The sequence below is a fragment of the Pogoniulus pusillus genome, chromosome 24 (genome assembly GCF_015220805.1).
Source record: "Pogoniulus pusillus isolate bPogPus1 chromosome 24, bPogPus1.pri, whole genome shotgun sequence".
In the NCBI taxonomy this organism is placed as follows: domain Eukaryota; kingdom Metazoa; phylum Chordata; class Aves; order Piciformes; family Lybiidae; genus Pogoniulus; species Pogoniulus pusillus.
The window spans coordinates 18,468,762-18,612,940 of NC_087287.1; the positions used below are offsets into that span (position 1 = coordinate 18,468,762).

Here is a 144,179-nt window from a genome sequence, read left to right on the forward strand (position 1 = left end):
TGGCATAAATCCTGCTCATTCCCAAACAGGTAAAATTAGGCAATGAATGGGAAAAAATAGCAGAAAATTGCAAATAATGACTTCTTATTGAAACTGGACATACAACTCATACTTTTTTTTTTCCCAAGTTGTTCTTTACTGCTTATTACTTCATGTCTAATTAAACATATTTTTCTCAGTCTTCCACAAGGGGGTGGGAGAAGGGGAAGGGAAGAAGCTGTTTTGCATTCATTTCAATTTGCAAGACTCACTGTACCATTGGAGTCTTAATTAATCCAGAAATCTTGCTTTAATTCCAGTATGCCTCAGCTGTAAAATGGCTTTCACATCTGATGATACTTACAAATAACTTACAAAGAGGCATGTTACATACTAGTTATAAGCAATTGCTTAAAACTAGGAAAGAAGGAAGAGAGGGAAAGAGGAAGGAAAGTCTTTTCTCCCAGGCAAGCAGCAACAGAACAAGGGGACACAGTCTCAAGTTGTGCCGGGGGAGGTCTAGGCTGGATGTTAGGAAGAAGTTCTTCCCAGAGAGAGTGATTGGCATTGGAATGGGCTGCCCAGGGAGGTGGTGGAGTCACCATCCCTGGAGGTGTTCAAGAAAAGCCTGGATGAGGCACTTAGTGCCATGGTCTAGTTGACTGGCTAGGGCTAGGTTGGACTGGATGAGCTTGGAGGTCTCTTCCAATCTGCTTGATTCTACGGATATAAAGATTGGCTCCCACATTTCAAATAACAGTGCTTGTAAACCTGATGTCTACAACCCTAAACCTTTCAAGGGGCCCTTCCTGGTGAAACTTTGGGGCACAAAAAATCAGGTCTGGACCCCTTCATTACTGTTGCTAAAGGCAAAGTGAAGCAAGACGGGCAGCAACAAATGGTCTTATTGCTTCTCTGTTTCTTCACTCACCTCATTTTTCACCAGTACAGTGATACTCTAAACAATGAGTCAAGACTGAATCTAAGTTATTTTAAAATTTAGATTAATCAAATAAAATCACCAACAATCTGTGCCCTACACTGCTTATTGTAATCATCCCTCCCCTGCACATCACCTTACCTCAGGGCACAGCTCCTCATGCTTCCTCCCTCACACTGCTGTTACACTATTTAGGAGCATAAACTCTCCAATTAAAACCATGACTTCTCCAGTGCAAAGAGTAATTGCTCTACTATTAATGTGAGTCATTAATAATCACAGAAATGCTACTCTAGAAAGCAGGATGCACAAGGTCTGATGCAATATTTGCTCCTAGAAGAACCACTTGCTAATAGTGTTTACTGGAGGCTGTATTTTCTGTGTCCATCCCGCATTAGGAATCCTCTCCTTCCATCCACCAAGTGCCTCAGCACAGCTGTGCAGAACCTGACACTGCAGACTGGGATTTGTCCAAGTCAGCTGGCAATCTCAGCAGTAAGTGAGCAACTTGAAGAGACTACTGAGAAATTACACAATTGTAATAATTACAAAAACCCCTGCAGACAGATACTAATTCCTTGCATTGCTTGAAAGCAGGATGATTAAGCCTTTGCATTCTGAAACAACAAAGCTGATTCTTTTTCCTTAGGAACCAGCAGGGAAATAATGTTGGTAGGCCCCCAATGGCTATAAATGCAGCTAATTGTGCTTATACTTCAGAATGATCTGTTCTGAAAGTACTGTATTTGTACAATAAACCCCTTGTTCAGAGGGTAACTGTCTAGTTCCCTCTGCGGGTTTAAGCTGACTCAGCCCATGAGAAGGGACAAGGGATGGGAGCGGGAGGACAGGGCTACCCACCCCAGTGACACAGAGCAGCAGAACCAGTTGGATCATGCATTCTGCACCATGCTCATGGCAAAGTGGTTGGCCAGGATTGATGGGACTTTTAAGACATTTTGTAGTTTGGAGAAGTGTCCTGCTCTGGCTTCCTTGAGTTTCTTCCCCACTTTCAGGCTGAAGTTCTTTCCTTTAGTTCCAGGTCCAGTCTGTGTGCAGCAGCAGCATTTTCCTTGTTTCCATCTGCTGTGCACACTGGTACTTTTCCTCCCATTTTGGGTTGTCAGTTTTCTCATTGTCCCTTTGTGTAATCTGAGATCTCTGCAATGGTGTAGTAAATTGTCCTTATCACAACTGGCATTTGGGCTTTCATAGAATTATAGAATCAAGCAGGTTGGAAGAGACCTGCAAGATCATCCAGTCCAACTTATCCCCCAGCCCTAGCCAGTCAACCAGACCATGGCACTAAGTGCCCCATCCAGTCTTCTCTTGAACACCTCCAGGGACGGTGACTGCACCACCTCCCTGGGCAGCTCATTCCAATGCCAATCACTCTCTCTGACAACAACTTCCTCCTAACATCCAGCCTAGACTTCACCCAGCACAACTTGAGACTGTGTCCCCTTGTTCTGTTGCTAGATGTCTGGGAGAAGAGACCAACCCCTGTCTGGCTACAGCCTCCCTTCAGGTAGTTGTAGACAGCCATGAGGTCATCCCTGAGCCTCCTCTTCTGCAGGCTGCACACCCCCCGCTCCCTCAGCCTCTCCTCAGAGGGTTTGTGTTCCAGGCCCCTCACCAGCTTTGTTGCCCTTCTCTGGACACCTTCCAGCACCTCAACATCTCTCTTGAATTAAGAAGCCCAGAACTGGACACAGCACTCACAGTGTGGCCTGACCAGTGCTGAGCACAGGGAAAGAATAACCTCCTTTGTCCTACTGGCCAACCTAGCACCCTTGACCCTTGTCCAACCAGTGGGGAAGAGGCAGGGATGGGAAGGAGGCAGCCTGACTGGGGAGGTGGTTGGGTCCCCGTACCTGGAGATACTCAAAGTGAGATTTGACAGGGCTTTGGGCAACCTGATGTAGTTGAGGATGCCCCTGCTTATTGCAAAGGGGGTTGGACTAGATGACCTTCAGAGGTCCCTTCCAAATCAGACTATCCTATGAAACCCCACTGCTGTAATTGGACTGTTGGGGCTGCTAGCTGAGACAAAACCATGGCAGTCTATATTTGCTGCCCAATGCAGGGTGCAAGCCCAAGGGTCGAGTTAAAGAACAAGAGAAGTCAACTCTGCTAATTAGTTCACTCTAATGTGGAGACAAACAAGCTAAAGCAATTTTAAAGTACTCACTTCCCTGGTTCCATTGCTTTTGCAGGTTACACTCTATAAGCTCTTCTTCATTTTATGTACTTGTTCTCCCTCGGGTAGCCTCTATGGCGTTGTTCATCACCTTGGGGAAATGGCTCAAGGCAGTGGTGGTCCTGTGGTGTACCAGATTAAGGTTTTTTTCAGGCAAGCAGAGATTAAAATTCTAGGACTCTCTATACCACAAGTTTAAAGCTGAAAATGAGACCCTTAGAGGAGAGAAACAGATCCTGCAAAGAGCACAATGACTGACACACTGCCACGGCTATGCAGCTCCAACCTAAAAATAAAGACCAAGTTTCCTCCTTGCCCCAGCTGAGGGAATCTATTTACAAAACCTGACAGACAATAGGCCAACTACCAGAAGAAAATGTGCCTTTGCCATCAGGGCTAAGAAGGGTGGATTTTAAACACCACGGCAAGCAAAAGGAACTGTAATGCTTTCACATAATTTCTGGGATAGTGCTAGCAAAGTTGTGCTATAATTGGAAGGTCTTTCCCTGAAGTGTGCTCCTGAAGAAGGCACAGTGTGGCACTCGACACTTCTAAGCCTGTGCTGCAGGAACAACTTTTCCAACCTGCAATTGGAGTGCCTTTCTGTATGGAATCTTAGCTAAAAATAACATTAGCTATTCATATTTAATGTCTGGATGAAAAAACCTGTCTATTTAAGGTAGAGCCTGTTGTCTCCAAGATGTCACCAGTAAGTAATATTATTTGAAGCAGAATGTTTTATTTAATATTTAATAGCATGTATAATGAAACCAGGGGGGAAATATTCTGATTTCAGAGTAGTATAAAATGCCCAGCATCATTCCACTGTCTGCTCTGCCCCGCTGAGGCCACACCTGCAATACTCTGCCCAGGTTTGGGTTCCCCAGTTCAAGAGAGACAGGGATCTGCTGGAGAGAGTCCAACAGAAGCTATGAGGATGACTGTGGGACTTGCACATCTCATCTCTGAGGACCAACTGAGAGACCTGGGGCTGTTCAGTCTGGCAAAGAGAAGGCTGAGAGGGGATTTGATTGACACCTTTCAGAATTTTTTTGTTTAGAATGGTTTAGGCTGGAAGGGACCTCAAAGTTCAGGCAGTTCTAACCCCCCACCATAGGCAGGGACACCTCCCACTAGAACAGGTCGCTCAAGGCCTCATCCAACCTGGCCTTGAACACCTTCAGGGAGGCAGCAGCCACAACCTCCCTGGGCAACCTGTGCCAGTGTCTCACCACCCTCACTGGAAAAAAACCTTTCCTAACATCCTGTTTAAATCTCCCCTCTGCCAGTTCAAACCCATTCCTCCTCATCCTGTCATTACAAGACCTTGTCAATAGTCCCTCCCCAGCCTTCCTGTAGGCCCCTTTCAGATACTGTAAGGCTACTCTGAGGTCTCCTCAAAGCCTTCTCTTCCCCAGGCTGCAGCACCCCAACTGTTGTAGCCTGTCCTCACAGCAGAGCTGCTGCAGCCCTCTGAGCATCTTGGTGGCCTCCTCTGGACTTGCTCCAACACTTCCATGTCCTTCTTGTGTTGGGGGCTGCAGAACTGCACCCAGGACTCTATGTGGGGCCTCAAGAGAGTAGAGCAAAGGGGCAGAATCCCCTCCCTTGCCCTGCTGCCCACACTGCTCTTGCTGCAGCCCAGCACAGGGTTGTGTCTGGGCTGCACTCACACTGCAGGCTCCTGTTGAGCTTTGCATCACTCCAGACCCCAGGTCCTTTTCCTCAGGGCTGCTCTCAGCCATTTGCCACCCACCCTGGAGCTGTGCTTGGGACTGCACCAACCCAGGTGCACAATAAATACCTGAGGGGTGGGTGTCAGGATGAAGGTGCCAGGCTCTTCTGGGTGGTGCTCAGTGACAAGACAAGGAACAATGGGCACAAGCTGGAACACAGAAGGCTCCACCTCAAAACGAGGAAGCACTTCTTTACAGTGAGGGTGACAGAGCACTGGAGCAGGCTGCCCAGAGAGGTTGTGAAGTCCTCTCTGGAGACTTTCTAAACCTGTGTGGATGCATGTCCATGTGGCCTGCCCTGGGTGATCCTGCTTTGGCAAGGAGGTTGACTGATCTCCAAAGGTCCCTTCCAATGCCTATGGTTCTGTGACTCTGTATAATATTGCAGTATTTCAATATATTCTGTATTATAAGCAGCTAACCTAAATTTTCACTTGCTTCTGTCAGTACAAAACAAAAATCTGGAAAGTAATAATTTGCATCAGCATAGAGAGGATGCTTGATGCAAATCAAGTCTGGAATGATCCAGTCACTTCTCTTTCAGAAGCTGGTGTAGTCACCATTTAGCTCAGAGCCAGAAACTGGATTTTCTGTTCTACCAGCCAAGTTTCACGTTCACCACAAATTAAATCCTGCTACCAATTTGATTAACCAAATAAGGACTTTTTGTCCTGAAGAGATGAATCAGAAGCCAGAGAAGTTGAAACTCACACTATTTCCTGATAGTCTTTTAACATACAAAGTCTGCAAAACAACAATCTTTTCAGACAAAATGTAGAGCCAAATCTAGACTGAATTCATATATCCTTACTAAAAAAGGAATTGTTCTGTATTCTACTTCTTAGCACAGCATCCAAATCAATTCATGTTACAGCAGACCTTTCACAAAAGGATTCCATACTTACATAAGCAGCACCTCATAGTAAATGGTCACTAGCAAAGGAGAGTATTTTAGAAGTCCAACATGTCCAGAGAAGGGCAATGAAGCTGGTGAAAGGCCTGGAACACAAACCCTATGAGGAGAGGCTGAGGGAGCTGGGGGTGTGCAGCCTGCAGAAGAGGAGGCTCAGGGCTGACCTCATTGCTGTCTACAACCACCTGAAGGAAGGCTGTAGCCAGGTGGGGGTGGTCTCTTCTCCCAGGCAACCAGCAACAGAAAAAGGGTACACAGCCTCAAGTTTTGCCAGGGGAAGTCTAGGCTGGATGTTAAGAGGAAGTTGTTGGCAGAGAGAGTGATTGGCATTGGAATGGGCTGCCCAAGGAGGTGGTGGAGTGGCCGTGCCTGGAGGTGTTCAAGAGAAGCCTGTATGAGGCACTTAGTGCCATGGTCTAGTTGACTGGATAGGGTTGGGTGCTAGGTTGGACTGGGTGATCTTGCAGGTCTCTTCCAACCTAGTTGATTCTATGATTCTATACTCCTTTTGGGATGGGCAGCTATAATTCTATCAACACCTAAAAGTTCTGTTGGATCTAGGAACAAAAGTTAGGGTCACAAGAAGAAATTCAAATGATCAAGTAGAAATGTGACTGCTTACCTGTAGCGTTCAAGTGTCAACACTGGGTTTTAAGTATCTTCTTTCTCCAGTATAATATTTATTATTTGCAATCCATAAACATAAAATAGCCAGCTGATCACTCAGAAGTTTTTACTTGTTTTACAGAGAGGGTAAAAAGAGTCCACTTCCAAATTCCTGGACAGAACATTAAATAAACTGATACTTGTATACAAGAACACAAACACCTGTCCCACAGGCATTCACACAACAAATCAGTTGAGATACAGAGACTTATACACCATGAATTCTGAGCTTCATTCAAACTGACTCCAGACTAACACAGCCATCAAACTTAGGTGTGCAAACTCTACCCCATTTGGTGGGCAAAATCCACCCCTCCAGTCTGCTGCTGAATTTAGACTGTTTGAATTTGGTCTGAAGGAGATACTGCAAAGGCATCAAACGTGGAAAATGTATAAACTTGGGGTTTGATGCCCTTCTTACAAAGAGGTCTTCATCTCTGTAATTACAAGGCAGCCACATTTACTTTCTTTTCTTATGCTCTACCCTACCTCCTAATTGAAAAGCACCAATGTAAGGAAAATGTTTTCTAATAACCTTCATTTTATTTAATTTTTTTTTCAGTTTGACACTTTCTGCCCAGTTAATCTCCTAGAAAACAATATTTAAGGACCATATAGGTACACACACAATCTTTTATCATTATCATTATTGTTTAACAGCTGCTCTCAGTTTGGCTGACCTTCCTCTTGGGTTTGTTTCAATATCCTTGGCCTGGGGCGTAAGAACTTTTCTCTGTATAAAAATCCAATTGGAGTTGGATTTTCCATGGAGAGACTGCTGTGCACCATCCTTTTTGGAGCTGTCTTTCAGAGCTTGCCTTATCTTCTGCCTTGAGCTAAGGTTGTACTTTTCTGTCACGTCTATCCCGTGAAGAAAACGTTTGATAATGCGATCTTCCAGGGAATGAAAGGAGATGGCGACAAGGCGACCTCCCGGCCTAAGGAACTTCTCAGCTGCTTGCAGCCCTAAAAGCAGTTCATGGAGCTCATCATTGACAAATATTCGCAGGCCTTGGAAAGTCTTGGTAGCAACGTGTGCAGGTCTCTGCAGCAGGTCCCGCCGAGCGTACAGTGCCGATGCGGGAAAAGCACCTGTCAGCAATTGCAAAAGGCAGATGTTAACTTCCACACAGCAATCCTGACAGTCAGCCACTCCTGTACCAGAGCAGGGCGACGAGGCTGGGGAGAGGCCTCGAGCACAGCCATTCGAGGAGAGGCTGAGGGAGCTGGGATTGGTTAGCCTGGAGAAGAGGAGGCTCAGGGGTGACCTTATTACTGTCTACAACTACCTGAGGGGTGGTTGTGGCCAGGTGGGGGGTGGCCTCTTCTCCCAGGCAACCAGCAATAGAACAAGGGGACACAGTCTCAAGTTGTGCCAGGGGAGGTATAGGCTGGATGTTAGGAAGAAGTTCTTCACAGAGAGAGTGATTTCCCATTGGAATGGGCTGCCCAGGGAGGTGGTGGAGGCACCGTCCCTGGGGGTCTTCAAGAAAAGACTGGATGAGGCACTTAGTGCCATGGTCTGGTTGATTGGATAGGGCTGGGTGCTAGGTTGGACTGGATGATCTTGGAGGTCTCTTCCAACCTGGCTGATTCTATGATTCTATGATTCTCAGGGGAGACCTTATTGCTGTCTACAACTACCTGAGGGGAGGTTGTGGCCAGGAGGAGGTTGCTCTCTTCTCTCAGGTGGACAGCACCAGAACAACAGGACACAGCCTCAGGCTGTGCCAGGGGAAATTTAGGCTGGAGGTGAGGGGAAAGTTCTTCACTGAGAGAGTCATTGGACACTGGAATGGGCTGCCCGGGGAGGTGGTGGAGTCGCCGTCCCTGGAGCTGTTCAGGACAGGGTTGGATGTGGCACTTAGTGCCATGGTCTGGCCTTGAGCTCTGTGGTAAAGGGTTGGACTTGATGATCTGTGAGGTCTCTTCCAACCCTGATAATACTGTGTGATACTGTGTGTGATACTGTGATGACTCTGGGGGAAGCAAACTTACACCTGGCCCCTGAGCGGGGAGCTTCCCTCTGGACAATGTATCTGTGTTTTCTGCTTTGACTCCAGAGTTCTGAAAGCAAACTCTGTTCAACTGAGGTGGAGTTCCAGTGCCATGGGCAGTGGCAACTTCCACTGGACCAGATCGCTCAAGGCCTCATCCAACCGGGCCCAAGCAGTGCTACAGGCTGGGGACAGAGTGGCTGGAGAGCAGCCAGGCAAAAAGGGACCTGGGGGTGCTGGTACATAGTAGGCTGAACATGAATCAGCAGTGTGCCCAGGTGGGCAGCAGAGCCAATGGCATCCTGGCCTAGATCAGGAGCAGTGTGGCCAGTAGGACAAGGGAGGTTACTGTGCCCCTGTACTCAGCACTGGCCAGGCCACACCTTGAGTGCTGTGTCCAGTTCTGGGCCCCTCAATTCAAGAGAGATGCTGAGGGACTGGAACACATCCAGAGAAGGGCAACAAAGCTGGTGAGGGGGCTGGAACACAGCCCTGTGAGGGGAGGCTGAGTGAGCTGGTGGAGTTGGTCTCTTCTGCCAGGCAAGCAGCAACAGAACAAGGGGACACAGTCTCAAGTTGTGCCAGAGGAGGTCTAGGCTGGATGTTAGGAAGAAGTTCTTCCCAGACAGAGTGATTGGCATTGGAATGGGCTGCCCAGGGAGGTGGTGGAGGCACCGTCCCTGGAGGTGTTGAACAAAAGCCTGGCTGGGGCACTTAGTGCCATGGTCTGGTTGATTGGTTAGGGCTGGGTGCTAGGTTGGACTGGATGATCTTGGAGGTCTCTTCCAACCTGGCTGATTCTATGGTTCTATGAATTAGGCCTCAACCAGCCATGCCTCTCCCACCTACCCTAGGCCCAGTAGGCCTTGCTGCCCTGCCCGAGCAGGCCTGCTAGGCCTCAGTGCACAGCGAGAACAGAGCTTGCCAGAGTAGGCCTTATCCCACACACACTGACGTGAGAGAAAGAGACTGCACAGCCTGCTCCTCGTTGTTTTGGGGGGCAGGGGTGTGGCAGTTAATTACTGTGAGATGATCTTTTCCCCAAATTAATACTGTTTATTAATTTTGATGTTCAGGAGTCTCATCACTCCTGACCATTAACAATAATCAGCTCTTTGCACAGCCATGGGAACATCATAGAGAGGAACAACCAGACCTAGAAATAACCAGCAAAAATACACAACTGGGAAGATCTATGGACTGGAAGAGAGAGGGAGGGAGGTGGTGGAGTCACCATCCCTGGAGGTGTTGAAGCAAAGCCTGGATGGGGCACTTAGTGCCATGGTCCAGTTGACTGGCTAGGGCTGGGTGCTGGGTTGGGCTGGATGAGCTTGGAGGAGGTCTCTTCCAACTTGGTTGATTCTATGATTCTGTATAAATATCTACTTGAAATCTGGTTCTGAAAAAGCTAAATAGACAGGAGGGCTTGCTATATGCCCAGACATTTTTAGTCCAACCATGAACACAGCAATTGCAATACTGAACAAGTAAACAACAGAAATTAGCTACTCAGGCTACCAGCATGGCTGGGACACTAACGGGTCTCTGAAAGGTTCCTCTGTTTGCCCTGCCATGGCTATCTAGCACAACATCTGCCTACAATAACATTCTATAATGATGAACCAGGACATTCATCTTTCACTGTGAATTAATGCATCACACATCAAAGAAGGACAAATTAACCTTCAGATATATTCTGATACACACCTGAGCTGAACATGCACAAAGAGCACTGCCAGGCATATATAACAGCACAGAACAGCTGCATTCAGGAAACTGGCAAAGAAATGCAGCCACTCTACAGCTTTATGGAGCAAAGTGTCTCAGACTAAAACCAAAATCAAACTATTTCCAAGGTCAAAGACTTACTGGTCCGTCTTCAGAGACTGGGACTAATACATGTCATCTGTGGCAGTGCTTTCTGTCACACTGGCCTTCACCTTTTTCAGCAAAGGCAGTAGGTATGGATGTATCTTCCAGGGGTGAAAACATTTCCTACCCCACTCAGTTCTCTGCTACAGTTAAATAAAAATCTACTTGTGCTTACCGCTGAGGCACAAAATCTCTTGCCCAGCCTCCTCCAATTACCATGACACTAAAAGAAAATCCTTCCTGGTAACAGGCTGTACAATGTTCAAAAATACGAGGGGAAAAAAAGAACCTGTATGAGAAGCTTGTAAAATGAATTTCATTCATAAAACCACCACGCTTCTGGCTAGATGACTGCTTTGAAATCCCAGGGAGAGAAATTACCATTTGCAGTTTTGGGATGCCCTGATGCTACTGACACGTTCACAAAACCTAATAGATTCACACGTTGCCATGTATTGAAATTTTAAAAAGGCAGTGAATGAATTTAGCCTCTTGCTGTGCCTGTCAATATGAGCTATTAAAGTCCCCAGAGTGTAGGAGAGTGGGAGAGTTTAAAAATTAATTCAGATCGTGCACCTGTTTGCAGGAATCCGTCTGGTGAATTAGCACCGCGGCTAATAAGGTTCTGTGACGCAACTGATGTCCTTTTGTCTAGGCTCCCTCAGTACAGTGTTCATTCTCAGCCATCTGAAATTCAGGCAAGATTACAAACTCCAAAATCATAATTAATGTCTGAAAATGTGAACCAATCTGAATGAGACTGGCCTCACCCAGTAAGAAGAAGAGAAGGATACTGGGGGTACTGGTAGACAGTAGCTGAAGATAAGCCAGCAGTGTACCCAGGTGATCAGAACAGCCAATGGCATCCTGGCCTGGATCAGGACAGTGTGGCCAGCAGTGTAGTAGCACTGGTCAGACCACACCTTGAGTACTGAGTCCAGTTCTGGGCTCCTCAATTCAAGAGAGATGCTAAGATACTGGAAGGGGTCCAGAGAAGGGCAGCAAGGCTGGGGAGGGGCCTGGTGCACAGCCCTGTGAGGAGAGGCTGAGGGAGCTGGGGGTGTGCAGCCTTGAGAAAAGAAGGCTCAGGGCAGACCTCGTTGCTGTCTACAGCTACCTGAAGGCAGGCCATAGCCAGGTGGGGTTGGTCTCTTCTGTCAGGCAAGCAGCAACAGAACAAGTGGACACAGTTCTCAAGTTGTGCCAGGGGAGGTCTAGGCTGGATGTTAGGAGGAAGTTGCTGGCAGAGAGAGTGATTGGCATTGGAATGGGCTGCCCAGGGAGGTGGTGGAGTGGCCGTCCCTGGAGGTGTTCAAGAAAAGCCTGGCTGAGGCACTTAGTGCCATGGTCTGGTTGATTGGCTAGAGCTGAGTGCTAGGTTGGACTGGGTGATCTTTGTGGTCTTTCCCAACCTGGTTGATTCTATGATTCCATTCTATGATTCAGTACAATTCTTTAACTCTGTAAATTTCTTCAGGAGCTCATCAAGTCTTTCCAATTCCAGGTGGCTACATGATCTCAAAATGATCTGTTAACATATTATGTCTCCAAATAACACTGAGAACAATTACATTTAAAATAAACTAATAGATAACAAGGCACATTACTCACTGAAATTTAAACAGACCCATCAGTTGTATTAAAATTACATTCTCCAGCTATGGGAACCCAGCCACCTCCCTGGGAAACCTGTTTCAGTGTTCCACTACCCTCATGGTAAAGAACCTGCTTGTAACACCCCATCTAGATCTGCTCTTCTCTGGTTTGAAGCCATTTCCCCTTGACCTATCACTACAGACCTTTGTAAACAGTCTCTTTCCGTCCTTCTTGCAGGCTATAAATGACAGCAGCTATCTGCACACTTGAAGCAAAGCACACCAAACACACATATTTACTATCCTGGCAGGTACGTGCTGCACTCATTGCCTTTGGCATGTACACTACCTGATGCATGCCTGATTCATGTACAAGCTGCAGACTTTGAAGTGAGAACAAAAATTCCCTCTCATTGTCACACAGAGTGATCATTAAGTGATGACTCACACGTGACCCATTAAACATTGAATCATAGAATGATTTAGGCTAGAAATGACCTTTAAGATCATCAAGTCCAAGTGTTCACGTAACACTGCCAAGTCCACCACTAAACCATGTCCCTAAGGTCAGGAAGGGATCTTCACTGGAGTCTTTTGTTTATTTCCTCAGTTCAAGCCAGTGCTTAAAATTACTTCAGAAGTTACTGAGTTACTTGTTTATGGTTTATATCTTTAGCAGAGCAATATGATCGCCTCAGTCTCAATAATGGTACCCTTTGAACCAACAGTTGTTCAAAAAGCACACATCTCGTGACAAAAAAAGAACTTTTAGTTTGTGATGCTGCTAACAATGCCTACTAAAAATGTAACTCTTCAAGTTTCATAAAAGCCTCACAGTGTTTTACCTCCTTGTGTTTTTTTCAGCTTGATTATTCCTCACATGCACCATTTACAGCAGGGGCTTACAAAGCAAGCAGTGTCTTCAGGTCCTTTAATCACAGCAGCTAAACTTTGGGCCTCAATTAACTGTTCAAGTTTCAGTTTTTCAGTTTTGAACTGACTGCTTCAATTTTTCTCAAGTATCCTGATTTATACAAGCCCAAACCTTTTCATTTTTAAGTCCCCTAAGTTTCCAGTTTTAATACTAACAGCACTTTAGGGATAGGGTTTTTTAAGTCTTCAGGGTAGTGATACAACACTTCACAAATGGTAAATCTGAATAGCCATTTTGAAGGTCTGTACTCAAAAGAGACAGCAGGTTAGGACTGTTTGTGATCAGACACAGTCACTTTCATTTCTTGGGTAAAAAGATCAAAATATCCAACACTTCTTACCACACTGTTCACAAACAGGATTGGTGTCTCACATTTTCCTGGGAACATCTTCACTTGAGAACACAAACATGAAGGTTCTTGATGTGAGCACAGTTCCTGCCTAACTACATTTTGTTCAAGTTGTTTACAGTGAAGAGCAAGTAAGATGAAGTGTTTCAGTAGTTGCTTCAGGCTGATCTAGTTGGCATTCGCGAGGTGAAGCAAGCAAAGTATCTCTTTGCTTTTTGCTCCCTGGTTCTTTAAGGAGGCAGAAAAGATCTAATTTCATTCACAACTGGAAACTGCCCTGGTACTTCCCCTCAAAATGTTAAAATGTCAAAATCTCAAACTAACAGAGGCATTATGACATCTCTGATTTTTGTAGGCTTATCAATACCTGGGAAAAAAAAAATCCCTAGGCTGCTGTCATGCTGCATTTCAACTTGGTTGGCAGGATGAAAAAAAATCACCTCATGTAAAATCTATTATTAAACTAATCGTTGGGCTACAATATAAAAAGGGGGAGCTTAAAAACTATAAAAATAGAGCTGACATCAGAGCAGAACAGGCAGGATTAGATCCTGCATGATTTCAAGTACAAATAGATCCCTCTGGGACTTTGGGGATTAATATTTTTTCTCCTCAGCCACTGTGAAGAATTAATGAGGGTACCTGCAACAATGCTTGCAAGCTGCTGAGTTCTGGTGATGGGGTATATGCTGCGTGCCTGAACGATGGCTGCAGCGATTTTCCTGGCGTGCCTCTCCTCCCCGTATGTTCTCAGGATGGACGCAAGCGCCTGTTGATCTAAAGCGTTCACAACATCAGCAGCAGTGGGCATGTCAGGGTACCTACGCACGAGAAGAGCCAATTAGTTCCCTGACGTCAGTTTTCATTGACAAGAGGTGAAGCTTCATAGCATTGAGACAAAGTCAAACACACACCCTGCATACAAGTGCCTTTGAGGTGCTCAAACAAGAGACAGCAACCCTATGAAAACACATAGCACTGGCACCTTTTAAATCCTTTCCTTTTCTACTCTAAACGTTAGAGTTTGCTCCCTAACATCAATTAGAAGAGCCAAAACTCCCAAGCAATAGCATAAATGATGCTTAATGAGTTGACAAGAATAAATACTCTTCAGAACCGCTCTAAACCAGAACCACTGGGTGACTTTTTATTTAGTCAGCTTTAGAACATAAATTTGCCCTTTATGGCTCCGTTTTAGTCACCTTGCAGTACATGTTGTTTTCTACTCAGAACTGATTTCAAGGATCTCTCCTTTCACATCTACTATGGAAAAAGAATTGCTCATGAAAGCAAGTTTTGCTTTAGTTTTCATTAAAAGGCGTAAGAGCTCATATCAGAATACTGATTTGAGAGAAGAGAAGTTACTTCATGTTACAAAAGATAGGAATTACTACAATATAAACAGTACAGGCCATACATTTATTTGTTTTTAAATCTCTGTCACTTTGCTATTGAAATTGCCTTCAAGTCATCTTCTGAGCATCATATATGGGTTTGCTAATGTAAACCCACACAAAACCATGCAAGTGCAGAATATTTTGTCAGGCATTCGTTACTCTCCTGCAGTATCTTACAAAAGCTAACAAAACTTAGAAATCAGAGGCAAGTAGTATCATAGCAACAACCCTAGTGCAAGGCTTTTGTTATGCCACAGGTATCCTTTGCTCTTATGCTCCTCTTCCATGTATGCATTCTCATGATGCAGAGAGAAACCTGGAGTTCAGGTTCTTGAAATCTGAGGGCTGAATCCCAGGAGGATTATGTGAGATTTTCACACAACACCAGAAAAAGTGAGCATCCTGAAATTTACTGTGCTGAGACTCAACATTAACGTGCCAATAGAATTCCTTAGAAGCTGAGGGTTCCCATCAGCTCTATGTGAACAATAAAGATCAAATGGTAATTCTTGAGACTACAGTCTCATCAAAACACAAAGCAAATATTTTCACTCTCCCAGCAATGCACTATGCAATTACTGCCGGCATCTGTACGACAGAGAGCTCTGATGGTTCACGCGAAAAGCATAATGCCACAGAAATGCAGGAGATGGCAACTCCTACAGAAGGAGAAATTGTCATTCCATCACTGATTTTCATGCTCTTCAAGGTTCTGAACACCAGCTCTAGTCATTTAAATAGTGGTGATTTATTATGCAGTTGTTAATTTAGCAATTAAGTAAGCATGATGTGCTTCCTACACAACGTGAAAGCAAGCTTGTAATATTGCTGAGGAAAGCTTAAGAGAAATGGAAGACAACATCATGCTAGTGTGCTAAAAGCAATGCTGCTATCTGATTTCCACTGGCAGGTACCAAGGAGGGGATTTTACTTGTTTTACATTACATGCCTTTTGGAGAGAAGTAAGTGGGTCAGATAGCCATTCTGGAGAAGAAGGAGGTTGCTCCTTTCCTGAGGGAGCAACTGAACATGCGTAAGCGAAGGTTCTACCAGTAGTACGTGAGGCAGAAAAGGAAAGGGACAGCAGTATGGGGTTGTTAGTGCAGTCAGAGAAACTGCAGAAATAACAGGGAGAAGACATGTGCCTGAGATGCTCCTGTGACTGTGCAACAAACACTCCCAAATTTTAATGGTACAGGTAACAAAAATATCATTAATTACTCCTCACTGGAACTTTCATCCTATTTCCAAGAAGGAAAAGACAATAACCAACGTTCCAAGTGCTGAGATGGACAAGAGCTTCACGGCAAAAGACAGACAATCTACTTGTGCAAAAGCAGATGCGGCTTTATGACGAGAATTCTTCAGCTTAAGGAGAAGCAAACTGCAGGGGGGTTGCTGAGCACAAAGGTTTTGAGCTTCAGGGAGAAATATTTTATTAACAAGTACCTGTCACTATCCATCCTCATGTCCAAAGGTCCATCCTTTTGCAGGGAAAAACCTCTTTCAGGCGTATCAAATTGCATGGAAGAACAGCCAGCATCCAAGAGAACTCCATCCAGAGTGCCTGGCTCAACTCCAGCAGAGAGTAACAAAGCCTCTGCCTGGCTAAACTGTCCTAGGAGAGCGTGAACCTGGTTCCTGTAAGGAAGCAACAAAGAAATAGCCTCAGCTTTAATTATAGCAGCACAGTGACTTCCCCTTGTATAGCAGGAATTGGACAGTAGTGCTCACTTGTCTCACCTGCAATGTGGCTATGACCAAAATAATACTTACGTACTTTTCATATATCAACACTGAACCTGGTCCAACCCAGGTATCAGTGGCTGCTTAAGGAAAAGAAAGTGAGGTGCTCCATGCTTTCCTGGGTGTCTAAACCTGGACCTCAGGTTCTTGCTTATACATAAGGTGACTTACAATAACTTATTTTATCTATCTTTCAAAACTCAATGCATTTCACAGCTTTAAAAAGGTTAACCAGTATGCTGCTGCATTTTTAAGCAGTACCTGTAAAACACAACATATTTCTGCCACTGATAGCAGTTTGGGTAACTGCTCTTCATCTCCATTGATTACCATTTCAATTATCACAAGGTCCACTAGGCTAACTCACAGAATTTTGTCTAAGTTACACAGGCAGTAGTGCACGAGTGGAGAGAACAACTGCTTTAACCATTTCAGCCACAGCAGGACAGCTGCCCATGTATCATCTGACACTTGAGCACTACAGGAATTTTGAGAACATGAACTCTTTCAAAACATGATCTTAAGTCTAACCCTTCTTTCAAGACAGTTTAACATCAAGACAGCTATGACACAACATAGTCCCCTCCAGTGGCTACAGCTGTCCAACTGGAGTGGGATAATGCTACTAGGATTAACCCAAAAATAGAGAACAAGCTCCATTAAAAGGAAGAAGTTGTGAGCACAATCATATGGAAGAACATTTAGCTACACAATGGTACCCTCATCAGTGCAGAATGAATCAACCTATTTAACATAGCACAAAACCTGGGAAATACCTTGAATGAACAGACTTCATGAGGGATATCACAATCACACATACAGGTTCTTTAATTGAACACTGTCTGGCAGATAATGAAATACAACTCTTCAGCTTAATAGGAACTGACAGTTCCTGAAAAGCACAACGATCCACATAACGTACTGAAAGCAATTTAAGCTACACAGTTCTAGCACTGGGATTGTATTTCCCCTCAATATAATGAGGGGAATTTTCTTGCAAATCTCTCCAATTGGGCAGCATTTCTAACTTCACAACTCCTGCAAACAAATGAACTTCAAAATTCCATATGTGGGAGATGAAAATAAATGAGACCTGGGAAAAATTATCAGCTGCCATTGTCTAGTTCTCCCAGCAGGCAGTAACCCATCTCAGCAGCTATGAAGCAGGGAGGTCATTCTGTCCCTGTACTCTGCACTGGTTAGACCTCACCTTGAGTACTGTGTTCAGTTCTGGGCCCCTCAATTTAAGAAGGACATTGAGATGCTTGAGTGTGTCCAGAGAAGGGAGACGAGGCTGGGGAGAGGCCTTGAGCACAGCCCTACGAGGAGAGGCTGAGGGAGCTGGGATTGGTTAGCCTGGAGAAGAGGAGGCTCAGGGGAGACCTCATTGCTGTCTGCAACTACCTCAGGGGAGGTTGTGGCCAGGAGGAGGTTGCTCTCTTCTCTCAGGTGGCCAGCACCAGAACAAGAGGACACAGCCTCAGGCTGTGCCAGGGGAAATTTAGGCTGGAGGTGAGGAGAAAGTTCTTCACTGAGAGAGTCATTGGACACTGGAATGGGCTGCCCGGGGAGGTGGTGGAGTCGCCGTCCCTGGAGCTGTTCAAGGCAAGGTTGGACGTGGCACTTGGTGCCATGGTCTGGCCTTGAGCTCTGTGGTAAAGGGTTGGACTTGATGATATGTGAGGTCTCTTCCAACCCGGATGATACTGTGAAATGGATTTAAGCAGTGCCAGAGGAGGTTTAGACTGGACATTAGGAAGAACTTCTTTACTGAGAGAGTAGTGAGGCTGCCCAGGGAGGTGGTGGAGTCACCATCCCTGGAGGTTTCAAGCTGTAGATGTGGCACTTCAGGATACAGTTTAGCGGTCATGGAGATTCGGTAATGGTTGGACTTGACCTTAAAGGTCTTTTCCCACTCTCACGATTCTATGAACTAGTGCTGTATAGTGCTACCAATCTGACAAATTAGTCTGAACTGTATTTGTAAGTTGGAAATTTGATCACATTTCTTTCAACAAGCTGTAAGAGTGCAGACAGCTACACTCTTTGGGACGCTGGCCTTTGATCTGTGGTCAGCCAGCTCGCTGTGATTTCGAAAAGGTAACTCACAGAGAAGGATATATGAAGTAAGCCAAAGCTTACACTTTGGCAGAGAAATGCTTCAGCTAGAAAACGTTTTGGACTTTGCAAATGAAAAAAAACCCAAAGCCAAAAGGCTGAAAAAGAATCTGATTGGCATTTTAATATCAACCTTTCCGCTGTGTGGTATTCCAGCTTCTGTCTATGTTTGCTATGCATTCAGTGTCTCGCCAGTGCAGACAGCTAGCTTGGTGACTACAAATCTTTACTAAAAGCAGATGCTTTTTATGACATGATAATGACTGCATTAAAATGCTCAGGGGCAGTTTTCACTGAATTCCTGCTTCTTTGTGGCCTAGAAGAAACAAATGCAAGCATCTCGGGTAGATCGCACCTTTCAGTTACTCAAGTACACAGCTATGACAGATTGAGGACCTTATGAAAGGAAACACAAATACCAACTCTTTTCTTGATAGGATAGTAACAGTGTTGATAGTGATGGCAAGGACTAATGTATTGGATTATGAGCATGACATATTTATTTAAAGAAAAATATTTCACCAAGCATTCAGCAGCACTTGTTAGAACATACTAAAACTCTTGTCTGCTACCCTCTTTGCTGTTGTTCACATGATAACTGCCTGTCATACACATGACTCTCTCTAAAAATGCTTAATTTAGCCTCAATTCCTTCTCCCTTCTGATTTTTGTTTACATCACCTATAAATCCCAGTTCCAGAATAACCTCAAATAAATAATACAAAGTCATGTATCTTAATCTAAAAATGATTACTTCCTACAGTCACAAGCCCTCTGCTCTCCCCAGAAATTCTTCTCACTCTCTTTTTCAGTGTTCCAATGTTTTCTTTGGGCATTAAGGGATTTATGTCCCATGACTACCCTTCCCTAGTGTGAAAATCTATTACCCTTTCTGTCTTAATATATTGCAAAACCAGTGCCTAGCTGAAAAAAAAAGGCAAGGTAAATCAGGAAACATCCCCAGACACCAAATAAAGCAGCCAAGCTTATGGTTCAGAAAGCCTCAGAAGATGGAATATAGCAAAACATTAAAGCCAAGATTGAATGGGAGTTTTAGGCAGGTCTTGGGGACATCACAAGCTGTTCAACCTAGGACGAGTCACAGAGAGTGTTTCAGTTGGTTTAGGTGATCATTGAAGGCTACAATTCAACTACATTAAATTGTCTTGCTTAAGTATTTAAACTTAGCACTTGAACAGCACTTCACATATGCAGAACACTTTAAAAACACACAGCAATTATGCTAAGCTTTTCCCTGTCTCTTAGAGAAATATGACTTTCAAGATTTACTACTGAATGATTTGAAGATACCTATGTAGAAATCTAAGCCACTTTCAGAGATTATGGTCTAAGGATGTAAAAAAGCAAAGAATACCTCTCATACTTCAGCTCTCATGTGATTATAGGATGCTAATTCTTAATACATTCCCAGCTGCTGTAAGTCAAGCAACCTCTAGCTCTCAAAATATTCAACATGTTCACTTCTTGATTCATTTTGACATCTCCAGGTAAAACATATCCAAGTTTTTAAATGGACACTGGGAACATGACACTCTAACTGATTAAAATTGAAAAGAAAGCAAACCCAAAAAACTCCAAACACCAAACATAAATAAACAAACTAACCACAAAAAAAACTAAACACCCAAACTTATTTCAGAGGGTACCTAAAAGTTTTTTGAGAGTCATAATAGATTTTCTTGTGTAACAGCCTCAAGAGCTGGCAGAATTCTTGTACTGTTTGCTACAGTTGGAAAATAACACAGAACCTTGGGTTCAGGCTCCTTTGTTGAGGTCAGAGCTCAGTATTTATTATACTATCCTATGACACACAGCAGTGATTCTAGCAGACAGCAGTGGATTCACACTTCTCAATTACATGGAAGAGCAGAGTGAAAAAAGTTTGACCTCTCCTAATGTATTTCAGGCTCTTTTGCTTTCAGTTAACCTCTGATCTTCTACAAGGCTTTACAAAACTACTTCTTTGACTCAGCTGAGAAGGATGCACACTGGGGAGGGAAAAAAAAGTATGAATATAGCTTATACAAAATAAACAGAGGAAATTTTCTGCCTTATCTGTTGCTCTCCATTGTCACAGTGGCTGCTGTGACATCAATCATTCAAGTAATTTCACAGCAAAGTACAATTATGCTTTCATGGTGCTTCAGCATTTTTTATGTATATAACAATACTTGCTCTTGATCTTTCACCAAGGCTCCCCTTAAAAACTCTATGTATGAACACAGAGGAAGACAGAAAGTGATGGTGCCTTGTCAACAGTTAAAACTAGCTCCTACTCACCTGGAGTATATGGTTTCTTTCACAGAAATAGGAAAAAAAGGTTTTCAGCTAACTCTTATCTATGTACATCAAATGAGGGGACCAATTTGGTGACGTTTGATTCAGTAACTCCACTGAGACCGTCAACAGGGGTGCCAATTAGCACCAACCCTGATGAGGATACAGGCACAGAAATGTCAGTGACTCACTCCACCTAGGTCACTCCACAGCTGTCAAACACCAGCACCTTTCACTCAGGGCTGCACTGCATCAGGCACATCTAGAAGCAAACCACGAAGCACTCCAGTCATAAATCCCTGGAAGTTTCAGCATCCTTCCTGGAAACTGCTGAGGGTGTTAGTCTGCTTCAGCCTAAGACTGCTCTCAAAAACATATGTGGGGATCTTCTGTAAAATACTTTCCATTACCTTTGACAAATAGGAAATTGGCAAGAGCTTCATGTTCTAGTTTGGGGATTTTCCCTTCACAAACATCCACCAACTTACAAACAAACCTTGGCACTGCACTCCTAGCTTTGGAAAACACTAATTATAACTCTGGAAAAAGCCCATGTATCTGTTCAAGAACTGACAGAACAGTATAGACTGGGTTTTGTGCTACAAAGTGACAACCCCAAATCTCGGCCTGTGGTTAGGAAAGACTTGAAAACAGGAGGAAGTGTTTGAGAAAGCCATTTCCATAGAAGTTCATCTTTTCAGGTTCCACGTTTATATCACAGGAATTTCATTTGAAGTAGTTACAAGTTGGTAGAACTTTACATACCATGTATCCAAACCCAAGTAGCTGAACATGAAAGCAGTGCCAAGTTTATGAGGAAGTAAGTATGTCCCCTCTGGGGACAGGCTACAAGAGTTGGGGCTGCTCAGCCTGGAGAAAATGCAGCTCTGGAGAGACCTAAGAGTGCCCTTCCAGTACCTGAAAGGGGCCTACGAGAAGGCTGGAGAGGGACTTATTACAAGAGCTTCTTGTGATGCAGTGACAGGGGATGGATTGAAGCTTGAAATGTAGGAAATGAGCAGACCACATCATCCTTTTTGTAGTGTTAATGCTCAGTCTTAGAGGCACCTGAAATCATTTGCCAGGTTTCATAGAATCAAGCAGGTTGGAAGAGACCTCCAAGATCATCCAGTCCAACCTAGCACCCAGCCCTAGCCAGTCAACCAGACCATGGCACTAAGTGCCTCATCCAGGCTTTTCTTGAACACCTCCAGGGACGATGACTCCACCTCCTCCCTGGGCAGCCCATTCCAATGCCAATCACTCTCTGTGGGAAGAACTTCCTCCTAACATCCAGCCTATACTTCCCCTGGCACAACTTGAGACTGTGTCCCCTTCTTCTGTTGCTGGTTGCCTGGGAGAAGAGACCAACCCCACCTGGCTACAATGTCCCTTCAGGTAGTTGTAGACAGCAATGAGGTCTGCCCTGAGCCTCCTCTTCAGACTGGGGACAAGGCAGAGATTTATCATCCAATCAGCTTTACTGATCAATTACTGATCAGCTGTGATCAGCCAGGTATTTATGACCAAAATGCCGTGTGTTAAACATTCCAGTTACAAAAGACAAGAACTTGTGTGTCTCTGTGTTAAGAGAAAATATGTACCTTTTGTATTGACTGCTTTCTCTCCCTGCAACACCTTGTTTTGTGCTGTCTAAGCCTGTTTCTACCTTACCTAAAGCAGTGATTAACTATTCTCTGTGTAACAAGGATAGTAATGCAGGAGGAATTTTCACACCTACCAGAATCCCAGTGCAAGTAAATGATTTTTTGATCAAAGTTCAGTTACTGGTGTCCAGTGCTCACAATTTCAGCAATTCAGAATGGGCTGCCCAGGGAGGTGGTGGAGTCACCATCCCTGGAAGTGTTCAAGAAAAGCCTGGATGAGGCACTTAGTGCCATGGTCTGGTTGACTGGATAGGGCTGGGGGATAGGTTGGACTGGATGATCTTGGAGGTCTTTTCCAACCTGGTTGATTCTATGATTCTATCTGTTTGTAAATAAAGACTATGAAGAAAGTGCAAACTAATCTTGTAGTCAGTTCCCCAGCCTTGCAGCTCATCCCAATTCTGAGGGTATGACCTCATTAGCTGAAGGAAAGCTTTAATTTGTTGATACATTTATCTGCATTTAAAACACGGAGTTAACCGAACGTACCCTGATGATTTAAAACAGCAGCACACAATCAACTGTCAAAAGGCTGCTCCTACCTACAGCTCCCACGGTTCAATTGTTTTAAAATGACTCCTATTACAATTTGATTTACATTTTGTAGGGCTGTTAGACAACCACAGACATACAGCACGCAGAAAGGAGCTCTTCCTCTTCCCTGCGGAGCCGAATAATAAATGGAACTCTAGCTAAATTTTCTTTAGCTAACAAAGCAAATTCACACAATACTTTTCCACATCACAAATCCTGGCATTCTGAAGTGATCTATTCATGGAGAGAGCTTGCTTAGGATTGTGCATAATTGGTGCTTTCACAGACCTGCCCCTACTGATACTTGGAATATATTTGCATAACCTTTGCCTTGTTAACAAAATGTGAGTCTAGACCTTGAGACTCAGTGGCAGTACTGCGACGTAACTGATGGAAAAACAATCTGAGCCACAGAAGCTTGTTCCCTTTTCTTAATTATTACACATCTAACAGTAATGCAATGGCCTGAAAAAGCTCCACAGGCTTTTTCTCTGACAAACTACTTCTTTGTTTGACATGATATTTAGAGCTCAGAATACTCAGGATGAATACATCTGGCATCAAGAATTCATGACAAACGGAAGAAGTGAATTTTTCTTTCCTCCTGCCATTTTTATCTAGGCTATCTTGCGTAAGAGCACGTCTCCATTCCTAACTGACTCCCACCTTAAGCATTAAATTGTCTGCCCATCACTTGGACAGTGTCACAGCTCCCAGCTCTATGCTTCTAATTGTGGGAAGGAGAAATACGAGAAGCAGACACAAGAAGAATGCAAATAAGGGCAGAAGTGAAGTAAGGGCATCGCTCAGGTGGAAATTACAGAAGCCACAAAGCTTTGCTCTTCCATTCTTTGCATGTTTCAGGGAGACAAGGGAACCAGAACTGTGCACAAAAATAAATATATAATCCTATCATGGGTTTAGATGGCAGGCTAACATTCACTAGTCAGTTCTCTCCTCCTTTCCTAGTAGTTTTTAGCGTGCTCTTCTAACCACCAGCGAACATCCAGCATTAAAGTTTCATAGAAGTACATATTTTAAGCCCAGTATTTCATTACTGACTGATCAGCTCATAGCCCAGCACTGCGTAAGTGAACCTGACAGATGTTGCCATGCAGCACTTTCTCCTTAACTAGATGTCTCTTCATCTGCCTGCCTTGTAAGGTTTTGCAGTTCTTTGGAGTAAGGCTTTGTTTTTGCCATATGAGATAAATGTAGCCTAGACAACAGTCACTGGCAATTATTAAACCAATTTACTGCCTTATTTAGATCATTTTGGTTACTGTCTGTTGCCCAGAAAGGTTGTGGAGTCTCCTTCTCTAGAGACTTTGAAGACCCATCTGGATGCATTTGTGTGACCTGCCCTAGGTGATCCTGCTTTGGCAGAGGGGTTAGACTCAATGGTCCCCAGAGGTCCCTTCCAAACCCTGCCGTTCTATGCGTCTACGAAACAGGCTGCATACTCTACCTACATCCTGGGGGTGCTGGTGGATGCTAAGCTGGGTGCAAGCCAAAACGTGCACTTGCAGCCCAGAAGGCCAAAGGTATCCTGGGCTGCATCGAGAGAAGGGTGGCCAGGAGATGGAGAGAGGGGATCCTGCCACTTTGTTCTGGTGAGACCTCATCTGGAGTAGCGTCCAGCTCTGGAGTACTCAACACAGGAAGGACACTAACCTGCTGAAGTAGATTCAGGGGAGGGTCACCAACATGAGCACCTCTCCTACAAAGACAAGCTTAGAGAGTCGGGGCTGTTCAGCCTGGAGAAGAGAAGACTCCAGAGAAACCCAACAGTTGTGTTTCAGTATCTGAAAGGGACCTAAAGAAAGCTTGGAAGGGACTGTTTAGAACGGCTTGTAGAGATAGGTTGAGGGGCAACGGTTTGAAACTAGAGCAGAGTAGATTTAGGCTGGACATGAGGAGGAAGATCTTTACAATGAGGGTAATGAAATGATGGAAGAGATTGCCCACATTGGTGGTAGAAGCCCCATCTCTGCAGACATTAAAAGTAAGACTTGACAGAGTCCTCAGCAACCTGATCTCATTGGAGATGCCCCTGCTTACTCCAGGAGGATTGGACAAGATGATCTTCAAGGGTCACTTCCAACCGGATGCATTCTATGATTCTAAGAGGCAACTGTTAGAAGCATCCTAGTAAAGGATGACAACATCCACAAGGAAACAACCAGGGAGAAATGTGATAGAATCAACCAGGTTGGAAGAGACATCCAAGCTCACCCAGTCCAATCTAGCACCCAGCCCTATCCAGTCAACTAGACCATGGCACTAAGTGCCTCATCCAGGCTTTGCTTGAACACCTCCAGGGACGGTGACTCCACCACTTCCCTGGGCAGATGAACAGCATCATATGCGGCATCAAATAGTGAAGTGCCACAAAAACTCCTATGCATGACCTTTAGGGTTTTATTCTCACTGAAACAATTCTATGATTCTTTGGGCTGGAAGCTCATCATCTGAGGGTTATGTGAAGAAAAGGAAAGTGAAGTTGTATTTGACTATAAACCAAACAGTATTGTAAATACAGCCATGAAAAGAGAAACAAAGTCCTAGGAAGGACAAGTCAGAAGTCATAGAACCAACCAGGTTGGAAGAGATCTCCAAGATCATCCAGTCCAACCTAGCACCCAGCCCTAGCTAGTCAAGCAGACCATGGCACTAAGTGCCTCTGCCAGGCTTTTCTTGAACACCTCCAGGGATGGTGACTCCACCACCTCCCTGGGCAGCCCATTCCAATGCCAACCTCTCTCTCCATAAAGAACTTCCTCCTAACATCCAGCCCAGACCTCCCCTGACACAACTTGAGACCGTGTCCCCTTCTTCTGTTGCTGGTTGTCTGGGAGAAGAGACCAATCTCACCTGTCTCCAACCTCCCTTCAGGTAGCTGCAGACAGCAATGAGCTCTGCCCTGAGCCTCTTCTTCTGCAGGCTGCACACCCCCGGCTCCCTCAGCCTCTCCTCACAGGGCTGTGCTCCAGGCCCCTCACCAGCTTTGTTGCCCTTCTCTGGACACCTTCCAGTATCTCAATGTCTTTCTTGAACTGAGAAGCCTTTCATTAGGAAAAAAGTATTAATCGTAAACCTTCAGTCAGAGCTTTGCATGACATTATGGGAGTGCTACCTGAAAGAGAGGAACAGGCATAGAGAAGCTCTAACAGGCTGACAAGAATAAATAAGAACTATTATTATGCAATGAGATTATGAAAAAAAAAAACCACCCCAACCCTGTTTTGCATACAGAAACAAAAGCCAAGAATGTTAATATTCCTCATCAAGTATTTTAAATGCCAGAGACAGAAAAGGGCTAACAGATATTAATCAACTCTTAGTTAATTGTATGCAACTAAAATTAAATTAGGTAACTACTTTAAGCTGGAAATTTCAAGAAAGTTTCATATCATGAAAAATTGGACTCTGGCAGAGCTGGAGCACTGTATATAGAACTCCTCATTACTTTTAAGATAGAGCACAGTGAAGGAGATTAAATTATGCAGTGACTTGTAATACCAGGCTATTGGAAGTCTCTTACAGCATGTTTATATTTGAACAGCTATTGTAACTCTCCTTTGTAAAGTTCACCCCCAAAATGTTTACTTTGACTTATCCAGACACAGACACATTATGCTTTTTACACGTGTATAAACATACTCCAACCTAAGAATAACAAATCCCTCAGGTATAAACCATTCCTTTTCTTTTCAGGAAAAAAAAAAAAGCTCAACTCAGTGTCTAAATACAACACCGGCACTGGAGAGGCTTCTTTCCTCTTTGTTTGGTCCCCACAGTGATTACCTACACCTTTTGAAGCAAGTATTACAGCACTACTGACTGCAAACTGCTGTTTTCTGATAGCTAACTCCAAAAAGACACTGCTCCTGGGTGAAAGAACTCCAGCTTTTCTAAAGTCAGAAGAAGAAAAAAAAAAGCCACTCCCAAACCCTTTTGCTGCTACAAAAGGATGATGAGAATCCCAAGGTCAACAACCTTTGGTCGTTATTGAAGGATGTGCTAGTTTGAGCCTAGCTAGAATGCTTTGGTGAGAAGAACTAGATTTCAGACTGTGGAAGGAAAACAAGGCTGATGTCTACCTCTCTCAGTGGCTTGCTGAGATGTATAAAAACAAACATCAAAACATAAGGCACAACTTCTTCTGCTGGGGAACTGGCTGAGCTGCATCTCTAACCTCACCCCTCTCTGCCCTTTCTTTGACTAATCCACTTTGCTTCCTAACCCCCTGGCTGAACCTCCATTCTTCCTTGGGACTGGGGTAAGGTTGAGAGGGGCAGGGGGAAGGTGCAGGGGTGGTTCAGAGCCCCTCCTGGGGACTCAGGTTTCTGGGAGGGCTGTTGTGTTCCTGTATTACCTTTTACCTTGTCTATTTCTGTCTATGACTGTATATACTGTAAATATCTGCTTGTATATTGTGCTAGCTGTAAATGCAAGCTTCATTCAATTTCCAGAGCTGGTTGAGTCTAGTCTGGGTGATTTCCAAGGAGTGGGGGGGGGCAGTGAAATCCATCACAAAGGAAAAGTTCAGTATCTATTTTTCCAGAGAGCAATAAAACTCTAAAAGCATTAATGTGATAAAAAAGGAGAGTTCTGAGATAGTCTAACAAAAAAAAAAACCCAAACCAACTTATTCCAGTGGGATTTTAACGATGTTAAGAATAAAGGGGAACTGGCTCATGTAAAAAGGTTCTTACATTGTGCTCCATGGCTTGTGACATCATAGGCCTCATTTCTCTATGTTCAGGAGTATTTTTTTCACAGTATCAGTATCATCAGGGTTGGAAGAGACCTCACAGATCATCAAGTCCAACCCTTTAGCACAGAGCTCAAGGCCAGACCATGGCACCAAGTGCCACGTCCAATCCTGCCTTGAACACCTCCAGGGACGGTGACTCCACCACCTCCCCGGGCAGCCCATTCCAGTGTCCAATGACTCTCTCAGGGAAGAACTTTCTCCTCACCTCAAGCCTAAATTTCCCCTGGCGTAGCTTGAGGCTGTGTCCTCTTGTTCTGGTGCTGTCCACCTGAGAGAAGAGAGCAACCTCCTCCTGGCCACAACCACCCTACAGGTAGTTGTAGACAGCAATAAGGTCACCCCTGAGCCTCCTCTTCTCCAGGCTAACCAATCCTGGAGATTTCCCTCTCTTTCACATAGTTGCTGATTCCTCAACTAGTCTAACATTTTATTTTGCCTTTCTGCCTTTATTAGAGACTAAGATCTTATAAGTAAAATAATGACAGGTGAAACCGAGCACCCTTTGAGATGCTAGAAATACAGACCTGATCTTTACATGCTTCAGAGGCTTTGTCTATGTAGGCATTAAAACTGAAGCTTTCCAAAACTGGAATCATGCAAGAATCCATTTGGCCCAAAGATGTTCAGACTGTTGTGGAGAAACACAGTGGGATGTGTCATCTTTTAACCTGAGAACCACACAAACTGACAATCATTCATCCAAAAAAAGACCTCCAGAGGTCTTCCAGCCCAACAAACTGCTCAGTGCAGGTCTAATTAGATGAGGTTGCCAAAGGCTGGGCCCAGCTGAGCCTTGAACACCTCCAAAGACAGAGATACCACAAGCTCTCCAGGCAACCTGTTCCGGTACTTAACACCCTTATGGCCATATTTCCCCCCCTAACATCTAATTGGAATTTCCTGCCTTTTAACTTGCATCCCAGAAACTCCAAAGGACTCCAGCTAGATGGCAACCCTTCAGGCAGGTAAAAAGCTTTAGTACAAATTGTTCATAAAGCTGGTAAAGGCTTTTAAATAATTCAGGTCCTCAAGAACACTAGAGATCACTGATCCTGGGTTTTAATTTTCTTCCAGAACGATAAACTTGAAATGAAGATACAGCAACCACGCATCCTGCCCGATTATAAAGCAAGTGGATTTTGCCACACCTCTGGAACATTAATCCTGAGTTGTGCTTTGGCACACAGAAAGCTAAACAAGTAGTCCTGAATCATTTCCCTGTTTACTTCAAGCAGGTTAATTTTCCATAGCGGGGTAATAACATAAGAAACAAAGTTTTTGATGTTGTGTTCTTGGCAGGATACAAAATAATTGCTCATCGTTACCTGATGACATGAAAAAAATAGGAGTCAAACTGTAAACACAAGCTGAGTTCACAGCTCAGTGGGTTTGCACTGGTTTGTTCAGGCTCTCCTGGGAAACACCAGTAAATGCAGTTCCACTGCCCTCCATACTCTTCCAACATTCAGCATAGAATCGATGCAACAGGTCAGAAGAGACCTCTAAGGGTCATCTAATCTAACCATCCCTGCAGTGAAAAGGGAAATAGATCAGACTGCTCAAAGCCCCACCAATGTCTTCAGGGATGGGGCCTCCACCATGACTACCTCCCTGGGCAATCTGTTCTAGCATTCTACCACCCCCATAGCAAAGAACCTCGTCCTAATGCCCAGTTGACTCTGCTCTGGTTTAAAAACACTGCCCCTTGTCCCAGTGCTACAAGCCCTTGTAAAAAGTCCCTCTCCAGCTCTCCCGTAGCCCTCTTCAGGTACTGAAGGGGCACCGTAGCCAGCTGGGGGTTGGGCTCTTCTCCCAGGCAACCAGCAATAGAACAAGGGGACACAGTCTCAAGTTGTGCCGGGGGAAGTACAGGCTGGATGTTAGGAAGAAGTTCTTCACAGAGAGAGTGATTGGCATTGGAATGGGCTGCCCAGGGAGGTGGTGGAGTCACCGTCCCTGGAGGTGTTCAAGAAAAGCCTGGATGAGGCACTTAGTGCCATGGTCTGGTTGACTGGCTAGGGCTGGGTGCTAGGTTGGACTGGATGAGCTTGGAGGTCTCTTCCAACCTGGCTGATTCTGTGATTCTATGAAGGCTTCTCTAAGGTCTCCCCAGAGCCTTTTGTTGTCCAGGCTGACCAACCCCAAGTCACTCAGTCTGTAAGAGTGCAATGAGGCTGGTCCTTTCAGGTGCTAGAGCCTGAAGTGAGGGGTGAGGCTGATCAACTTTCACATCTACTGCACTGAGTCCAATAATTCTCACTCGAACAAAGTTCCATTTTTGTGACTACAGATATACTGTGCTCCAGATCAGAAGTCGGACTACTGACATCAATGGAACTACACAGAGCAGCACTTTAAAGGAAAAGAAAGCTGCCCTTTTATTTTGCAAATCCATGGGCAATGTGTTAAATTCTTCAAGAGACACTAGATGGCTCCACTGGTGTTCCTACAACCTGCTCGGTTCTCCCAGAGGAGACACTACAGAAATCAACTTGTCTGTTTCATTTCAGCAGTATAATGTATTGCCCGGAGTATGCTCTTCCCTAAAGTGGTATGGCAGAGTGTTGAGCATAACTCCATTTCAAAAACTTCTACAAAAGAAACTTGAAAGGCACAGCACTTCCAATAACCAAATATCAAATCAAACCAGAATTCAATAGAACCACCCAGCAGAACCCGTTAGCGGCAGAACAAGCACACCTCCAGTCTTACTCTGCAAAACACTGCCATCGACTCAGGGAAAGAAATTCCACCCCTACCACACACCTCCTGCAATAGCAATGACTTGTGTGTTACATGCACAGCATGGTTATTAGATTTATTACAAAGCATAGAACTCGATCTGATTTATCAAAGTCATCCTCAGGTGATCCTACAGCTACTACTCTGTCTTACAAAAAGAGTCCAGAGCCTACTGACCAAAGAACTTCCTCCCAGAGTCTGACTGCTCAATATTGATGCATTTGGATTGATTTAACTCACATAAAGCAATTCTGAGGTCATGCTGCTTCTGTCCTGGGGGTACTGGTAGATAGTAGGGTGAAGATGAGGCAGCAGTGTGCCCAGGTGGCCAAGAGAGCCAATGGCATCCTGAGATGGCTCAGAAACAGTGGCCAGTTGGATGAGGGAGGTTATTCTTCCCCTGTACTCAGCACTGGTCAGGCCACACCTTGAGCACTGTGTCCAGTTCTGGGCCCCTCAATTCAAGAGGGATGTTGAGGTGCTGGAAGGTGTCCAGAGAAGGGCAACAAAGCTGGGGAGGGCTGAGGGAGCTGGGGGTGTGCAGCCTGCAGAAGAGGAGGCTCAGGGGTGACCTCACTGCTTTCTACAACTACCTGAAGGGAGGCTGTAACCAGGTGGGATTGGTCTCTTCTCCCAGACAACCAGCAACAGAACAAAGGGACACAGTCTCAAGTTGTGCCAGAGGAGGTCCAGGCTGGATGTTAGGAGGAAGTTGTTGTCAGAGAGAGTGATTGGCATTGGAATGGGCTGCCCAGGGAGGTGGTGGAGTCACCATCCCTGGAGGTGTTCAAGAAAAGCCTGGATGAGGCACTTAGTGCCATGGTCTGGTTGACTGGCTAGGGCTGGGTGCTAGGTTGGACTGGATGATCTTGGAGGTCTCTTCCAACCTGGTTGATTCTGTGATTCTATGATCTGACGCACAGATTAACAAATAAAATGTTATGGAAGATGGTGTCTGATGAAAAGATGATCAGAGACTTCTGGATCTATTAGATGGAGGAATAAAAGGCATGTTCATTTTCATTTACAGTTATTTTGCATCATTTTTCTTGCAAAGCTGAGCAAACCAATTCAGGCAAAGGCTTAAATCATGCCTAAAAAGCTCCTCAAAATATCTTCCTCCCCATTTCTCTTTATTGCATGTTTATCTGCTGTCACCTTGTGTTGGGTCACTCTGACAAACACTGCAGTTTTGTCTACTGTGAAGAAACCAGAGAGGCAGAATGACATTCTGCACAATTAGGGTCTGCCACGTATGAATAATTAGATAACTTCTTCACAGTAGCTTCACTATAATGAGAAGATTTCTGCTGATGAACCTGAGGAACTGCATCCAGATTTTTCTTGTAGCTATGAAGCTGCTACTCCAAGACCCCCTGCCAGAAACGTGTGTATGGCAGTGCCACATGAGGGTTTTAGACAGGGTATAAGTGAGCCTTCTGGTCACCCTCACTTACTGCACTTCAGTTTGCATCAGAGTGGCCTCAGTGGCTTCACATAACCTGAATTCCTGTCTAAAGAGTCCAGAAATAAAGATGAGCATATAATGTGCTCCAAGTCCTAGAGGGCATTCAGTCCTAGGAATAAGAGTATTCAACAGCAGAGACTGCTAAATGACTACAGACCTCAGTCACAAGCACCATGACTGCTGCTGCATCACAATACGTAACTGTGGATCTTGGACCTCCCTTTCGACATTGCTGAAGAACCAATATACAAAGAGGAAAAAAACAAACAACAAAACAAACCAAACTCAAGAGAGATGTTGAGGTGCTGGAATGGGTCCAGAGAAGGGCAGCAAGGCTGGTGAGAGGCCTGGAGCACAGCCCTATGAGGAGAGGTTGAGGGAGCTGGGGGTGTGCAGCCTGCAGAAGAAGAGGCTCAGGGCAGAGCTCATTGCTGTCTACAACTACCTAAAGGGACAATGTAGTCTCTTCTCCCAGGCAACCAGCAATAGAACAAGGGGACACAGTCTCAAGTTGTGCTGGGGAAAGTATAGGCTGGATGTCAGGAGGAAGTTCTTCCCAGAGAGAGTGACTGGCACTGGAATGGGCTGCCCAGGGAGGTGGTGGGGGCATCGTCCCAGGAGGTGTTCAAGCAAAGCCTGGATGAGGCACTTAGTGCCATGTTCTAGTTGACTGGCTAGGGCTGGGTGCTAGATTGGACTGGATGATCTTGGTGGTCTCTTCCAACCTGTTTGATTCTATGATTCTATAGTTAGGAAAAGTCTGATAAGCAAAATTAAGTGTCAGGTATTCCATGTGACACAGAACTGATCTGGCATCACCTTAAGTACTGGGCCAAGTTTTACAGACAGTGCTCAAAAAACAGTAGTCAACAAACTCAAAGAGATCCAAGGACCAACAAAAAAAGAGGTGGCTAGAAAACATGAGTCACATGGAAATACTGAAGGCTGTGGTTTGGTTTGTTTTTGCTTTCTGAATAAAAGAAGGGTGGAAGGGATCAGGATGCATCTCTCTAAGAAGTTGTTAAAGAGACGTCAGTGTTTGGTCACTCTGCATGCCAAGTGAGAGCAAGTCAAGGAATACTTAGCTAAAGGGGCAGCAAAGCAGCTCTGAACTAGACACCAGGAAAAATTACTTATGTATACACTACACAAAACCACCCAGGCAGATAATTTAGGCAGTTCCTGTTGCTCAAGAGATTTCTAAGAAGAGGAAAAGAAAACATTGATTAGGAATTGCAGAAGTTTAGTTTAAAATCAAGAACACTCCACCAGGTAAGTTTCTGACATTATTTAAAACTCAGGTTTCTAACCTCCAAGTTTTACTTTCTATGAATTTCATTGTTGGGTTTTTTTTTTCTTTCAAATCATTCAGAGTTGAAGTTGCTTCATTTTGATCAGGAGATCTGCAGTTAAATTTGCAGTTGGTAACATAAGATTTCATGGCTTCGAAAAAGTGACTGATCAAAGTTTTGCCTCTATCATTGCATTCTCTCATCTGTCTTTTTTTCCTGATAGTTCTCAGACTGCATCAGAAGGTTCTTTCCTCTATCAGGGTTGCTTCTTTGCACTAGAAATACAGGCAGACATGCTCCCTGCATGCCCTTATCTCCTGTCTCTGCAGTTAACAGCCTCTCAAGTATGACTTTGGAACGGCAGAGATCATCATGCCAAGTCTTCCCAGTCTATTTACTAGTGAGGTGGTGTTCTACTTTGAAAAACCAGATACTGGAGAGGCAGAAAACTTTCTGCTTCAGACTACATCTCTGACTTTCCTTCTGTCAGTACCATGAATGCCAACGTATTTTCAGGCACAGAATGTCAGGGTTTGGTAGGGACTTCAAGAGATCATCCAGTCCAACCCCTTTGCCAGAGCAGGACCACCTAGAACAGGTCACAAAGGAGTGTGTTTGGGAATGCCTCCAGATAAGAAGGCGACTCCACAATCTCTCTGGGCAGCCTGTTCCAGGGCTCTGTCACTCTTGCAGGGAAAAAGTTTTCCTTATGTTCACATGGAACCTCCTATACTCCAGCTTGCCTCTGTTGCCCCTTGTTCTATCATTGGACATCACTGAAAAGTCTGGCTTTGTCCTCCCAACTGCCCTTCACATCTTTACAAACATGAATGAGGTCACCCCTCAAGCTCCTCTTCTCCAAGCTGAAGAGACCCAGGTCCCTCAGCCTTTCCCCATAACAGACATTTGACTCTTCATCTCTGTGTCTCTGCACAGGACTCTTTCAAGTGGTTTCCTGAGGTCCTTTTTGAACTGAGAGGACCAGAACTGGACACGAATGGCTTCTGCTAGGAATGCTTTCGGAAGGCAGCCATTTCAAAACCACAGCTTCATCTATATCCACCCCTCTCTACACTAAAACATGACAAATGTTGATTGTCCCCTCTAGTAAACTGCAGTTTATGTAAAATACATAGAGAAACCTCCTCAGAAATAGTACAGGAAGCATTTAAATGATTATTTGGCTTCATTTTTAAAAGAGTGTAACAAAGTGCTTATATTTCTTTTTTGTGTTCTACTGCTTCCTAAGAACCAAAAATCATTACCCACAGGACTCAAAACACCCCAGTTCAGGGCTCCTCGATTCAAGAGAGATGTTGAGGTGCTGGAACATGTCCAGAGAAGGGCAACAAGGCTGGTGAAAGGCCTGGAACACAAACCCTATGAGGAGAGGCTGAGGGAGCTGGGGGTGTGCAGCCTGCAGAAGAGGAGGCTCAGGGCAGAGCTCACTACTGTCTACAACTACCTGAAGGGAGGCTGTAGCCAGGTGGGGTTGGTCTCTTCTCCCAGGCAACCAGCAACAGAACAAGGGGACACAGTCTCAAGTTGTGCTGGGGGAGGTACAAGCTGGATGTTAGGAGGAAGTTTTTCACAGAGAGAGTGATTGGCATTGGAATGGGCTGCCCAGGGAGATGGTGGAGTTGCTGTCCCTGGAGATGCTGAAAATAAGACTGGATGGGGCACTTAGTGCCATGGTCTAGTTGACTGGACAGGGTGCTAGGTTGGACTGGATGATCTTGGAGGTCTCTTCCAACCTGCCTGATTCTATGATTCTTTCCTCTCCTGCATGCACAAAAGAAGTGCACAGGATTTGGCTGGCCAGATATGACATGAGATGCCACACTAGTTCCTGTGCAATCAGAGACTACTACTTCTTATTTCAAATGAACAACTGAAAATTTCAGCTCAAAGCCTGAACACAGACATTACAAACAAACCCAACTCACACACAAGGGTGGGAAATTTCCCGGAGGCTCCAGGCTGCTCAGAAGAGCAAGCACAATTAGAAGCGTTTTCACCGATCGATTCCGTGCTGAAGTGGACAGCAAGGTGTAAAGCCACAGTACTTTCCATGGCAACTGTAAGAGGTGACAAAGTCCTGCTGTAGAGGAAATGAAAAGTCAAGCAAGACAGCAATGCACAACCATGTAGCAGTTTTGGGCTTCTCCCCTCTCAACAAAAAAACAAAATCTTTCACTCAATACTTCCACCTTGAACTGGATAAGCTGAAGACATATCCTGAGGATTCCTCTAAAGCTTCTTGGCTGCCCCTGACTTCCTCACACATGTTAAGCAGTGGTTGAACAGTCAGCCAATACTTCTGTAGTTTGCCATTTAGCTTAACACACTCCACCTTTACATCTTTCCCATTTATTTCACTTGATTCATATTATTGCTCTTAAATGTGTCCTATCTCTTCCACCAGGAATTATTCAAATCCCTCTGCCTTGAAGTATTTTTCTGATGCTCCATTTTTCTCAGCAAAACTCCTATACAGTTCTAGATTGCTCCACTTGATGTATTTCTCCAGTTGCCCTCATGCTCCTGACTTTCTTGCTCTCTTCCATATTCTTCCCCATGAAGAATCAATGCAACCTTATAGGTATTCTCAAGACATTGACATTGTCCAGATGAGGGCCATGACAATGCTCAGAGGGCTGGAGCACCTATCCTATAAGGACATGCTCCAAGAGTTGGGGTTCTTGAGCCTAGAGAAGAGAAGGCTTTGAGGAGACCTTGGAGTAGCCTTCCAGTAACTGAAGTGGGCTACAGGAGGGCTGGGGAAGGACTACTTACAAGGTCTTGTAATGACACGATGAGGAGTAATGGGTTTAAACTGGAAGAGGGGAGATGTTAGGAAGAAGTTCTTTACAGTGAGGGTGATCAGACACTTGAATAGGTTGTCAGGGAGGTTGTGGAGCACAGAGTCACCCAATGTGATCTTTGATCACATTGGGTGACTCTGTGCTCCACAACCTCCCTGGAGGTGTTCAAGGCCAGGCTGGATGAAGCCTTGAGCAACCTCTTCTAGTGGGAGGTGTCCCTGCCTATGGCAGAGGGTTTGAACTGGATGATCTTTGAGGTCTCTTCCAACCTAAACCATTCCATGGTTCTATGATTATAATTTCTATGTTCTCTGAACAACTAATGGATGTCCATCATGAAAAACATGGCTGAAAAGGCTGTTCCTACTTTCCAGAGGAAAGAAGTCTTTTCTCAAGACACTTATTTCTTGCTATTATTTCTCATTTTCTCACATAATTAACTATTTACCCAGTTGTGAGCCACACTTCCTCTCTACTACATCAATACAAAGTTGTGTTCATTACAAACAAATCCCATCTAAGTGATATGAAGTCACCAAAATGTCACAACTTTGCACAAATGGAGATCAACCTCTGAAGCTAATTACACTGACATCAGCTTTCCCAAACTGCAGCTGAAGTTTGAGTTGAAATGCCAAGTTCTAGACGTGACTCAGTTCCTCACAACAAGCTTTCCACTTCCACTACCTCACCAACTGGACTTTAAATAAACAATGAGTTGTGTGCCTTGCATCTTTAATTTAATCTAATTTCCTATGAAATGGTGAATGGTAAGCAAATAAAAAACGTTCAAAATTAATGTGTGAACCTGCTGAAGAAATGGTTGTTTCCTGGAATTACCTGAAAACCATATTGTAACTGTATTACACACGTTGTAAATGCCTTCTATTTACTTGGAAAATTAGGATATCCACACATAGAATCCACATAGAATCAACCAGGTTGGAAGAGACCTCCAAGATCATCTAGTCCAACCTAGCACCCAGCCCTAATCAATCAACTAGACCATGGCACTAAGTGCCTCATCCAGTCTTTTCTTGAAGACCCCCAGGGACGGTGCCTCCACCACCTCCCTGGGCAGCCCATTCCAATGCCAATCACTCTCTCTGGGAAGAACTTCTTCCTAATATCCAGCCTATACCTACCCTGGCACAACTTGAGACTGTGTCCCCTTGTTCTGTTGTTGGTTGCCTGGGAGAAGAGGCCACCCCTCACCTGGCTACAATGCCCCTTCAGGTAGTTGTAGACAGTAATATGGCTACCAAAGTTAAGCAACTTTAGACTGCAATGACCATGACCATTTATACAATATATAAAACTTGGCCTGTCATAGTAAAGGTTGGAGACTTGAAGAGAAGCAATTTAGCAGAAACAACCAATGACAGAAGCTGACAGTATTTCCAGGAATGGAAAAATCTTCTTATACAAAAAGCATTCCCTCCAAACCAAACCTGCAGCACAGACAAAGAGGTGTTCTGGAGCTTCTGCAGGTGAGTGACTCTGGCTTCACACACTGCACATTACCAAGCCCCCAGGAGAAGATTCCCACAGAAGGAAAATGTGTCTGTCTGTAGGTTCTGTTTGTAGACAGTGGCATTTCTTATTGCCAAAACACAGCCAGCCATCCTAAGCCAACCACCAGGAATCAGACTCTATAGCAACCTCTGAGGCAGCCGTTCCATCCCATTGCGTATGCAGCACACGCAGCACACAAGTGCTCAGTAGGTTGGTGCTGCTGAGGCTTCACTTTTTGGGGAAGAAGCCAGCAACAGAAACCTCTATTGAAATCTATCAACAAGATGTTTGGCTTTGCCAAGCCCATCCCCTCCACTCAATTTTCCTAAGCATCCCCTGGTTACAGTATCACAGTATCACAGTATCATTAGGATTGGAAGAGACCTCACAGATCATCAAGTCCAACCCTTTACCACAGAGCTCAAGGCCAGACCATGGCACCAAGTGCCACGTCCAGTCCTGCCTTGAACAGCTCCAGGGACGGCGACTCCACCACCTCCCCGGGCAGCCCATTCCAGTGTCCAATGACTCTCTCAGGGAAGAACTTTCTCCTCACCTCCAGCCTAAATTTCCCCTGGCACAGCCTGAGGCTGTGTCCTCTTGTTCTGGTGCTGGCCACCTGAGAGAAGAGAGCAACCTCCTCCTGGCCACAACCTCCCCTCAGGTAGTTGTAGACAGCAATAAGGTCTCCCCTGAGCCTCCTCTTCTCCAGGCTAACCAATCCCAGCTCCCTCAGCCTCTCCTCGTAGGGCTGTGCTCAAGGCCTCTCCCCAGCCTCGTTGCCCTTCTCTGGACACGCTCAAGCATCTCAATGTCCTTCCTAAACTGGGGGGCCCAGAACTGAACACAGTACTCAAGGTGTGGTCTAACCAGTGCAGAGCACAGGGGCAGAATGACCTCCCTGCTCCTGCTGGCCACACCTAAGTATGGTTCCTAAGTATCTCCATGGTTCTCTCTACCTTAAGTCTTGAGGCACTCTGACATCCTATGGAAGCTACCAGACTGACCTAGGAGCATGACGCAGCTGTAACGATGTTAAATTCTAATCTGAGGGCTCCTGCATTTGACAAGGCAGCCCAGCTTAACCCCTGCCTCCCATACACGAGGGCTCCTGCATTTGACAAGGCAGCCCAGCTTAACCCCTGCCTCCCATACACGAGGGCTCCTGCATTTGACAAGGCAGCCCAGCTTAACCCCTGCCTCCCATACACGAGGGCTCCTGCATTTGACAAGGCAGCCCAGCTTAACCCCTGCCTCCCATACACGAGGGCTCCTGCATTTGACAAGGCAGCCCAGCTTAACCCCTGCCTCCCATACACGAGGGCTCCTGCATTTGACAAGGCAGCCCAGCTTAACCCCTGCCTCCCATACACGAGGGCTCCTGCATTTGACAAGGCAGCCCAGCTTAACCCCTGCCTCCCATACACGAGGGCTCCTGCATTTGACAAGGCAGCCCAGCTTAACCCCTGCCTCCCATACACATGTGCAGCCAGCAGGCAATCTCAAGGGTGGCTCAATAGTATGTTTTGCAAACTCTGGGTGCAGTAATTCATATTTTTAGGCTGTTGGGTTTTGGTTTTTTTTTTGGAAAGCTACATTTAGTAAGTTGTAAAAAGATCTCTTCCCTTATTTCTATATTGAGAAAGAATCCTAATTGGCCAGAACCAGTCATAAAAATTTAACCATGTTTCTGAAAACACGAGTGCCAAAGGGTAATGCATTGCTAATGGCTGCCAGTGGAATAAATAGCACTTCTGACGTCAAAACTTTGTTACACTCCAATAACTGGCTCACTTGGGGTTTTGGGTACAGCAAGTTACATGTCAGCTTTAAATAAAGACACCAAAATAGAACACAGGGTGAACCATATTGTCACTATGCAACTACATGACTTATATCTAATAAAATGTTAACAAAGGTGATAGACGGTATAAAAATAGTATTTTCTACCTCATATCATCCTCTAAGTTAGACCTGAGAAGGCAAAACAAGGCAGATCCTACTTCTCTTTTGGTTTTCAAAACATATGGCTAAAACCCAAGTAAGCAGTTTCGAGTGAAAGTGACATCTTTTAAACATTTATAGTACCTTTACCCAGAAGGTACCTGGGAAAAATCTGCAGAGAGATAAATCTTTGATCCCCTCTCTAATAAACGCACCAAGTAGCAAGTGGCTTTCCCTTTCATCTCCATCCCCTCCACAGAGCAACTCTTTAACAAAACACTCTCCTTACACTGAATTTTGTCAAAGATCATAGAATCAGTCAGGGTTGGAATGGACCACAAGGATTATCTAGTTCCAAACCCCCTGCCACGGGCAGGGACACCCTACCCTAGATTAGGCTGGACAGAGACTCATCCAATCTGGCCTTAAGCACCTCCAGGGATGAGGCTTCAACCACCTCCCTGGGCAACCCATTCCAGGCTCTCACCACTCTCATGCTGAACAATTTCCTCCTCATGTCCAGGCTGACTCTCCCCACCTCCAGCTTTTCTCCACTCCGCCTGGTCCTGTCACTACCTGATAGCCTACAAAGTCCCTCCCCAGCTTTTTTGTAGGCCCCCTTCAGATACTGGAAGGCCACAATAAGGTCACCTCCTCTTCTCCAGAATGAACAGCTTCAACTCTTACAGTCTGTCCTCATAGGAGAGGTGATGCAGCCCTCTGAGCATCCTCATGGCCCTTCTCTGGACACCCTGCAGCATCTCCACATCCCTCTTGTAACAGGGGCTCCAGAACTGGATGCAGTACAGGTTCTGTACTGCAGCCACCCAGATGATGGACAGAACTGTGGTGCCTGTATGGAGCTCAATACTTGAATCCTTCCAGCTGTGCCTACAGACAAAGAGGTTTAGCTGTGCAAACTGTGGCTGCATCCACAGGGAAGGGAATGGACAATGTTCTTAAGGTAACACACAAGGTTAGTGACACAAGACTGACCTGAGAGCAGGTTCCCCAAACTTATCTGGGGTCCCACAGATAACACTAAACCATCCTGATGAAATGCTGGCATTAAGCATTACTTTTCCATTCTCAATCTCCAATCTCACCAAAATATTACTGTAAATTACAACATTTTCCATCTCAGGATAGCTGAAATGCTAAGAGACTTAGACAAAAGAGGCTCCATCGTGTCCAAAAATGAAGACAAAAGAAATATGCTGCTCTGCCAAAATTTTATGGTCACTTAAATTGAGTACAGCCAGCAGCTCATAGTTCTACAGGTGGAACTTGGTGGACAACTGTATGAGATACAGCTGTAATGAGGATTTGGCAGGTGAAAGCAGTTCAGTTCTATACTGTCACTTGGGTACAAAATATACATTAGCCTGAGTATTGCTATGGAGGAGATGACAGGTCCTCTAAGCCTTGCCCAAAGATTTGTCTCTGGAGATGTGCTTTCCAAAGATTGCCACATGGGAGGCATCCTCCTTTGGCCAGGTTACAAACTACTGAAAACTGTGGTCTCCTAACTCTGTAGATGGTTCCATTGTGGCTTCCAAAGTGCTTATATTGGAGTTGGGAGTGCTAGCATACTCTGAAACAGAAGGGGAAAAGACTTGTCCTGTCATTACTCCTCAGAGGTTAGGGATCCATGGTGCAACCTTAATGGAGTAATAAGGCTGGTCCTTTTGAGACGAAATTCCTCCAAGATGGTCTTCTTCCCTTCAACAGGAGCTTGGGAAGAGCCTGTCAACTATTCATGTAGTCACTAATAAATCTCTTTCACTTGAGCAGCAAGTCTTGTTCATCTCAAATCACTCCTGTCTTGAGCATCTCTTTAAGTATTCCTGGGAGAAGAGGCATTATTTCCACTTCAGAGATCGGAACGCGAGCTAAGTCATTTAAATATTTGTACCATGCTCTCCATGTCTGTAAACACACACAAAAACCTTTGCCTCACAGTTAAAGAAACATGCCCAAGATGTTGCTGCAAGAAAACATGCAAAGTAAATCCACTCTGTCTGTGGCCCCTCCAAACTTTACCAATCTTTTGTTATGAAGTTTAAGAAACTCAGTTTTAGACTCACCATATGTGATCGTTTAAACACAAGTTCAGAGAAGAGGAGGCTCAGGGGTGACCTCATTGCTGTCTACAACTACCTGAAGGGAGGTTGTAGCCAGGTGGGGGTTGGGCTCTGCTCCCAGGCAACCAGCCACAGAACAAGGGGACACAGTCTCAAGTTGTGCCGGGGAAGATATAGGCTGGATGTTAGGAGGAAGTTCTTCACAGGGAGAGTGATTGGCATTGGAATGGGCTGCCCAGGGAGGTGGTGTGGTTGCTGTCCCTGGAGGTGCTCAGAAAAAGACTGAATGAGGCACTTAGTGCCATGGTCTAGTTGACTGGACAGGGTGCTAGGTTGGACTGGATGATCTTGGAGGTCTCCTCCAACCTGGCTGATTCTATGATTCTAAGAATTCAAAACGATACCAACATTAGCATTTCTCTCTTGTTCCTTTCAAAAAAGTATTAGGATGGTTAGCACCAATCTGAATTTGAAAGACAAAAGTCACAGCACCCCAAAATTCTTGCATATTGATTATGAGTACCTAAGATGTGGCAAAAAATAGCTTACTACATTTTCATTGCTGAGTTCTCTGCTCCATTTTCAGTATTGATCTTGAGTGGAAGAAAGGTACTGGAAGCAAAAATTGTCTGCAAGTACCTTTTAAATAGTAAATTATATCATAGTACATATTGCAAGCATGGGAATTTTTCACCTGCATCCCCAGTAGGTTTTTCCCTTCAGTAAGTACCAGAAAATGTTAAAAAGAACAAACAAATAAACAAACAAAAGGCAACAAATCCCAAACACCAAAAAAGCAACATGCACCAATTGCCCTTTCAAAGTACAACTGAGGGTTCTTTTATAAAGGTGCAGTCACCATCCCTGGAGGTGTTCAAGAAAAGCCTGAATGAGGCACTTAGTGCCATGGTCTGGTTGACTGGCTAGGGCTGAGTGATAAGTTGGACTGGATGAGCTTGGAGGTCTCTTTCAACCTGGCTGATTCTATTCTAGAGACATGGCCGATTTTGATCCTCTCTGGGGTTTTTTTGTTTGTTTGTTTGTTTTTTCTTTGTTGGAAGAGACCTCCAAGATCATCCAGTCCAACCTATCACCCAGCCCTATCCAATCCATATTCAGCACATGTGACTTTCTAATGAAGTTTGCTTTCTGCCACTATTGAATGACCACTGTAACCATAACACTGTGCAAAAACACAGACCTAGTTCTGTCTGCTTTGCTTTGGTGCTCCCCCCCACCCCATTACCAGTTGGTGCACTTGTCTGAGCCAGCAAAAGGAAATTGATCTCAAGAGGAACAAGTGCTTCCACAACAAGTTTCTAGGAGGAACAAACAGGCAGAATGCTGACAAGACCATCTAAGGCTCAGCTTGCCAAAGGCAACGGTGAAGCAATGCACATTTGCTACCTTGGCTAAGTCCTCATTTTCATTGGCATCTTTAAACTTGTGCCGCAGTGAGGTTTATACCTTTTGTCTTCCCACTGGGGCAATACAAGTTTAAAGCCTTTCTTACACACCAGAAACGTCAAAATGAACAACACTGCGAATCCTCCCTTCGTTTGGAAGCCATTAAACAGCTACCATTAGAGAGGGCAGAGAAAGAGCTGCAGAGCAGTACACAGACAGGAGAAGCAATGGTCCCGGCAGCTTGGCCAGGGGCTGAATGGGCAGCTCTAAGCAGAATCACAGAATGTCAGGGATTGGAAGGGACCTCCAGAGATTGTCCAACCCCACCGATACAGCAGGATTACGCAGGGCAGGCCACACTGGAACACATCCAAGCAGGTTTTGACAGTCTGCAGAGGAGACTCCTCAACCTCTTTGGACAGCCTGGTCCAGTACTCCATCACCTTCACCACAAAGAAGTATCTCCTCATGTTGAGGTGGAACCTCCTGTTGTCTAACTTGCACATTGTCACCACTGGGCACCACCAAAAAGAGACTGACACCTTCACACCTTCCTGCTACAATGACATCTACTCTAGCCTCCCCATCACAGGCAGAGACACCTCTCAACTAGACACAGCTGCTTAAAGCCTCATCCAATCTGGCCTCGAACACCTCTAGGGAGGAGGCAGCATTCACAGCACCCCTGGGAGCCTATTTCAGAATCTCACCACCCTTGTCCAAAAATGGTGTACTAAGACTAATATCCACTTGAGTCAATATTCTGGAAGAACTAAAACCATATGCACAGCAACATTTAATAAACTGCATAATCACTGCATTACATATAAAGAGGGAACTTTAGGATCTACATAAAACCACAACAGAAAAATCATTACTTGAATTAGTTCTTTGTATTCCTTACAATAAAACAATTTGTTAGGGTATCAAGTGCACCCAATAAAATAATACTTATTTTGACTTCTGTAATTTATTTTCTGTGTTCATCAGCATCAATTTCACCACAGGCTCCTGCTGTTTATTGTCCTGGTCGATTTTAAGCCCTTAGGTGACTTGTTAGCAAATGGTTCGGAAATAAAAAGTGACGCAAAAAGCTGCAGAAATCCTTATTAATCGTTAATTCACTCTACCTCCAAGCCACCTGCAGTACCTCTTAAAGTTGATTATGGGACAGAAAGACGTCAGAAAGCCAAAACACTGAGAACATTCTGGTTATAGTTAAAGGCTGCACATTTTTTCATATAAAGCTCTATTGAAATTGGCCTTTGAGCTTAAAATATTCAAGAGTTCGGCTGAAGCGCTTCAGAGAAGTGTGAAACCTGTGACTGGATGCAGCATTGCAGCAGGGAAGAACAAAGGCTGCTTTTTTAAAAACAGGGGCAAAGGGGCAATTTTCAGGTCCCCAGGAAAGCAGTGGAATAAAAAAAGTAACAGTGGTTCCCCAGAGATAAAGACAGAATAAGAAGAGGAAGAGAGTGCTTCTTATCCTCCCCTTTCCCTTCCCAGACTGGCAGAGATCACCTAGAGGATAAATGGCCAATATGCATATCATTATCAGGAAGAATTTGGTTCTGCTTTCCTGACTTGTATTTCAAAATCGAGGTTTCAGCAGCATTCAACTTCTCATCATGACTGTAAGCCTGTCTAGTAAAGAGCACCAACACCACTCCTGCTGTTGAGACTCGATAGTTGCATTATTTCTTATCAATCTGTGCATGTCAAGAGTTAAGATCACTTCAGCTCAAATACCTGCACCATTCAGCAGTGATAAGGCCACAGGTAATTTCCATTCCAAGTTATGCATTTTCTCCACAGAAACTCTCTGAAATCTCTCTAGCCAAATTTTTGCTGCTTGATCAAGTTAAGTTGCTGTATTTTTCAGGCACCCAAATACAAGGCCAGCAATTAACTGCCTGATTTTACTTTCAGTCCTTTGAATATTCTGCACAACACTTGGAACAGCTGAGTCACAAAGGCCAAAATCAAATTAAAATGCAAATGATGCTTATTACTACGATGAGAAAAAACTAAAATGATGTAGTCAAAGTAATTCATTTTTATAGTCTGTCACTTCTAAGCACAGCCTCTAACGTATCTAAGATAGCAATAACAGTATTTGAAGTGCAATGAGTCGATCAGAGGAACCACCTGAACTCCAAACAACTTCACAATATCACAGTATCACCAGGGTTGGAAGAGACCTCACAGATCATTAAGTCCAACCCTTTACCACAGAGCTCAAGGCCAGACCATGGCACCAAGTGCCACGTCCAGTCCTGCCTTGAACAGCTCCAGGGACGGCGACTCCACCACCTCCCCGGGCAGCCCATTCCAGTGTCCAATGACTCTCTCAGTGAAGAACTTTCTCCTCACCTCCAGCCTAAATCTCCCCTGGCGCAGCCTGAGGCTGTGTCCTCTTGTTCTGGCGCTGGCCACCTGAGAAAAGAGAGCAACCTTCTCCTGGCCACAACCACCCCTCAAGTAGTTGTAGACAGCAATAAGGTCTCCCCTGAGCCTCCTCTTCTCCAGGCTAACCAATCCCAGCTCCCTCAGCCTCTCCTCGTAGGGCTGTGCTCAAGGCCTCTCCCCAGCCTCGTCGCCCTTCTCTGGACACGCTCAAGCATCTCAATGTCCCTCCTAAACTGGGGGGCCCAGAACTGAACACAGTACTCAAGGTGTGGTCTAACCAGTGCAGAGTACAGGGGCAGAATGACCTCCCTGCTCCTGCTGGCCACACCATTCCTGATGCAGGCCAGGATGCCACTGGCTCTCTTGGCCACCTGGGCACACTGCTGGCTCATGTTCAGGTGGGTATCGATCAGCACCCCCAGATCCCTTTCTGTTTGACTGCTCTATGTATTTCATACTTACTTAGTGTATGCTGACAAAGGTTTTCCTTTAGTTACCTTTGTATCAAATAAGAAGAATTAAAGTTAGGAATTGGAAACTACCATCTTTTATTTTAGTTACTGGGTATAAAGAACAAATCTGGTGCTAATACCAACAAGCCTTGACCTTCTCTCAGTAAGGAACAAGCACCTTTTGTCCACATGCTTATATCATCTCCACCTGAATATGAAAGTGCTGGAATCTTCTACAGTCAAAAATTACAAGTTATATAGTGAGGTAATGGACTTTTCCCTTTACTGTGTGATACAAGGAGTACTTCTATATAGTTTTTGTGCAGAGTGCCTCAATGACTCCCTATTGTAAATGTGAACAAAAATAAGCTAAATATACAGCCCTTGACAGCAAGATAATATCCTATTGTTGCTGACAAATATGAAGACACCATCCTCTCAACAAGACAAAGATCTGTAGGCAACTAGCTACTAGGTGTAAAAAACCTCAGGTTAGAACCTCTGTTCTTCTCCCTCCCTCTCATTAAAAGAAAAAAGCAGAAACTTAAGTTTTGGTGCTATGAGAAAAGAAAAAGTAGATACACTGAAAGGATTACTTGATAAGTTTCCTTTCCAAAACACTCATTGTTTTGATAAACACTGAACTGGTTTGTTATTAGAATGAAAATATATCCAGAATTCAACTATTCAACTACCAAAAGAAAATGCTTCAAATGTTTCTACAAGGCATTTCTGATTCTTTGGTTTTGTCTATCTTTTTTAAGACATTCATAATTAGATTTCAAGTTCAACAAAGAGAAAATGGTTTACATGTAATTTAATGACCTCATTGCTGTCTACAACTACCTGAAGGGAGGCTGTAGCCAGGTGGGGTTGGTCTCTTCTCCCAGGCAACTAGCAACAGAACAAGGGGACACAGTCTCAAGTTGTGCCGGGGGAAGTACAGGCTGGATGTTGGGAGGAAGTTCTTCCCAGAGAGAGTGACTGGCATTGGAATGGGCTGCCCAGGGAGGTGGTGGAGTCACTGTCCCTGGAAGTGTTCAAGAAAAGCCTGGATGAGGCACTTGGTGCCATGGTCTGGTTGACTGGATAGGGCTGGGTGCTAGGTTGGACTGGCTGATCTTGGAGGTCTCTTCCAACCTGGTTGATTCTATGAACCTATAATGGAGTGGTTATGAAAGCAATATAAAAGGATCTAAAGTCACCTAAACACCTAAGAGAAACCTCCTCCTCAAAACCAGGAACTGGGCGAAAGGAAAAGCCAGTGTCTCCTCTAGAGATGATACAAATTGAGAGATTATTTCAGCACCATAATTATTTACTTCAAAAGCTAAAGACATTTGTTCCTTGCAGAAAAAGAAATTATCTACAACCCAGATTAACCTTCACAGAACTGTCCTCAGAAACATTCTGTGTTTAAGAGCTGTAACATCAAACTTCAAAAGGTGTTCTGAGCACTGTTACACCACACTGATAAATTCACTAAAAAAAAACAATGAACAAAATAATCATAGAATGGTTTATCTTGGAGGGGACCATCCAGTTCCAACCTCCTGCCATAGGCAGGGACATCTCCCACTAGAACAGGTCGCTCAAGGCCTCATCCAAGCTGGCCTTGAACACCTCCAGGAAGGGAGCAGCCACAGCCTCCCTGGGCAACCTGTGCCAGTGTCTCAGCACCCTCACTGCAAAGAACCCTTTCCTAACATCCTTTTTAAACCTCCCCTCTGCCAGTTCAAACCCATTCCTCCTCCTCCTGTCATTGCCAGACCTTGTCAATAGTCCCTCCCCAGCCTTCCTGTAGCCCCCTTCAGATACTGGAAGGCTACCATAAGATCTCCTCAAAGCCTTCTCCAGGCTGCACAGCCCCAACTCTCAGCCTGTCATAGCAGAGCTGCCGCAGCCCTCTGAGAACCTTTGTGGCCTCCTCTGGACTGGCTCCAACACTTCCATGTCCTTCTTGTGTTGGGGGCTGCAGAACTGCACACAGTACTCCAGGTGGGGTCTCAGGAGAGCCAAGGGGCAGAATCCCCTCCCTTGCCCTGCTGCCCATGCTGCTCTTGCTGCAGCCCAGCACAGGGTTGTGTCTGGGCTGCATTCACACTGCAGGCTCCTGTGGAGCTTTGCATCACCTCAGACTCCCAGGTCCTTTCCCTCAGGGCTGCTCTCAGCCATTCACCACCCAGCCTGGAGTAGTACTTGCGACTGTGTCAGCCCAGGTGCAGGACCTCACACTTATAATGGACATGTCTGATATGGCTGCTGGTTAAAGCAACACTTGGCACTGCATTCCATAAGGTTGAGCTAGGAGATATAGACAACGTCCTTAAAAACAGACAGTCCACACATTGATACTGAAAAGAAAATCACATCACCCACATTCAGCTCCATATCCTTAACCATGGAAGAGTCTTTGTTTTAGAAGAGACAGAAGCTCATTCCTCCTTCTCATCATCCTTTCAGTCTCAAAGAACAGTAAGCATTTTACAGTATTCCTAGAAACACTGATGAAAAGCTATGATGGAAGAAAAACAACATTCAGCAGAATAATTCTTCCTTTCCTGATCACTATCTGTGGTCTAGAGGCTGCATTTTCCCAGGCTGGAATGTAATTAAGCTGCTTGGCCTAGAAATCCACTGTCTAAAGATGTCTAAGATGATTCAAATTCACGAGATAACCATACTGACTGTCCTGACCTGGCAATCTCTCAAGAGTATCAAGAGGAACAGAGGGAGCAGAATCACTTTCTCTTGCACCCAACTCCTGCAGTCTTCTCAAGCACCAAGGTGACATCTGAAGACTGGTTGTTTTTTTGATCAGTATACTCTGATTTTCCATCTTCTTATGTTAGCTCCTTCATGGCTTTCTCCTGGATACATCCTGTTAATGCTGAGCTGTGTATTGTTTAAAATAAACACTTGGATTTCTGCATCTTTTCTTTTCCAGCTCCTTTTTTAATGAGGCACTCTTTGCCTACCTGGTCTTAAATTAGGCTACATTTTGAGGATGCTTAGAAAGTGTTCATATATCCATGACTACTTCCACCTGAAATATGCTCTGTTTAAGCTGACCATACTCTGCTTATATGAACGGACATACAGAATGAATAGATCTAGGGTATTATGTATTGTGTTCAGTGTTGTTTTCCATGGCTGGAAACAGTTCTGCTTTTCAAATATCCTATACACATCAATAAAACAGACAAAAAAAAATGTTCTGTTTTCCCTAGAAGTGAATAAACTCAGTTCTGTTTGCCCCAGAACATACAATGCTCAGCTGATGGTTCAGTCTCTCTTTTTCTGCTAACTTAGTGGCAACTCAAAGTAACAGCCACAAGCATCATCACACCCAAAGATCAGTTTAGAACTGCAACAAAATGGTAGTTAAAATGTATTTTTATACTCTTTATCCTTACTTTTGGGGCACAATTTCTTATTCTGCTCAGAGAATTATCAAGAACATATTGGCCCCTCTGCGTAGGCTTCGCAGAGGTTTCTCATACGTAGAAGCCTGCAATGATGCTGTGGTTGATTGCCAGGTTTCAGCCACCTCTCTAACCTCTCCCTTTCAGTGGGTGTGAAAGGGTTTACTTGTAATATGTATTGCTACTGACTGAATTTTATCCTGTTCTCCTGGATTCTCAGCAGCAATTCCCAAGTTAGAGGCTTCCCCAGAAAGCACGTCAAAGGATTCCCACCCACACACTGAATATCTAACAGGCCCTGACCCATTTTCTCCTTATTAAAGCAGCACTACATGGTTTAAATTTTAAAAGTAATAAACAGAGAGGCTAAATGAATGCAAGAACTGCAGTTGCAACTCTACCCTCTTCGGATTTTAATTCTGACAAAATCACTACCAAGAAGCAAAGAGACACATTTAAAATACAGACCTCAAATGTATTTTTCCTCAGTGTTCTCATTCAGTGACTTATTACGCCAGCTGTCTTCTGGCTAAGTACAAGAAGAGCTTCATTTATTAGTTCTGTATATAGAAAAATCCCCTAATTTAGCCATACTTGTCTCTTCCAACCATATCTTCAGGCATATTTCAGCAGCTTGAGGTCTAACAATCTTGTAACTCAGTGACTTCAGATACAGGATGCTTCAAAAATGAGGCCTCGTAATGACTAATGGTTGGAACTATATGATTTTATTAAGAGCATTAATGTTTCCTAACCAGAATAAGCAATAGAAATGAACACTGAATATTCAGAACTGAAGGATTTTATGGTTAGGCTGGACTACTGCAAATGCTACTGCAAGGCTCCCAATTTGTCATGGAATCGAAACTCTGGAATTTAACAACACCCCCAACTAACAGGTACAAAATTCTAATTAGAAACAAAATGACAACAGAAAATTCAGTTATTCCTATTCATTTTCAATTTCCCATTGCAGTCACAGTGTCAGATGCAGGGGGTATCAAATCTCACTAGTTCAGGCTGCAAAACAGCTTTTTTCACCTTCCTTGTTGTGACAGCTCCAAATGAACTGAAGCACTTCAGTAAGTCAAGTAAACTCTCCCAAAACAGCAACATTGAACACAAATGAAAATGCAGCCCCCAGAGCAGAAGGCCAGTGCTCTGACTGGGATATTTCTTGAGTAAAGGAACAATGTAAATGTGAGGAAAATTGTTTTCACTGTCAGGGTGACAGAGTCCTGGAACAGACTGCCTGGGGTAGGAGTTGGGGAGTCTCCTTCTCTGGAGATACTCAAAATCTGACTGGGTGCACTCCCGTGTGATCTACTCCAAGTAGTTTGCAGATGACACCAAGCTAGGAGCAGGTGTGGAGCTGTTGGAAGGTAGGAGAGCCCTGCAGAGGGACCTGGCCAGGCTGGATGGGTGGGCAGAGGCCAATGGGATGAGACTGAACAAGGCCAAGTGCAGGGTTCTGCACTTTGGCCACAACAACCCCAAGCAGCGCTACAGGTGGGGGACTGAGTGGCTGGAAAGCAGCCAGGAGGAAAGGGACCTTGGGGTACTGGTAGATAGTAGCTGAAGATGAGGCAGCAGTGTGCCCAGGTGGCCAAGAGAGCCAATGGCATCCTGCCCTGGATCAGGAACAGTGTGGCCAGTAGGATGAGGGAGGTTATTCTGCCCCTGTACTCAGTACCGGTCAGGCCACACCTTGAGTGCTGTGTCCAGTTCTGGGCCCCTCAGTTCAAGAGAGATGTTGAGGTGCTGGAAGGTGTCCAGAGAAGGGCAACAAGGCTGGTGAGGGGCCTGGAACACAAACCCTATGAGGAGAGGCTGAGGGAGCTGGGGGTGTGCAGCCTGCAGAAGAGGAGGCTCAGGGCAGAGCTCATTGTTGTCTACAACTACCTGAAGGGAGGCTGTAGTCAGGTGGGGTTGGTCTCTTCTCCCAGGCAACCAGCAACAGAACAAGGGGACACAGTCTCAAGTTGTGCCGGGGGAAGTATAGGCTGGATGTTAGGAGGAAGTTCCTGGCAGAGAGAGTGATTGGCATTGGAATGGGCTGCTCAGGGAGGTGATGGAGGCACCGTCTCTGGAGGTGTTCAAGAAAAGACTCAATGAGGCACTTGGTGCCATGGTCTGGTTGACTGGGTAGGGCTGGGTGCTAGGTTGGCCTGGATGATCTTGGAGGTCTCTTCCAACCTGGTTGATTCTATGATGCTATGATTCTAAGTGATCCTGCTCTGGCAGGGCAGTTGGACTGGATGATCTTTCAAAGTCCCTTCCAACCTTTAAGATTCAGTGAAGAACTTCATACAACTCAAAAAAAAAAAAAAGCCTAGAAGTTGCATTTAGCAATTGTTCATTTAGCCAATGCAGCACTCAAAGAAGAAAACTGAAGCATGAGCTTCACACAAAAAGAGTGGACTAGTAAACTGTTTAGTAGTTTCTGAAGCTAGTGGCAAAACATTTAGCAAAGCTAACACTGAATCACAATCCTATTTTTTAACCATTATTCATAAGCCATATTGGAATGATTTTCTTAGTTAAAAGTGTATTATTCTATCTCTTTTTGTGAAATACTTACCACAGTGTATGTTTTTGTACAACTCTGCCATCAGAATCATCTCAAAGCAAGCACAGCACATGAATCTTTAAAAGCTAATTTTAAAGATAAAATTGGCTACTTGATGTATACTCAAAATTAAGAGAGTACAGAATATGTATTTAACTTCCAAAACCTTAGGGGAACTTGCATACAAACACTCAGAAGTAAATTGAATGTGATCTCCTATGCAACAGGCAACATACACAGCATATAAAGCTACTCTAAGCCATTAAAAACTGCATATTAATGCTACAAAGAGATACTGAAGTGGGCATATAACAGCACAGCATCAACCTTGTCTTGATCACATTTAAGACAGGAGCAGACAACTTACGGGTAGGACTCTGAAAGCTGCTGAGCTATCTGGTAAGCTGTGGGGTCCCTGTCTAGAGCATAAACTGTGACATCAGTGGCTTTCTGGAGAAGAGCTGTGGTGTGGCCTCCGGCTCCAAACGTCATGTCGAGGAATCGCTGTTGAGGGAAAGAGACAACATCTTGACTTTAGAACAGTCACAGAATCACAGAATGTCAGAGCTTGGAAGAGACCTCCAGAGATCATCTAACAAAACAGTATCAGCCAGGGCAGGTTGCACAGGAACACGTCCAGGCAGGTAACACGTCCAGGCAGGTATTGAAAGTCCCCAGAGAAGGAAACTCTGCAACCTCTCTGTGCAGCCTGTTCCAGTGCTCCAGCACCCTCACAGTAAAGAAGTGTCTCTTCATGTTGAGGTGGAATCTCCTGTGCTTTTGTACCTGCCATTCCTTGTCCTGTCACCGAGCACCAATGAAAAGAGTCTGGCACCCTCATCTTGACACCAAACCCCTCAGATACTTCAAACACAGCTCCTTTTGCTAATCTTGCTCATATGCTGGGGGGAATCATAGCCCTGACTATAGCCACCATGTCCCTTTGAACACGCTCTCCTGTTTCGTGTAGAACTGCAATCGCGTCAGAGTAATCTTCCTAGGGCTTGAAATCTCTCCCCAACAATCCTTCCAGAACAAAAGGACAATCACTTGGTACAACCAACTGCAGCTTCACACTCTTGGCATTTCCTTGCAATGGGAGTTTAGAGGAAAGCCACTTGTTTGACAGCTTTGTTTGGACTTGCTCAATTTCATGGATACAAAGATATACAGGACGTGGGACTCAAGGAAGCAAGCAGCACCATCTGCTTTGCAAAGAACACGTCTAAAAGGAAGACTGATGTATTGTCTATCAATTAGAGAAAAAATAACACTCTCCTAGTTCTATACCACAGATCAAAGTGTGATGGCAGCACAGGCACATATATGCTGACTGGGGCTTACCTAGTTAGCACAGAACACAAATTTTTTCAAGACACAGTACCACTGATTTTGGGTTCACTGTGCAGGGACAATGCTGTCTATTTAGGTTATTAATATCCACTGAAGCAGAACCCTGCACTGTCTTCTCTACCATTATTACAGGTGGTAATTAGATGCAGAATAGCAAAAGGAATGCCCACCTTAATTGCAATTCCATTTTAATTGTTGAGGTGACATACTCTATACATGGAGCTACACCCTTTGATAAACAATACTGCCCTGCTTCTGAAGAATACTTGCTGCCCACAAATGTGTAGCAGAGCTGGGAATTATTTTTGGATATACTAAACAAGGCTAAAAGATTTTTAGCAATGTCAGGCAGACACAGCATCCTCTCCACTCTTCTGGATTAAAAAATGACAACACATTCAAGGAACTTTGAATGCACTCTGAAATATACATAGGTACAGATTCAGCACAAGGTGAGTAAAACGGAGCACTGGAATCTCTAAAGCAAGTGTTTCAGGACTCAAAAATTCCTGAAAACAGAAGTGTAAACTTCATATTCCTGCAATCAAAACCTCGCTGCTGCTCAGAGAACTTCCCTTACGGCAGAGGGCCGCTCAGCTTGGGACTTTTAAGCACTCTGTTATTGGTACTATCCTTGTAAAAGTCCTGTACTGGCTGTTGAGTGGGATATCAGACTAAGCAGAAAACACTGCATCCTCTCTTAAAGGAAAGTTACTACCATAAAAGCACTACTCCTAACTCCTTGGACCGATAATCATAGAATCATAGAATCAACCAGGTTGGAAGAGACCTCCAAGATCATCCAGGCCAAACTAGCACCCAGCCCTAGCCAGTCAACCAGACCATGGCACTAAGGGACTCAGCCAGGCTTCTCTTCAACACCTGCAGGGACAGTGTCTCCACCACCTCCCTGGGCAGCCCATTCCAATGCCAATCACTTTCTCTGGGAAGAACTTCCTCCTAACATCCAGCCTAGACCTCCCCTGGCACAACTTGAGACTGTGTCCCCTTGTTCTGTTGCTGGTTGCCTGACAGAAGAGGCCACCCCCCACCTGGCTACAGCCTCCCTTCAGGTAGTTGTAGACAGCAATGAGGTCTGCCCTGAGCCTCCTCTTCTCCAGGCTGCACACCCCCAGCTCCCTCAGCCTCTCCTCATAGGGTTTGTGTTCCAGGCTCCTCACCAGCCTTGTTGCCCTTCTCTGGACATCTTTGAGGTGCGCAGATACATATGTCAAAACCAGCAAGCAAGACCTCAAACAGATGTCTTGTTCCACTCAGAAGCAATACTTTGCAACCAGAATCTAAAAAAATAAATAACACCTGCAGTTAAACACAACCATCCTGGAACATTTATCTGATTTGAAATTAATCACTGCACTATACTGCTTCATAACATGTTTTTTATATGCTCCATTCATCTTCCATGCCTGAAATAAAAGAAGGATGGTTCCTTTTTTTTTTTCCCCTTCCCCTTTCTCTCTTGCCTAGTAGTTTTTAATCAAATAAAATTAAATGACATTTTATCCTCCTGGTCCTATAAATACCAGAAAAGATTATTACACGAATTCCTCTTGCAGTGACTCACCATTCTTTTGTTAAGTTATGATACCCCATCATAGCCCCCCTTGGGAATTTTATAATCAGTTTATGACTGTATGTTTTAGAAATCATTTGGCTCTTTCATGACATATGGATAGCAACAAACAAAAACTTCACAGCCTTCATTTTACAACTGGCCCTAAAATAGTTACAGAGTTCATCTTGCTCATTTTTGTATAAAAGACTTTTTGATGATAAATCATCTCCTAATAAATACCTTTTAAGCACTTCATTTGACTGAAGGAACCTGCAATTCTACTTACCATCGTTTTCCACATCTAATGAAGTTTACTCCAGAATACCTGACAAACTTTGCAGTTACCTACTACCTGCATCCCAAATGCTCCACTGTGCTAGTTTGAGCCTAGCTAGAATGTGTTAGTGAGAAGAATTAGATAATAGGCTGTGGAAGGAAAACAAGGCTGATGTCTGCCTCACTCAGTGGCTTGATGAGATGTATAAAAACAAAAATCAAAACATAGATAACACACTCAGCACTTCTGCTGGGGAACTGGCTGAGCTGCATCTCTAACCTCACCCCTCTGTGCTGTTTCTTTGACTAATCCACTTTGCTTCCTAACCCCCTGGCCAAATCTCTATTCTTCCTTGGGACTGGTGTAAGGTTGAGAGGGGGAGGGGGAAGGTGAAGGGGAGGTTGGGAACCCCTCCTGGGGACTCAGGTTTCTGTCCCATTACCTTTTACCTTGTATATTCCTGTATATACTGTAAATATCTGCTTGTATATTGAGCTAAGCTGTAAATATAAGCTTCATTTGAATTTCCAGAGCCAGCTGAGTCTAGTCTGGGTGATTTCCAAAGTGTGTGGGGGGATGAAGAACACCCAAACCATCACAGCCACAAATCAAATAGTGCTCACCTCCTCACTTAGCACTCATCACCTGTGCTGCAGAGCACTTTGACGAAGGTCCCATTACACAGTCATTGTATTAAAGCTTGTCAGGGAGCAGATTTTGTTTAATAACCTGTGGACATGGCACTGTGGGATACAGTGGTCTTTGGCTGGACTTGATGATCAGAGAGATGACTTCCAACCCAAATGGTTCTGTGACTCTGACTGTATTTCCTTTACTGAGTAACAACATGCTCATTGCTGTCTACAACTACCTGAAGGGACATTGTAGCCAGGTGGGGGGGTGGCCTCTTCTCTCAGGCAACCAGCAATAGAACAAGGGGACACAGTCTCAAGTTGTGCTGGGGAAAGCATAGGCTGCATGTTAGGAGGAAGTTCTTCCCAGAGAGAGTGATTGGCATTGGAATGGGCTGCCCAGGGAGGTGGTGGAGGCACCGTTCCTGGAGGTGTTCAAGAAAAGCCTGGATGAGGCACTTGACACGCTCAAGCATCTCAATGTCCCTCCTAAACTGGAGGGCCCAGAACTGAACACAGCACTCAAGGTGTGGTCTAACCAGTGCAGAGTACAGGGGCAGAATGACCTCCCTGCTCCTGCTGACCACACCATTCCTGATGCAGGCCAGGATGCCACTGGCTCTCTTGGCCACCTGGGCACACTGCTGGCTCATGTTCAGGTGGGTATCAATCAGCACCCCCAGATCCCTCTCTGTCTGGCTGCTCTCCAGCCACTCCGACCCCAGCCTGTATCTCTGCATGGGGTTGTTGTGGCCAAAGTGCAGCACCCTGCACTTGGAGCTATTGAAGTCATCCCCTTGGACTCTGCCCATCTGTTCAGGCGGTCACGGTCCCGCTGCAGAGCCCTTCTGCCCTCCAACCCAGCCACATCTGCCCCCAGCTTGGTGCAGTATAAGAGGAAAGGGAGGTGTTTAAGAGGAGGCTGGATGAGGCACTTAGTGCCATGGGTTAGTTAATTAGAAGGGTTAGGTGATAGGTTGGACTCGATGATCTTAGAAGTCTTTTCCAACCTGGCTAATTCTGTGATTCTGGTTCTTCCTCTAGCCCTCCATTTCACACTTCCTCTGAAGATTTCAGGGACAGCTATAGAATTACTCCTCTCTTTTGCTCTTCTATCATATTGTTAGCATTTTTCCCTTCTTGTCTGAAGAAGTTTTTCTGTGTGGCAGTCATTCAAGTCCAGCAGGGTAATGTACTGAGCAGAACATTTCGCAGTACCTTTAGACTACATCTGTTGGAGGATCCTCCTTACAAATTAAATGCTCATAAGACTCATCAAACACTGCATGAGATCACTTAGAAGGTAATGAAGACAGCCATCAAGTGAAACAGAATGGTAGGCCAGTCACACAAAGACAGACTGATACTAAAGCTCTTCAAGATTATCAAGTCCAATCTATCAGCTGACATTCTCTCATCAATTAAACCATGGCACTAAGTGCCACATTCAGCCTCTTTTCAAATGCACTCAGGGACGGCAACTCCACCGCCTCCCTGGGCAGTCCATCCCAATGGCCAATCACTCTTCCTGCAAAGAACTTCTTCCTAACATCCAGCCTAAACCTCCCCTGGTGCAGCTTGAGACTGTGTCCCCTTGTTCTGTCAACTCTATTTGTACCTGTTCCATTGCTGGGGGGAGGGGGAGGAAAATAAATCAACCCCAGGAACAGAGGAGTAATATCATAAACAAAATAATCAACACATTGCAAGACACATTTTGCTTCTCCATTCTCCTGGTGTTTCTGTGATGAGTCATGTTCTCTAAACTAGTCTGAATTTCCTTGTTATTCACAACAGAAATTGGTCATTGTCACAACACAACTTGTTTTCCACTCCACTTTATTTTTTCAACTATCAGCCCTAAGCGCATTAAAGTATAAATATAACTGACCTCTTGTTCAAACATCTTGAATTTACCACAGCTTACCACTTTAATACACTGAACCATTTCATAAACACGTAAGGAGAATAACAAAGAGAGCTGAAGTGGGGAGCAGTGGCAAGGAATTCTACAGGAGTCTTTTCTTAGCGGTGACGGTTTTGCAAGCTGGTCTGCTGGATGCTTTTACGACCACATTTTTCACCACTGATCACTGCATTAATATAGACCTTTTAAAAAGTAGAGTAAATGCTTCTTAAAGCATTTATTGTTTGTGCACATATTTTAAGGTTGACAGTGGGAGAAGGCAGAGTCTCTTCCCAGCCCCTTAGTCTTTTTCTTTCTCTTTTGCAAAGCTCAAAATCCACCAGCTCAAAATTAAATATTAATGCTCAGTGCTGACCTTTGCTAATACCAACCTACAGAAGTGATAGTTTCAATAAACACAGACAGAAAATTAATCAGAAGTACAAATCTAAAAAGTGATGCTGAGAAGAGAAAAATACATCCAGACTCCAAGGTATTTGCCTTCAAGCTTCTAGAAGTAGAGATGCGGTTAAACCACAACACCAAGCAAACACTATGGAGGAAGATGGTGATCCAGAGAGACTTCAAAGTGTTTTCCAGCCAACAGGCTGCACTGACAATGCCCAAGATCCCAGAACACAGCATGGTAGAGGTCAGAAGGGACCTCAAAACATCATCCAGTCCCACCCTCCTGCCAGAGCGGGATCACCTAGATTAGGTCACACAAGAATGTACCCAAGCAGGTTTTGAATGTCTCCTGAGAAGAGGACTCTGCAACCTCTCTGAGGAGGCTGTGCCAGGACTCTGTCATCCTCACTGGGAAAAAGATTTTCTTTATGTTCACATGGAAGGTCCTCTGTTCCAGATTGCACCTATTGCCATTTGTCCTATCACTGGACATGACTGAGCAGAGCCTGGTTCCATCTTCCCAACACTTGCCCTTCACATCTTTATAACCATGAATGAGATCAGCCCTCAGTCTCCTCCAAGCTAAAGACACCCATTTCCCTCAGCCAGTCCTTGCAAGCCTCCACTCTCTTCTTCATCTGCCTCTGCACTGGACTCTTTCTAGCAGTTTCCTCAAGTCCTTGAACTGATGAGCTCAGAACTGGACAGAAACACACTTGTGTTAGGAGACAGCGATGAACACTTTCAGAAGGCAGCCTTCCCAAAACCACAGCCTGCTCCATACCCACCCTCTCTACACAGATGCATAATGAATGTTGATCAGTAAGGAGAAAGACAGGGAACCTCTGGGTGCAAACATCTCAGCCCTGATGCCCACAGACTGTCAGTGAGAACACAGCTAGTGCACACAACCACACATACATACACCAACTGCTAACAGCAGGAAGAACTAACAGTAAAAAAACCCCAAACCCACACAGCATTTAAGGAAACAAACTCATTAAGCTTAGAACTGTTCTGCTTTGCAGTCTTCTCCTTTCTAGCTAACAGTAGTAATTGATGAGAACCAATACATATGGCTCATCCTATTCCAACTCATCTTCTGAATTCCAATAGAAGACCAATTAGGACTTCAGTGGACAAGCAATATTTTTCATCCCAAAATACATTTGGTCAATATGAGAGAAGGCAGAAGAAAAGGCTCTCTTTGTGTGAAATCTATAACACCTACTGGAATTCAGTTACAAACAATTCCATTTAGGCCTTTTCATCAACTATTCCAACAATCTTTGGGATACAGTAAAACAGCATCAGTCCTTGTTGAGGTCTTTCTTCAATTCCACTTCTGTTTTACTTCACAACAGCACTTTACAATAGGATGTTACTATGTACAGCAGGAAACTATTTACTTATGTGGATATTTAAGCACCTTCATTCTAAGATAATTGTCTAAAGGGATTGAGAAACAAAGAATGAAAGATAAATTAAATTAATCTATGCTAGTTGAATTTTGCAAATATATGAGATGTAAAAGCTGACAACTACTGTGTCACTTTCTTTCCCATGTCAACAGGAATCCTTGTCCAAGAAATTATGCATCATACAATCAACCAGGTTGCAAGAGACCTCCAAGATCATCCAGTCCAACCTAGCACCCAGCCCTATCCAGTCAACCAGACCATGGCACTAAGTGCCTCATCCAGGCTTTGCTTGAACACCTCCAGGGACGGTGACTCCACCACCTCCCTGGGCAGCCCATTCCAATGCCAATCACTCTCTCTGCCAACAACTTCCTCCTAACATTCAGCCTAGACCTCCCCTGGCACAACTGGAGACTGTGTCCCCTTGTTCTACTGCTGGTTGCCAGGGCAAAGAGACCAACCTCTACCTGGCTACAGCCTCCTTTCAGGTAGTTGTAGACAGCAATGAGATCTCACTTAAGCCTCCTCTTCTCCAGGCTAAACAACCCCAGCTCCCTCAGCCTCTCCTCACAGGACCCTCCAGGCCTCTCACCAGTTTTGTCGCCCTTCTCTGGACACGTTCCAGTACCTCAACATCTCTCTGGAATTGAGTGCTCCCTTCTGCAAAGCACAGCAAAACTTCCAACATGAGCCTACAAGATATTATTTGAGGTATACAAGGAACATCTTTGTTCTGCAGCTCATCACTTTTGAAGCCACACATCAACATCTGCTGAAGCAGTTCTCCCAGATCATGCTTGTGACAAAACATAACGGAAAATTTGAGACTGTTAACACATGTCCAGAGAACTCTAATAACCACCGGGAAGCTACACTTCAATTTTGCAGTAATTTAAAAGACACTACTAAGGTGTAACTTTGGCAGAGGCAAAAAGGAAGCAATTTGAAATCCTTTGACAGAAAGCATATTACAGGCATTAGTTTGCATTTTAAGTTATTCTCACAATTATTTCTGACCAAATGATGATCATGATGTGCAGCAAATATAAGAATGCAATTCAAAAGGAACTTTGACCCATTTCCTTTAGGTTACTGTGAACATATTGATGCCAGAATCAACAGGAAAAGCGTTTCTTTAAAACTATAAACTACCACAAACAGCAAACCCAGCCCCAAAGCTATGAACTGCAGTGCCAGTGCAAAGGCACACACAGGTAAAGTCACTTACACCAGCTCAGTTACACAGCACAATCCAAAATGTCGGTGTTGACTTTGGAACATCTTATTATGGTAACAAACAATCTATTTAAAAGAGACTAATGGAAGTAGGATCACTTTTCGTCTGAAAGACATATGGAGTCCTTTTCCTGTCAGCTGAAGTTCATGGCTGGATTCAATTTACAACTCTGCTCAGACTAACATGCTTAAAAACCTACAGGGTGTAGAAATCTTTCATATGTGCTTGTGAGGTAACTACCTAACGTTGTGATGTTATAAATACTAATTATTTGTAACAATCTTTCAGGTAATTGTACCATTATAAAAAAAACCACAGTGCCAAAGTATGTTCAATTTGGGGTTTAGCATAATATAGCAGTAAAGAACCACCCTCATCCAACCCAAAACACGTGGCATTCTGCAGGAGAAAAAAAAACATCTCCTTTAAAAATGACAGTGTTTTATTGCTTACCTTTGGCTTGTTTAGCCTAGAGAAGAGGCTCAGGGGTGACCTCACTGCTGTCTACAGCTACCTAAAGGGACATTGTAGCCGGGGGGGGGGTGACCTCTTCTCCCAGGCAACCAGCAATAGAATAAGGGGAAACAGTCACAGGTTGTGCCAGGGAAAGTATAGGCTGAATGTTAGGAGGAAGTTACAGTATCACACAGTATCACCAAGGTTGGAAGAGACCTCATAGATCATCAAGTCCAACCCTTTACCACAGAGCTCAAGGCTACACCATGGCACCAAGTGCCATGTCCAGTCCTGCCTTGAACAGCTCCAGGGACGGCGACTCCACCACCTCCCCGGGCAGCCCATTCCAGCAGCCATTCTTCACAGAGATTGACATTGGAATGGGCTGCCCAGGGAGGTGGTGGAAGCACTGTCTCTGGAGGTGTTCAAGAAAAGACTTAATGAGGCACTTGGTGCCATGGTCTAGTTGACTGGATGATCTTTGAGGTCTCTTCCAACCTTGTTGATTCTATGATTCTATTAATTAGCAATACAGGACACAGTCTGAAGTTGTGCCAGGGGGAAGTCTAGGCTGGATGTTAGGAGGAAGTTCTTCATAGAGAGAGTGATTGGCATTGGAATGGGCTGCCCAGGGAGGTGGTGGAGTCACCGTCCCTGGAGGTGTTCAAGAAAAGCCTGGATGAGGCAATTAGTGCCATGGTCTGGTTGACTGGCTAGGGCTGGGTGCTAGGTTGGTCTGTCTGATGTTGGAGGTCTCTTCCAACCTGGTTGATTCTATGAATATAAGTTTTTCTTAGGAAAAAGTAACTTACTTCCAATATCATCAAAATCTGAACTCATTAAATGAGGGGTTTTTTTCCCCTTGGGTTTTATTTCATACAATATTATTTCCTATCACAGCATTTCATATCAAAGTATTTCATCTATAGTATTCCCTACTGGCTAATGGATATTTCAGAAAAAAAATTACACCTTTTTGGTTAGTCATGAAGCGATTTAGGTTGGAAGGGACCTCCAAAAGTCATCTAGTCCAACCCCCCTGCAGTCAGCAGGGACATCTTTCATTAGATCAGGCTGCTCAGAGTCTTGTCAAGTCTGAGTTCCAGTATTCCCAGAGATGGGGCCTCAAATACCTCTCTGGGCAACTTGTTCCGGTGTTCTACCACCCTCATGGTAAAGAACTTGTTCCTAACATCCAAGCTAAATCTCCTCTAATTTCAAACCATTGTCCCCTGGTAGCAGTCCCTTTCCAGCCTTCTTGTAGACCTCCTTCAGGTACTGAAGGTCTCTGTTAGGTATTCCCAGAGCCTCTTCTCCAGGCTGAACAATCCCAGCTCCCTCAGGCTGTTGTTGTAGGAGATGTCCTCTGACCATTCACATGGCCCTGCTCTGGACCCACTCCCAGAAAAGCAGCAGTTAAATGCTTTAAGATTTAGCTGTATGTCTAGGCTTTATCAGCAATAACCACACTTCAGTTGCCATGTACAGGAACACTTCTCAGTTTAATTCACCACCTGCCATCATTATTCTTCTATTAGAGGAAGTCAAAAGGCAGTGATCTGAGAATAATCTTCCATTTGTTTTTACCATTATTCATGCAATGAGTTTATTAACATTTTCTCCAATAACCCAATTCAGCAAGTTCTCTTCTTTCTTTCTTTCTCTCTCCTTAATGACATTCTTTGTAAGTCATTTCTGAACATATTAAAAAGAGGTTTCTGAAACTCATCATCCAAAAGGTAAAGTTTTAATTATACATGCAGAAACCCACAGCAACACGACATTTATCATTTCAGGGTCAGGCAACAACCATCACAAAGCACTGTTTTCTACAAACTATGCAACAGAATTTCCATTGAGCAAGTCTGTAGTAAAGCAACCAAAAGAATCCTTCCAATCCTAATATTCCACACACTCCCACCCCAGACAAACGCACACCACTATGGTGTTGGATAAAACTGCAAACCCATAAGGCACATTTAAACACTCAGAACAATCCTACCCTGTCATTGAAGCCTTCACCATAATATACACTCAGAAAAGGCAGTGATGGTTGTCCTACCACCTTGGTTCTTCCAGTTCTCGTTTCCAATTATTGCCACTGTACACAACTGAAGTGCTTTGGGGTGGTTTCAACACACCATTCTCTCCATGGAATTAAGCAGAAGGAAACCAGTATGATTGACAGAAACCAGTATGATTAACAGAACTAATTCTGTTCTGGGGCTCAGGCGACTCACAGATTAAACATTATATAGTTTATAGATATTTCACTTCTCTTAAAAGCAAAACTGTTTGCAAACCCAAATCAGGCTATTTATACCTTTTACTCAACTGACTCAATACCTAACACTGTCCTTCAGCTCCACTGTATTCCCTGCCTTCCTTCTCACACACAGCAGCACTGTAGAACTATGGGCTTGGGGCACACTCAGTAAAACACGACAGCTTTTCTTTTTGGTATCAGTGAACCCAGGCCGCTTTGCTGCAGCTCTAGGATCAGCTCTTCTTTGAAAAGGTCACACTTGCCAACTGCTTGCTTCCTGCTCAGGATATGAGTAGTTCAGTACAATGCTGGAGTGGGATGCAGTGCACAGAGCTGCCCAAGGTAACTTGTAATGCAGATGCTTTTCTATTCGCAGATGTTTGGGTCAACGAGTAGAACAGGTCATTAGAAGCAAATTTTGAGCAACCATGCAACAGATTCAGTTCCTGATAACTTATCAAGCAGTATTTGTTTTCTAACACAGTCATGTCAAGCACCATCCTTTAGATACTGCAAGAAGGTAAATTAAACGTTATAAAAAGAGATGTTTTACTTCAAAGCACAGACCACTGCAGAGGATGTGTGGCTGAGGGGCTGTCTGTAGCAACAAAACATTGTGCTGTAGACTAGCAGAATCTTAGAGCCAAGTGAATTCTGCCATCTCCAAACCTTGGTTGAAGTCCCATAGCTTGCACTGGATGCTAATTATGTCTGCCAATATTGTGATTTATTAAAAACGTTGGCATGGCACTATACTATTTTTGCATATGTCATAGTTTTGTGTTGTTGATCAACTGGACCTTCTTCAAGTTGTCTGAAGATTTAGCAGTCTCCAAACAAGTCACAAAAAACAGATAAATGAATAGAGAGAGCTAAGCATAAATACCACAACAAATCATGTTCCAGGATTAGACCATCAGCTTTGTTTACATTGCTTTTTAGGAAGAGAGGCAACTGTGCTGGCTCAAATTCCTACTTTACAGCACAACATTATTTGCAGTATGGCCACAACAGTAGAGTTTATCCTTACAATTCACTAATTCAGTCATAAAGAGCAATCAGCTTTTGTACAGCAAAGTCTTAGGACTGACAACCTACATCTAACAAAAAATAGTCTGCAAATCACTTGCTCCCAACATATTTCACTGTCTTTTCTAGACATTTTACATTACTCTTAGCAGAAACAATATCTGCCTGAAGGGGGAAACGGTCAAGGGAAAAGTGGCAAGGGAAGGAGAGACACTGGTGCTGAGAATGCAGGTTACATTAGTTGTCTTCTCATTAATTTAATAAAATATTTTTGGGTGATGGTAGAACTCAGCCATATACTTAGGAAATACAAACAATGGATGGAGTTGAAGCATATCTTCATTTTGTGTTGAAATCTCTCAACTGTTCACAATGACAGAATTATTTCTACAATTACTTTTGTAATTTCAGATTGTATTTTACAGTAATTGTTTTACACGTTGCTAAAAATCCCCATGGAGTAACTTATGAAGTGATTGTCTTACTGCAGCTAAACACAGCCACTCTAAACCAAGCAACAAACACACAGGATCTTTTCCAGTAACAGAAATGCAGTGCTACTAAACTTCATAGAGCAGAGATGATTTAATGACCTCCAATACACCGTAACTGGAGATGCTCATAGTCTCATCTAGTATGCAGGTACAATACACTAATACATAATTAAAGAACAGGCAGTTACTGATTTATATTTATGTTCCTTTTTGTAAAGCTGATCTCACATACTTCAGACTCACAGGCAATTAAAACCAGTTTAATTTCCTACCACAAATACAAGTTTAAACTCCTAGTGAGAGCAGCACAACTTAGCATTTACTTTAATACTCTTTATTTCATTAATACAGCAATCAAAACATAATGTGGACCCTGAGAAAAAAAAACAACTGTCATTCACCAGTGGTAAAAATAATGAGTGGAGAATCCTTGTAAAGCTACAGAGTTTTGATACAACTCATTGATTACAGAAGGCAACTGCTCTGCCCTTCGGAGCATGCAATTGAACACCAGGAACTGCCAAGCTCTTGTGGAAACTCTGCAGCTGATCCAATAGTAGTATAAAGTGTCTTAATTTGGAACAGGTAATTATAGTAATAAAACATGTGTGAAGTGTTTGCAGCATTGACACAACTCACTGGAAGAGAACATGCATCCACAACTTGTAGTCTGAACAAGCATCCTTTCACTTCCTTTTTTAAGGCAGAAAACCCCCAACATTATTAATTGTATTACTTATATGTTTTAGTATATGTGAGGGTGACAATCACAAGATACAACAGCAGCACTCACTTAAATCAGGGCAGGAGAAGGCAGGACTTTGGTTTGGGTTTTTTTTTTTCCTAAACAAATATTTTCAACTGTTAGTTGCACAAAGAATAAACAAATGCATTAAGAACATAACAAGCTCTATTTTATATCGAAGTTGTTAAACCAATTGCTTGCATTTCAATGTGACAGCACAGATATTAACACAAGCCAAAAGCTGGGGACAGGCAGCGTATCAAGCTCCTCCATCTCTGACAATGCTCCTTGTTCACAAAGTAAATATTACCTGTGGCAGCACGTTACAAAACAAGAAGCCCATCTGGCTCCCCTTGCTTCAACTCCGTCTACATGAACAACACAGATAGGATACACAGAGTAGTTGAATCACTGGGGTTGTTTAGCCTGGAGAAGGGGATGCTCAGAGGTGACCTCATTGCTCTCTACAACTATCTGAAGGGAGGTTGTAGCCAGGTGAGGTTGGTCTCTTCTCCCAGATGACCACCAACAGAAGAAGGGGACAAAGTCTCAAGTTGTGCTGGGGGAAGTCTAGGCTGGATGTTAGGAGGAAGTTCTTCACAGAGGGAGTGATTGGAATTAGAATGGGCTGCCCAGGGAGGTGGTGGAGGCACCATCCCCGAAGGTGTTCAAGAAAAGCCTGGATGTGGCACTTAGTGCCATGGTCTGGTTGACTGGATAGGGCTGGGTGCTAGGTTGGACTGGATGGTCTCTTCCAACCTGGTTGATTTTATGACTCAGTCCTAATACAGCACGGGTTTAAAGCGCGCCAAAAGCAGTGCACAAACAAGCTACTGTGTGTCACAAACGGGTTTGAGAGGCCTTACAAAAACACAGGAAATTAATCAGCTTTATTCACAAGTGGAGTGTAAGCAGAGAGAACATTCATGCCTCCTTTCAGTATTTATTGCCTGCAAACAATTTGTTCTGTGAGGTTTGCCACAATGCTGCTTTTATGCTATCCTAACTTTAACTAGAGGCTAGCAGCAAAACTCCTTTGCATACACACATACAAAACAGCTCAAATGAACTTATTGAGACAAGATCAAACAAATGAGTGTGACAGAGTTCAAAAAGCCAGACAGATAACACTGACAATTCCATGTAATTACACAGATTAGTAGTTATCTCCCTTGGAGCAAAGTAATTAAACTAGTTTATCTTCAGACATAGTTTCAGTAGGCTCCCAAAGACTATTCATGGATTTAATGTAATGAGCATGCCTAGAGTGCTCAGCTGTCTCAGAAGCAATGTGCACACCTAGGTGAGTCTGTTAGCTTCATAGTTGTCAGCTTTACCCTGTATTTCCATCCAAAAGTTAGTTGCACAAAGAGGAAAATGAAAAAGAAGGTAAAATTCTGAACCTTCTCCTCCACAAGCAGAATGTGATCCACCAAATGCTCTTTGGATCCAGCTCTCACCATAGTCAGTACTGTCGAGCTCCTCCAGACACAAACATACCTGAAGGGGGATTGCAGCCAGGTGGGGTTGGTCTCCTCTCCCAGGCAACCAGCAACAGAAGAAGGGGACACAGTCTCAAGTTGTGCCAGGGGAAGTCTAGGCTGGATGTTAGGAGGAAGTTCTTCACAGAGAGAGTGATTGGCATTGGAATGGGCTGCCCAGGGAGGTGGTGGAGTCCCCATCCCTGGAGGTGTTCAAGAAAAGCCTGGCTGAGGCACTTAGTGCCATGGTCTAGATGACTGGCTAGGGCTGGGTGCTAGGTTGGACTGGATGATCTTTGAGGTCTCTTCCAACCAGGCTGACTCTATGATACAAACATCTCTTATTACTGCCTGCCATTGCATCCACATGCTTGCAGTGTCTCGGATGCAGCCAACCTGCCTTTCACTTTGCCAGCTGATGTGGATAACCTGGACCTCTTCTGCTTTTAATAGTTATACATTTTAATGCATTACTCAAAATGAAACATTCTGAAGCTAGCAATCTGACTTACTGAGAAAAACCACAGGTATTTGTAAACCATTTAGGAAAACCTGTCACAAAACCATACAGAGCATGAGGCTAAGAGGATGTTTCAAGTGTACTTACTGGACTGTTTAAGTTTAACTATAGTTAACTATAGTTAAATAGTTTTAACTATTATGGGCTCCAAAATTATTCTAACACTGGTATCTTATTTCATGCTTCAGTAGGTGTTCAAATTTCTCATCTAGATTTTCTAAATGCCAGCTCCATCAGGTCCTGAGCACTCTTGCCCACTCAGTGTCAGGTCAACAAGACAATTTTTGCATAACATTTGCTGAAATGACATCTTAATTCTTTAATTATTCGCCCTGCCAGCAGACAAGGAACTAACAATGACTCCCTAAACTGGGGTTTCTGATGCTTTTTAAAATGATTTTATTATTCCTTGCCTGCCTGGAAACACAAAGACATCTGACTGAAATTTTGTGTGGTGTCTACTACAGTGAGGCAAAAGCGCTGCTGCAACATGCACAATGTTAATGCACGCAGAATGACAGAATCAGAATCACAGAATCAACCAGGTTGGAAGAGACCTCCAAGATCATCCAGTCCAACCTAGCACCCAGCCCTAGCCAATCAACTAGACTACAGCACTAAATGCCTCAGCCAGGCTTTTCTTGAACACCTCTAGGGATGGTGACTGCACCACCTCCCTGGGCAGCCTATTCAAATGCCAATCACTCTCTCTGCCGACAACTTCCTCCTAACATCCAGCCTAGACTTCCCCCAGCACAACTTAAGACTGTGTCCTCTTGTTCTGTTGCTGGTTGTCTGGCAGAAGAGACCAACCCCCACCTGGCTACAATCTCCCTTCAGGTAGTTGTAGACCACAATGAGCTCTGCCCTGAGCCTCCTTTTCTCCAGGCTGCACAGCCCCAGCTCCCTCAGCCTCTCCTCATAGGGTTTGTGTTCCAGGCCCCTCCCCAGCCTTGTTGCCCTTCTCTGGACACCTTCCAGCACCTCAACATCTCTCTTGAATTGAGAGGCCCAGAACTGGACACAGTACCCAAGGTGTGGCCTGACCAATGTTGAGTACAGGAGAAGAATAATCTCTCTCGTCCTACTGGACAACCTCTAAATATTTTACTTAAGTGATTTATTTAATTACAGAGGAAAATTAATATAGATTACCACCATTAGTGATTTGCTTGTGTTATGAAGAAAATCTTGTCCCTTATATTTAGAAAGGAATTATTCTCTTAATGCATGTACATGTTCCTGAATACTTCCTCTACATAGAGCAAATAAAAATCCCACTACTGGTGGGATGTCCTAGGATTCCACACAGAAATGCAGAAATCCTATCGACAGGCCAGAAATCTCAGTTCTTCGTTTCCAGTACTCTAGACTCAGAACAAGATGATTCTGCCCAGAAATAACCTAACACATTGAAGTCTCAAGTGCTAAAGTGCTGGTCTCTTCTCCCAGGCAAACAGCAATAGAACAAGGGGACACAGTCTCAAGTTGTGCCAGGGGAGGTCTAGGCTGGATGTTAGGAAGAAGTTCTTCATAGAGAGAGTGATTGGCATTGGAATGGGCTGCCCAGGGAGGTGGTGGAGTCACTGTTCCTGGAGGTGTTCAAGAAAAGCCTGGATGAGGCACTTAGTGTCATGGTCTAGTTGATCAGAGAGGGCTGGGTGCTAGGTTGGACTGGATGATCTTGGAGGTCTCTTCCAACCTGGTTGATTCTATGATTCTAAATAACAAATGTATGTCCTTTATTATGTATTAATAATGTGTGAGAAACAGGATGAGGAAAAAAAATAGGAAACCATCACCACTTTTAGCTCTGTAACTGAGATTGTATGACCAGTGATGTGGTTATCTAATGAAGAGCCATTAACACTTCACAAAAGAATCCAATCAACCTTCATCACTGAATCATAGAATCCTTAAGGCTGGAAAAGACCATTAAACCCAACCACAACCAAACTGCCACGACCACTAAACTATACCCTGAAGTGCCACATCTATGTCTTCTCGAACACCTCCAGAGATGGCAACTCCACCACTTCCCTGGGCAGCCTGTTCCAATGCCTCAGCACTCACTCAGTCAAGGTCTTCCTAATGTCCAATCTAAACCTTCTCTGGTACAACTTACACTCATTTCCTCTTCTATTCCCTGGTTACTACTACTACTGTTCTTACTGTGCAAATCAGAATATGCTAGCTCCAAAATCCTCAGTTTAAAATCCAAACTTCAAATCTCCATCACAGAAATCTCTTCCTGAATCTTCTGCATAAAGCAAGAAAAATTCAGCTGAAATTGAAGATTTTTATCTGAGTTTATCCTCTCTAGAAACTGGACAGCTCTAAGCAGAGGTTTATTCTCCTGAGTAATTGAAAGCTGAGTGGACAAGTTTCTTTAGATCTTCACTGCTTCCTTCCAACTGAAACCATGCTTTGAAATTTGCTGCATTTTTCTCTTAAATAATTCAGTTTATTGTTTGTTTCTAGGATATCTATTATTTTGGTGACTATATTCAAAGTATCTAAGCAATTTTACAAACTGATAAAATGGAACAGATACCTACATGAAAAAAATACAGCCATAAATGTATTTTAAAATGTAGGGAGTTAAAACACACAAAACAAATGAATAGCTACTTGGATGGAGAATAAGAATACAACTGGGAAAACAAGAACTTATAGAAGAGGAAAGAAGTTGAATAAAATCACGATAAAGATCATAGAATCGTAGAACAGCTTAGGCTGGAAGAGAACTCAGAGGTCATCTAATCCAAACTACTTGTCACAGGGCAGAGATGCTTCTCAACTAGACAATGCCTCTCATCTAGATGACAAAAGGAAAATGCATACAGGAGAATATCCTACAGAAAGGAAGAAGGCAGAGAATCAGCTGCATCAGTAAACCTAGGAGCAAGCTGATATGGAGGAAACTTATAATCCAGAAAAGCAAGAGTATCAGGGAATTTCAGAGCTAAATGAGTGTTCCAGGAGAGAAGAGAACACCTTCCATCACTGCTGCTTCATGTGAAACTGGGCTTAGATGAGGACAAGAAGACAGGAAACGTGGAGTAGTCCCATGGGATACATCTTTCTAGTCCAATACAACATCTGAAGGCTCCAACAATTTTCTGTGGGGTGCTATTAACACTGCTTTTATACAGCTGTAGCAGATGGCATGATTCACTTATCTCAAAATACAAGAGCTCAGGGAACCTGATGATACTATCAGGCACTAAGTTAGAAGTTAAAAGTGTCTTTCATGCTAATATTGAAACTATGGGTATTATGTCATGGGGAAAAGGCTAATATTTAACACTATATTTAGAGAGATCAATCCAACTTGAAGACACCATCATCAATATTACATGAATACAATCACCATCTCTCCTGTCTCCATCCCCTGCCTCAAGGATGTTCTTAAACTACTGCCAGAACACTGAAGGTAATGCAAGGTAGAAAAACAATCATTCTCTGCTTCCCCCTTCTGTTAGCCTTCCATTACCAGCTGCTGTTGGGCACCCACAAGAGACTGGACACCTGGTCAAGTATACTTCTGATGTGAATCAGTACTCTGTCTTGTGATCTTTAGATCTAAAGAGCTCAGAAGAGAGGAAAAACTGTTTAAGAAAAGAAAGAATATATAATCAAAACATCTTCTACCTCCTCATGTCTCTAGAGAAACACTTCTTCACCACCCTAGCTTTGGTATTTATCATATATAGAAGTAGCAGACAATGTCTGAAAGTGCACAAATATCTTAAAGATTTCAAACATCAGAAGCTCGGTGGCAAAGAGCTCCATTCAAGTTTCACTCCTCAGTTCTCAGCTGGAGCAAGCAGGAATCCCACACAAAGCCAGCAAGGGTTTTTTAAATAATGCAAATGATAAAAAGCCCACTAAAAATCAAACCTTGCTTTCCTCCCAAGCCCCTGAGGTTTGTTTTTTCTCTTAACGAAAGACAGATAGCTTCGAGACATATCCTGTTCCTCCCTGCCCTCCATATGGCTTTCTGCCTCCTCAAGTCACGTCATGGAAAGAAACAAACACATAAAGAACTGAAGAAGAGGAGGGAGAGGGGCTCCAATAATGCTGGAAACCACTGCAATCATCTGGGGATGATGAGAAGGCACTGAGATAAAGAAAAGCCATTTGTTACTAGAAGAGAAGGTTCAACACAACCGAAATCACATCTAACAACAACGGCAAATGCAACACAAAACCACTGATTTGTACAGCTTAATTTTTAACAGTTCTTGCATTATACTTCCTGAAGCTTAAGAAAAGTGAAAAAACAATGCTAGCAGAACAGTTACTGAAGGAAACTTGAGGAAAAAAAACCAAGAACAATTCTCAAAGGCCTCTACACATCTGTAAATCCCTCAGTGTTACAGGAAACATAATTACCAAACACACGACCTAACAGGGGAAAAAACAAATTCAAAGTGAGCACAACTAAAATCATACAGGGGATGGTAAAAGATAATGGCAATGGCCAAGATCTTAAAATGCACAAATTCTAACAGGCAAAGAGCAATTAATGTTAAGTTGCTAAAAACAAAATACTTCAGTGGGATGTCAATCAGTAACACAGAGTTGACAACTGTGCTTTAATTAAATTTGAGACTGTTACCAATTAGTCTAGAGCACTACAGGCTTCATGCTGCCTATGACTCAGTGCACTGACTCATCCAGTAAAACTTTTCCTACAGAACTATCCAGGCACCCACAAGCATGCAAGATCAAAAGGGAAGTAGTTTCATTGACCTTCTTAGCAAAAGTCTTGTTTTAAATTTAGAGGACTGAAACTATGTACTGACACAACTGCTCTAATGGCTTTAGGAAGGAGAATTTCAGGAGCATGGTTTTAATTCCAATTCAGACAAGCATCTCAACAACTCAAGACTCCAAGTAATGCTTTGGGTAGTTTGAAGCTGAAACAGCAGATTTTAAAGCTGTTCTTTTTAATAAGCTGCCCAAGTAGCATTATTTATTATTAATAAAAGACCTATCACTTTTCATTGAAAGAGCCTGTTTTCTGTCACTTCGGAGTCCTGACTGATTTTAACAATCAAGAGGTTGAAATTGTTTGTATCAGAAGGTCTTCAGCTCATGGGGAGAGTGGGGAAAAAGTGCCCAAGTCCTCAGGCATTTCCCTGTTCTGGAAAAAGACATGTCTGCCTAGACTTGCTCTCTTCTCTCAGGTGGCCAGCGCCAGAACGAGAGGACACAGCCTCAGGCTGCGCCAGGGGAAATTTAGGCTGGAGGTGAGGAGAAAGTTCTTCACTGAGAGAGTCATTGGACACTGGAATGGGCTGCCCGGGGAGGTGGTGGAGTCGCCGTCCCTGGGGCACTTCAAGGCAAGGTTGGACGTGGCACTTGGTGCCATGGTCTAGCCTTGAGCTCTGTGGTAAAGGGTTGGACTTGATGATCTGTGAGGTCTCTTCCAACCCTGATGATACTGTGACTTTAAAATGATAACAATTCTACCACTGCAGTAAGCAGTCATTGCATTCTCAAGTTCTGAAATAACAGTAATGGGAGGACAATTCAGGCTAAAAGGCTCTTCTATTCTCCTGGACCTCCAAAAACATGTTCTACTTGAAAGTAAGAGTTCTCTCCCAGTTGCACTTAAGTGCTCAGGCTATGTTATCTACAGTGCCAAGCCCAGGATGTCAGAAAAGGGAAGCATCTTGCTTGCTCTCCAATTCCACTCTGATAGCACCAATGCAAAGTGAGAAATCACAGAAAAAGAGTGAATGAGCTGTCCAGACCCAAGACAGACAACTTGAGAAGCCCAGCAGAACATATGTATGAACTGATACAAACATCCCACTGTTCCTCAAAACACCCAGCTGCTCCCCCTCATCTTCAGCTGCCCAGTAGTTAGCGTGGATCAGCTCAGCTCACCTTCTTCTCCTGAAAAGCTGCAAATCAACTGACAATTTTGGTGTGAGCTCACTGCATAGCTACACAGCCAGCAGAGCGAGAGAGGAATCAACAACGTATATCCAGAGAGCAGGATGTGCAGTGTAGTCCAAGACCTGCTGAGCCAGAGTTCCTGAGCTTTACAGCCAGCAAAATAAGCATCAGTAACATGACCTACCTGCTCCATACAGTGAGCTCCTGAGAATCACCATGTTTTGACAGTATACATGGACATGTCTCACATGCTGTTGACTACTCAAGCTTTGATTTCAACTCAGTTTTCTCTCTTGAATTATAGCCCTACAAAATGTGAGTTCTTCAGAAATTATCTTCATAGACCAACCAACTAACTTCATTCCATACCACTGATCTTCACAGCTGTCATATAAGGTAGCACCTTCTGGCCATGCCTACCTTTGGAGGCCAGAAGACTCTCAAAGGGTAGAACAACCATCTCCTAGGAAATCTTACATCCATGCCAGTGCACCTAAGACCATTTCTACTTTGGTTCTTCAGGCTGAATATTTATTGACAGTTATAGCACAAGGTGCACTCTCAGAATCCATCTCCTGGCTGGCCTGAAGAAGTTCAGTCTGTGCACTGCAGTGTGAACCACCTGCTTCAAGAAGGAACAATCAATACATTCTCTCAAAAGCAGATTCTTCACCTGAGAATTGAGAAAAGGAAATCCAACCAGACCACCTCACTGTGGTAAAACAAAATGCATGCAGACTCATCTGGATTCTAACTCTCGAAATGATTCCAATGAATCACACTGGTCCATGCAATACAAAAGAATCCTAGTGGTGTTTTAAAGCATATGTAGACCAGAAACCACTCTAAAGAAGATGGGAGTACTAGAATATTGAGGACAACTCCACACCACTGATGGCTAGGTGGGGCCAGGAGTTTACCACTTCAGAAATAAGTAGTTCACCTTTTTCAAAGAAGGGCTTTCCAACAGGATACCGTTTCCTGAGGTCACATTGTTATACCTTCCCTTGATGACAGAATGTTCACAGAATCACAGAATGCTGGAAGTTGAAAGGGACTCAAAAGATCAACCAGTCCAGGCCCTTTTCCAGAGCAGAATCACCTACAACAGGTCACAGAAGAGTGCATTTAGGTTAGGTTTTTCCAAGTCCCCAGAGAAGGAGACTCCACAATCTTTCTGGGCTCTGTCACACTCACAGAGAAAAAGTTTTTCCCTATGTGCCCATGGAACCTCCTCTGCTCCAGCTTGCCCCTGCTGCCCCTTGTCCTATCACTGGACATCACTGAGCAGAGCCTGTCTCTGTCCTCCTGACACTGCCCTTCACATCTTTACAAACATGAATGAGGTCACCCCTCAGGCTCCCCTTCTCCAAGCTAAAGAGCCCCAGCTTCCTGAGCCTTTCCTCATAACAGATCATATTTCTAGAACTATTAGAAATCTATAACTGGTTTTGTGAGAGCCAAAATATGGATTAAAAGACTTACAAATTTGAGGTCATTTTTTTCCTCAGTGATGCTGGAATTTCAATCACCAAAGCCCTAGCAGAACAGAGTTATCCCCAAGGAAACAAACTTTTCACAGAACTTTCTCCTCTTACTGTCAGGAGGTGCACTTACTGCTCTTCTAGAAGTATTATCATAGCATCAACAAGGCTGGAGCCTTCTCCGGACACCTTCCAGCACCTCAACATCTCTCTTGAATTGAGGAGCCCAGAACTGGACACAGCACTCAAAGTGTGGCCTGACCAGTGCTGAGTACAGGGGAAGAATAACCTCCCTTGTCCTACTGGCCACACTGCTCCTGATGCAGCCCAGGATGCCATTGGCTCTCTTGGCCACCTGGGCACACTGCTGCCTCATCTTCATCCTAGTATCCACCAGTATCTCCAGGTCCCTTTCTTCCTGGCTGCTCTCCAGACACTCTGTCCCCAGCCTGCAGTGCTCTGTTCAAAGAATATTCCTCAGGTACACCAAAAGATGCTCTGCTTCTCATACCCATTTAACAAGGACTTCAGACTAATAATGAAACACAAAGTCTAGCTGCCTACCCCTGAATAATTCCAAAACATACAACTATAAATTATTATACTTCCAAATCCTAAGAGCAGTTTCTTTGGTTGACTCAAGATGTAGCTCACAATGGATAAGGTTTCCACACCCTCCCCATTTATCCCAAATCTGTTTATCACATCTATCACTATACCCTACCTAACACAGAGCATGCAGAGATCAACCATGCAGAGAAATTATGATATTTTTGCACAACTAGCTCAGAATTTGCCTTTGATTCCTGTTAAATGCACACAAATTAAAAAGGCATACTTGTTTTATATGCCTGCCAAAAGGCAAGGCTTTTAACATTACTTTAAATAAAATGGATTGTTAACCAACGTTGGCACAGTGAGACACACTATAAAACTTGGTTACTCGTGGGATTCACAAGGAAGATTTGTTAGTAAAGAAATCCACTTTTAGAAAAATGCTGGAAAGGTTTTAATATTTCTCTCTTTGTACACTCAAAGTCACAGCAAAGGAAAAAATAATCCCACATTAAAACATACGCTTGGCTGCTATTCACATGCAAATAAGACAACATATCCCAGAACTAAGAAAATGTGAGGTCAAAGACAGTCAAAGATATTGTCACGTTTCTGTCAAGATGATTTTACAGCATTGCAATTCAGTAGACGTAGAATCAACCAGGTTGGAAGAGACCTCCAACATCAGACAGACCAATCTAGCACCCAGCCCTAGCCAGTCAACCAGACCATGGCACTAAGTGCCTCAGCCAGGCTTTTCTTCAACACCTCCAGGGATGGTGACTGCACCACCTCCCTGGGCAGCCCATTCCAATGCCAATCACTCTCTCTGCCAACAACTTCCTCCTAACATCCAGCCTAGACTTCCCCTGGCACAACTTGAGACTGTGTCCCCTTGTTCTGTTGCTGGTTGCCTGGGAGAAGAGACCAACCCCACCTGGCTACAGCCTCCCTTCAGGTAGTCGTAGACAGCAATAAGATCACCCCTGAGCATCTTCTTCCCCCAGGCTAAACTCCCCCAGCTCCCTCAGCCTCTCCTCACAGGATTTGTAGGTTTTAGCATATTAATAACCTTTCCTCCCTCTAATGAGAATTTAAAACATTTATCTTATCAAACTAACTATCTATGTGAAATCAGACATATCTGGGATTGAACTAAAGAGCACCCATTTTGACTTTGAATAAACTGTTTACAAACTACTGTGTAGACAAGGGAAAATATTATTACAAACCCAGATAACCAAATACTGCATGAAGACATCTAAATACTCTGCAGCCCCTACCTCCCACTCTGACAAAAAAGTGCAATCTGCATTAGCATGCTAGTAATTCCACGAGAAACTCCAAAAATGAAAGATGACTATTTGAGTAGATGTTCTAATGCCATCTCAGCTTCAGGTAGTAAGAAAACACTGCCACCTTATTATGGGAATTATTTAACAATTATAAAGGAGTTAAATAAAAAGAAAAGGAACTTCTGGAAAATAGAACCATTTCTGGCAAAAGGTGCTTGAGGTTGCCCTGTAGAGCAAAGCAATCATCCCAAGTTCCCTGCAGGAAACTTCCAAACACTGAAAACATGTGCAAGATAAAAAAGCTTGCAATAACTCTGCATCTCCTATCAAAAGGTAACACTGCTATGAAATATATGAACTCTTACAGTGTACAGATTAAGCCACAGATTATAGAGGCACAACTCCCATCCAAACCTTATTCAAGTATACAAGAATGCAACTTGTCAATGAAAATATTGTAAAGGAATTAAAAGGTCTTATCCCTTATGACATCACCTACCAGAAAATAAAGAGTTCTGTATTTTTGCTAATGGTAAGATACTACAGCACAACAACTTTTCTGGTATTTACTAGAAAGAAGAGAAAAAAGTAAATACATTACACACCTAAATCCCATGTCATCTGCAAACAAAAATTACGTCCCATTAGGTCCACACATCTCTTTCTGCCAGGTAAGAAGTTACCACACTTAAAAGCTACAGTCTGATGGGTGGACTGGCTTTTTTTTTTCCTGAAAGCACTTTTGGGATAATATTATTTTAAAAGCTGTTTACACTCCAAGTCTAACAATCTACATTACAAAAAGAAATCTTACTAAATAGTTGGCATTTTGTAGGAAAACAATGTTCTCACATATATTAAGTATGATAGAAAATGACTTTCCAGCAGTGGTGTGCTCCATAATTCAACCATAATGCAACCATTATTACCTATTGTTCATGTTCATCTCATCAGTACACCCACAGTGGCTACCACTAAATTAAACCAGTGTACAGCTGCAGTATCTGGAAGACCACTGACTAGATCTGCATATTCAAGCATTTCTCTATCAACCATCTCCACATCATTCCAGGCTGAAGAGAAAAAAGATATTTTGAAGCATCCATCAATCATAATCACTCAATTGCCTCAAAATTAACTTCAAATATAATTTCTTCACCAGGGTTCCATTTTGTGATTCCAGCTAAATACAAACCAGCAATTCTGTAGGCAAGCTACTCCTTTCTTTACTTAGGAGCATTTTGTTGCATTAAAATATTTAAGCAGCCCTTTTTACCTCTTGTGATTCTTTTGTCACTTTCAATGATTTTATACATCTCCACACCTTAACTTGTGATCTTGATTCCACAGAACATACTGGAATATTCCACATCTACAATTTATCTTGTAATACAGGAAGGCTTTCTCAGTCATCAATTGTTGGTCCTCCACGGAAGCCTGGCAGAAGCCCAGTCGCTGGTAGACCACTCCAGACGCAAAGGGAGCTGTGTCCCAGACTCTCTGCTCTATGCCAAGCAGCACTTCCAGCATAGCACAAACCCTGCCAGCCAAACACTGCCTTTCACCTGAATGAAACAGTCAGAAAGCTTACTGGGAGAACATTTTTTTCCATGCAACAGAACAAAGATGAGCCTTTTTCCTTCTTCACTCTCAGACCAGAGGGCAAAGAAGCAAACAAAACCCACCACCTGCCTCTGTCACCTGCTTTTAGACAGCTCCAGCAGGCCTCACTTCTGTACACATTATTTACTTTACTCATTCTCCAAAGAGTAATGTTGTCTGGAATTAGACTTAATGATATTATGACTCAAGCACACCATTATTAACATTTCCATAGGAAATTAAACTTTCAATGTCTGAATGACTTCAGCTAATCACTAGACTAAGGAAGACAAGAGTCGATTTCCTCAGCTACCTCAGAAGAAACGTCTTTCCTCAATTATAAGTGAGGAGATATTCAAGATGCAATGAAAATTTTACAACATCTCAACTGAAAAATTTCACCCAGTATTTAATATTTATGGTTAGCCAACCAAAACCCACCATGTACATACTTCTGGTAAGTCCTGGCTGTCAAGTGCCTGACGTAGGCGATAGACCTTCTTATAAAGAAAGAGCCTGAAACAGTATTAATTGATCTCAGTGCTTAACACACAACTTTAAGAGAAGTATTTTCCCAAGCTGCTGAGTACCAGCAAACACCACTGGAATGAAGATGATGTGCTCACAAACTCCAGAAAGAAGAAGAAAAAATATCCTAAAACAATGAACAAAAAAAAAATCAGAACCACATTTCAATGGCTTCAACTACCCATTGATTTTAAACATGAGGTTTGATAGTTTAACCTTTTAATTACCTCTTTATGCTAAAAAGAAGTCTGTGCAAAGCTACTCATAACAGGATTACCCTAAAGAAAAACAAGACAAGAAAGAAAGAAAAAAGCCAAGAAAGTAAGAAAAAAAACCAACATATTCCAACTGTGATCTTATACTCTTAGTAATATTTAGTGTGGTAGAAAAAGTATTCCTGTTTGCAAACTGAAATTCAAATATTTAGTAAGAAAGCTTAGCCAAAAGGCTGACTAAATAAGACACACAGTACTAGATGGGGAGGAAATGAGTAGCTACATATATTAATTATCACCCTTTCTGTGATCACAGGCTCACTCAAGTTAAAATTTAAAGGGCTTAGATTACTTTCTGGTGAATTTTATTAGTTTTCCCCAAGAGGTGCAAAGACTAATGCTGTCACAACAGAAAAGGAGAGCATATACAGCGTCATTACAAGCTGAGTCACCCAAAAGCATTGAATCTTGCTTTATTATAACACAACATCTTAAATAGTCTCCTGAAGCACTGCCATTTGTTATGCGATAGAGCGCTAACAGTGAGCTAACCCAATATTACAATGAAATGAAATCTGGCGCATCTGCGGAGCTGTTCTCAGTAGGCAGAGCAAGTTCCCTTGTTGGCTCCTTTGGAGATAGCAGCTGCAGGCTTCCCCTCCTCTACTGCAATAGAGAAAGAAGCGGAACGAAGTCAATGAGAGCTGCCTTGCTGCCGTGGTTGATTGTACCATTTAGACATGCCTCCTGAGAGCCATGCTGCAGGTGGGAAGAAGAGGTGGTCAGGCAGATGTCCAAGAATTACAACCAAAGGATTCTTCCTGTGCAGCTAGAGCCATGACCTTACTCTTTCCCTCCATCCAAGTGTGTTACTTTCTCTCTCAAAAGCAGAAAGTTTAGAAGTATGAATCAGTACCATCTGAAGGGACTTCTTCATCAGATCTGATTTGTATCTTGCCATCATTCAGATCCAATACCTGAGCATTTTTCATTTCCTGGTACCATGCAGCAGTACCAGCATCAAAACAGACAACAGTTATGCAGTGTTCTCAGATAAATCCTATGTTCTTTAATTCAGCTCTCATTAAGGATCCCTGTGTTTTGGGAGAAGTCCACTAAAGACAGCAAGTCAGGAAACATCAGACACTTCAGAGAATGACTGGGCTTTCTCTTAACTGACAAACTGGCCATTAGCACCATCTCCTGTCTTGTTTTTTTCCTTGTCCCCTTCTCTCTCTCACACCTTGTGATGGAACTCATCCAGATGCAGATACCATACAACTTCTACAAAATACTTGCTGGTTTCACATAGACAGATAACACTAACTTGTTACATTTTTATTTAGGCTGTCACAGACAGCTTAAGAAACTTAAGCAAATGGAGTCTGGTCTTCCAAAACCCCTTGTAGACACTACCAGCAGAAAAAGAGATTGTATTATTACTTTAAATAATAATAGTTAATTGAGGGACTATCTTGTGCCTATCTTAATCAAAGATTTTTTTGAAAATACATAGAAAGTGTTTTCCATTTCCATGCACTACCTTCAAATGCTAACTTCACCCCAAAAATCCCTTAGAAAGTATAATTTCAGCCAAGTATGTTAACGGTGCTCTCTACTGGATGAGATTCCAGACAGCAAGTTTCCTATTACGCACCACTTGGCACACACAAGCACTCTACCCACATTTTCCTACACCATCTCCCTATACAGCTGTGATCTGAAACCTGGCTACTCTCTTCCATGAATTCACAATACACACAACCAGGCAATCAGGCAAGACAAAGGGGAATGAAAGGGTACACAGGAATTCCATGACCATAAAATCAGAGAACTATTTTGGTTGGAAAAGATCTTCAAGATCACTAAGTCCAACCACCATCCAGCTCCCCCATGTTTGGTGGGAAATCATGTCCCCCAGCACTATACTTCCACCCACTTGCAACATCTCCAGGGATGGGGACCCAACCACCTCCCCATGAAGTCTATTCCACTCTTTGAGAATCATTTCAGCAAAGAAGTCTCCTCCTCAGCATGTTTCCTTTTCTCCAGACTGAACAACCCCAGCTCTCTTACACACTCCTCACCAGGTCTCTTCTCCAGATTTTACACCATCTTAGTTGCCCTTCTCTGCACTCATTCCAGCATCACAGTATCTTTCTCTGTGGTGAGGGCCCCAAAACTGAACCCAGAATTCAAGGTGCGGCCTCACCAGTGCTGAGGCATTAGGAAGAACGTCCTCCCCATGAGGGACACTGAAATAACATTCAATACCCCGCACCAACACTGAAGTATTGCAGCGAAGCGTGTTCTGTAATTCCCAGAGTCTTTTCAGGCTATCTCTATGTTCCTTTATTGCTTCATCCAGTGTCTTCCTCTTGTACAACAGGGTTTGTCTTTACCTACCACCACATAAATCGCTGTGCTGCTGCCATACAAAAACTGACCACACATTTTGCATATGGAAAGCTGTTTTCAGAATGCTTCCACAAAAAGCCCTGAAGTTGTTTCTACAATACAGAACCCTTGATAAATCACTGAGTTTATGTCATCAATTGCCATTTGACAAGTCCAGTGGAAAACAGGCTAAAATGGTAAAACCAGTTACTACGTCCATAGAGTATTGTGCTTTCTTCCCAAAATAATTATTTCAGCATTCACCTCATGATTTAATTAATATTCCATGCCAAGCTTGGTATTTCAGTTGTACCCCATCCTCTTTAACATCTGGGCCCCATCCTCTTTAACATCTTCATAGATGACCTGGATGAGGGTATCGAGTCAGTCATCAGCAAGTTTGCAGATGACACTAAGCTGGGGGCAGATGTGGCTGGGTTGGAGGGCAGAAGGGCTCTGCAGCAGGACCTTGACCGCCTGGACAGATGGGCAGAGTCCAAGGGGATGGCATTCAATAGCTCCAAGTGCAGGGTGCTGCACTTTGGCCACAACAACCCCATGCAGAGGGTCTCTTCCAACCCTGATAATACTGTGATACTGTAAGAAGAGATCCAGCCCAGCCTGGCTCCAGCCTCCAGAGAGAGGGCGCCCAGGACCTCCCTGGGCAAGCTGTGCCAGTGTCTCCCCAGCCTCTCTGTAAAGAAATTCTTCCCAATGTCCGTTCTGAGTCTGTGATACTGTGATACCCTAACAAAATATCTCATGCAACTTGAAACTCAGAATTGTATTTTTCAGGTCTCTTGTCAGCTCCTGCTTATCTTGGACACTCTGCAGGGAAGTTCAATTTTGAGAGTCTTTAGCATAAATGGGTCCTTCCAGTTACAAATTATTTACAGATGGCTTTGGACGTCCTATGATGAATACACTGGCCACCAGCATAGCCACAGAACTATTTATATACACACCATGATCCTTGGAAACCCTTCTCACAAAACAGAAGTCTACTCTGCAGGGGGCTGTACAGAGAACAGTTAACTTTGTCCTTAAGAGCTTACTCAGTATAAGGCAGGAAAATAAAAGGAATTGACGTATGGACAAGGACATAAAGACACTAAGACAACTTCAGAACAAAAGACTCTGCTTCTGTACAGCAGCAGTCTAGCTCAGCTTCCTCTGAGTATCACCTATTACTCAACTACTAGTTTCAAGAATAAAAACACTATGCTCCAGATCAGCAGCATCCAACAGCAGCAACGGAAATACAGGAGGTGAAAGGTTACAGTCTTCACGCTAACTGCAGAGCTCAAGCAGCACTTTGGTGGCAGAGGACCAATGTTTGATGGTCAGCAACATCTTATGCCTCCTCTTGTTATTTTGGAAGGCCAAGCTTGTACTTGCAGCTGAAAAATAATCCTCTAACATTTGGATGCTGGAAGTCATAGCTATCCCAAGAACAATGCACTTTATACAAGGAAAGCTCATAGCAAAATGTGATGCTGACTCTTTCTAGAAGCTAGGTATCACATGTTTCTAAGAAAAAAGGATACTCCCACCTATGAAAATTAGGTAATAAAAATAATCTGCATACTTTTATGAGAATCAAAGAGGTTGTTTCTGCAAGAAGTCCCAGCTCACTCAAAAAAATATGGCTGGAGAAAATTAACTCCTTTATTTTTCTTTAGACAGAAATTAATGTAATGAAGTCACAATATTACCTTTGTTTCTGATGAATCACTTAAACACTGGAGAAGAGGAAATGGTCTCATCCATTCTTTCCTGCCTCAAGTTTGACCATCTACTATTTAATTGGTTTTTTTTCTTAATTAAAACTATCACAAACCAAGTAATATTCGTAGAGCTTATCATATCTTCATTTCAGCCTCTTCTAAACCACAATTAACACAAAGTCATAGATCTCATCAGATTAAAGGCATCCCCATAAAATCTGAGATGGGTACAGTTCTTTTTGTTCTAGGTGGAGCATACATACTAGAATCATAGAATCAACCAGGTTGGAAGAGACCTCCAAGATCATCCAGGCCAACCTAGCACCCAGCCCTAGCCAGTCAACCAGACCATGGCACTAAGTGCCTCAGCCAGGCTTTTCTTGAACACCTCCAGGGACGGTGACTCCACCACCTCCCTGGGCAGCCCATTCCAATGCCAATCACTCTCTCTATGAAGAACTTCTTCCTAACATCCAGCCTATACTTCCCCTGGCACAACTTGAGACTGTGTCCCCTTGTTCTGTTGCTGGTTGCCTGGCAGAAGAGACCAATCCCACCTGACTACAATGTCCCTTCAGGTAGTTGTAGACAGCAATGAGGTCACCCCTGAGCCTCCTCTTCTGCAGGCTGCACACCCCCAGCTCCCTCAGCCTCTCTGCATAAGCTTTCTGTTCCAGGCCCCTCACCAGCTTTGTTGCCCTTCTCTGGACACCTTCCAGCACCTCAACATCTCTCTTGAATGGAGGGGCCCAGAACTGGACACAGCACTCAAGGGGTGGCCTGAGCAGTGCTGAGTACAGGGGAAGAATAACCTCCCTCATCCTACTGGCCACACTGCTCCTGATGCAGGCCAGTATGTCATTGGCTCTCTTGGCCACCTGGGCACACTGCTGCCTCATCTTCAGCCTACTATCTAACAGTACCCTCAGGTCCCTTTCCTCCTGGCTGCTTTCTAGCCACTCAGTCCCCAGCCTGTAGTGCTGCTTGGGGTTGTTGTGGCCAAAGTGTAGAACCCTGCACTTGGCCTTGTTCAATCTCATCCCACTGGCCTCTGCCCACCTATCCAGCCTGTTCAGGTCCCTCTGCAGGGCTCTCCTACCTTCCAACAGCTCCACACCTGCTCCTAGCTTGGTGTCATCTGCAAACTTACTGATGCTGGACTCAATTCCCTCATCCAGATCATCAATAAAGATATTGAACAGGATAACTGAGTGTGCTGTTAGCACTGCAGCACTATCCAAATAGTTTACTAGAGCTCTGCAATCTGTAAGAACCTCTAAGGTATCCATAAGAATAATTAAAACTTCAGGGTTTCATCCCTTGGCATTCATTCTAGAACTCAGTAATCTTTCTCATATCACTATAGCCATATAATGTGGAAGAAATCCACACCTCCAGTTACGAGGCAAGTGACTGTGGCAAAGTAGGATGCAAATTAGGAAAAAAAATATTCTGGATGCCCATAGTTATTAATTTTGAAAATTCTTTGCTACCTTTAAAGTTTGAGAGCAGGGAAAACTTGAGCTGCCCAGACAATCACAGAAACACAAGTAGATGTGAAGAACATCAGCACACTCAGAAGGTTAAAATGTAGTTTGGTCAATACAGTAAACTTAAAGAGGAAATTACTTGTGTGTGGATTTACTGCAACAGACTTTTCATTGAGGAAAGGTGAGGTAGATCAGTAAGAACTAATTTGCACGACGTGCTTCAAAGACTACTACAGGGACTTTCTACAAAGAAGCTCTAAGGCAATAAAAGGAGATTCAGAGATAAGCGGAAATACTACTGATAAAGCCCCTGACAAATTCCACAAAGGAGGCAGTCAACAATAATCACAGAATGATTTGGGTGGAAAGAGACCTTTAAAGATCATCCAGTCCAACCTCTTGCACTGAGCTGAGACATCTGCCACTAGATCAGGTCCAACCTAACCAGGAATGTTTCCAGGAATGGGGCACCTACCACCACTAGTCCCAGTGTTCCACCACCGTAAGCCAATTCTTTATCCACTGAACAGTCCACTCATCAAACCCATCTCTCTCTGAGAGAAAATGATGTTGGGGGACACTATGTAAAAGGCTTTACAGAACTTCAGATAGATTACATCCACAGCTTTTCCCTTGTACACCAATGTAGTCATTCTAGGAGGAGTGACTAATATTCAAGTAGGAGGGTACTAACATCTTTATCTCAACTGTGACTCACTCTTAAGTAACATTTATTTTCTCAAGAACCTCTATAAGTAAAATGAAAACCCCATTCACTGACCAAAGCCATAGGGAGAATCATGTCTTCCTAATTGGATTTTCTTTATATTGGCAACTCCTTGTCTTAGGACACAACAAGAAAGAGAGGCCTAAATCAGCTTTTTTATAACAAAGAACATAACTGCGTTAAAGCTGACTAAAGGAAATCTTCATGTGCGTAGGAGAAAAGAAAGTAGAAAAACAAAATCCAAGAGCAGAACATTACTTTCTCTGCCCACAAAACAAAGGAAGTGTTCATGGACTTTCCAGTCATGATTATAACTTTAAAAAAATGAAATGGTGTGACAGTCCTGGTTCTCATTCATGTTAAGAAGTTGTACCACCATTTATGTCAGTGAGAAACGGCCTTAATCTGTACGCCAAGTTTCACTGATGCTCACTCTAGCAAGACTCAGTTGACACATTACAGCCTTTTGCACACTATTTTCAAAACCCAGCTACAGCAAGTGCTGGGCCCCATCCTCTTTAACATCTTCATAGATGATCTGGATGAGGGCATGGAGTCAGTCATCAGCAAGTTTGCAGATGACACCAAGCTGGGGGCAGATGTGACTGGGTTGGAGGACAGAAGGGCTCTGCAGCGGGACCTTGACCGCCTGCACAGATGGGCAGAGTCCAAGGGGATGGCTTCAATAGCTCCAAGTGCAGGGTGCTGCACTTTGGCCACAACAACCCCATGCAGAGATACAGGCTGGGGTCAGAGTGGCTGGAGAGCAGCCAGACAGAAAGGGATCTGGGGGTGCTGATTGATACCCACCTGAACATGAGCCAGCAGTGTGCCCAGGTGGCCAAGAGAGCCAGTGGCATCCTGGCCTGCATCAAGAATGGTGTGGCCAGCAGAAGCAGGGAGGTCATTCTGCCCCTGCACTCCGCACTGGTTAGACCACACCTTGAGTACTGTGTTCAGTTCTGGGCCCCTCAATTTAAGGACATTGAGATGCTTGAGCATGTCCAGCGAAGGGCAACGAGGCTGGCAAGAGGCCTCAAGCACAAGCCCTATGAGGAGAGGCTGAGGGAGCTGGGATTGTTTAGCCTGGAGAGGAGGAGGCTCAGGGGAGACTTTGTTGCTGTCTACAACTACCTGAGGGGAGGCTGTGGCCAGGAGGAGGTTGCTCTCTTCTCTCAGGTGGCCAGCACCAGAATGAGAGGACACAGCCTCAAGCTGTGCCAGGGGAGATTTAGGCTTGAGGTGAGGAGAAAGTTCTTCACTGAGAGAGTCATTGGACACTGGAATGGGCTGCCTGGGGAGGTGGTGGAGTCGCCGTCCCTGGAGCTGTTCAAGGCAGGACTGGACGTGGCACTTGGTGCCATGGTCTGGCCTTGAGCTCTGTGGTAACAGGTTGGACCTGATGATCTTAGATGTCTCTTCCAACCTTGGTGATACTGTGACATTCTGCTTTTAAAAAATAAAGGCAGTGCTGTTTTAATTTTCAGTTATGTCAAACAGGTAAGCCAGATTATAAATGCTTTTGCTCAGGGCAAAACAATTCTCCTTAGATTTGTCATTAGTGGTTCACCACGAACTCAGGAGTCTGCAAACCCATGTATACACAGATGTAAAAGCATCCTGCCCCAATAATTAACTGGTTTACATGCATAAATATTTAAATTACTGAAAGCTTTCAAGGACACCAATAGTTCCTCTCTACAGTTCATAACTAGAGAGTTTCTTTCTCAAGTTCAGTTGCAAAATAATGTTTGGGGTTCTTTAACATCAGCAAACACAACTAGAAAAAATATTTTGCCTACAGCATCATAGTCTATAGGCTTACTTACTGTGTGAAACTTCTGCCATTGTTCTGACATCTGAAGGAAATCTGACCTCAAAGTTCACTACTTATCTTTAACAGCAGGAAACGTGCATGAGTGATGTGCATATTACAATTATACTATTCAGATTCTCTCTGTTTTTCAAAACACTTTAAATGATACATTATCTTCCCAGCTGAAGAAGCTGTCACAAGGCAATGCAACAAGATTTGCCTGCAATTTTTTATTCCCTGAATCTGCCTCAAACTCCTTTTGTCCCTGTTGAAGGATTTGAGTGAAAATAAACAAACATGCAGACACTTTGAACTTTCTACCTCTTTATGTATCATTTCAGTCTAACAAAAAAAACACATTCATAAGCCTAAAGAGTCTATGAAACTAATATAAAAAAGCACTAAAATCACAAATTAAAGCATCTCAAATGTGAAAATCAAAGTACTTAAGCTGTGTAAGAAATCATTTTGATTCACCATCATATTTAAGACCCCTCAGATGAAAACTATTTCCCTGTGCATGATTTTTGTTAAAAGGGTGTGCAACAGTAGACTCTGATGGCATACACCAGTACAATGCAAGACACATCAACACTGCAATGTAGTGATCTGAGCTAATCCGGATACCAAGAGGAAGCTACACAGAGTAGTGCAGGCAAATAAAACCACTTGTAATACTTTGATATTATTGATGCTAAGCTGTTTCTGGTACTACATGCTGTCAGCTTATATCTATGGTATAAACATATCCCAAGGAAACACAGTGCCTCAAATAAGGCGAAACCATGGCAGTAACTATCTCAAAACAAGGCATGACAAGGATACTACGTAAAGCCTACATACTTACTACCTCTTCTTCAGAAGAGAGAGAGGTGTTCACAGGACATAACCATACACATGAACTTCTTACTACTATCAGTATTTAAGACAACCCTAGAAATACACAAACACAACCTGAAGAGACAAGCACAACAGCAAAGGATTATTCAAATAGGATTATTCAAATTCTTACTACAGTTGTAGCAAATACTGCTTAGTTGAAGATTCAGGCATACAGGTGCCATATTGTTACTACTTTGAATACAGAGCCTTAGTCTAATTGCCAAACAACTGCCTTTGAAATGTACAACTGATTCCTAAACAGCATCCCTTTAATGCTCTAAACAAAGTTACACATAAATGTACAACTGATTCCTAAACAGCATCCCTTTAATGCTCTAAACAAAGTTACACATACATTGTGCATTTTTTTCTGCTCCTCAATCACAAATGTCAATCATTTAACTCACCTGGCCTGGCTGGGGAGATAAAAAATTAACAACCTCCTCCAGCATCACTGGTATGTGCAATCTTCCAAAATTACTGTCGTCTGTCCTTTGAAGCAAATCTTCAGTTTCACATTTTTGAAGAGTCTGTTCCTTTACCTCCGAATCAGAAAGCTTTTTAGCTGAAGAACCGATCCTTCTGGGCAGAGTAGTCACATTTACTGCATTCAGTTTAAAGTTGTGCAGAAACAAACATCTGCAAACTCGGTACAGACACTGAGGTAACATTTTGAAGTTGATCAACCTATAAAAACAGATGTTGGTAATTACTTTAAAGCAAATATTTACAATGGTAGGCTTGTTTAAAAAAAAACCACTGTCAGTAAAGCATTACACAGAGCAAAATAGGCAGTTTTATAGATATGTCAGAAAAAAAGTGAAAAGCTCTTACTTTGTTTTCAGAATTTAGATCTAGCTAACAATTTAGATCTGTTAGCTAAAAATCAATCACAATCAAGAAACAATGGTTTCCTCTTCATAATAAACACCTCCTCTCCCTTTTTGCTGCCACAACTCTGACAGCATTACAGTTTTTCACTGATACTAACATTATTAACCAAATCTGAACACAACCATAAAGTTTACTTTCAAACTGTTCCTCTCCAGTTTGCCAAACAGAATGAGACAACTGCTCTGAACAGCAGTGCTCTGATTGCCAAGTTTTGCATATTTCTAGTTAAAATAGGAATAGACAAATCAAATATTGCAGCTGTATTGAAAACAGTACTAGAATTTCATGTTACACAGGTCTTTAAAACATGGTTTTCATCATGCATTACACAAAGCATAGACAGAGGCAAGAATTCCCCAGCATAGAACTGAAACAACACTCAAACCTGAAGTATCAAAGCGGTTAGGCTGCCTTTTAACTACACAGACTACAATTTTTCCTCTCTGTCCAAAACATTCCAAAATCAAGTCAGTAATCTAGTAGTAGAAGGCTGCATGACTCGAGCAAATTTTTACTTTCCACAAAACCAAATTGAAAGTGCAGCAAAGGTAACAATGAGGATTTATTTCTACACTTATTTCTGGAGCTAAGCCCCCGTATCATGCTTGCTTCAGCCACGCAGCCAAGCTGCAACATCTGTAATGAAACAACTCGGAAAAAAAATAACCTATCCTGCCTTTGAGTCATTAATGGAAGAGAAATTTTATTTTAATCCTTCTCTATCATTGATTTGCTTGAATTTACACAAAGGCTTCATCGATCTTGTCTGCGTGGGTAAGAACACGTGAAGCCACGATCTCTAGGGAAGTTTTTCTCCTGGTAACTTAAGCCTCAGCTTGCCAGTATTTCACCTTATCCTAAACTTGAAAGTGTATTTTATTCTAAGCTTACACACACACGCTGGAGCCCTGAACCACAGTAACTCCACAGAAAACACTCTATGAACAGGATGAAGGCCCGCTCACACTCTCTGCACTGGTATGAGCCCAGGAGGTGGTGTCAACACCAGAACACACTTTCCTTACAACCAGTTGCACCCCTGAGAACTTTTTTGTCCCTAATACAGCGTACTTTCTCACAACACACATCTTAAGTGGTACTCGGACACGGTTAGAGGCAGCCGCCTCCAGAACAGAGCTTGCACTGCAGCGGGCGGTGAAGACAACTAGGGAACAAAACCGCGACCTCGTAAGGCTCTTTGGCAGAAGCGAGCCACGAAGCGGCAAGCAGCCCTCACCCGGCCCGAGGGGGTGCGGCGAGAAAAAAAGGCTGAGGGCTGCTCTCCATCTCCCCCCCCGCCCCAGGCCCACGAGTTACAGGCTACTACTAGGCTTGGAGCCGCCCGTCAGGCCCAGAAAAAAGCATCGCCACTGCCCCCCAACTTCTTCTCGGAACAGGGTCACTCCCCACACGCACCTTACCGCACCTCCCCTCCACACAGACCCCCCAGCTCCCCCTGCACGGCTCAGAAACGTAGGAAGCACCGCCCAGTTACAGGGGACCTTCCACTTCCGCTTCACCCCGGCAGGGCTGCCGCTCGGGAGATTCCCCTACTCCCCAGCAACAAACGCCTGCAGTCTCCGTGAAGTGTAAACGGGCACAAGCCCCGGGGGCGAGCCGCGGCCTGCCGAGCGCTGTGCCGCCACACGAGCCAGCCCAGGCCAGCAGGCCCAGCAGCGGCTGAGCCGCACGCCCGCTACACGCCACGCCCTTACCGCCGGCGCCGGCGCGCTGATGACGGAAGGGGGCGGCGGCCAATGGGGACGCGCGGGAGGCGGAGCGCTCGGGTTTGAATTCGGCGGCCGCGGCGGGGAGCGGTTTGTGCAGGCGCAGGCGGAGCGGTGAGTGTCGGCCCAGCCTGGGCTCATCTTGAGCCTGGAATGGCTTATGGGGTCGAGAGTTCGCTGGGGTGGGATGAGGAGCGGGCCGGGAGGGTGGGTTTAAGCTAGGTCTTGGCATTTCTCTCGACTTCGGTTCACCTGTCTCCGTGTGTGCCTTCCGCGTTACGGCCTAGCTGTGGCTGTGCGTTCGTCATGCCAACGGCTGAGGGGGCGGGACGGGACTCGGCCGAGAAAAGGTAAATGTGTCCCGAAACTAAAGAAGTCCCACCAAGAACACTTATTGTGGAAGCTCCTGTCGGCTGCTGGGGTCTAACGACCAGCAGATGGTCAGTAAGGGTGGTTCGTTAGAAGGAAGTAGTGTCTGTTATCCGTGCGAATTACGCTGAGGTAAATTCCTCCTTGTCTTTCTAAACAGAAATGCGGCGTGGTTTAGCCACTAGCTCAAGGCAGGTAGGCAACAACTCTATGTTCAACTCAAGGACGAAAACCAGCTCGCTTTAGTGGGCAGAAACCTAGTTAGGTCATTTGTAAGCTTCATGTGAAAGGCCTCCTTCAGTTGCTGGAGAAAACCAAGGAAAGGCAGTTGATGAATGAGTAGCCTAAATCTTTGTTATGGGCTTGAAATTTTCCGAAAGAAATGCTACTTAATTTTCTTAAAGCTGTGCTAGGTAAGATAAGCTTTTCATGCCGCTTACATCACTGTCCAAAGTCGTGCTATTCTTGCAACAGTCTAGGGGGCTGAGAAGGGATAGGTAGATCCACGACTGCAAGGTGTTACTCCCAATTAGAGACGTGGATTACCTGAAAGGATGTACTTCAAATTAGGTCTTTAACGTTTGTCAATTGCAGAAAAGATTCATCCGCTTGGTCTGAAAGAGCATTGAAAGTGAAGAAGGGAGACAAAAGGGACATTGATATGTCCGCTGCAAAGGAAGATGATGTCTGTAATCATGTCAAAGTGGTGGTCCGTGTACGCCCGGAGTCTGAAAAGGAGAGAGTTGGCAACTTCAGCAAGGTCGTTCGTGTTCTTGATCAGCACGTATTGGTTTTCGATCCAAAGGAGGACGAAGTTAGCTTTTTTCAAAGGAAGAAACCAGCTTATAGGGATATTAATAAAAGAAAAAATAAAGATCTTAAATTCATGTTTGATGCTGTTTTTGCTGAAAGTTCATCTCAGCTGGAGGTTTTTGAGAATACAACAAAAAGTGTCATTGATGGCTTCTTAAATGGATATAACTGCACAGGTAACTTTGCTTTTTATTGTTTTTCAATAAGAGGAGGACTTCAAAATTTCTACCACTCATTGCTGCAGAGCTCTTAAGGCTGAGATGTAAATAAAGCGTTTTGATTTCTGTAAATATAAGAAGCTTAGTGCATGGAAGTTTGCTCTATTTTGTAAATGAATTCATGTTAGGGTTATAACAGACTTCAGTGTTTTATCTGAAGTGTACATGCTGATGAGGAGAATCCTGTGGGAAGAGCTATTCAACCCGAGACAGCTGTGTCACTGTGTTATGACACTCTTGCCTTGTGAGTCGTCTTGAAGACAGCTTGGCTTTTTAATTGTCAAGTGGAATGCAGTGAGGAAATTAAATACCTACCTGCAATAAGCTGACAGCAAGCAAATAATACTTCCATGTTAATTGCTAGGAAATTAATTTTGAACTGAACACTTAAAAACTTATTTTTCTTTTAACTAGCATTTGTAAGAAGTAAAGCCTAAGAAACTTGATCTCTCTATGGAAAGAGCTGTGCAGAATGACAGGAGCCTGTGGATGTCCATTTGGTTTTTGTGTTTCTGATTAATTTACTGATGTACACTATATATTTGTGTCATTGTTATTTTGTTTTTGTTTTTTTTTCCTGAACACTTAGTGCTTGCTTATGGTGCAACGGGGGCTGGAAAGACTCACACAATGTTAGGTTCCCCCGAAGATCCTGGAGTGATGTATTTAACCATGATGGCTCTTTATAATTGCATAGATCAAATAAAAGAAGATAAAATATGCAATGTTGCCGTCTCTTATTTAGAGGTGAGTTTCTGCAGTTGGTATATGGCTTTTAATAAAGACAAAATGGTTTTGCCTTTCCCTGCATCTTTACAAACTATCTCTGATAGGAATGGAACTGAACTGTGCTCAACCAATTGGCTGTCATTTATAGGCACCTGCTACAACTTTAGAGAAGGCTGCCCCAAACTTGGCAGCCTCTTCTAGTATATTCATAAAGCATTTTGATCATTTTTGTCTTGCTGATCAGTTACATCCTACTGAACATATGTACAAGAAAATAGCTTTTCAGGATTATATTTCAAGACCTTGCAATAAAAATCCTACAGTCATTGTGAAATTGCACAGCAAAATGATGTCTAATCCTTTTTAAATTGTGGTTTAAAATATTTTCAGTTTATTTTATCTGAGCTGTAGTGGAGCTCCTTGAATTAGAACTGCAATGCCAATGTTTAGCTCTTTAAAAGTATTTCTTTTGGGGGTTTTTCACTTTTCTCTCTCCCCTCTTCAAGTTTTCTGTATTGCAGTTCTGGTTTTATAAATAGTCTTTTATAAATATAAAATTCCTAATTCCAATTCTCTCCAAAATTTAATAGAAGAGGGAGGGAAGGGAGAAAACAGATGTTTGCTTTGCCCTTTGTCATGTTAAGTGTGTCCGTAGACTAAGGAGTAAGATAGCTTAAAAACTTTAACAGTAGTACATTAGGATTAAGAATTTTCACTGATTTTTGAAGTGTAATAAAGACAGAAAACAGATTCATGATTGCTGCAAAAAAACTGCATTGTAAAACAAGTCTTTTTATAAAGGTTATTTTCTATAAAGGAGTAGCTCCCACTTAAATGGCTAACAATATTAATGCAAACTGAATTAACTGAGTGCTTCAAGCCCAATATAGTGAAGTTGTCCAAAATTCCACAGAATGAATTGTTTTTTACTTTGTTCTTAAAGAACTGTGGAAAAAAGAGTGATGATTTCTGGTTAGTTAAGTTTAATCTTGTCAGGTATGACAGCTTAGTCTTATTAAATGACTTCTAAATTGCTTTTCAAAGGTCTACAATGAACAGATTCGTGACCTGTTGGTAAACTCGGGGCCTCTAGCTGTTCGTGAAGATGCTGAGAAAGGGGTGGTAGTTCAAGGGCTAACATTACATCAGGTATGTAGAGAAATATTGAAATTCAGCAAGCCTTACAGTGTTTAGGAAGGCAGTGAAGTTCTCATTTATCTGTGAAAGTTTTATGCAACTTAACTTTCTAGTAGGCTTTTTTCTGACCACCCTCACAAGCACTTAAACTGGCAAACCTAAATATTGATTCAGGAGCATGTTGTGGGGAAAGCTGCTAATATCCCTAAATACAAATGGAGAAAAGTATTAATCTCTTATTATTGTAAAGGGCTATTGATTTGATGCTTATCTCCAGGTTTTGGAAGGTTTGGGGCTTTGGTTGAAACACCTGTTTGTTTAAGAAATTAACTTTTTTCAGTGCCTTGACAGATGGGTTTTACATAAACATATCTGAAAAGTTTCAGGTTAAATTACTTTTTTCTATGCCAGTATAGCAAATATTTGAAGTCCATGACAGAACTTAGCTTTCCAACCTGAAAATCCTTCCCTGTGGATCTATTTTCTTGCAGCTTTTTACTGTAGCTTCCAACTTTTGGGTACAGAGTAATGATTCATTAGAAAACACTGTTACTAGTTGGTTCCCTCCATGAACACTTTCACAAAGCCTGGGTTTTGTGGGTGGAAAAAAAGTACCTTGTTCATACATTGGTGCAAGAAAAATGTGTCAAAGTAGCATCTAACTATGGAGAACCTTTGCAGATTAGCTAAAATTCTTTACTAAAAAAATCTGATTTTTCAATTTCTGCAGCTCTTAAGTGCTTGTATTTTGCATTTTTAGCTGTGAATGTTTGAATTGCTTCAATTCCAAACCAGGAAGTTCTCTTACATAACATTTTAGTTTCCTAGAAGTTCCTTTACATGTTTTTCTTCAAGATGAATGTTAGTGTATTTTATAATTATTGTAGAATCTCCTATAATTGATGAAAAAAATAAAACCAACTAAAGATGCATTTATCTTGTGCTCTACTCCTGAAGCCTAAATCTGCAGAGGAGATCCTTCAAATGTTGGATTATGGAAATAGAAATAGAACACAGCATCCTACAGATGTCAATGCTTCCTCTTCTCGGTCTCATGCCATCTTCCAGGTAAGACGCATTTAAAAGTGAGTGGGGTTTAAGCCTTGTTTGCAGAAAGTCAGTTATGTTTTATGCTGGCTTTGGTTCTTGTTGTTCAGTTCATTGGAGCAAGATGTCTTCTGGAAGTTACTCGAAGTAGTAACAGTTTTGGCCCAGGATATTTGTGAGCTGACTTTTAGAAATGAAAGTTTTGCCTTAGTGTACCGTCTATCTTGGGTTTGAAATCTCTATCTAGGTCAGACAATTACTGCATCTGAAAGTAAAATCCCAGTTGGCACATAGTTCTGCTGACAGACAAAAAAAGAGAAAAGATTCTGCTTTGGGGCATTTCCTGTATCTTCTGAATTTTTATAAAAGCTTGAGTCATGCAACATACATCAGCTGTCCCTCCACCTTTTCCACCTTCACTAATGATAGTTACTGGGTTCTGTTAAACCACTTGCAGCCTTGCATAACTATTTTACCAAGATAATTTTCTTCACTCCTAATACTTGCAGTTTTTTTTCTGTTACAAATCACTATGAAGACTTAACTTATCCTGCACAGAGCTTAAAGCTACAGAACTGGTGAGATGCTGTCTTCATTAGTCAATCACCTTATGCATATGGCAAGTCTTTCCCAGTTTAGTGTCTGCAAATGTATTCATGGAATTGAGTAACCCTTAACCTTACACATGGCCAACACAAGAAAGGGAAATTTATGTATGAGGTGAAAGCCATTAAAGGACCACCAGAATTCTAATTGAAGCATTACTCTGCCTGCTTCCTTGTAAGCCTGAGGAAATACCTTCACAAGCAAAAGGAAGCACAACTTCCTTACCCATCTCCTGTACTGTGAAAATTTCAGGAAAAAAAGGATGTAGGAGAACAAGTGTTTGCAGGTGTCTCAGCTTTCCAAAAGACCCTGGAGTAATTTGTCTTTTGACAGCAGGAAGTATTGTTTTCCCTTATTCACGACAGTAACAGTGAAGCCTAAATTACTGAAAATCCAGCCTTTTTGAAGATTTACCCCTGCATGGAAACTCTTAAAGGTGCCTTTAAAGAACACTGTGTTTCAGTTTAAAGTGCAGTAACATAGTGCAGATCTGGAGTGGAGAAGATTTAAGCTCTTTCAGCTATGAAATTTGTTTCAAGTTCATTAGTCTTTGCCACTGGCATGAACCCCAGTGTAGTTCCTTGCTCAGTTCTCTGCATCAGGATGGAGGAGAGAAATAAAAGCGAAAAAGTGAGAGGGAAGTACCTTGTAGTTTATCTGAGTGCAGAGCAGGCAGTCACTTGCCACCAGCAGCCTGATGCCTGACCAATCTTCAGCCAATGGCTACTTTAGAGAAATTTGGTTGCTGGTGGTCAGATGTCTTAGCTGTTGCTGGTGGTCAGATGTCTTAGCTGTCACCTTGCAAGCTCTTACTCATTGCCTGGACACTGCACAACAGCTGTTCAGTAAAAGCTAAACAGTGGTTTGGTATTGACATTCCCTCAAGTCTGAAAGCACCATGTGGGCTGCTGTACAGAAAAGTGACTCCACCACAGCCAGAACTAGTGCAATCATACTGCTGCTTTTTCTCTACTAACACCTGGAACAGGTGAGTTTGAGATGTCACAAACAGATTTGCTCTTTTCCATTAGGCTAATTTCCCTGTTGGGTGTTAGGTATGCACTGAAAGAGTTAACTTACCTTCTAAGAGGGATTCCAATAATGTAAACTTAAGCCTAGAGTAACAACAGACTGATTAGTAGCTGCTTAATGATTTTCTTCTTTTTTCATTGTAGATTTATCTAAGGCAGCAAGATAAAACAGCTAGCATTACTCAAAATGTCCGCATCGCCAAAATGTCTCTCATTGACCTGGCGGGATCTGAACGTGCCAGTGCAACCAATGCCAAGGGGGCTCGTTTTAGGGAAGGAACAAACATTAACCGCTCCCTGCTAGCTCTGGGAAATGTCATCAATGCTTTGGCAGATTCCAAGGTATGTGCTGTGCACTCTTCACCTTGTAGTGCTCTGAAAACTTGCTTGACGTGGTAAGCTCTTGTTGAGAAATGGCAACTGCACTCATGCTTCTTGCATCATCTTCCTTTTAAGTTTACTTCTGTCTCCTTCGTGCTCTCTGATGGCTGAGAGGCAGTCCCAAAGGGGTTCTCAAAAATAATGTGCTGTTACCAAAGAGTAGTGTAAAAGATGAATGTACCTGGGTTTTGTTACCCACCTTTTTCAAAATCAAGCATATGTGAGGAAGCTTGAAGAAATATCTTTCCAGAGGTTTAGGCCCTTCAGTGTTAGAGAAGGAGGCTTTTATAAGAGAAAACACCTGAAGTTGGGGTTTTGTGCTCTTGCATGCATCCACACGCATCTCCCACCACACCCTCACTCTGTGCTCACAGATCTTCTAATCTGGCTCACCAGCTCAAAGGGAAGGAGTGGTAACGGTTGTGTAGGAGAATGGCAGAAGTCCGGAAGGTTTTAGTAAAGGAAGTCCACTGCCTACAACTGAACCTGTTTTGTCCTTCTGGTCAGCTAGCAATTTTCCTTGGGGAAAATGAGCATTCTTCCCGCTGATGTTGAAATAGACCACGAGTAAGATTTGTCACAATGACTTATTTGGTGTGAGATTTGGGTCGTGGAGACCTAACTGTACCATAATATGAAGATTCTGTAGATCCAAATGTAAAAAAGCCTCAGGCTTTGGGCTGCTTGGAAAGGTTGTGGAATCTCCATCCTTGGAGGTGCTGAAAACCCAAATGGGCTTAGTTCTTGGCAGCTTACTCTGCTTTGAGCAAAGGGATGGGACTAACTCTATTTTGAGAGATACTTCCTGGCCTCAGTCATAGAACCACAGAAACAGCCAGGTTGGAAAAGCCCCTCAAGGTCACCAAGTCCACCCTATAACACTAATCAACAAAATCCACCTCAAACCTTCCCCATGAAAAACTTTTTCCTTGTGTCCATTCTAAACCTCATCATCTCGAGGCTATTCCCTCTTGTTCTGTCTCCAATTACCTGTGAAAAGAGCCCAGCAGCAGCCTCTCCACAATGTCCATTCAGATAGTTGTAGGCAGCTGTGACGTCTCCCCTCAGCTTCCTCTTCCTCACACTAACCATCTCCAGCTCCCTCAGTTGCTCCTCATAAGCCTTATTTTCCAGGCCCTTCTCCAGCTTTGTTGCCCCCTCCTGGACCTTCTCCAACTCCTCTACATCTCTCTTCTATTGCAGTGCCCAAAGCTGAACACAAGCAGAGTCCAAGGGAACAATCACCTCCCTGTGCCTGTTGGCCACAGCATTTTCAATCCAAGCCAGGATGCCATTTGCATTCTTTGCTGCCTGGGCACACTGCTGGCTCATTCAGCTCCTGTCTATTACAACCCTCAGATCCCTTTCTGCCAGGCAGCTTTCCAGCCACACTGCCCCAACCTGTAGTGTTGCTTGGGGTTGTTGTGACCCAAGTGCAGGACCTGGCTCTTGGCCGTGTTGAAACTCATCCCCCAAAAATTCTGCAAACTGAAAATAGTTTCATAGAATCAACCAGGTTGGAAGAGACCTCCAAGATCATCCAGTCCAACCTAGCACCCAGCCCTATCCAATCAACCAGACCACGGCACTAAGTGCCTCATCCAGTCTTTTCTTGAAGACCCCCAGGGACGGTGCCTCCACCACCTCCCTGGGCAGCCCATTCCAATTCCAATCACTCTCTCTGGGAAGAACTTCTTCCTAACATCCAGCCTAGACCTACCCTGGCACAACTTGAGACTGTGTCCCCTTGTTCTATTGCTGGTTACCTGGGAGAAGAGGCCAACCCCCACCTGGCTACAATGCCCCTTCAGGTAGTTGTAGACAGTAATAAGACCACCCCTGAGCCTCCTCTTCTCCAGGCTAAACAGGCCCAGCTCCCTCAACCTCTCCTCATAGGATTTGTGCTCCAGGCCCCTCACCAGCTTTGTTGCCCTTCTCTGGACACGTTCCAGCACCTCAACATCCTTCTTGAATTGAGGGGCCCAGAACTGGACATAGCACTCAAGGTGTGGTCTGACCAGTGCTGAGTACAGGGGCAGAATAACCTCCCTTGTCCTACTGGCCATACTGTTCCTGATGCAGGCCAGGATGCCATTGGCTTTCTTGGCCACCTGGGCACACTGCTGCCTCATCTTCAGCTTACTGTCTATCAGTACCCCCAGGTCCCTTTCCTCCTGGCTGCTCTCCAGCCACTCAGTCTCCAGCCTATAGCGCTGCTTGGGGTTGTTGTGGCCAAAGTGCAGAACCCTGCCCTTGGCCTTGTTAAATCTCATCCCATTGGCCTCTGCCCACCCATCCAGCCTGGCTAGGGCTCTCCTACCTTCCAGCAGATCAACACCTGCTCCTAGTTTAATGCAATCCACCTTCTCCCTTAGCTGTCCATACCACAAAAATAGTTGTTGCACATTCAGATGGTCAAAAATAACCTAGCTAACACATTTATAACAGATATAAACCACTCAGAATTAAAACCATTTGAAATATGCCTGTTATGGCAAGGAAAACTTCCAGAACGGTTTGTTGTGTTTTGTAGGATTGTTGAAATTCCGAAGCAGACTTTTAGATAGCTGAATATTTTAAATGCAGCTGACTAAGCTATGAAAATGTTCTCCTTTTAGAATAAGAAACAGCACATTCCTTATCGGAACAGCAAACTTACTCGATTGTTGAAAGGCTCTCTGGGAGGAAACTGCCGAACGATAATGATAGCTGCTGTTAGTCCATCTTCCATGTTCTATGATGACACATACAACACCCTGAAGTATGCAAACAGGGCAAAGGATATTAAGTCTTCGGTGAGTATGTTGGTATTTGTTGACCTTTTGTCAAAGTATAATAATGTAGCATTAAAAAAGGCAAGTTACTGTATTAGATTTTGCCAGCAAAATCTCTGGTTCATCATGGCTATTCTAGATGTGACAGTCAAGACTTGCTAAAGTATGTTGAAAATGGAGGCTGGTTGTGTAGCACTGAGTTTGAGATATGTTGGATGCTTTTCAAGACTGCCTTTTGAAAGCTCAGCCTTGTTACAGTAGGTGACCCTGCCTGGGTCCTTTCACCGTATCTGCAAAAAAAAAACCCAGTTTATGTTCAAAGATGTCCAAATATTTACTAACACATGACCAGCTTTTGATGGTGGGGTTTGGATTGGACATTAGGAATAATGAGAGTGGTGAGAGCCTCGAGTGGGTTGTCCAGGGAGGTGGTTGAGGCTTCATCCCTGGAGGTGTTTAAGGCCAGGCTGGATGAGGCTGTGGCCAGCCTGCTCTAGGGAAGGGTGTCCCTACCCATGGCAGGGGGTTTGGAACTGGCTGATCCTTGTGGTCTCTTCCAACCCTGACTGATTCTATGATGAAAATTTCCTTTATTCCAGTCTCAAAATTATTAATTCCTTATTGTCATATCTTCCATACTTGAGAGATGTAGTTGATGCTAGTTCTGGCCTAAAAGCAACATAACTTCTTAATTAATAGGATCATGCTGCCAGCTTGAAAGAGTCTCTTTTTAGGACCATCAAGTTAAGAAATAATCACCAGTTGGTAGAATTCAGACAGTTTCAGTATCTTAGTATTGCTTTCCTCAGAACTGTAAAGCATACTAAAGAAATGGCTGAGCAGTTGTTCAAAGTCAGTCCAGGTTTGTAGCAGATAGAGCCAAGATCAATGAGATTAACCTGATAAATGAAAAAGCTCTTGGGGTGCTTTGTCTTCGGCTTCCTATTTTTCTGGGGGTTTCATAATCCTATGGATTGTAGCTCCTGATTACTTAAACCTAATATGGAATTTACTACTTCTCATCTGTTGCATACTTTAAAATACACACAAAACACACATTAAATAGTAAAATTAGTCTGAATAAATGCAAAATGTGCTTGCACTTGTAAATGTATTTTTTTTTAACTGTTCTGTTGAAGGAAATGACATAGACAGGAGTACACAACAAATGACTGCAGAAGATGGGAGTCATTTTTGTCGTGCATTTCAGGATTCTCAACTTGTTTTCTTTCTTTTAACAGCTGAAGAGCAATACTGTTGATTTGGACAGTCACATAAGCCATTATGTTAGAATTTGTGATGAACAAAAGAAAGAGGTATGTTTAAGACAAAAATCCTTGTTAAAAAGTTTGAAACCTTGAGTACAAAAAGCATGTTTATGGGATTGAATCTAGAAGGCAATATTGGTTTAATTTTCCCATGGTCTTTCTGAAGTAAGAAAAATGTTTTTGTCTTGGCAGTAGGTGACATTCTTACTATGTTTCTAAATCTCTTTAGGACAAACACAATTATAAGTTCATGTTCCAACCAGAAGTTTTTGTTTTGTTGTAGATCCTAATGTTGAAAGAGAAACTGAGAGAATATGAAGAAAAGCAAGCAAGTCTTCCTGGAAATTGTAATGCTGCAAGACTCTCAAACAACCAGCAAATGGAAATAGAAAGGTAAATAATCATACTGCAATCTTACTTCAAAACTCCAGTTTGTTTTCCTTCAAAAGTGTTTAACTTTTCTCAGTTTTGGTTTACTTATTTTTAATGTTGTTTTACTTAGACTAGATGTGGTGATCTGTAACCTACTAGTTCTTTTCAGGACAGCATGGTAGTGGTGGTGGATTTGAAATGAAACACATACTGTATGGTTTGAAATAGGGTTGCAAATGTAACAAATTGTAGTGTTAAGTATGAGTGTTATGAAGAAATCTAATCTACTTGAAGAGGAAAAAGTTGACTACAGTAGCAATACATCTACAGAGGAGTCTTAACTGGAGGATTTTACTGATATTCCTAAGTCTTCAAACTTCTTATTTACGTTACTGAAAGTTAATTTTCAAGTGTGTAGGTTTCTTAAGCCATACTGACAGTTCCAACATTTGTCCTGTGTGGCTTTGCTCTTTTTATTTCATTCTCTCTGTGTCAAGAATTGGTCACGGACAAGGCCTCTAAAATGTGTTCTCAAAATGCTGAACATGTTCCATGACAAGATTCATTGATCAGAGAATGCTTGGATTGTAATGTTCTAGATTATCCATGGTCATACATAGAAGCCTGACCTATTCCCTCAGGATTTCAGTAATAAAGTGTGTTCATTGCAACAGTAATCTCAGCTGTTTAAGTTGGTATAAGTAGTAAACAATATAGTTACTCTCCTCTGGAGGTAGAGGTAAGACTTATGCAAAGGAGTTCCAGATAGTCTGAATTCCAGCATCATCTTCATAGAATGTAGCATCAGAGAATGGTTTGTGTTGGAAGGGACCTCCAAAGGTCATCTAGTCCAATTCCCCTGTAGTCAGCAGGGGCATCCTCAACTAGATCATGTTGCCTAAAGGCCTGTCAAGCCTGACCTTGAATATCTCCTGGGATGGGGAACCTCCCTGGGCAACCTGTTCCAGTGTTCTACCACCCTCATGGTGCAGAATTTGTAACATCCAATTTAAAACTACTTTTCTGTGATTTCAAACTGTTTCTCCTCATTCTATTACTGCAGGCCTTTGGAAACAGTCCCTCTCCAGCTGCCTTCTAAGCCACTGTTAAATGACATTTTGAAGAGGTCATTCTTATTTCCAGCCCAAGTACATAATCTTTACTTTTATATGCTGATCCTTTGTTTAGTGCTTGGGATCCAAGGTTCCCTTTGTAAAGGAGATGGCCATAAATTTCTCAGTAATTGTTTATTCTTGTGTTTTGGTTCTACAGATACAAAGAAATCCTTAAAAGTGTGTTTGCAAACCGTGAGGAAATTAGGAAAGAATACCTCATCTTGGAGATGAAACTGAAAGAAAATGAACTGAAGACACATTACCAGAATCAGTGTCATGAGCAAATTCAACTGTTATGCTCTGAAGAAAGAGTAGAAAGGGTGAGGTTTTTTCTGTGATGTCACAGAAGGTATCATCTGTCTTTGTTTTAGTGTATTCATGTATGAATTTTGATTAAATATTGACTTACTGATTGTCCTTTAGATAATGTTTTGTTCTGTTAATGGCATGAAATGACAGAAAATGGAGTAGTAATGCCAGGTGTATTGTCTCTTCCACACTTAGACAAAATGGAGTCCTTATTCCTGCTTCGTTGTGGTAACTTTCCAAGTTGTCTTTATGTAGGTTTGATTGTTATATTTAGTTTAGACCTATTTAGACTTAGAGTCATTCTTGTACCATGTTTTGAACTGGGAACATCTGTATGGTACAGCCATCAAAGCTGTTATCAAGCTGAGTAATCCCTTTGTTTTGTGAGGAAAGCTTAAACCATGTGCTAAACAAGATAGATTCTTACCATTGGTCTTCTCAGTTGTCACCAGGACAATGGCTGCTTAAGGACCACCGTCATATGAACTGAAATAATTACATTGAATTGCCTTGAACTCTAAGTAGTTCTACAGCTGCTGCTGTAGAACATTAAGACACATGCTTGTGCCTTTCTAGAAGAATCCAAGTATTAATAAGTAACCACTGTTAGATATTTTACTTTTTCCGCTAGAAGTCATGTTAAAGGAATATATATTTTATGTACGTATGAAGTTGAGGATGAGGCTGGTTTTGCTTAGTCACAGCAACTGTACTTGGCTGGAAATGAGTTCACCATATGACTATTTTTCCCCAGTGATTCACATGAAATTTGGTCCTTAGATAAATGTCAGAGTGAAAATATCACTTGTTTTTGCTTGTCATTAATGAAGATATTTCAAGTGACTAATGCGTTCTAGAATTCTCTTGTATGCCATAGAAAAAGATTACTTTGGTGTTTCTATCTGTGCCATACTTGTAAATGCTGTTTACAATGGAGCATAGCTGCATCTGTACTCATAATGAGGAGTTACATATTCATGCTCTCTACTTGGAAAAGTTTGAGCTGATCTTTAACTTCAAGTATTAGCAGTGCTGCACTCAAAGGCTGGGTTTGCCCGTGGTTAACTTACAGATGTGACAGATTAAGGATCCAGAGATGCTGTCCTGTAAATGCATCTATGTTCTTTTCCAGCTGCTTTAGAACAAATTGTGTTTTAATTAGGAATCTGGTCATTTGATTACCAAAGTGACTGCTCACATCTGAATTACTAGAAATTATTAAGCTGTCTCATGTAGAAGTGTTTCTATGTGCACATGTAGCTTTTCCAAGTCTCTCTTTAACTTGAGATAATCGTGGCCTAGGGCAGAAATTGATTAACTCCAGTGTAGTATACTTTAAAGGCGCAATCAAATGACTGTAGGCTCTGTCTTCCAGGGGTAGAAAAATTGAAGTTGTGTAAATGCAGTTCAGTAATGCCTGTAAAGAGAACCTACTACTTCAAGCCAATGCAAATGTTTGCAGCTTATGGCCAGCTCAATAGACAAAGTGGAAAAAAAAAGTTGGCAAACAACTATCTATAAAAATACAATTTGAACTTTACCCCTTAAATGATGCTCTTTTTAGGCCACTTGCAAGAGGGATCAAAGGCTTGCAATGCTTAGAACCCACAACATACACATGCAGAAGAAGAGAGAAGAGCATCTCAGACATTTTGAGGAAAACACCAATTGGCTGCATCGTGTTGAGAATGAAATGCGGCTTCTGAGTCCAGATGAGGCAATTCCAAAGGTAAAAAGCCTTTTACTTCAAGAGCAGATTCCACATGCTGTAGGAATCGACTGACAGCAGTTAGGAACTGATTTTGCTTTATTTTCCTCCTCCATCTTGCTTCTGCTCATGACTTGGACCATTCTTTCTGGTTTCACAGTCTAGTGTTAGCCAGCTTATGATCTTCTGTCCTGTAAGTACTTAAAATTGTAGAATGGTTTAAGTTAGAAGGGACCTCAGACATCATCTGGTTCCAGCCCCCTGCCTTAGGCAGGGATGTCGCCCACTAGAAGAGGTGGCTTAAGACCTCATCCAACCTAGCCTTGAACATCTCCAGGGAAGGAACATCCATAACCTCACTGGGCAATCTATTCCAGCGTTTCACCACCCTCACTGTAGAGAACTTCATTACTTGTGCAATACAAGTGTGCTAGAAGAGAAACAAGTATGCTATGTCTGAGTGCTTTAGATGGCTACTGGTCTTCAACTTGCTCCTAGCCATACACTTTTAATCTTGCCTTTTGCAGTAGCTCCCAGTGCTTATTGACCCATGTAGCAACCTAATTCTTAGCCTGGCAAAAAAAAATCCATCTCGGTTTAAAGTTTAGTTTCTCATTATACTTTGATGTGCAATTGTTTAGTTTGGCTTTTTCTTGCTAATTTCCCAAGGAACTCTCTGAAGATCTGCGGTGTTGCCATTTAAACCTGGAAGTGAAGGATCTGAAAGCCCAGATGGAGCACATTTTCTCTCTCATGTCCCTTCAAGATCAACATTATAAGCAGACAGAAAAGTAAGTATGGTTTCACAGTAGGCATAAGCCATCTATTCTGACACTGGTAACTTCAGAAGACATACATAAAGAATTTAGCTGTAGTTGAAACTGAAGGAAAGTTTGAGAAGGTTGAAAGAAACTTAGGATTGTGCTTTGCTTGTGAAATAATCAGTTCATAAATTTTGTTCTGTATCCACTGTTTTTAAACAGAAACTGCTAATGCTTCCTGTTCCTGTTTAGTGCATAGAATCAACCAGGTTGGAAGAGACTTCCAAAATCAGCCAGTCCAGCCTATCCCCCAGCCCTATCCAGTCAACTAGACCTTGGCACTAAGTGCCTCATCCAGTCTTTTCTTGAAGACCTCCAGGGATGGTGCCTCCACCACCAGTCTGGGCAGCCCATTCCAATGGGAAATCACTCTCTCTGTGAAGAACTTCTTCCTAACATCCAGCCTATACTTTTCCCTGGCACAACTTGAGACTGTGTCCCCTTGTTCTGCTGCTTTGCATAGTTCTTACAAATTCTTCAGTAGATCGTGGTGCCTTGTGTGTTGAACAGCAGTATTGATTTTTATTGGTTCATGTTCTCTCAATTTCTGGCACTGTAGACATTTTCCATATCAAAATTTGTTGCTAGTAAGTTCCTATGTAGATAGGCAGACTGCAAAAAAGCTGAAAGTGCAGGTAAGCATCAGCTCTGTCTTCTGAAAATGCTGGAGACTACCTTTCAATGTGTGCCATAAAAATAGGAAGTAATCACAAATGTTCAGTAAATAAATGTATTAAGCTTACAGTTGAACCATTTAAAATGAAATAGCTTTTCTTCCTCTTCTGGAGAAAAGACTCTTTCCATAAACAAGACAAAAGTTCAAACCTGCAGAACTGGGAGCAGAACTTTTAAATCTTCATTGTTAGCAATGAAAATTGCTTCCTTTAGTTTTTTTCTGTATATAACCCTCAGCTATTGGCTGAACCTACTGTTTAGTCTTGCTGCTGGCTCCCTAGGTAATAAATTCCTGTGTTTGGGTAGAATTTCTAAACTTGTTGCTTTGATGTGCAGTTGTAAATGGATCTGAATTCATGAACTCCATTCTTTAGATGCTAGGATCTTAAAAATAATTTTGTTTGGACTAGTTCTAGTGGGGTTTTATGCATATCCAATTAAGAATTGCCTGGTTTAACCACATGCTTTGGTTTTGTACTCTTCTTAATTGATCTGACACCTGATTTCAAAGACAGAACTCAGTCAGGATACTCTCTTTCTGTGGTGGTTGAGGGAGTAAAGAAGTTAGACTCTGATGAAAAACTATACCTAATAAATGCTTAGAGTCAAATACAAAATCTTGCAAAAGAGAAGAATCATAGAATGGGTTGGGAGAGACCTTAAAGATAATCTACTTCAAATCCCCCTGCCATGGGCAGGGGCAGTCACAATTATTTCCTCTAAGTATTATGATTTTTCTCCCCAAATAAAGTAAATTTCTTATCAGGAGCAGAAAAGGGCCAACAGTGACAGTGCTGGCAAAGATCAGGTCACTTATGATTTAGTCATGTTTGTCTTTTCTCTTGCTTTACAGGGTACTAAATACTTTGCTTCCAGTTCTTCGCCAACAATATCTGACTTTGAAAGAAGCTGGGCTGACAAATAATTTAACTGAGACTGAATTTGGGGAGGTTGAGCAGCTGATTCAAAGACAGAAATCAGTAGTTTGGGCTGACCAGACTGAAGAACAGGACCAAAATCAGAACGGTGAACTTAAGTTGTCAGCTCTGCTTGCATTCCCACAACTCGTGACCAGACAAAACACCCCCTGCCGTGAGTATATTTGTTCTTAGTTGGAAATGTTTGTAGCTGCCTCTTGCAAAAGCTGTTTATCATCCATAAACACTGGATGCAAGCTTCTGTAAATATTCAAGCCAAGTGCAAAACTGAGCTTTAAACCTGCTTTGCATAGGTTACTTACCATTCTTAATTGGATATTGCAAATAAGTTTACTACTTTAGTTGCTAAGTCACTTGTAACACAAGAATTCAAGATGCAGGTGCAATGAAGTTTTTCACTTGGAGATTGGTGTTGTGTACATGTGAGACAAAAATGAAGCCATGTTCCCAGCTGGTATGTATTTTAAATCAATAAGCATATTTTTTCATACTTTTCCCCTTTAGAGACACTTTTTTCTGACAGAATAGGCAGGGAGATACACTTAAATACAGATTCAGTAAACTGTATGACTGACTTCAACTGAATATTGATTGTAGAGATTCTGTTTTGTCGTATGTGGGTTGTTGCTGTGATCCTTGGTTCCTGATAGCTTGTAAGCTTCGTTAGACTTCTTGATGAATTCTGTTGCACCATTGTTAAAGCTCCCTGTTTTAAGGGGACATAGGTTCTTACTGAAATTAACACTAAAATAACATTTTGCATGAGAACTTAAGGCATAAACATTTCATTTCATTAACATCATCGGACACAGTTTTAGGTGTACCTTGTGAAGGCTCTAAAGGTTGATGTCTATAATCACTAAATGAGCCCCACACATTTGGGTGAAGATGGACCTTTTTCAGCTGTGAATGGTGTCTGCATGAAGGTGTCCATACAAATATTTTGTGATATTTTCAGTTGTTTACTTGTTCTTCGTGAAAGGAAATAAGAGCTATTACTTTCACTTCCTTACCCCTCTTATTAGATGCAGGAGAAAACACAGTGGAAATAACTTCCCTCCAAATTCTGTGACCTTTCCTGTAAAGGTTATGATTTTTAACAAGACACTTCTCAGGATTTTACCTTCTTTATCTTATTGTGTGGTCTTTCCATTTGCTGCTTTCCAGTTGTATAAATATGTTGACAATTTTTGCAGATACTGCCAGAATTGATTTTTCACGAAGAATCTTCTCTCATTGGCAGCTTAAGCTGTTAAGCTAACGTAAGCTTTCTTCAGCAGCTTTTTTCTCAGTACTGCTTGTTGCTGTTAAAACTCAATATTCAGTAGGTAGCTATTGCTGTACAAAAACTTCTAGATGTAGGTAGTAGTACAGAATAAAATGCACTGCTGCTAGGTGCTAAAGTACTGAGAAGTTGACATTAGACAGTTGAATTTCAAATTGAATTAGGAACTGTTCTTAAATACAGGAAGAAATTAATCATAGAATGGCTTAGTTTGGAAGGGACCTCAGATTATCTACTCCAGTGTCCTCAGCATGGGCAGGGATGCCTCTCAACTGGACTCAGCTGCTCAAGGCCTTATCCAACCTGGCCTTGAACAGCCCCAGGGAGGAGACAACCTCCTTGAGCAGCCTAATTCAGAGTCTCACTATCCTTGTAATGAAGAACTTCCTAATATCTAGTCTAAACCTCCTTTCCCTCAGCTTAAACCCATCCAACCTTGTCCTATTGCTAGACACCTGTATGAAAAGTACCTCCCAGCCTTCCTATAGGATCCCTTCAGGTATCAGAAGGCAGCTCTAAGGTCCTCTCAGACTCTTCTGTAGGCTGAACAACTCAAAAATTATTTAGATGTAGTATTTACATTAATAATTAAAATAGAACAGTAGCAGTTCTGCTCAGAAAAAGAAATTAGACTACTGAACTTGAAATACTGCTGGAGTTGACAGAGTCATCTCTGTAGATCTTGGGAGGCAGGGTGGACAGAAATCATCTGCTTATCAGAGCTTAGTTTATTTTGTTAAACACAAAAAATAAGGTAGCTCTTATATTTTAAATTTGAGTTAACCAAACAATGGATTAAATATTAGTTGATACTGTTATGGAAATACATTTCTTGGGCAAAACATGGGTAACAAACTGGGGAAAAAAAAACATGTAGCATGGGGAAATGAAAAGCAACATCCCAATCAGAAATAGGGAGGATGTAGTCATTTCTCTTTTCCTTTTAAAGAGGAAAAAACTATTCAAGAATCCAATTCCTTCTCCCAAAAGTCGTTTCAGAAGGATGCTTGCTTGTTAGCATGAGCTGACCTGAGAACTTAGTGAACGAATGAAAGGGAAGATTTATACAGATCCCCTCACACCTTTGGCACATGGACATTTTGTTGTTTATAATTTGTTGAAGATGTTGGGAAGGGAGTAATGTTTTGCACCAAAATGGAAAAAACAACCCAAGACACTAGCCACATGCCATACAGGGGTCATTATTCCTTACAAAAAATGGTTCACATGCAGCTTAATTGCACAACTTCAGCGTGTTGGCAGGAAAGAGCAATGCAGTTCATTCCTTGTGATTTGATTCTTATTTTTCATGCTGTAAGTTTGAAGCAGTCATTTTTCCTTCATCTCCCTTTCAATATAAATATGTCACTCTGTGTTACTATCTCAGAGGTTTCTTTTCTAAATAATCTGGGGGAGAGTGTAGACAAGTTAATTGGTGGCAGTGTAATGTTTCTTTCATGAAATAGGAGCCTAGAGCATCTTAGAGGAAGCACGTGTGCTAGCTCTGCTGGTTTATGATGTATTGCTTTTGAACCTTTTTTAACACACTTGAAACTTGCAGATAAAATCCACCTGCAAAAATTGAAGTTCTTTAAGACCCATGAATGACTTTTCTGTTTCTAGGGACTGCCCCCAAAAGACTGAAGCAGCTAAATCATTTCTTTAGGAACAACCCTCTTGGGTTATGTAGACAGTACCTTTAACACAGCTACTTGTGACAAGTAGCTTATCTAACAGTTTTGCAGTGCATGTCAGTGCACTCTACAGCTAGTGACTCAAGGACTGTTCTGTAAAGGGCAGAGCATCTTGAATCTCCTGGTTGCAGTTAATTGATGAGATTTTTAGTCCTCTTCCACTTCAGGATTTTTTGAATTAAATTGGAAGTTATTTCATCTCCAATGCAGTATTAATCATTGAATCAACAAGGTTGGAAGAGATCTCCAAGCTCATCCAGTCCAACCTAACCCCCAGCCCTAGCCAGTCAACTAGACCATGGCACTAAGTGCCTCAGCCAGGCTTTTATTGAACACCTCCAGGGATAGTGACTCCTCCCCCTCCCTGGGCAGCCCATTCCAATGCCAATCACTCTCTCTGGGAAGTACTTCCTCCTAACATCCAGCCTAGACTTCCCCCAGCACAACTTGAGACTGTGTCCCCTTGTTCTATTGCTGGTTGTCTGGGAGAAGAGCCCAACCCCCACCTAGCTACAACCTCCCTTCATGTAGTTGTAGTCAGCAATGAGGTCTCCCCTGAGCCTCCTTTTCTCCAGGCTGCACACCCTCAGCCTCTCCTCATAGGGTTTGAATTATTAGTTTCAAGTGAAATTATTTTCTGAATGTACATGGTGTTATCCCACTATGGGTAGTCACCATTCTTTTCAAACTTTGGCTTTTCCTTGGTAATTTGACTTCTGTTACTTAAAATAGGACTGAATTTCTGCTCTTTGTTATGGAGCCTTAACATGGGATCTCCATAACATGCCTTAACCATGCTTTCCACAATATTAATAAGGAATATGTTTTTTAAACTGTTTCACCATTATGCTTTGAAGCATCCACCCATAGTACATGTTCTGACCTTAATTTGAACTTAGAATTGTGTTGTAAAGGAAATACTGGTGTTCCACTCTCTCTATTTTTAAACAGATGTGTTGAAAAAAATAAAATTGGATTTAGGCTTGTGCATGCTTCCATGATACTATAAATGTGCAAACTCATTTACACTGGATGTTAGGAGGAAGTTCTTCACAGAGAGAGGCATTTGCCATTGGAATGGGCTGCCCAGGGAGGTGGTGGAGTCACCGTCCCCGGAGGTGTTCAAGAAAAGACTGGATGAGGCACTTAGTGCCATGGTCTAGTTGATTGGATAGGGCTGGGGACAGGTTGGACTGGATGAGCTTGGAGGTCTCTTCCAACCTGATTGATTCTCTTCTAACTCTGCCCTCTGTAATCAGGTAAAGCAGAAGCTTTGAAAACAATGTAAGTTCATTTCAAGTGTTAAGACTCCTTTTCTTAAGTGTTATTCTAATGGAGAGTCACAAGTATTCAGAGTAAGGACTGCTGGGTGGAGAGCTCTGATGGGTATTTACAAGCAGTTCTGTGAATGGGAAAGTTCTTGGCATGGTTTCAGGCATCCCATTTCCGGAAGCTTTACTGTACATTACTGTTGAGAGAATGGAATTGATTTACAGGAAAATGCATCCATTTTTCCTTGTCAGAAACATCTGAAAGTCCAGTCAACTTCTTGAGCATGGCAGGAAAAAGTGGGGAGCAGTTATGTAAACAGTGAAGACTTGATTTAAATTAGGAAAGATTTCTCTTAATGAGGAAAAGTTTCTCTTAATGAGCTGCTTTTTCACTGTCATGGAAGTAAATAAAGCTACCCTTGATGGCTTAGTCTTCATTTCTTTTTCTTCATAATGCATGAAGTTGTACATCTGGTCACTGGACTCCCAAGAGGAGTCTGGAATCTAACCTTTTCCACTTCACAGCTGTTTGTGAAACTGGCCATCACGGTGATGCCATTGGCTCACATGAATATTAAATGACTGAAATGCATTCCCTAGACCTCATTTGAAATTTGGGATTCCATGAGTCTGTTTAAAAGAATGGATATATACAATTAGTATTGGAATTGGATCAACCATTGGTAGTCCACAAATGTTTATTGAAATGGGTACATTAATATTTGATGTTGCTCTAGCAGAAGAATCTGCTAGGCTTAATTTAGCAGTTTCCAGAAATAATCCTCTTATGTATGTCTTAACATGAACTTCAGAAGAGAAGTCTTGGCTGTTATTCTGTCCCAAACAGTTGAAATGAATCCAATTCATCATTGAAGTATGCCTCCAAATAGCCATTTTTAAATAACACTGAGTAACCTTGAGAGTGATTGAAATAGGTTACTTGGAAAAGTAATTAAGCACTTTTTAAGGAGAGTCCCTTTTGACAGCATGACCATTGGAACTTGTCTGAAATCTAGGCCTGGTGTGGTTGTGGCAGCTGTTATCTGAGGCCATTCTGTTTAATGGTAGCTTTTAAAATCACCTGCACAATTAGTAACTGGCTTCAGTATCTTGTTCTCCTAAGATGAATTAGTAACTGGCTTCAGTATCTTGTTCTCCTAAGATGGAAATAAAACCACTGGCACTCCTTTTTGTGTTCAAATGTTTTTCTAGCTGTGCTTCTTCATACTAAATCATCATTGTTTGAAGCCATGTAGTGTATAATGGCAATCTAGCCTGCAATTGGAGTGCTGACTGGGGATTTTGTCAAGTATTTAGTGGCACCAAGTTAAACATGATGTTGCTGGTGATGTGGTGGTTTGCTTTCTTGTTTACTGTGTTAGGAACAACTTAATTCCTTGATAAAAAGCTATGAGAAGGGACATTTGCTGAATATTTTATACACTTACCAGTGCTAAACTGCCAAGAAAAGCTAGTTTTTAGTTTTAACTTTGGTTTACCATGAAGTTAATTCCAGAAACAGATCTTAAAAATACGTTTGGGTTTTTACTAACACCTTATTTGCCCTATTTAGACTTGCTACAACTGTCTTTCTATTAGTGTATCGCAGTATGAAATACTCCTCATGATGAAATTCAACAAATTATTGATGTTGGCAAGACTTTGGTGTTCTTTACCTATTTAGTTCATGGTTTAAATGCTCGCACTTACAGTTAATTTCAAAATGCTTCCAGTATTTAGGCCTGGAGAAGCTTCTAAAGCTTGGCACTTGCTGAAATGCTTCTCCATCAGACTTCCTTCCTAGTAACTTTAGGACATTAGCAAAACCTCAGTGCCTTACAGTAAGCAAACTTTCTGAAACTGGAACCTCCCTGTCCTAATATAATAGACAAATAGACTTCTACCTTTTGTGTTCCCGAAACACATACTTTCAGGTGCATTTAAGCAGGAGGAAAACCTACTAAACTAATACTTCAAAATGTGTCCTGAAATGTTTAATGGATGCTTATTTCAACACCAGATTTGAATCCCTGGGTAATGTTTTATTGCTATGCTTAAGGATATAAGATATCAAAATCTGGAAGTTTTGGCCTCACTTTTGGTTATGATGACTAGAAAATATGTTCTGAAAGGAGATGTTAGTCTTTAGCAAAAGCATAATATTGTACTCCTAAAGCCAAGAGTAAAGAGCAAGCACATGAAGCTTAGTGTTTGTTAGTATTGCCAAGTACATATTTAGTATGGTTCATGATGATCTGTGAGGTCTCTTCCAACCCTGATGATACTATGATACTATGATACTATACTATAAGTTTCTGACTCGTTGGTGAAGGTAAATGCTAACTACTGCTTCCTGTGCTGCACAGGTACACCTTCAGGTACACCATCACAAGAAACAAACAAAAGACCCCAGCCAAGAGTAGAATGTGCAGTACCACAACAGAAGAGAACTAGACGGAAGCTAATGGACTCTGCAGTCACAGTCCCAAGCCCTGCTGCATCCAAGCTGTCCAGCCTTCACCATCTGGAGGATTCTCTTACCAAGGAGGTCCGCCCTATTGTGTATACACCAGAGTCCTGCAGAAAGCCAGTGCAGAGCTACTGCACACAGACTGTGGTGAAGAAGGCTTTACACCTCACAGGTCTTGAGGAAGTTGATGCATGTAGTATGGACAGGGCAGAGAAAAAGCCAAGTATTACAGACTCTACGTGTGACACAATCGCACAGCATGATGAAGCTGATGTGCACTCTACAGCAACTCTCCATGAAAGGACAGATGAAATGGCTGAAACATCTACTGATCTACCTCTGAAGGAGTCACAGCTATGCAGCAATAGCATTCTGCAGAGGTATTTTCCAGTTCTATAGGCAAATAATATTACCCAAACAATTCAGTCCTGTTTATCTTCACAGCTGGGTTTTCCACTGGTGTCCACCTGATTTGCAAACCCGAGGTTTTGAGGCTAAAAGCTTCTGTTTTAATTGGCATTCAGTTTGGCTGCTATTTGAAATTGGTGGTATGTCAAGGACAGCAGATGCAGCTGAAAGCTTACCAGAGAGCTTTTGAAATGGTTTGTGATGCTGTAGACAAGCTACTATTTCTAAGCCTTACTTTTCCTGTCTGTAAAATGGATACCTTAACCTTTTTGATATTGAGATGCCGTTATTAAAGCTGCCATGTATATGGGAAGTCTGGCAAAGCTGTTGGAGTAGTGTTGCTGAGATTGTTTTCAGCTTAAGATTATTCACCCAGAACAGGTTTGACAAAAATATAATTCTTTATTTTCAGACTCAGCCTCTCTACATTAAACAAAAATCTTACTTCAGCTCTTGAGAAGCCCTCATATATGGCAATGACTTCTGCTGCTGAGAGAAAAAGAAAGGTATCAAGGTAAGGTTGAATTAACTCTTCCATACAAAGGAATTTGTATTAACCTCTTAGTTTGTTGCTTCAGTTTCAGCATTGTAGTTCAAACTTCTTAAACAAGTCATCTAAACCTACATATGAGAAGTTCTGACTTGGATATATTTGAATCTTTTTGCTTTTTTCCTGGCATGTGGAATAGAATCAGTGTTGTTTTAACAAGTGCAAACTAATATCCAGTCTCCCATATCTGCTCTCTACTCAAAATAGAAAGATGACACAGGACTCTGAAGACAGAAATTCCATCATGAATTAAAAATCTAATTTATTTGAAAATGTTATGCCTTTGCTGGAACACATTAGAAACTACCAAAATAGAAAGCAGAGAAAATACTTAACAATACTTATGTGGCCATTGCCTTTGTTTTTCTGATAATTCATTTCCAGTCTTGGTTGTTATGACTTCATTCTTGTGGTCTGCTCGGAGAAGAGCTTCCATTTCGTTACTGATGCTTTAAAAAGTCTGCTGGAACAAGTTCCAGTAGGTAGATCACAGGACATGGAGTAAACATAAGCACTTTGCTTTGCTTATTAGCATCTTTGAAATAGAAAACCTTCCTAGATGACCACAGATCTACCTGATTTAATAGCATAGAATCAACCAGGTTGGGAGAGGTCTCCAAGATCATCCAGTCCTGTTGATATTTGAGGTCTCTTCCAACCTTGATGATACTGTGATATTCATTGTTTTGGTACAATTACACCAGGGTGAGAATCGTAGAATCATTATAGAATCAACCAGGTTAGAAGAGACCTCCAAGATCATCCAGTTCAACCCAAGACCCAGCCCTAGCCAGTCAACTAGACCATGGCACTAAGTGCCTCATCCACTCTTGTCTTGAACACCTCCAGGGATGGTGACTCCACCACCTCCCTGGGCAGCCCATTCCAATGCCAATCACTCTCTGCCAACAACTTCCTCCTAACATCCAGGCTAGACCTGCCCTGGCACAACTTGAGACTGTGTCCCCTTGTTCTGTTGCTGGTTGTCTGGGAGAAGAGACCAACCCCACCTGGCTACAACCTCCCTTCAGATAGTTGTAGACATCAGTGAGGTCTGCCCTGAGCCTCCTCTTCTTCAGGCTGCACACCCCCAGCTCCCTCAGCCTCTCCTCATAGGGTTTGTGTTCCAGGCCCTTCACCAGCCTTGTTGCTCTTCTCTGGACATGTTCCAGCACCTCAACATCTCTCTTGAATTGAGAGGCCCAGAACTGAACACAGTACTCAAGGTGTGGCCTGAGCAGTGTTGAGTACAGAGAAGAGACAGCTCAGTTATTTTTCAGGTAGCTGAATGTGAATTTGGAAAAATAAATCCCTTACTCTCTCAAACTGAGCTAGTTTTCTAGATTCTCTTTAGGGAGAAGTATGGGAACTTCGAGAGTGTGAATTATTTTATCTTGAGGTAAGAAAGACAGACTTCAGAATTTTTATTTTTGTAGTTGCTCTGTAGTAATTTCCAAACTTTAGCATCCTTCTCTCTTCCTAAAAGACTATTTTTAGCTTCTTGTACCTTGTTTCTTCTGTGTCTCAAACATGCATTTCCCACTTTCCAAGTGTAGAATAATACTACAGGAAAAACACAGTTTTTACTCCTTTTTAGGGGTATTATTTTTTGAGCTTTGCACAGTAATCTATCTGTAAACCAGATTTCTTTATGGCTTTGTCTAGCAGTTGGTGGTGAAGAGAGAGAGTAGAAACTGCTTATTTGTGGAGAAAGGAAGGAATATGGTCTCTTTTTCAGATAGCACCTCCTTTCCTGTCTCTTCTTCATTTTTCCCTGCTTTCACAGAACCTAAGAGGTTGGAAGGGATCTCCAGAGATCAAGTCCAACCTCCCTGCCAAGGCAGTATCACCTAAGGTAGTTCCCACAGGAATGCATCCAGTATGGTTTTAAAAGTCTCCAGAGAAAGAAACTTCACAACCTACCTAGGCCGCCTGTTCCAGTGCTCCATCACCCTTGCTGTGAAGAAGGTTTTTCTTTTCATGCCAAAGATGAATGACTGAACTTCTAACTGTAGAATGAAGATACAGACCTTACATGTGTCCTCTGCATTAGCAATTTCACCTGCAACAGCCACATTGCTAGAACAAGGGATAAGAAACAGGTCAATTGCAATAGAGAGGCTGCTTTCACTAAGTAGCAGTACACTCTTAGGCAAATAAGTTCTCTTCCAAGAAGCATATGTGAATAGATCTCAGGGCTGGCACAAGGCAGGTCTGAGTCTTTACTGCTTGCAATTTATTCTCCTTTAGGCAGACAATCATTATTAAGAAAACTAGTGTAAGTTAAGGGCCTATAAAGTGGGAATAATACAGTATCATTAAAGGAGGGGGAAATTGTAGAAACATCTGACAAATAGAATTAGCTTGTTTATGAGGCTGGCTTAGAATAGAGCTGGGAAAGCTGGCAAGGCAAGTGTATAATGGGGAGATCAGATAGGTTCATAATTTTCACTGTGGATTTTAAATCTGTCACATAAAAGGATTTAAAATATAGAGGGTTTGTCTGAATGAGTTTGAGGCTCTAATAGCTTTCTTACAGCTTAACTAAAGTATTGTCTGCTATGACACCAGCCCTGTCTAACCACTGTGGAGGCTGTAGAAAAATTATTGTAGCAATAAAAAAATGTAATTTATTCTATAAACATAGCTTGGTCACCTCAAGGTTTTCATACATGTGTTAAGATTATTTCTTAGTGTTATTTGTGCAACGACCACGCGGCTGCCTTCTGCGCTTTCCAGAACGACTCTGGCATATTGGCCTGCCTTTGAGCATCAGTGCCAACATTAGTTTTTATTTTCACAGTTGAAGCATTCTTGTAAATTTTTAAAAGGAAAAAGGAGAAGAATATCCATATATATGCATCACAAATTAGCTTGTTCTGGGCATTCAGTTATGAATTGGATAATACAGTTTAATGTATTTCTACGTTCCAAGGCTTAAAGTACTGTAATGCAGCATAATTTTTCTGAAAGCAAACTCTCTTCTGACTCTGTTCCCAGCTCTACATCAAACACTGGGTTAGGCAACCTACAGGACCTGATTTCTGCAAAACGTGCTCGACAAGAGGTGGTTCTAAGCCATAGAGCTTTGCGAGTACCCAAAATTGAAGGTAAGCAGCAGAGCCCACCCCTAGCAGCACAGCATTGGTAACTGGTTGCTCCAAAGCTAAGCTTGATTAAGTTTTGCTAACTTCTTTTGCTATCAGTACCCCAAGACTTTGGTTTGAGTAGTGTATTTGTTCATTAAAGAAAACTAAGTCTGAGTGTCTCAGTAGTCATCTAGCTGGTATCCAAACAGAGCTCCAATACTGCTAGAAGCTTGTTGGGCAGACCTTTTCCCAGGAGTTAAGGTCTTCCTTGTTTGTATTCTTGTTGACAAGTTTGATCTTGCCACATTTCTTTGCCAAGTGTGGCTTATCAAGAAATCTTCTCATCAGGTTAACTGTGAATGTAAGATTCATTTTATATTCAAAAGTATATATTACAGGAGAATGAAATATGACCAGATATAAGAGGGAGAGATGATTTTGGATTAAATAGACAAAACCTTCTGTGATTCGGACTAGAGAAAAGTTTGGGGCTGGAAGGGACCTCCAAAAGTCATCTAGTCCATCCCCTCTGCAGTTAGCAGGGACATCTTCTACATCATGCTGGTCAGAGCCTTGTTGAGCCTGACCTTGAATATCTCCAGGAACGGGCCTCAACTACCTCTCTGGGCAACCCATTCCAGTGTTTTACCACTCTGCTGCTAAAGAACTTGTTCTAATGACAGTGCTCATTCTTCAACACTCTGCTGTAATAAACTTGTATGTATTTCTATATCTTCATATTTTCTGTGCCTTTTTAATAGTATCTCATGTCAACTGACTTCCTAGACTGTTAGCACACTCAATTATAAAGCTGAGAGTGGTTTGCATGTTGAAATTAGGCTTTCAATAGAGATAAATATGTGTAAATATAATTCTTAGACCTGCTCTGAAAAGGAAATCTTGGTAAGCCAGTTCTTTTTGTTTATTGAATGACTGTGTCCTGTTAGTAATAACATTTCTTTCTTCACTAGGAAATAAAACAAGGAGCTGGAAGCAAGAACAGGATGTCCCAGGAAACTTAGTTAGCCTTTCTGAAGGAAACACAGCATGGGGTGTTAAACCAAGAACATCAAAACTTCTGCTTCCTGTCTGTAAGAAAAAAAGCAGAATTTAGTTCTGAGTTCACCCATATTTCAAGCAAGATTGATGGGTAGCAAAGGAGAACAAGGAGGCTTCCATTTTCCTCTTGTGAATTCTTTTGTGTCAAAGATCTCAGCAATGCACTGATTCAGGAAGAACCACTTTTTGGAAATACAAGAGTTTTGTGAAATAAACTGTGCTGATTTTAGTCTCCTGCTAAAGCTTATGAATGTCTCTATTTATTTTGCTGGTATGAAAATGTCTTCTGGAATTTGGACTTGAGCAGTGCACAGCATAGCTTCTGCCATAATCTTTGAGCACTTGTGATTATGACTAGCAGATGAATACTTCTGACAATACAAGTGGTTTTAAGGGGGACCAGTCATGCTGTAATTTCTAGGTGCTTACCTGCAGTCAGCCTTAGAATTTTGTGATACAAATGTGAGGGAATTTGTTTATTTTCACTGGAACTTCCTAATGTGAAGATGGACTTGCTTCCAAATGAGAGACAAACAGGTGTCAGTACTAAACTGCCTCCTGCTTAGCATTAGGATGCCAGTTTTTATTCTTTAGGTATGTTATGGGTAGATGTTACCAATATAAGTACCAGGAGAGAGGAAGATATTTACTAAAGTGTTTGTGACAGTGTTTTACCTAATTTTTTAGCTTCTCTATTCTTAGCTTGTCTCTTGGTTGTAAATGTTCCTGGTTTTGTCTTTCTCAATTGTAAATAGCATAATAACATTAACTACTTGAAATAAAGTGTTTGTTTTAATAAAAGCAATATAATATGAATTGACCTTCTACCAGAGGAAAACTTACTTCTGCCTCTTTGTCCTGGTTCTAACTCAGCTGGCAGCTGGAAAACCTGGCAGTCCAGTTACAGCAGAAGTGTTTATCTGCTCTGGGTGGGCAAGGAGAAAGAGTCAGGCAAGCTGAAATATGAGTTAAGGACAATTTATTGCTCTGTTGCAAGAATGAGATTACATAAAGGGAAACATTTTAAAAGAGGAAAGGTACCACTCTGCACAGGAGAGGAAACAGCAAGAATTGCTGCTGCTGCTCTGCCCAGACCAAAACTGGGACAAAGCCCAGACCAAAACTGGGGAAGACACAGCAAAAACCCCAGACCAGAAAACTCTTTATGAACTACAGAATGTATTACAAGTCCCATAAACCCTGGCCAACCCTTTTCCTGTTATACAGTGAGCACAATGTCATAGAGTCATAGAAAGGTTTAGATTGGAAGGGACCTCAAAGCTCATCCAGTTCCAATCCCCAGCCCTGGGCAGGTGTCCCATTAGAGCAGGTCCCTCAAGGCCTTGTCCAACCTGGCCTTGAACACCTCCCAGGAGGGGACATCTGCAACATCCTTGGGCAACCTGTTCCAAAGTTTCACCACCCTCCCTGTTAAGAGCCCTTTCATAACATCTAGTTTAAATCTCCCCTCTTCCAGTTTAAAGCTGTTACCCCTTATCCTGGTCATTGCAAAACCTTTTAGCTAGTTCCCCTCCAACCCTGTCAATAGTTCCCTCCCCAGCCTTCTTGTAGCCCCCTTCAGATATTGGAAGGCCACTCCAAGGTCTCCTCAAAGCCTGCTCTTCTCCAGCCCCAGCTCTTGTAGCCTGTCCATGCTGCTCTTGCTGTAGCCCAGGACAGGGTTGACTGTCTGGGCTGCATGTGCGCACTGCTGGCTCCTGCTGAGCTTTTCATCAACCCACATCATGGTGAAGAAAATATGCTCTGAGCTACTGCAGGGTGGATTGCCTCATCCTTCCTAGTGGGCTTAGCTTAAACCAATACACTCTTCTGCTATGGAAAATACCTGAAGCAAGTTTGGTAATATAAGCGCATGGAGTTCATACTGTGTCCTCTTCTAGGTGGTTATACTTAATAGCTTTGTAGCCTTGACAGCCTGTGGAGCCTTAGAAATGCTCTTCTGAGGTGTCTGGTCTGTGCAAATGAGTGTGTGGTAAAAAAAATTTCCTCAATCTAGGAATGAGAAGTTGTCTAATAACAAATTCTGGTGCTGTGAAACAACTCTCTGAAGCAAGGACGTTGCAACCCAGTAACTTAAGCAACGTGAAATATGCTACAGAGGAATCTTGCAGCATTCAGCACTAGTAATGGGCTCAAAAGAGCTTCTTCACAGGTTGTTGTAACTCCACTACAAGCTTTCTTGTGATAGCAGGGAGCTGGACCCCATGAGCTAAAAGCTTTTATCAATTTTACTCCTAAATTTGTTTCAGTATTCCAAATGTTTATAGTTCTATGCATTTTTTTCCTCTGGGTTTTGATATTTAGACAAACTAATCTAAACCTTTTTCCCACTTACATTAACACTTGATAGCTTGGGGAGATATGTTTATTCTTGACACATTGGAGGGGTGTTGTTCAGAAGGCTTCTGAAGGAGAGGATATTAACTGCTTGTGTGAGCTTTCAGGCCCACTTGCAGGAGCAGTGCACAGCACAGCAGAAGCTGACTTCATCAGTGAAGTTCAAAGAGGAAGGAATGATTCCTTGAGAAATATGTATTGCTAGATAAAAATGAGGTAAGTAAAATTACATCCCCTACCTGCTTTCTAAAGGGACTATAGGTGATGTAGTTGTGACTTGAGTGCTGTGTCCAGTTCTGGGCTCCTCAATTCAAGAGAGATGTTGAGGTGCTGGAACATGTCCAGAGAAGGGCAACAAAGCTGGGGAGGGGCCTGGAACACAAACCCTATGAGGAGAGGCTGAGGGAGCTGGGGGTGTGCAGCCTGCAGCAGAGGAGGCTCAGGGGGGACCTCATTGCTGTTTACAACTACCTGAAGGGAAGCTGTAGCCAGGTGGGGGTTCGTCTCTTCTTCCAGGCAACCACAACAGAACAAGGGGACACAGTCTCAAGTTGTGCCAGGGTAGGTCTAGGCAGGATGTTAGGAGGAAGTTGTTGTCAGAGAGAGTGATTGGCATTGGAATGGGCTGCCCAGGGAGGTGGTGGAGTCACCATCCCTGGAGGTGTTCAAGCAAAGCCTGGATGAGGCACTTGGTGCCATGGTCTGGTTGATTGGCTAGGGCTGGGTGCTAGGTTGGGCTGGATGATCTTGGAGGTCTCTTCCAAACTGATTGATTCTATGATCTATGACGGGGGGGAGTCATGCTGAGGGCATAATGAAGGCCAAGAAAACATGAGCTGTGGGAAAAGGTTTTATGTGAACAGAGTTCCAAGCACCAGACAAGCAAGATGTTTGGAATTAATTGCAACAACTTGTGATTTTGGCACCTGGTACAGCTGAAATTGCAGGGTCTGTAGACTTTGTATTTATGAGATTTTTTTTCCAGACCCTGAGTGTTTAGTGCAAAATGTGCCCAGAGAGCTTCTTTTGTTCATACTGCTTCACACCTGCAAGGAGAGTGTTGAGCTTGGCTTATAAATATTGCTACAACCTGCATTGCTTCTGTGGCACAGAAGATTTACACATAGATGATCCTAACAATTCTGGAAGGTGTTTAGATCAGCTTGTGTATGTTACATTTGGATACTCAGTCAAAACATGGAACTGATGAGTTCTCATCTTCTCTTAATGTGTTTTCCAAACCCCTGAGCAGAACTAATTCAATCAAATTGCAAAGCTTCCAGAGGCTAAAAAAGTCTGCTGAGAAAATTAGCACACACTGGGATCAGAAGTGAGTCTTGTGCCTGTCTGCTAAACAGGTGTTGATGACAACTTTGTTAGCTAGGTATATATTTACCATTTGTAAGCAGCATTAATTAAGTGCATCCAGATTGAAGCAAGTTTTTAACATTTCTGCTGAATCTTCTGCTCTGTTATTTGTGCATTTTTGTTACCCACTATAAACATATCTGGATTTCACAAGCAGAAGGTGCTTCAGAGCACATTCCACATAAAGTGCTGCCAGTGAACTTTTCAGTGCCTAATAAGTTTTTTGGCAGATTGCCAGTTTCTCCTGTGGGAAGGAATGAGTGCTTGGAAAGCAGAGGAAGTTTGATTTAACTCATTTAACGTGCTCACCGATCTACATTGCCTGTTACACTGCTCAGGCCACACCTTGAGTGCTGTGTCCAGTTCTGGGCTCCTCAATTCAAGAGAGATGTTGAGGTGCTGGAAGGTGTCCAGAGAAGGGCAACAAAGCTGGGGAGGCGCCTGGAACACAAATCCTATGAGGAGAGGCTGAGGGAGCTGGGGGTGTGCAGCCTGGAGGAGGCTCAGGGCAGAGCTCATTGCTGTCTACAACTACCTGAAGGGAGGCTGTAGCCAGGTGGGGTTGGGCTCTGCTGCCAGGCAACCAGCAACAGAACAAGGGGACACAGTCTTAAGTTGTGCTGGGGGAGGTCTAGGCTGGATGTTAGGAGGAAGTTGTTGGCAGAGAGAGTGATTGGCATTGGAATGGGCTGCCCAGGGAGGTGGTGGAGTCACCGTTCCTGGAGGTGTTGAAGCCAAGCCTGGATGAGGCACTTAGTGCCATGGTCTGGTTGACTGGCTAGGGCTGGGTGCTAGGTTGGACTGGATGAGCTTGGAGCTCTCTTCCAACCTGATTGATTCTATTCTATTCTATTCTATTCTATTCTATTCTATTCTATTCTATTCTATTCTATTCTATTCTATTCTATTCCACCTGTTAATTTGCCTTTACTAATTGAAATAACAGTGTTTATCTGAGGTGTACATTTCATTGATTTCCCTCTGCTGTGCCATGATGCAGTGTTTAAAACATGACAGATGGGATGAAAGGAATATTGCACAACATAACATGACTCAGGCTGAATCAAGAATTCAGATTATGTGGGTCGATTTCATCTTAAGTGTAATATATATATCTCAGTAGCTTTAAAATAAAGTCACTTGAAGAAAATGTTGTGCTCCTTAACTATTCTGGAGTCTGACGTCTTGGTTACCTAATACTTCATAGTTACCAAGTGAATCACTCTTGCTGTGTGAGACACATGACGACTTCTGTATGTTTGGGCATATATATGGCAATGGAAGCCACTGCTCTTGGCTTATCTTGATTTCTTATTTAATACAGAGTGCTAATTTATTTAAAGCAAATAACCTGAGTCAGAAGTTTGGGTCTGGTGTTTGTGGCTCTAATTAACAGAGCATTGGTGGATTTGTGCTGCATAGCAACATTTTGGAAAGCAGTTCCTCGTACACTTGTTTTAGCTGTTGCAACTGTGTCCAGTTCTGGGGCCCTCAATTTAAGAAGGACATTGAGATGCTTGAGCATGTCCAGAGAAGGGCAACGAGGCTGCTGAGAGGCCTTGAGCACAGCCCTACGAGGAGAGGCTGAGGGAGCTGGGATTGGTTAGCCTGGAGAAGAGGAGGCTCAGGGGAGACCTTATTGCTGTCTACAACTACCTGAGGGGAGGTTGTGGCCAGGAGGAGGTTGCTCTCTTCTCTCAGGTGGCCAGCACCAGAACGAGAGGACACAGCCTCAGGCTGTGCCAGGGGAGATTTAGGCTGGAGGTGAGGAGAAAGTTCTTCCCTGAGAGAGTCATTGGGCACTGGAATGGGCTGCCCGGGGAGGTGGTGGAGTCGCCGTCCCTGGGGCTGTTCAAGGCAGGACTGGACGTGGCACTTGGTGCCATGGTCTGGCCTTGAGCTCTGTGCTAAAGGGTTGGGCTTGATGATCTGTGAGGTCTCTTCCAACCTTGGTGATACTGTGACACTGTGAAGTTGTAACGTTAATGTGCTGAAGTGCTAGAGTATAAAACTCTGGAGGTCTGTAGATAGATAAGTTGCCACCATGTGACATGTAGTGTGTCTTGGAGAAGGGTAAGAAGAAAAATGCCTTCTAACATCAATTCTTTGTAAGAGTTTTTTTTTCTATTTAGACTATTTCTGAGTATATTTTGCAGTCCAGATATCAAGACTCTTAAAAAATAAAGGAGGTGTGTATGTTGTTGTCACAATACCCCTCTGTGTAGTTGGATATGAGCAGTTCTGGCTTTCAGATGGCAGGTTTTGTGTTTAGTGTTAGAAATGCCTTTACATAGCTCAAGGAGGGAATATTACATAGCTCAGTATTGGAATTATCATTGCTCTTTCCACCAAACTGAAGCAGTCACGAAACACCCAATGCCTAAAAGCACTGGTGTGCACTTAGAGGTTTGCTGTCCAGACTTTAGCCAGAAAGAGTTCATTTTCCTATGGTCTTCAGGAATATGTCATGGAATGGTTTAGGTTGGAAGAGACCTCCAAGGGTCATCTAGTCTAACCCCTCTGCGGTCAGCAGAGACATCCTCAGCTGTTGCTCAGGGGCCCGTTGAGCCTGACCTTGAATATCTCCAAGGATGGGGATTCAAACCCCTTCCCTGGGCAACCTGTTCCAGCCAATGTTTCACTACCTCTTGGTGAAGGTCTTGTTTCTAACATCCTGTCTAAATCTCTTCTCTCATTTCAAATGACTGCCCCTCGTCCTGACACTGCAGGCCTTTGGAAACAGCCTCTCTGCAGACTTCTCTATGTCCCCTTCAGCTGCTGTTAGTTCTCCCTGGAGCAATACTCCAATATGGTTGGTTTTTTGTTCTTGAAGTGATTGCAATCAGCAAGACCTCCTGCTTTTCACATCTAGCTGCTGTGTTTGTTTTGGTGAACCCCAGTTAGTACAAGTTGTGAGCTCTAATAACCTCTTCCTGCTTCCTGGCAAGGCTTTCAGGGCAACTCATTATTATCAGCTCTTCAAAAAACAGAAAACAAAAACCCTTATTGCAGACTTCTGCCTGGAGGTTTGCATTTTCCCTGACCAAATGGGCAGAGGTTTTTCTGCAAAGCAAATTGTTGTGCGAAAAGGATGTTAAAGATTTTTGTCCCACTGGGAAGTTCTTAAGGAAATATTTAAAGGCAGTAGGGTGTAGTTTGGACTGTGACTTGTTTTATGGGGTTTTGTCATTGTAGGAAAGTGAATTCCTAGGAGCTCTCTGAAGCACAGGCTAGGAAGGCTGTTGGATACTTGTTGGTGGGGATAGAGTTGGATAGAGAAGAATGAGAACAGTCTTGTCAGTGAGGCTGCAGAGATTGAGCCATTTAAAATGGGCTCATCACATCCTCATACCAATTTTGCAAGCCATGGGTTTCAGGATGGAATCCATGCAAGTAGCAAAGGTTTCAACCATTCCTTTTTAACCATGCACGTGGGCCTGTACAGCTATGCTTTGGTACATTCGTGCCAAGTGCCTAGGTGTGTTAAAAGCCAATCCATTGGCTTGTGTAGACTTTGTTATCCTGATGATAAACAAAGGTCCTGTAATGACAAGATGAGGAGTAATGGGTAATCTCCCTGGCAGAGGGGAGATTCAAACTAGGTGTTAGGAAAGAGTTCTTTCCAGTGAGGGTGGTGAGACACTGGCACAGGTTGCCCAGGGAGGTTGTGGCTGCTCTCTTGCTGGGGGAGTTCAAGGCCAGGGTGTATGAGGCCTTGAGCAACCTGTTCTAGTGGGAGGTGTCTCTGCCTGTGGCAGGGAGTTGGAACTGGCTGAGCTTTGAGGTCCTTTCCAATCTAAACCATTCCATGATTCTCTAAGCTTGCACATCTGTAGGTTGCTAGAGGTTACAGGGAATATGGAGATTGCACACCAAAATAAAAGTTTGTGGGTGAAGTGCTTGAGCTTGAGAACAGTGCAGCCTCTTCAGTAATCACACTTCAGTTTTGTTCATTGAAAAGGTGTTTCTGTAAACATGCACAAGGAAAATTAGTTCTAACAAGCAGAGAAAGTAAATATTCTTAGAGAATTCATCCACTGGAAGTGTAAAACGTGCAGTCCTCCCTGCAGGAAATTCCAAGAGCTGCCTTAGTAGATGTGTAAGAGTAAATGGCCCGTTTTATTTCTCTGCTATGTAGTGCTCTTGGGAAAATGATTCCTGATTTCCCTGTTGCTTTAAGTTTAATTGTGCTATACATATTAGGTCATAAGATTTTATGTAGCATGACTGTTGTGCATCTCAGTTCTACAAGGGAGTGATTGAATCTAGCGTCTATTAGATGCTACAGTGGAGTAAATCAAGCTTTAAAAGTGTTTAACTAGAATAATCTGGGGGGTGTGGTTGGAGTTTTAGCCTATTTTTGTTGCTGGCACTGTTTTTAACTGAATACCTGTAGTGTTATTTCAGTAAGCATTACAGTAAGATGATGAGAAGGCCTCCGTATAGCCTTGCATACGTCAGAAGTTGTTAAGGAGTCAGAGGCAAGATAACTGAGGTGTGTTGTGGAAGAACAAGGAAGAGTGGCCCTAAATCAAACTAGAGCTGTTTCTAACAGTGAGGATAATTTGTTGCTGGAGCAAGTTGCTGTGGAATCTCAGTACTTGGAGATTACAAGAACTGGACAAAACCTTGAGTCACCAAAGTTTCACAGTATCACAGTATCACCAAGGTTGGAAGAGACCTCATAGGTCATCAAGTCCAAGCCTTTACCACAGAGCTCAAGGCTAGACCATGGCACCAAATGCCACGTCCAATCCTGCCTTGAACAGCTCCAGGGACAGCGACTCCACCACCTCCCCAGGCAGCCCATTCCAGTAGCCAATGTTGACTCTGCTTTGAGCAGGAGGCTGAAGTAGACAACCTCATGTGCTTGATAAGTAGAGTTTAATATATTCAGATTCTATCCAGAAGGAGTTCTGAAGTATACTGGCAACTATTGATGCTGAATTCTTCAGGCAGTTGGGACAAAAGCTAATTCTGTAGAGTTGTAGGAGCATCTCAGCTACTAGGCTGGGCAATAAAATAACAGATGAAACTGAATGTCAATGAATGCAAACTAATGCACAAGAAGGAAAACAACCCAAACTGTACATACATGACGGTGGGTTCTCAAATAGAGTTCTGACTCAGGAAAGAGACCTTGCAGCTATTGTAAAAATACCATTAAAACATCAGCTCTTTGGTCAAAACAGCAAGCAAATGAATAGAGAACAAATCATTGTCTGAATCCTTGGCAAGTCTGCATCTTAGTGTTGTCCTACACATTTCAAATAAATATAGTAGAGCTACAAAAGGGATAAAGAAAGATGAGAGGAGGGATTAAAGTACTGAACAGCTTGAATACAAGGAACGATTAAATAGACTGGGACACTTCAGCCTGTAAAGTAGGTGATTGAGGAGTTATGATAAAGGCATATGAAATAATGAGTCATGGCAAAAGGGACTAGACAACAATTATTCACTGTTTCTTACTGTACAAGAAGTAAAGGGCAGGTTGAAAACACATGAAAGTTCCTTCCTGCATAACATATTTCTATGACAGCGAGCTCTGTGATTTGAAATGTGACGACTGCCAGAAGCTCTGAGTTCAAAAGTGATTAGGCAACCCTGTGAAAGAGATGGCCACAGGGAGCTATTTGAGCACACAGGGAATCAGCAACTCTTCACAGCCACGAGCAGATGAGGGAGGCAATAAGTTCAGCATCATTGGTCTGCTTTGATATTTCCCTCAGTAGCTGCTAAGGGGTGCTACTAAGGAGTCTGGTTTCACTAGACTTAACCCCAGCATGGCAAATTTAAGGCTTTTCCTGAATGTCTTAGGTGCTTTGTGTCAGCAAGGTTGGCCTCTTGGCACTCTCTGTATTCCACAGAGGAAGAGCACCTGGAATTTCTTTGGCGATACACTCACAGAATCACACAGAATTAACCAGCTGGGAAAAGACCTCTAGGATCATCAAGTCCAACTTGTCACCTAACCCTTCTGATTAACTAACCTGTGGCACTAAGTGCTTCATCCAGCCTCCTTTTAAACACCTCCAGGGATGGTGACTCCTCCACCTCTCCAGGCAGCCCATTCTGATGCCAGTCACTCTTTCTGTGAAGAACTTCTTCCTAATGTCCAGCCTAAACCTGCCCTGGCACAGTTTGAGTCTGTGTCCTCTTGTTCTGTCACCGGGCGCCTGGGAGAAGAGACCAAGCCTCACGTGGCAAGTAAGTCTTGTTCCTTGAGCACCTTAAAGTTTGGCACTCTGTATATTGGCTGCTGTGTGAAGCTTGTCAGACTATCTTCAGATAGTCTGCACAGTTATAAAATTGCATACTGCTGGAGAGCAGATTAAAGATTTTGATCTTTTACCCTAGTGTACAGGGTTAACCCTCCAGGGGGAGTAACCCTGAGCCTGACCACAGGTGGTCTTGCCCCCTCCCCAGGGGTGGGTCTGAACACCACCAGGCGATGGTTAGCTCACTCTCCCTTCCTGTCCCATAAAAGCAGGGGGACTGCCTGTTTCACCCTCTCTCAGCATCATTCTGCTCCCTGCACACCACCATTGCCATCTGTTCCTGGGTTCTCTTTGTTTCACCACGTGGCCATCGCACACGAGGCACACAAAGCCATCACTATTGGGTTGTATTTATGCATTTTGTATTTGCCATTTTTCCTTCCCTAACCTTTGTAACTTCCCTACCTCAGATACCTTTTTAAGTTATTGTTAAACTTTTCTTTCTAATTTCCAAATCAAGTGAGATCCATTTATTTGGGTGTGCTTACATTCCTCTCTCTCTCCATCTAATCCCTTTCTTTTGGGAAAGAAGGGGAAGAGGGAAGGGCACTTTATAAAACTGTTATTGGTAGGCTGAAGATGAGGCAGCAGTGTGCCCAGGTGGCCAAGAGAGCCAATGGCATCCTGGTCTGCATCAGGAGCAGTGTGGCCAGTAGGATGAGGGAGGTTATTCTTCCCCTGTACTCAGCACTGCTCAGGCCACACCTTGAGTGCTGTGTCCAGTTCTGGGCCCCTCAATTCAAGAGAGATGTTGAGGTGCTGGAAAGTGTCCAGAGAAGGGCAACAAAGCTGGTGAGGGGCCTGGAACACAAACCCTATGAGGAGAGGCTGAGGGAGCTGGGGGTGTGCAGCCTGCAGAAGAGGAGGCTCAGGGCAGACCTCATTGCTGTCTACAACTACCTGAGGGGACAGTGTAGCCAGGTGGGGTTGGTCTCTTCTCCCAGGCACCCAGCAACAGAACAAGGGGACACAGTCTCAAGTTGTGCCGGGGAAGGTCTAGGCTGGATGTTAGGAGGAAGTTGTTGGCAGAGAGAGTGATTGGCATTGGAATGGGCTGCCCAGGGAGGTGGTGGAGTCACCGTCCCTGGAGGTGTTCAAGAAAAGCCTGGCTGAGGCACTTAGTGCCATGGTCTGGTTGACTGACTAGGGCTGGGTGCTAGGTTGGACTGGCTGATCTTGGAGCTCTCTTCCAACCTGGTTGATTCTCTGATTCTATCTGAGTCTCTGGAAACCAAGACACCTAGATTCTGGCATCTCTCTGAGAGCTGAAATCTGATGTGTAACTCTACCCTAGCCCCATAGGTCCACAGTGAGCACCAAGTGAGCGAGTCTTTAATCTGAGCACTCTAATGATTTTATGTAAATTAGTATTTCCAATTTTGGGGAAAAAAAAGAGCATTAAAACAAAACTCAACCCCCAAACACCTTTAAAATTAAGGAAAAAAACACAAATCTCCCAAACAGAATCCTCAATTATCCCAATATTGATACAAGACTTGGAAATAATGATTTTTGTATATATGAATCTTCTTACATAGTCTGGCTTTGCCTTTTTGCCTTTTTGTCTATGTCACAGAGTTCTTCCCTCGTGTTGACCTTTAAATCATGTATTTCTTAGCCATCCTAACATTCTCTGACACTCCTCTCTCATGCAAACATGTTGGAGGAAATGAAAAGTGAATGTGGATGTTGGACACTTTGAAGGATACAGGGAGATTGTGTGATTGCTGCAAGATATTTAGTCTGAGCCTCACCTAGACATTAAGAAGCAAAGAACGAAATACACAGTTAAGTAGTTTAAAGCACTGAAGACTCCACTGGAAAGCTTTAAGAGCTGTACTGCTGTCACAATTCTTGCATCTATAAATCAGTGTCTATGGAAACTCCCTGACATATCTACTGTGTATGATAAAACGCATTGTTACAAAGTGTTTTCTTAACAAATGAACTCCTGTGCGCAGAACAACTGGGAAAGCTTTGTCTTGGAAACTAGTAGCCTGGAACACATTCAGATTTGATCCTGCTCAATATCTTTATTGATGATCTGGACGAGGGCATTGAGTCCAGCATCAGTAAGTTTGCAGATGACACCAAGCTAGGAGCAGCTGTGGAGCTGTTGGAAGGTAGGAGAGCCCTGCAGAGGGACCTGGACAGGCTGGATGGGTGGGCAGAGGCCAATGGGATGAGATTGAACAAGGCCAAGTGCAGAGTTCTACACTTTGGCCACAACAACCCCAAGCAGTGCTACAGGCTGGGGACAGAGTGGCTGAGAGCAGACAGGAGGAAAGGCACCTGGGGGTGCTGCTGCATAGTAGGCTGAAGATGAGGCAGCAGTGTGCCCAGGTGGCCAAGAGAGCCAATGGCATCCTGGCCTGCATCAGGAACAGTGTGGCCAGTAGGACAAGGGAGGTTATTCTGCCCCTGTACTCAGCACTGCTCAGGCCACACCTTGAGTGCTTGTGGTGGAGGGGAAGCAGTCCCAAAACTGAGGCTTTTCTATGCCTCTACATGCCCAGACATGCTCCTCTGCCAGGACCCACGAGGAAGCAAACAAGTTGCATAACACACACACGCCCAGCCCGTGTACCCCTGAGGTCCGGGCAGGTAATCCCCTATTGGGAGGGTCCAGGCTTATCTCTGTTGCCTACTGGGGCAAGGTTTGGCCTATGGCCAACCTGATTGGTCATGTTAGATGTCCAACAAGCCACGAATCTTGGCCCAGAGCCTATAAAGAGGGATGCACAGCAGCACCACGTGGTCAGACGTTCAGTCCTGTTCAGTCCGATCAGACGATTCAGACTGTTTACCAGTTCAGAAGCTTATAGCATTTTAGACTCAGCTCTGATCCACAGCAGCACCCTGCTGCCCTGACCTTGCTTCATTGGCCTAGACACAGGATCAGGCCTCACTCACTCGCAAGCATTACAGAGGTTTAGACCTTGTTCATTGATCTCAAGGCACAGCCAAGCTATCTGCAAGCCCTCTGAGAAGCAGAGCACATTCATGCCTGCACCATCCATATTCGGGGAGCCGAGAACTCCCTGCCTAAGCCTAGAGCTATCTTGATTCATACGCAGTTAAATCTCCCTGCAGCACGGCATAGATATTGCCTGCCAGCTATCCTGTAACTCTGGAAAGACCCAGAGCCAGCAGACCCCTTGCCAGATGGTCTGCAAACCTGCAAATGCAGCCTGCTGGCTGCCAGTCCATGTCAGAGGCTACACGGGCAAATCCTTCTCCTGCACCCGGGAAAACCTGCCAGCTGATCAGCCCTGGACACACAGCATCCAGAAGAGAAGCAGCACCGAGGCAGAGATCACCCCAGGAGTGAAGGTTAGAGAAAACTCAATTTACCCCAGAGGCTGGGAAAACCCTTATCAATTCCCCTTGCAAGCCGGGACACATCTCCAGCTCCATCAAGTCCCCAGAGACTGGGCACACGCTGAGGCAGACTCCCAGAAAGGTGAATCATAGAATCATAGAATCATAGAATCATAGAATCATAGAATCATAGAATCATAGAATCAACCAGGTTGGAAGAGACCTCCAAGATCATCCAGTCCAACCTAGCACCCAGCCCTAGCCAGTCAACCAGACCATGGCACTAAGTGCCTCATCCAGGCTTTTCTTGAAGACCCCCAGGGACGGTGCCTCCACCACCTCCCTGGGCAGCCCATTCCAATGCCAATCACTCTCTCTGTGAAGAACTTCTTCCTAACATCCAGCCTATACCTACCCTGGCACAACTTGAGACTGTGTCCCCTTGTTCTATTGCTGGATACCTGGGAGAAGAGGCCACCCCCCACCTGGCTACAATGCCCCTTCAGGTAGTTGTAGACAGTAATAAGATCACCCCTGAGCCTCCTCTTCTGCAGGCTAAACAGGCCCAGTTCCCTCAACCTCTCCTCATAGGATTTGTGCCCCAGGCCCCTCACCAGCTTTGTTGCCCTTCTCTGGACACCTTCCAGCACCTCAACATCCTTCTTGAATTGAGGGGCCCAAAACTGGACACAGCACTCAAGGTGTGGCCTGAGCAGTGCTGAGTACAGGGGAAGAATAACCTCCCTTGTCCTACTGGCCACACTGTTCCTGATGCAGGCCAGGATGCCATTGGCTCTCTTGGCCACCTGGGCACACTGCTGCCTCATCTTCAGCTTACTATCTATCAGTACCCCCAGGTCCCTTTCCTCCTGGCTGCTCTCCAGCCACTCAGTCCCCAGCCTGTAGTGCTGCTTGGGGTTGTTGTGGCCAAAGTGCAGAACCCTGCTCTTGGCCTTGTTAAATCTCATCCCATTGGCCTCTGCCCACCCATCCAGCCTGGCCAGGTCCCTCTGCAGGGCTCTCCTACCTTCCAACAGATCCACAGCTGCTCCTAGCTTGGTGTCATCTGCAAACTTACTGATTAACACTTAAGAACAGCACACATAAGTAAGCTTTAATTCCTTTGTAATATAAGTTGTCTCTATCTAAAGAGTACACACAGTTTCAGCCCTTGCTGGGCAAACACTAGAGTTGTTAAGAGGCATTAAAAGCCTAAGAAATATTTCTCTCTGTCAATAATTGTTGATAATTTGACATTTTCATTTCATAATCAATCCCTGTAAATATATATATATCCCAAAGCTATTTTCATAATCTTGCAAATGAACCCTGGATTTCATAGTGGTTGGGGTGCTGTAAATTTGTAAATATTAATTATTCTTCCTTAAGGACTGGGGTAAGGTTGAGAGGGGCAGGGGGAAGGTGCAGGGGTGGTTGAGAGCCCCTCCTGGGGACTCAGGTTTCTGGGAGGGGAGTTGTGCTTCTGTATTACTTTTCATTTGTCTATTTCTGTCTATAACTGTATAGACTGTAAATATCTGCTTGTATATTGTGCCAGCTGTAAATAAATAGCTGCATTTCTATTCCCAGAGCCCGACTGGGTTAGCTGGGGTACCTTCTAAAGTGTGGGGGGGCAGGTAACAGCCAAACCACCGCACCCTGGTGCAGGCAGAGAGACATGTCCAGGCAGAGCAGGCAGAAATAAGCCTGCTTTTGGGCCTACAGGCCCTCCACAACAGTACTTTTTCTCCTTTCTCAGAAAAAATCACTTCTACTGGGTCTTGTATTTGCCTGCAAATCCTTTTAAAGACAATTCAGTCATAGTGACTGTTTAGATTCATGAACCTTATTCTTTCTTGCTGGTTCACAGAATCACAGAATTTCCTAGATTGGAAAAGCCCTTTTAGATCATTGAGTCCTATCATTAGCCTGGCACTGACAGGTGCTTGACTAAACCATATCCCCAAGCACTATGCCTGCACAACTCTTTAGTATCTCCAGGGATAAGGACTCCACCGTTGCCTTGGGCAAGCCATTCCAATGTCTGATAACCCCTTCAGTAAAGAACTTCTTCCTAATATCAAATTCATACCTCTCTTGGCACAATTTGAGGCAATTTCCTCTTTCTCATTTTTCATATTAAGATAACTGTGGAAAAAAAGAAAACATCTTCAGCCGTATGCTGTGGCCGTTTGAGCTGATCCTCTAGCTCAGACATAGGGGAGAGATGAACACTCCAGGGATAGGCCACATAATGGCAACAATAGATAAATTACTATAATTTCATTGGAGCATCAAGAACTTCATGTCCAGAAGCACAGCTTGTTCTCCCCCTTCTCCCACTGGCTTCTGCTGCTGCAGCTTCGCCTATCTTCCCTGGCTGCTGTTTTGGCTGCTGCTGCTTCTGCTGCTTCGCCACCGCTCGACCCCTCCCCCATCTCCCTTAAGGTTATTGTATTGGGTTTTTTCCCTTCCTTCCTTCTCTAGTTATTATCTCTCTTTACATTGTTATACTTATACTATAAGAAAATACAATTTGATCTTTCCCTGACTTTCAAAAAAGGATGGGTTTTGTGGTGTGCTGAGTCGACTTCTCCCCGGGGGGCACCTCCCCCAACCCGGGACATATGCCTATCTTCTGCTGTAACCTAGAACTGCTGCTTTGCACTCTGAGTACAGTGATCATAGGAAAATAAACTCTGGGTACGTAAACAGCTGGACAAAAGAAACGGTTGTTGTAAAGGTGGTTCAGAGCTGCAGTTGAACAGCACTGGATCTCAGATTCCCCACTTCTTCTGTTCTGATGGTAAGAACCAGACTCACTGAACATCCAGATCATAGAATCATAGAATCAACCAGGTTGGAAGAGACCTCCAAGATCATCCAGTCCAACCTAGCACCCAGCCCTAGCCAGTCAACCAGACCATGGCACTAAGTGCCTCATCCAGGCTTTGCTTCAACACCTCCAGGGACGGTGCCTCCACCACCTCCCTGGGCAGCCCATTCCAATGCCAATCACTCTCCCTGTGAAGAACTTCTTCCTAACATCCAGCCTATACCTACCCTGGCACAACTTGAGACTGTGTCCCCTTGTTCTATTGCTGGTTGCCTGAGAGAAGAGGCCAACCCCACCTGGCTACAATGTCCCTTCAGGTAGTTGTAGACAGTAATAAGATCACCCCTGAGCCTCCTCTTCTCCAGGCTAAACAGGCCCAGCTCCCTCAGCCTCTCCTCATAGGATTTGTGCTCCAGGCCACTCCCCAGCTTTGTTGCCCTTCTCTCAACACCTTCCAGCATCTCAACATCTCTCCTGAATTGAGGAGCCCAGAACTGGACACAGCAGTCAAGGTGTGACCTGACCAGTGCTGAGTACAGGGGCAGAATAACCTCCCTTGTCCTACTGGCCACACTGCTCCTGATGCAGGCCAGGATGCCATTGGCTCTCTTGGCCACCTGGGCACACTGCTGCCTCATCATCAGCCTACTATCTATCAGTACCCCCAGGTCCCTTTCCTCCTGACTGCTCTCCAGCCACTCAGTCCCCAGCCTATAGTGCTGCTTGGGGTTGTTGTGGCCAAAGTGCAGAACCCTGCACTTGGCCTTGTTAAATCTCATCCCCTTGGCCTCTGCCCACCCATCCAGCCTGGCCAGGTCCCTCTGCAGGGCTCTCCTACCTTCCAGCAGCTCCACAGCTGCTCCTAGCTTGGTGTCATCTGCAAACTCACTGATGCTGGACTCAATGCCCTCGTCCAGATCATCAATAAAGATATTGAACAGGACTGGGCCCAGCACTGATCCTTGGGGCACACCACTAGTGCCAGCTGCCAACTGGATGTGGCACCATTCACCACCACTCTCTGAGCTCTGCCATCCAGCCAGTTCTTGATCCAGCACAGAGTGAATCTGTCCAAACCATGAGCTGCCAGCTTGGCCAGGAGCTTCTTGTGGCAGACAGTGTCAAAGGCTTTGCTGAGTTTGTAAGAAATTGTGTGCTTAAATAAATAAAGAGAAATCAGTTGTTAGCAACTGAATCTAATTCTGTCTCACAGCATCTCTCTAGCACTGATGTCTGCTTCTTTCAGAATGACCAAACAAGAGCAGAAGTATTGTAGTGTTAAGGCTGTGCTGGTATCATGTCCTCTGTCCCTAATCTGTCACTTTTCAGGGGTGAGCAGAATGCTCCATGCTGATAATTTGTGCCATTGTAGCTCTTGCCATTTACACATGGGCATCTTACATAGTCTTTAGACAAATGTTACTTGTTGGTTTTTTATTTCAACCTGTGCACAAAAAAGGTTAGATGTGAGAGCTGAGTTAGTCATGGTCTGGAGTCATTCAGTTAAGAGGACAGATCTCTACAGAAAACCTCATTTCTTTTCTGAGGTGGAAGTGATCTTGAGTGACACAAAGGGTGGGGAGAAAAAACAACTTTATTTTTCCCTTTCTGGCCTGAATAAAGTAAGATTTTCATCTAAACTTCATGTTTCCTTTAAGGCAAGGGCCAAATCATTCAAAACAATGTTTTCATGACTCTTAATTGTCTGAGACAGCTGAGGCTTGATCTTGGAAAATGTTGAACGAGTGCAACACTTTGCATTGAAAACTGCAAGTGATGTAATCACACTCTTTACTGTGAACATTTAAAATGCATTTTAAAAAGCCTTAGCTTTTGGAAAACTCAAGCCCTTAGACCTTCAAAACTGGTAAACAAAATTAGCTGACACTTCTGAACACTTTGGCTTTTATCTCTAACATTCCATTCCCCTTGTGTAAAATAGTGATAAAAATATCATTTTACTTCAAAAGGGTGTTGAGAGCATCAAAGAATTCACATGCTGTAGTGAAAGCACCATACAAAATCCCATCAGGGAATCAGTAATTCTGTATTTGTTGTGGGCTTTAGGTAATGCTCAGCCAATAAGGCATAAGATTATGTAGTGCACAAGAAAGGTATTGAAAGATTTTTTTTTCACAGTAGTTGTCTTTTTGATGAATGCTGCCCACCCAAAGGCACTCAGTGTGCAGAGAAGAGTGTGGAGCTGCAGAGTAAAGGCAACTGCACTGTAGGGAGTGGACATTCAGACACATTCATGTTGTACCAGCAGCCTTAAAAATGTGATTTTGAGCTGATGTTGTATTAGTATAAAAATTAGTCGCTGCTGTTAATGCATGTTGTGGAGTCCAGCATCAGTGAGTTTGCAGATGACACCAAGCTAGGAGCAGCTGTGGAGCTGTTGGAAGGTAGGAGACTCCTGTAGAGGGACCTGGACAGGCTGGATAGGTGGGCAGAGGCCAATGGGATGAGACTGAACAAGGCCAAGTGCAGGGTTCTGCACTTTGGCCACAACAACCCCAAGCAGCACTACAGGCTGGGGACTGAGTGGCTGAGAGCAGCCAGGAGGAAAGGGATCTGGGGGTGCTGCTGGATAGTAGGCTGAAGATGAGGCAGCAGTGTGCCCAGGTGGCCAAGAGGGCCAATGGCACCTTGGCTTAGATCAGGAACAGTGTGGCCAGTAGGACAAGGGAGGTTATTCTGCCCCTGTACTCAGCCCTGCTCAGGCCACACCTTGAGTGCTGTGTCCAGTTCTGGGCTCCTCAATTCAGGAGAGATGTTGAGGTGCTGGAAGGTGTCCAGAGAAGGGCAACAAAGCTGGTGAGGGGCCTGGAACACAAACCCTATGAGGAGAGGCTGAGGGAGCTGGGGGTGTGCAGCCTGCAGAAGAGGGAGGCTCAGGGCAGAACTCATTGCTGTCTACAACTACCAGAAGGGACATTGTAACCAGTTGGGGTTGGTCTCTTCTGCCAGACAACCAGCAACAGAACAAGGGGGCAGAGTCTCAAGTTGTGTCAGGGGAAGTCTAGGCTGGATGTTAGGAGGAAGTTGTTGACAGAGAGAGTGATTGGCATTGGAATGGGCTGCCCTGGGAGGTGGTGGAGTCACCATCCCTGGAGGTGTTGAAGAAAAGACTGGATGAGGCACTTAGTGCCATGGTCTGGTTGACTGGCTAGGGCTGGGTGCTAGGTTGGACTGGATGATCTTGGAGGTCTCTTCCAACCTGGTTGATTCTATAGTTCTATGATCTGTTTTATGACCCACTGAGAGAATGCTGTCAGCATAATCTTAAGAGTAGCCCTACATGTTTTGAACCTAACTTCTTGCAGGTACCTCAGACCACACTTTCTGTAGCACACAGCAGAACAAAGTCGGTCAGAGAACAGCGAGGCAAATGCATTTTAGTTGCTATTGTGAAGCTGAGAATCCTAATTAAATCATCCAGCCTGGGTATTTAGTGATTTGAAAAACAGACTTATTTGGTTTGTGGAGTGAAAAAAAAAAGAAAGAGCTTTTCAAAATTGTTCAAACTAATCAAAGCTTTAAGAGCTGTCCAAATAAGAGCTCCAGTTAACAGCTGCACCAAAATCAAAGTTGTTACAATGCAAAATGAAATCCAAAGGCTATTAGAAATCTTGTGGTGGATGAAACAAAGCTACAAGATTTCTGTAATCTTATTCAATGTCTTCTATAAATGTGTAAATTTAAGTAGTAAATATTCAAAGACGTTAAAATGAATGGAAGATGGTAGGTGTTATTGATCCATGTGGCCACTACACTCCCTGGTAAGAAGCAAAGCTGCAGAAGCTGATGCTATTGGAAGCTCAGTCTGGCACAAAGTTGGGGCAAGGTGACCAGGTGGGTGAAAACAACTCTGTGGGAAGCACAGCATGTTCAAGACAATGGTGGGCACTGCACAGCAAGTTGAGAGTTGTTAAGCTATGTTTACTGGTGGAAAGCCAGATGATGAAATGTATGCCACTGAGACAACGAGGGGGGCCTTCTAAAATATAGATAGGTAAAGGCAGAACAACAGAGTGCATTCAGAGTTTGATAATCAATCTCAAAACAGAGAAAGCAAAGGAAAAAAGCCCACAGACAACCCAAAACCCCAGCTCATTTGGCAGTGAAATGAAGACGCTGAAACAGTCATTACTGCAGAAATAGAAGGTTAATGTCTTGAACTGTTACATTGAGGTCATCCAGCCAATTAGATGCCCAAAAACTGACTTGAACATCAGAAGAAAGAGATGATCTCGGGTGGATAATGCTGTGTTGTGGATAAAGTTAATGCAGCAGGATCTTGACCGCCTGGACAGATGGCGTTCAATAGCTCCAAGTGCAGGGTGCTGCACTTTGACCACAGCAACCCCATGCAGAGATACAGGCTGGGGTCGGAGTGGCTGGAGAGCAGCCAGACAGAGAGGGATCTGGGGGTGCTGATTGATACCTGCCTGAATATGAGCCAGCAGTGTGCCCAGGTGGCCAAGAGAGCCAGTGGCATCCTGGCCTGCATCAGGAATGGTGTGGTCAGCAGGAGCAGGGAGGTCATTCTGCCCCTGTACTCTGCACTGGTTAGACCACACCTTGAGTGCTGTGTTCAGTTCTGGGCCCCCCAGTTTAGGAGGGACATTGAGATGCTTGAGTGTGTCCAGAGAAGGGCAACGAGGCTGGGGAGAGGCCTTGAGCACAGCCCTACGAGGAGAGGCTGAGGGAGCTGGGATTGGTTAGCCTGGAGAAGAGGAGGCTCAGGGGAGACCTTATTGCTGTCTACAACTACCTGAGGGGTGGTTGTGGCCAGGAGGAGGTTGCTCTCTTCTCTCAGGTGGCCAGCACCAGAACAAGAGGACACAGCCTCAGGCTATGCCAGGGAAAATTTAGGCTGGAGGTGAGGAGAAAGTTCTTCCCTGAGAGAGTCATTGGGCACTGGAATGGGCTGCCCGGGGAGGTGGTGGAGTCGCCGTCCCTGGAGCTGTTCAAGGCAGGACTGGACGTGGCACTTGGTGCCATGGTCTGGCCTTGAGCTCTGTGGTAAAGGGTTGGACTTGATGATCTGTGAGGTCTCTTCCAACCCTGATGATACTGTGATACTGTGATTTTTCATCTTTAATGCAGGTGCTAAGAATTGTGCAGAACGATACTTGCATCTGCCAATTTCCATTCACAGAGATGTTGAGAAAAGAAAAAAGGAATTTGAAATGAAAGGAATTTTTCTATAGTTGTGGGGTGGGTTGGTTTGTTTTATCCCATAGCTTCATGTTGTTTCTAATAATTTCTATTAAGTTGCACCTGAGTAATGCATCCCTGCCAAAAATCATTGCTGAATAAAGGACTGAATAAGTAAAACTGAGAGTGGAGATGTTCATTTAAACTCCTTGGGGGAGGCTTAAGTTTATATTTCAGTTAATTTCAATGAACAAACTTACAAAAAAAATCTTGCCAGAAAGAAGTTCTTAGGTAGTTTAGCTACTAAGGGGCACCTAGAGCAGATAAATGGATGTACTTTCTAGGTGCTTTTCACTTGTACAAAGAGAATCAGCTTCTCTGAGACTCTGCCCCTATAGGCTCACATACAAATAATCTTTTTGGTCTCATCATCATCTCTAAAAGTGTTTGGGTTTGGTTTTTTTTCCCCACTATATTAGAATCAGCCAGGTTGGAAGAGATCTGCAAGCTCATCCAGTCCAACCTAGCACCCAGCCCTAGCTGGTCAACTAGACCATGGCACTAAGTGCCTCATCCAGTCTTTTCTTCAGCACCTCCAGGGACAGTGACTCCACCACCTCCCTGGGCAGCCCATTCCAATGGCAAATCAGACATTAGATGATTTCTTAGTTAACAAGGGGACACAGTGTCAAGTTGTGCTGGGGGAAGTATAGGCTGGATGTTAGGAAGAAGTTCTTCACAGAGAGAGTGATTGGCATTGGAATGGGCTGCCCAGGGAGGTGGTGGAGGCACCGTCCCTGGGGGTCTTCAAGAAAAGCCTGGATGAGGCACTTAGTGCCATGGTCTAGTTGCCTGGCTAGGACTGGGTGCTAGGTTGGGCTGGATGATCTTGGAGGTCTCTTCCAACCTGCTTGATTCTATGATTCTATGGCAATCACATTAAGTAACAAATAAGCACCAAAACATAACACCCGACAAATTCACTTTAATAGGTTAATGAAATCGGTAATCAAAAGCAGCAACCAGAGAATGAAATTGTACTAGTTGCAATTATGTGCAATAGATCAGTGGCAGAAACTCTTTAGGTATAAATTTAAGAGCAGACTTGGAAAAATGTCCATCTGCTTCTGAAATTTACAGGGGGGGAAAAAAAGTCAATGCATTGTTACTTGGTTAAATATTATCCACAATGTAGAGAAGAAAGAGATTATAAAAGACTGCCAGACCAGCACTGATTTTTTTTAATTATTATTATTATTTTTTCAACACATACTTTTTGAAAAGCCTGGGTGGTAAAACAAAGAAACAACACAAGCAGTTGGAGGAGGCTTCTGGGACGAATGGAGGTGATAAACTGCACAACTGTTCCTACAGCCGCGCCGTGTACACTGGCACTAACAATGTTACTGCTGTTGACAGATACTGCTCCAAGAGGGTGTTAATGCCTTCAGGCATGTGCTAAGCTATTAACCCATGCTGCTGCTTTTTTATCCTGGTGAAATTCACAGGAAAGTGACTTATTATGGCAGCAGAATCTGCTTTATTCTTTAATTAGACTTTAATTATTTTTTTTTATTTCAAAACATCCTGTTACTTGGAGAAGACAGCTTTAAATCTCTGTTCTTGCTTAATTAATCAAAGGCATGCTGTCAAAGCTTCATTTCGGTCTCTAGAAGGAAGCTTCTTCGTGCAAGCAATTAGGTGTCCTCAGCTGCTCTGCTGCTCACTTGGTTTTCTCCGCAGACAGAAGCTAACAAAGGTTAGCTAAGGCCACTGTGCGGCTTTGCGCTCGCTGCCGTCGCAGCCTGTCTTGGACCATGAGCACCGCTGTATTCTGATCTCTCTTAAGTCTAGACAGATATTCATAATGAAATAGATGTCTGGATAATGAAGTAGACTTTCATAGTCCTAATGGGATTGAAGCCTACAGAGGCTGGAAAAAGAGCAACTTGCATTGCACCCTGCAGGGCTGCTGAATTTCACAGGTAAGATGAGCACAGGCACTCAGGCTGGTTTTGCCTTATAACCTCACCTTCTCCCCACAAGCTCAGCCCTGCTTGACCTGACTTGTGCTCTCAGGACTCAGCTTTGTGAAGAGCTGCACAAGTGTGTTGACTAAGAGAACTGAAAGAAGCTTATTCAATACTTATTCTCACCCAGGACTCTCCAAAATAGAGACTTGGCACAATCAGGTTTCGTTCTTGCACAGTTTCATGCACAGCTATGATCTAATGAGTGATGGAACACGTGTTTACTCGCATATCGCTGTGCTTCTTGGTGCGTGGAGCTCCTTCCCAGCTAAAAGAAGAGGAGCTGTAGCCCCCAAAGACTATCTTCATATGTTTCAAGAGTTTCTTGAAATAATAAATCTGACTGGAAGATGTTTGTGAGTGCTGGCAGCAGCAAGAAGCGGGGGGAGCGCATGGGCATAGGCAGCTGGGTTTTGCTTTTAACTGAGCTAAAGAGAGTACAGAAACAAGCTGCAACCTGTTCACCATCTTTGAGCTTCTTGTGGTCAGAGTATGACAAAATTGCTGCAGAACAGAATTGCAATGAGACAGCAGAAGTCATGGGCTTGCACCCTCACCCTTATTTACATGCAAAATGGTTGTTTTATTCTTTGTAACTTAAGAAAATCCAAAAGCTATAGGAGCCAGGGAATTTTAAATACAACTAAGGAGATAATTTGTGCATTTCCCTAGTGGTCTTTTAAAGATGTAGCCTCAAGGTACCTTAGGTTTTGATTTCACTGCATCTTCTTGAGGAGAGCCCAGAGGCATTCTGTGCCTAACCCTGCCTGTGCAGAAGGCAACCTCCAAGTCAACAGTCCTCCAAGTAAGGCCACAATGTTAAATAATGTTCGTAGGTCGCTCATGCTCAAAGTTTCACTGCTCGGTGTTGCCCAAGTAGCTGCTCTGGATGAGCACAGAAAACTTGCAGATGTACTCAGCAAGCATGCATTATGCATTTTCCCTTGTAACTGATGACCTTTCATAACATACCTGTGTGTTGGGCAGTCATCAGCTGTAATGTGATCTATAACTCATGTAAATGTATCTCCACAAAACCCATTAAATAATATATGGACCTATTCAAAAAAGTACAACAAAAGGAGGGGTTACAGATTAGATTAAAGGCCACCTTCTCCTTCTTTTTTAGGAAGGTAAAACTCTAACTAGCCATTCTTTCCAAGAGTAATTTCTAAAATTCTTCAAATGAGGACAAATTTTTCACATTTGTTTGCCCAAAAAGTACATTTTCAATATGTCAAAACTTGCAAAAACATTTTATGATGTTCACCAATTATGGGCATGGCTTAGGGAAACTGTGGAATAGATGCAGCGAGCTGAGTTAAAAGGAACATGGAAAAGCTTTCACAAGTGCAACACGTGGATGGGCTGCTCTTGGATGTGTTTGCCTCCTGGATTCCTTTTAATGAAAGCATTTCTGAGTGTCATCAAGCAAAGCCTTCGTAAAGTGAGGAATGGAAGTGGATCTCTCTTTCAAAAACTTCTTAAACACCTGTGCTGGTTTGAAGCAGGGTAGAATGTTTTGGTGAGAAAAAGTAGATCACAGGCTGTGAAAGGAAAACAATGGTTATGTCTACTCCCCTCACAATCTGGCTGAGATGCATGGGAACAAGAAGGGGAAACATTAGATAACACTCTCGCCATTTTTGTGTGGCACTCTCTGGCTGGGCTCTGGCTGAGCTGCATCTCTCTAACCTCACCTTCCACTCACCTTTGCTTCTTAACCTCTTGGCTGAAGCTCTATTCTTCCTTAGGACTGGGGTAAGGTTGAGAGGGGCA

At 43.4% G+C, this 144,179-nt stretch overlaps 2 protein-coding genes across 4 annotated transcripts; one reads left to right on the forward strand and one right to left on the reverse strand.

The window, feature by feature from the left end:
- Positions 1–6,428: 6,428 nt before the first annotated feature.
- METTL15 (methyltransferase 15, mitochondrial 12S rRNA N4-cytidine) lies at positions 6,429–90,884 on the reverse strand. 2 transcript variants are annotated; one of them, XM_064163846.1, is made up of 6 exons: positions 90,682–90,884; positions 88,693–88,972; positions 52,221–52,357; positions 16,028–16,219; positions 13,824–14,002; positions 6,429–7,526 (listed from the first exon to the last, which is right to left on the reverse strand). In XM_064163846.1, exons 2-6 carry the CDS (start codon positions 88,954–88,956, stop codon positions 7,081–7,083), a joined length of 1,218 nt encoding a protein of 405 aa, XP_064019916.1. In that variant the 5' UTR covers positions 88,957–88,972; positions 90,682–90,884; the 3' UTR covers positions 6,429–7,080. The 2 variants fall into 2 exon arrangements, with proteins under 2 accessions (XP_064019916.1, XP_064019915.1); XM_064163845.1 differs by having other exon boundaries at positions 90,596–90,884.
- Positions 90,885–91,000: 116 nt separating this feature from the next.
- KIF18A (kinesin family member 18A) lies at positions 91,001–119,859 on the forward strand. Of its 2 annotated transcripts, XM_064163849.1 has the most exons (17): positions 91,241–91,256; positions 91,870–92,264; positions 92,896–93,053; positions 94,080–94,184; positions 95,130–95,240; positions 97,001–97,198; positions 99,856–100,032; positions 101,253–101,327; positions 101,563–101,672; positions 102,924–103,086; positions 104,640–104,804; positions 105,453–105,574; positions 107,133–107,371; positions 113,834–114,317; positions 114,758–114,859; positions 117,896–118,005; positions 118,956–119,859. In XM_064163849.1, the coding sequence occupies exons 2-17, from the start codon at positions 91,937–91,939 to the stop codon at positions 119,096–119,098; spliced, it is 2,790 nt and encodes a 929-aa protein (XP_064019919.1). In that variant the 5' UTR covers positions 91,241–91,256; positions 91,870–91,936; the 3' UTR covers positions 119,099–119,859. The 2 variants fall into 2 exon arrangements, with proteins under 2 accessions (XP_064019917.1, XP_064019919.1); XM_064163847.1 differs by lacking the exons at positions 91,241–91,256; positions 114,758–114,859; positions 117,896–118,005; positions 118,956–119,859 and adding an exon at positions 91,001–91,020 and having other exon boundaries at positions 113,834–114,672.
- Positions 119,860–144,179: the final 24,320 nt, after the last annotated feature.

Bases quoted from the DNA above. Each gene is read 5' to 3' on its own strand.
- METTL15 (XM_064163846.1), bottom strand. From the start codon at position 88,956: ATGTTACCTCAGTGTCTGTACCGAGTTTGCAGATGTTTGTTTCTGCAC. The intron at 16,220-52,220 runs GTAAGTTGTCTG...GCTTCCTTACAG, and splicing joins CAGCTTTCAGAGTCCTACCC to GAACCAGGTTCACGCTCTCC. The intron at 7,527-13,823 runs GTACCCTCATTA...AATTGCTGACAG, and splicing joins GCTTGCAAGCATTGTTGCAG to GTGCTTTTCCCGCATCGGCA.
- KIF18A (XM_064163849.1), top strand. From the start codon at position 91,937: ATGTCCGCTGCAAAGGAAGATGATGTCTGTAATCATGTCAAAGTGGTG. The intron at 101,673-102,923 runs GTAAATAATCAT...TTGGTTCTACAG, and splicing joins CAGCAAATGGAAATAGAAAG to ATACAAAGAAATCCTTAAAA. The intron at 105,575-107,132 runs GTAAGTATGGTT...CTTGCTTTACAG, and splicing joins CATTATAAGCAGACAGAAAA to GGTACTAAATACTTTGCTTC.